The 103,624-nt window shown below is 44.0% G+C and overlaps 6 protein-coding genes across 13 annotated transcripts; 4 read left to right on the forward strand and 2 right to left on the reverse strand.

Moving 5' to 3' along the window:
- The first annotated feature begins 6,138 nt into the window (after positions 1 to 6,138).
- On the forward strand, positions 6,139 to 28,024 carry kiaa0232 (KIAA0232 ortholog). 4 transcript variants are annotated; one of them, XM_035424920.1, is made up of 8 exons: positions 6,139 to 6,455; positions 13,278 to 13,813; positions 14,445 to 14,585; positions 17,672 to 17,741; positions 18,036 to 18,117; positions 18,322 to 21,631; positions 23,186 to 23,294; positions 24,529 to 28,024. In XM_035424920.1, exons 2-8 carry the CDS (start codon positions 13,583 to 13,585, stop codon positions 24,543 to 24,545), a joined length of 3,960 nt encoding a protein of 1,319 aa, XP_035280811.1. In that variant the 5' UTR covers positions 6,139 to 6,455; positions 13,278 to 13,582; the 3' UTR covers positions 24,546 to 28,024. The 4 variants fall into 4 exon arrangements, with proteins under 4 accessions (XP_035280811.1, XP_035280812.1, XP_035280809.1 ...); XM_035424921.1 differs by lacking the exon at positions 24,529 to 28,024 and adding an exon at positions 22,030 to 22,080 and having other exon boundaries at positions 18,033 to 18,117; positions 23,186 to 23,255; XM_035424918.1 differs by having other exon boundaries at positions 6,140 to 6,455; positions 18,033 to 18,117.
- Positions 28,025 to 29,334: 1,310 nt separating this feature from the next.
- tbc1d14 (TBC1 domain family, member 14) lies at positions 29,335 to 72,324 on the forward strand. 4 transcript variants are annotated; one of them, XM_035427520.1, is made up of 15 exons: positions 29,335 to 29,418; positions 29,794 to 29,955; positions 33,822 to 34,467; positions 49,526 to 49,649; positions 60,291 to 60,409; positions 62,509 to 62,591; positions 63,742 to 63,859; positions 64,195 to 64,301; positions 66,467 to 66,547; positions 67,149 to 67,243; positions 68,634 to 68,705; positions 69,986 to 70,114; positions 71,044 to 71,153; positions 71,768 to 72,026; positions 72,132 to 72,324. In XM_035427520.1, exons 2-15 carry the CDS (start codon positions 29,898 to 29,900, stop codon positions 72,186 to 72,188), a joined length of 2,058 nt encoding a protein of 685 aa, XP_035283411.1. In that variant the 5' UTR covers positions 29,335 to 29,418; positions 29,794 to 29,897; the 3' UTR covers positions 72,189 to 72,324. The 4 variants fall into 4 exon arrangements, with proteins under 4 accessions (XP_035283411.1, XP_035283412.1, XP_035283413.1 ...); XM_035427521.1 differs by lacking the exons at positions 71,768 to 72,026; positions 72,132 to 72,324 and adding an exon at positions 71,533 to 71,691; XM_035427522.1 differs by lacking the exons at positions 29,335 to 29,418; positions 29,794 to 29,955; positions 33,822 to 34,467 and adding an exon at positions 41,244 to 41,611 and having other exon boundaries at positions 72,132 to 72,318.
- A 64-nt stretch (positions 72,325 to 72,388) lies between these two features.
- LOC118232152 lies at positions 72,389 to 85,117 on the forward strand. Of its 2 annotated transcripts, XM_035426807.1 has the most exons (8): positions 72,389 to 77,155; positions 77,838 to 78,041; positions 79,289 to 79,412; positions 80,518 to 80,598; positions 81,115 to 81,135; positions 81,646 to 81,653; positions 83,349 to 83,460; positions 83,774 to 85,117. In XM_035426807.1, exons 1-8 carry the CDS (start codon positions 77,083 to 77,085, stop codon positions 83,883 to 83,885), a joined length of 735 nt encoding a protein of 244 aa, XP_035282698.1. In that variant the 5' UTR covers positions 72,389 to 77,082; the 3' UTR covers positions 83,886 to 85,117. The 2 variants fall into 2 exon arrangements, with proteins under 2 accessions (XP_035282698.1, XP_035282699.1); XM_035426808.1 differs by lacking the exon at positions 80,518 to 80,598.
- A 213-nt stretch (positions 85,118 to 85,330) lies between these two features.
- ccdc96 (coiled-coil domain containing 96) lies at positions 85,331 to 87,671 on the reverse strand. The gene has a single exon (XM_035425567.1). It carries the CDS (start codon positions 87,232 to 87,234, stop codon positions 85,669 to 85,671), a length of 1,566 nt encoding a protein of 521 aa, XP_035281458.1. The 5' UTR covers positions 87,235 to 87,671; the 3' UTR covers positions 85,331 to 85,668.
- Positions 87,671 to 90,088, forward strand: tada2b (transcriptional adaptor 2B). The gene is made up of 2 exons (XM_035425568.1): positions 87,671 to 87,990; positions 88,851 to 90,088. Exons 1-2 carry the CDS (start codon positions 87,721 to 87,723, stop codon positions 89,991 to 89,993), a joined length of 1,413 nt encoding a protein of 470 aa, XP_035281459.1. The 5' UTR covers positions 87,671 to 87,720; the 3' UTR covers positions 89,994 to 90,088.
- A 6,013-nt stretch (positions 90,089 to 96,101) lies between these two features.
- grpel1 (GrpE-like 1, mitochondrial) lies at positions 96,102 to 101,127 on the reverse strand. The gene is made up of 4 exons (XM_035425570.1): positions 100,973 to 101,127; positions 99,856 to 100,012; positions 99,357 to 99,438; positions 96,102 to 99,031 (listed from the first exon to the last, which is right to left on the reverse strand). Exons 1-4 carry the CDS (start codon positions 101,074 to 101,076, stop codon positions 98,685 to 98,687), a joined length of 690 nt encoding a protein of 229 aa, XP_035281461.1. The 5' UTR covers positions 101,077 to 101,127; the 3' UTR covers positions 96,102 to 98,684.
- Between the last annotated feature and the right edge of the window lie 2,497 nt (positions 101,128 to 103,624).

Genomic DNA, 103,624 nt, shown 5'->3' on the forward strand with positions numbered 1-103,624 from the left:
TAAAAGCGCTATATAAATGCAGTCCATTTACCATTAGTTATAGTTTACCCTTGAAATTCCAAATGCATTGCACATCTTTCTAAAACAAAACAAAAAAGCAATCAATTTGTTGAGTATCTCATCAATATTTAGTGAATGTATGGTGATGCTCCATTACACCTTTTGATGTTTGTTTTTAGAGCACAATCAAAAGCCAAGTCTCAAAGATTTCAAACAGTTTTGTGTTTTAATGATCTGAACAGTAATGAAGGCGAACCATTGTATTTTATAAGATCTGCATGCGAATGACTTCTTGTGTCTATTTTTAAGTGTGTGAAGTTGAGAGTCTGTGTGAATACAATCATTAGGACATGTAAATTTTCACATGTAGGGTGGACAGCTCTTTGAAAACCATCCATATTTCAAAGACTCTATTATTACAAAAACAATTAATGCTTTACTTGTTTCTGACAAGTGCATGTAAAGACGCATAATGAACAATGGTTTATCACTTTGAACATGATTGTGGTATGCTCTTGGAAGTGGAGTGCTATTTTGGGAGCAATTACAGAGAGGGCTAGTGTGGGATGATGGGATGTAGAGTCCAGTACTGGTTAAATGCACAACAAAATTTTGAATAGTGGACTACACCTAACAATGTGCTCTCTGAGAATTTTTTTTTTAATGCTTGGCAATTTTAATATGGGGCAGAGAACTATGTTTCCATAAGAACTGATGTCATTTGGGTTGTGAAGATAATGTCATGTCCACAAAAACACCAACAACAAAAAAAACACAATAAATAAACTGGCAACAAAAAAGGATAATGGTACTGTTCCATTTGTTTAGATCTCTTGGTTTGTATCTTCATAAAAAAATGGATTTGATATGGCATAGCCTAAACAAGAAGCAGCACATTATACTGAGAAAAAATTGTAGGTTACAATCCTTGGAATTAACAGTACTCTTATGCCCTAGAACAATGTGCTTAATGTGACCCCAGGCATAACTGTAGAAGCAAAGCTGGTTCTGTGAGAGTAAGCCACCCTCAAGGTGTCTGCTGAGTGAGTGAAAATTGCAGCGTAATGTGTAGCTCGTCCGGGCTCCTCGGTGTGGGGCGTGCTCATATGAGTGTCACATGTTGCATGGAGCTGTGGGGACAGAGGCAGCACTGTATACATCTGCTAGGTGTTTTCTTCTTCCTCTGTTTTCTTCTTTTCTTCCCCTTTGTCCTTTGGCACAAGTTTTTCAAACTGATTTCAGGAAAAAAAAACAATAAAAAAAAAACAAAAAAACAAACACAAATATAAACTATACTTCATATGCGTGTATTAGATATACTGTATGTTCTATGTCATGAACTATACATTATAATGGCCTGACTTTTAGTGTGTGTGTGTATATATATATATATATATATATATATATATATAACCATTTTGGTACTAAGAATGAGATTATCAACCAAAAGAACAAGCAAGGATACAGCTGATTCACAGAAAAAACGGTGAGTGGTATGTCAGAACAGTCTGTTTCAGTCTTGGAGTGAGTGAGCTTGTTTTGGTTATTGTGAAGCAAGGGATACAGTCCAACAAGACCCGGCTTGACTGAACCAATACGGCATGAGGTATGTGGAAGAGTGAGTTGTGGAAATGATGCTGCAGGTAAGAATCATTATCGCAACTGTGGAACAGCTATATTGTTTGGTTCTTTTTTTTTTTGTTCTGCCCTGAGGTATGGAGTAAAACACAAGCTTTTGCCAGGTTGAGCAATGTAATAGTTCTGCTGTAATGAATGCTATGCTACAAAGTAACATGTTGTTAGCCTACCGTATTTGCATTCTTAATTGCATTCTTTATTACCAAAAAGAACAGAAAGTCCAAGAACTAAATCTAGACTACCAATTACTTTTTTACATGCAAATTAAATGGAACAAAGTTAAAAGTGGCACAATAAAGTAATTAATCCTGAAAGAGACATGAACCATTTGAATTAGTTATTATGCTTTGCCATTAGATGTTTTCCTTATTCATCCATCCATGGTTAACCTGGGCAGGGTCACCGGGGGCGCTGGAGCCTATCCCAGCGCGCATTGGGAGAGAGGCAGGAATACACCCTGGACAGGCTGCCAATCTATCGCAGGGCACACATGATTTACTCCCACACTCAAACCTATGGGCAAATAAGAGTCTCCAATTTGCAATCTACCTGCATGTCATTGGACTGTGGGAGGAAACCAGAGTACCCAGAAGAAACCCATGCGAGAAGAGCATGCAAACACCACACAGAAAGGCCCAGGCTGGATTCGAACCAAGGACCTAGTTGTGAGAACACAGTGCTACCCACTGCACCACCATGCCACCCTTTCCTTATTCATTATCATACATAGTCTATACAATGTAATTTGTTGTTACATTAAGATTGTCCAAAACTATGGGTTTAAGAGCTCTACGGAAAATGAGCCATTCGTGTTATTAAAGTGATCAATTTAAAATGACTTACAAATGAAAATAACAATAGGTTCAGGTCACAATTCGCACTGAAGTGATATGTTAACCTTTTTTGACTCCATCACCAGGTCACTGTAGAAACTGGGTTTGGGGTAAGAAGATTATGAGAGATGTTTAAATCCTGCCATCTGTTTCACAAATTGACTTTCAATTAATGAAGTGCAGTGGGCATCACTGCTTGCATTCCCTGAAGCCTCAGTAAATTGAGTTTTTGGTTTCTCTTTTTAATACAGTAGATTAGATTAACTTAATTTACATGATTTCTTCTGTTATATAGATATTATCAGTCTGCCCAAAGGGGAATTCAATGAAAGTAAAATTAGAACTTCAATTCAATTAAATTTTATTTGTATAGTACTTTTTACAGAGAACTGTCACAAAGACACTTTAGTGTAGCAAGGCAAGAGACAGAGCAAAAAGCACACACAGCAAACACCAGGCCTGAACCCACAAATAGCACATAAGGTAAAAAAAACTCCCAGTGGCAAGAAAAAACTCCCCAATGCGAAGAAATCTCAAGAGGAACCCGGTTATGGAGGGGGAGCTCATCCTCCACTGGCCAGCCTGGTGTAGTTTACCAGACAGCAAATAAATTGGATTGAGCAGGTTACAGCTGAGGTGAAAGCTAACAGGAATAATAGAAGATCAAATGGTATAGTTCAGAATAGTGCAGTTTAGAGGAGCCGGATAATGGATCTGGAGCTCTAGACAGCATCAAGGCAAGGCATAGTACTAACCAATTATATAAGTACTTCTCAAAAACATAGAATATGTTTGATGTTTATTGGAATTTCTAGAAGCTTATCAAAGCCTCGTAATAACTGTCATTTAAAAATACTATTATGGAACACAAATTCCGACAATCATAAAATTACTAGTCCTACAAGGGTCAATCCATCCATTATCTATTCCCACTTATCCTGGGCAGGGCCTATCCCAGTGTGGATTGGGCGAGAGGCAGGAATACACCATGGACAGGCCGCCAATCTATCACAGGGCACACACACCATTCACTCACACACTCAAACCTATGGACAATTTAGAGTCTCCAATTTGCCTACCAATTGGCAGGTTTTCGGACCGTGGGAGGAAGCCAGATTACCCAAAAGAAACCCATGCGGAAATGATCTTGGACCATTTAACATGCAAACTCCACACAGAAAGGCCCAGGCAAAATTTCTTGCTGTGAGGTGACAATGTTACCCACTGCACCACCGCGCCACCCACCCTAAAAGGGTACATATGTGCAAATTCCTAAGGGGGTTATTTTAATGAAAGCCAAAAGAAAATGAAAAAATATATAGATTATAATAAATTAATATAATACAAATTAAACACAAAGGGCTTGATAAGTGCTCCCCAAATGGCCTCCCATCCCCCGACAATCATTTGTTCATTATTCAATTGATATATTTGTACAGATTCACTCTGTGGCACACTTCATCATGTTTGTGCTGTAAAGTCACATGACCTCTACTAATGGGGCCGTCCCTGAGCCCACTGTCCAGCAATGATACCCCCCATGACCATCTGCTCTGCGAGAGATCATCTGGGGAAAAATAAGGGGTTTCATATAAATGAGTTTTAACTGGGCACTAACAGCTTTGAACGCCATTGAGAAACTCACAGCAAAAATCAATACGGTTTCATATGCAAATTTTAATGAGGAGCAATCCATGGCTCTAGACATGGTCTGTCGAAGGAGAAAAAAACAGAAGACATTGAAAGCTGAACTTAAATTGAAAACTTGGAGCATTGCAAGTAATCAATGAGGAAAGCTTTCTACATCAGAGAGCTGACTTTCCTTTCTTCAAAGATGACCATAGCGTGCATCTTCATTTATAAAACCACCTTATTTTTCCCAAGCAAATCCTCAGTGATTATTGAATCACTGTGCATATGCATTCTTACACAGCTCTTTTACTTAGTTTTATTCAGCCTAAAAGGGATTACATGTCTTATTGAACACTGCACGGTTTTGAGTAGAAAAAAGGTGCCTACAGTATTCCAAAAAGTTTTTGTTACTTAGATGTTAGTTTTCAGATAAGGCAAATTGCTTTAAGTCTGCATATACACTATGAGTACAGATGGAATGTCTGTTCACAAGCAACAACATAAATATGTAACTTAGAATTTAATGAAGTCATTTTTTTTTCTGTACAGTTAAAATGTGACCTGTGGAAAAAACACAACGATGATTTGACTTGTCACTCATTTCACTGCAAATAAATGGTACAAGATTATACCCAAGCACATGCAGTATATAGGGCTTCTCCTCCGTGTACACCATCGTGGGGCACCAGGTTTTCTCTTAGGCACTGTAATATGGCTTGTACATTGCTTCTGGGGAAGAAGTGGGATGAGTGGTACATTTTGAATTCAGTCAGAACATTCTCTCCATCCATGTTTTTGCCCCAAGTACCTTGTGACATTTTTTGCCCTAATGTCACACCAGATGGGCACTTGAACTAGCTCAAATGGCCCTCAGCGGTGACCTAAGGGCAAAAATTAAGCATGTTTTTTAAAATAACAAAGAGGCCACCGTTTTTTCATCCGAAAGGGCATCCTAATGGGACACTCTCAGGCTTCGTTTTTGCCCCAAGTTCCTTGTGGCCGTAGTGCAAAAATGGACACGTCCTATTAGCATGCTCCTTTGGATGAAACTGAGGCTACTAGGGTGCCGCTATGGTAGAAAAAAAACTCACACTTCATTTTTCACTTCACCCTAATGTCATGCCAGAGGGACACCTGAGCTGCTTAAATAAAGGTAGGCCTATATAAAAAAGGGTATTTAAGCACTCGGAGCAAAAAGGGCAAGGGCAACCACCCAATGCCTGCCCTCCTGCAAGCCACTGTTTACATTAATTATTTTGGTAAAATATATTCTGTACAATAACTGAGGGTCTAAAAGAGTTTTTCTAGGTTGGTGTGCCCTTTTCTCAAAAACTCCTCAAAACAGCCTTGATTAAATACACTGCCAAAACTTACTAGTGTTACTCTTAAGCAGTTAAGTTAATTACCAATACTTTAATTACCAATATTTTAAATCCTTAACGTTGCAGGAATAACTGATGACAAGCTAACTACATTACACTTATACAAGTTGTGAGCTCATACTTTGAGTGAACAATTTTTGTCCAATGTTGAGTCATGCTGACTGGAAAATAAAAGAGTTTTTGTTACATACTTAGCTACATACGATAAATTTAGCGAGTTACATTTCAATACGGGCCGTTTAGAGTATATAACAAAACATTCCAGTCGTCACAATCACTTTCAAATTCAGATTACTGCTATGCACACAAAAAAGCCTAAATGTTTTCGCGTCGAACACACACCTGTGTTTGCCATGCAATGCCAGCACCTAACTTAAATGGCTAACTATTGCACCTATTTGGAATACGTTTGTGACATCTGGTTGCTGATAAACTCGCTGAATTTGGTCATAAATACAAACCGTACATTTTAAATGCTAAATAATGATATTATAAAGGGCTTCTTATCAAGGTCAAATAGTACATTTGTACATTTTATAGACTCCCACTCATGTATTTCGTAACGAGAACTACTTAGCCTTCTGATGCAATCGTAGGCGGAGGGATACAACATGATAGTATTCTGGTCGACACAATTCGCCGGGTTGCTTGGAGACGAGCGGGGAGAGAGGTGAAAATAACAGCTTTGGGTTAGAAACTGGCCTCCTCGGGATGTCATTTTGGCTCAAGCGGAAGACTAGGAGAGAGAGTGGTAATGCGTCCTTGGTTGAGCCGGAATGTCGTCAGATTCGTGCAATGGCGTGTGAAACCATGGAATAGGGAGAAGTGGTATCGTGCGTAGCCGGTTGGCGTACATTGTACGTGACGCTTACTGCGGCGGATTCCGGAGCTCGAGCTCGGATCGGCAGCGGGAGAGAAGTAACCGCTCCTCCTGCTCTTTCTCCTATTTTACTACGTTGAGTAACGGCAGGTAAGGGAAACATTTGGTTTTTGCTATGTGTGGTACTGTGGTTATTGGTTTTATTATTGAGTTATATTCTGTTGTATTGCTATGCAAGGTAAAAATCCTAAAGCGGGAATTCGTTGCGCATGTATTTAAAAAAAACGTATCGGGTCCCGACTGGGTCAGCAAGCCGCTCCTCCTCCTATTCTCGGTTCACAACAACTAATTTTTCGGAATGGGCCCTCTTGGTTGTGCTTTGCTCAGTGTTCCATGATCTGAAATATTTGTTTACCCACAATTTGTAGTGTAACGTCGTTGCACAATTGCTTTAACTTTGACCAGAGCGATTTGGGCCAACGTTACAATGGCGTAAAATGGGAACCCTGTTCTGTAATTCCACCATCGCGGCAGTCAACGGTCACCTGCCCACACGCTAAACTGCGTCAGACTGAATACAGTGACAATGACATTCGCCGATAATGTTGGCTAGTTAGCTTTAGCAACCTTACAAACGTTGTTCTGACAAAATTCGGCGTTAGCTATCTAACTAACTAACTAGCTAGCTAGTAACGAGATTAGTCATTGGTTCCACAGTCGTCAGGTTATAGCCTGCTGCCTTAGCTAACAGCAAATAGCTAGCTAACTGACGTTCGGTGCCTGTAGTCGGTGTTCAGACTGAGGGTTATGTTAGGTAGCTTGCAAGTTATTTGCTGTATAGCCACTCGGTAAGCGTGATAGTTTGTAGTTTAGGTGAAGTTGGCTATGTATGTGGTCGATATTTCGCCAAGATGGGTTTTACGGAATATCGATATACTGTCGTGTTTGTCCATTCTGAGCAAGCGGTTACGATAACGTTAGCTTGTCAGCTAATTCATGAGAACACTTTCGCGAGCTAGTTTTCCATTTCGATTGCTGTCTTGGTGAGCAGTGTATTTTCAAACGCATCTAGCTAACGTTTGCTAAGTTTGGTAAGTTAATGTTAGCTTGTGAAGATTGCATGTTTATTCCCCAAATGTCTTACGTTTTATCATTGATGTTTGCTTGTCTCTGTAGCTTATTTTATTCATTTGACCAATTAAATTTGTAACGCAACGGTAGATTAATTTAGCCTGCTACGATGTTTAACCAACGTTAGCTTACTAGTGCATGCTTATGTAGCACTAACATTAGCTAATATCAGACAACCCAGAGGCCGGGTAACGCACGACAGCAATAGATTTTCAAAGAGTCGGATGGTATTATTCGTATTCGTTTGATTTTTGCTGGGTAGAGTGTTTTCTGACGGTTTGTAGATGGCTAGCTAACATTAACTAACGCTAGCTCGTAGGTAACAGATATGTCAGTAGCCATTCTTCCGGCTCGCAGGGGCAACGCTTTCGATCTTTTAAAGTTTGTTTTTAGTTTAAAGTGGTGAAATGACTGTACAGATTTTGACATTACGAGTGCTTGTATTTTTTAGGCATTTTGGCACCGTGCGTGCAAAGCTCCTTAGCTTGCCCTTTTGATGCCTTTTAAGGATAACCCATGACGTGACTGTGTTGCTGAGTGACACACAGGGCATCCAATCAAAACGGTGGAGCTAGCTACCATTTGCTTTTCGCATTTTTTGCTAATCCAGTGTCAGGCGAGAGATTTTATGCTGCAAGATAAGGTTGATGTGACAGCGCTTTTGCCATGCCTGTCAAATACAGCAAACGTAATTGTGATGAAAATTTAAATCACTATATCATTGGCTTACTAGCTATACGCTGCAACCCGCCCTGCTCGTCAATATAGTACTGCACGATGTTAAACCATGTTGCTGGATTAGTACATACAGGTGAAAAGTTGGACGTAATAAACTGCCGGTCTCCATCCCGATTTGTAGGTGTGTTATGCCCATTAGACAATTATTTATTACGTTTCATATCGTATTTGTACCAAACACACGCGTTACCTGATGGTAACTCATGGACATTGTAGCATCGATTATGTTCATTTTGAGCTAGTTAATTAACTCAATCCCCAAGGAAAACAGATTTTCTGTATGGTATGCTAACCTTACTTGGCAGGGATGGGCCGTTATGTGGAAACTATAAAGTGTGTATAATTAAGCTATATTGTGGCTGAAGGGGAAATCTTGGGCAAATCAGTAGTTTGGGTCTTAATGTTTGAGTTTTGACTGTAGTTGACTATTTACTTTCTTTTTTCAAAGCTAACTTTATGATTAATTATTATGACTGCTTTAACTCATACTATCAGTAGTGTAGTATTGTCTGTTACACATTCATTTGTGGATAGAATTTGAGTTTGTGACTAAATATAAGCAAAATACTTATTCAGACATGCACTAGTTGTAGTGCACATCAAGAATATGTATGTATGTGCAAGGGTGGTAAAGAACATGAGGCATTAATTGCATGTCACATGAGCAATAATCAGTACAGAGCCCCCAGCTTTATGGAAAGAATTGTGTCAGTTTGAAATCTAATCTAAAACACCTATAATGAAACTTATGTCATTCCAAAGTTAATGTAGGGCCTAACAATAATCTAGAGATTGTATTTTCCAGGACTTTGGACATCTCATCCGAAGGGCCATGTTGGCTTTGAATTTTTATATCTGGGTACTTGCTTGATGGTTTTTTTTTTGTTACTTTCCTGTTGGTAGGCATCTTTTCTCCCCTTGTGAGGAGTTAATATTTCATTCCCACCTGTCACCTTGTCTTGTGTATTTTAGGGAACTGTGCCCTACAAAGTTTCACTGCAGGAACTCTTAGGGACAGTAAGAGCTGATTAGTCCCAGGGCTTGTGTGAACTGATCACGGAATTGTAGATGGCTTTGCATGGGGAGGTGTTACTTAAGGCCAGATAATTGTGCACTCTGTCAGTGATTGTATTCTTGTGTAAATTCTGTAATTCTGTTAAAGCTTATACCCAATGGGTAAGCCTTATTGAAGGTTGGAACATGATCTGCATTTTGCTCTAATTCTCTTAGGACGCGTTAATGGCATGCTTTCCTAGGCCAGAAATGCTCTGTCATTCACAAAAATCTTACCAAGCAGAGGGAAATGCATGGTGAACCATGATGCTCTTAGAGGTATTGGAGGTTTATTCTTTGTTCTTTACTGTGGAAGTTTATTCATGTCTTAATGTAAGTGTTACCCGTTTAACTAATCAAATTAGTGAGGGACAGTTTGTAATGCATTGATTTCTAAAATGTCAATATGGTTGCAGGGTTTTTTCTTGGTTAAAATGCAGCTTAGGTGGTGACATGGTGTAAAATTAACTTTTTTATGCACTAGCCACTGTGTCTGGTAGATTCTCAACTTCTACCAGCCACTCACCTTTTTTACCAGCCATTTAAAAAAAATCAATATTAATATGATCAAAATGAAACTTAAGCCACACTTTATAGGCTATACTTCATGTATTTATTTAAGTATGTTGACAATGACAATGTTGTTGACTCTCGCTGTGACGTCTTATACACGCCGGGCTGTCGTTCTGTGCTCTGTGCTTTATGCTTCCGACACGCCGCTCATAAGCAGGGTGAGTAAAAACAAAATACAAGTTTTGCCCTGGTTAGGCTGTAGGGTTAGTCCGCCATTTAAAAGCTATTTGGTGAACTAACTTTGTTATTTTAGTTTGTTGTCTTCGTGTGACCACGGATGAAGACGTTTGTGCTCAGGTTCACCATCCGCACTGTGGCATACAGTCTATTAGACTGTGTATCGCGTTGACGGGCATTGTGATTAAAATCCTCCCGTAAAGTCACACGTGCAGGCGAAGCTTAGATAGTTAAGGGGCAGCTCGTTTTTGGCTTATTCGCCTTACATAGTGTTAGTGGATGGCTACTTCCTGGTCAGGTGAAAGGACAGGCGGAACCGGCCAATGAGGAGGCGAGTTCGACGAGTCTCATGACTGTGACACGAGATGGGTTGCCAGGTTACTGCCATGTAAATAACACGATAACACAGTACAGACCACAAGTTTGGGCATCCGCCACTGTGGCGTGTGAGCCTCACAAATTTACCAGCCTTTACCATTAACAAGTGCTTGAAGTTTAAAGAAACCAGTGGGCAACCTGCTTTTTGCCTTTAATTTAAGAGAACGTTATTTGAACTAGAGCATGCTCAAATTATCGCATTGCTAAAATAAAACATGGTTACAACTTACCGCTTGTATGTTTTAATTTCTTTTAAAGTTTGTTTTGGTACGGTATGTTGTTTGGGTACACTTCGATGAGTGCCTACTGTCACTGAAGTTACCTGAAGGGGGAGGAGCGCCAGGCATGAACACTTGACTGGGGCCGTCAAACATGTGATAGCAAAGACTGACAAAGACCAGAATTTTGATGAGAATTGTAGCACATTCCAGAATCTGTGTACATTGTTGCACTTTGTGTCTCCCAGCATTTGGCAATATGCTATTGTTAAAATGTGTAGACCTTTACAAATGACGCTGTTGGCTATGTCAACGTTGACAGTTAACATCCAGAACTGCCGAAAAATAACGTAAAGTGCTGAAAATGGACGAAATCACAGAAATGGCAAAGAATTTGTGGCACCTGCGACGTCTGTCACATATGCTTGGCTTCACCGGTATATCCCCATCACATCATGAAATCCCTGTCTTTATTATTTAAAAGTATTTTTTTCATCATCATACTATAATATTGGGAGGGTTATTTAGTCTGTTTTGTAATATCGGGAGGGTTGTAACCTCACCCCTAGAAATTATTACACTCTTGAATTATTGCAAAATTCTGGTATTTGCATAAAATTTCCACAGTCTGGAACCATTTCCCATTCATTCCATTGTAAAGAGATCACATATTTGCATAAACCATTATCACATATTTTGGATATTTTCATGGAATTATCTCCAATTACATCACATAATGTTATACTAATAAAAGCAGATGCCTCATACATAAACTGGCAATTGCCCTATAAAGAGACAAACCTGCCAAAATTTATGAAGGTTGGCAATTCCTGATGATTATTCTGCATTGTTTTTCTGAACTATATCTAGGTGGGTTTCCAAAAGGAAACATTTGGTAACCAAACGATATTATTATTGGTTCACTGATCGATTGGGTGTAGATCGGAACCAGCTGGTTTTCCCTCCATAACCGTTTATTTTTATTTTGGCCGATCTGTATTTTGGTTTTATGATGTAAGAAATGTGAGCAGGGTCCATGTTCAAGTTGCATTGGAATGCTGCTGCTATATCTTTCCTGAAATGTCAGCTGTCTGGAAACAATCCTATTGGTTCCGATAGTATTTTGCATAACTGCTTCATTGTTGTGACGTCACTTTTTTTTTTTTTTTTTTTTTTTTTGTCTATGCCAGTAGACTAGCTTCACCATGGCATTTATGGGCATATCAAGATAGGCTACAGGTTTAATGTACCTTCAAACAAGTCCAGTTCATCTAAACCTGTTATTGGGAAATGAAAATGAATGTGAATGTTGAAATTTATTTGTTGAAAAATAATTCCGTCTGAACTTGAATTGAGCGTAAGCTACACTATGTGCACACAAATTTCTTTTAGCTCTTTGTCTGTGTATTCTGTGCCAGTGCAACTTAAGGGGTTAAACAATAAATTAAATTTGGAAAACTAAGTTTGGATCATTAAGGATACATACACATAACAAAAAACCTACGTTAACTACGCCATTAGCTTTATGCACAACTTACAATGCAGGCTATCTGAAAGGATAACACCAGAATGGATAACACCGGTACCTGAATGGTGCCTTATGCTCTCTTTAAAACAAAAGCAAACAATCTCAGTGAAAAACATATTATTTATAGCAAAGGTAAAGAATTTGAACAGTTTGGTTTATTTAATTATTGTTTAAATTATACTTCATACTTATAATTTATTTCATTTTGCTTTTACCACTTTGATGGAGTTTAATGTTGGCTAGCTTGCTAAGGATACCTGCCGTCACTGACGGAGTCGACAGAGCGAGTGCAACATTTGCCTGTGAATGCTTGTGGCACGGAAATGAAGCACCAACATTTGCATTGTGAGTCAGTCTGTTAGGTACCGGGCGTATGGCAAAAACGGTGCCATAGTGGTACCAGGTTTCAGTACCCAACCCTTTTCTTCACCGGACTGAAATTGCAGGGGCAACAGCAACAGTGTCCCACTGTTTTCTGCTTTAGACAATGGTTGTAGTTCTTGAAAATTTTAAGCATTGTAATTTTTTTTATTTTATTGGTGATAAAGTAGTAAAGGGTGTGTGAGGCTTAATAGGTTATTTGAAAATGAAAATTGAGTTAAGTCATGTCAAAAAAGTCAAAATACGGAATTGCAAAAAGATTCCTGGATCATCATTATACCAAGGCACTCATGGTTTCACAGTACACGCCTTTCACATGCATTTAGTGCCACCTGTTCATGTAACATTTTTCAATATCAAAACTCCCTTTGAAGGTGAATACTTCAAAATGCATTTTATTTTAGTTAGCCTTATCTTGTCTTAACCAGCTGTGCAATACATGAAACAGCCCTCAGCTGAATGTTCATGCTAATATCAAATGTTTCAGATCATCATTAGGTAATTCACAAAAGGTCTGTTTTGATGTCCTGTTTTTGGAAATGTTGTTGCATAACCATCCAGTTGGGTTTCTAAAATCAAAATGCCCTGAGCATTTATCTCATAGTCATGTCTTAAAACTGCCGAAAAGTATTGCATGCATATTACATGGACCAAGTTACATGGTCAAAAATGTATTTCCTCATGGTGTCATGATCACAGCATTTTTTGAAAACCATTTATGGTGTGCATGTATTAGTGTGTGCTCTAAGGCGATAGCAGTTTGGAGAAGTGATTAGGCTCTTTCCTCTTTTTCAGGTTGTGCCGGTGGAGTGAGTCGTGGTCAAACATGAACCTCCTTGATTGAGGCACAAACACGGTTTAGTGTTTTGCCTTGCAGCCTGTAGTTATCCTCAGCAGAGCCATGCCTGAAGAGTAAAGTCCATCCTTGCTTAGAGCAATAAGTAATAAACGAAACGAAACGCTTCTCCATGATTCTCCATGTAGTCCCCTCTCTGCGCATCCTGCTGGAGTGAAACCACATCCAGATAGGTTTGCCCTGTCACGTCAACTTGTCCACAAAAATGCCAGTCCACCATAGCATGCCCAACACCTAGAGTCCCATGCGTCCAGTCAGCGCGGAGTCGGACGGTCCTGCTCCTGAAAGCTACTTGAGCCCCCTCCTCCCAGGCCCCCTTCCCGCCTCTGAGATGTCTCTCCTCCACTCGCTGGGCCCCGTGCAGAGCTGGCTTGGGCAGGAGCTGGAGAAGTGTGGGATCGATGCCATGATCTACACCCGCTACGTGCTTAGCCTGCTCCTGCACGACAGCTACGACTACGACCTGCAGGACCAGGTACGGCATGTGCGCCGCTTTCTTAAGCGTACGGTTTGGGCTGTGGAGATTTATGCACCAGTTCAGACAATGGTTGTACACCCGGCACATTCAGAATAATGTAGTTTGGTTGATTTGCTGAAGATCAGCACGTCACGCTGCAAACTCTGCATGTTTCGGGTAGCCAGATAGAGGGTCTTTCTCCCTGTAGGAAAGGTTGTTGGTGTGGAGCAGAAGGAAAGCAGTCCGTGTAGCAATAAAGCAAATCTTCTGCAGCAACGGAGATTGTACTGCAGTGAATCAGGTGTACTAAATCCTGAATAACGAAAGCACAATCCAGCTGCAACAGTACTACTGCTCCAGTGATCAGTGACTCTCTTACTACTTTAGCTGCAAACAAAGATTTGCTGATATACTGAGGTGTGTGTTAAAGATCTGATTCTGGACCTCCTTAAGTAGTAGTAGTATCTTTTTGCCATTTAAGGAAGTGCAGTATAGAGGTTTTTTTTGTTGTTGTATGATTTATGTATTACTTCATTGTGAATCCTCATCTGAATGTTTGGACATCACTCGTGCATCTCATAGTACTACGTACAAAGCAAGATCACATCATTTTGTGATTGTCTTTTTTCCTCAATTTTGTATGTCCTAGGAAAATGACATCTTCTTGGGTTGGGAGAAGGGTGCTGGTAAGAAATGGGGAAAGAGCAAGAAGAAAGTGGGGACGGATCTGAGTGTGGAGGAAATGAAGAAACAAGCTGCCGTGCAATGCCTGCGTTCAGCATCTGATGAAGTAAGGGCTGCACCACAGAAGAGTACCGACACATCCCTTATCTGTTTTGTCTGGTCTGCTTGTGATGTATGGCTTTTCTCTTCAATTTTTCACCTTTTTTTTCCCCTTTAAAGAGGGTGCGTGCATTAAAATAATCAAACTATAAAGCTATTTTTTGGCGAGGTCCCAAATATGAATGAGAGTGAATTGGAAACCAGTCAACTGGGAGGAACGGCGATGCCGTTAACGGTCAGCTGGGACAGGTGATGTTGCTAGTGTTCACGCTATGCAAATACAATGGAGTAAGCTCCACAAAATTGCTTGTGTTATATCAAAGTGAAATATCCCGCTAAGGTGCATTGTTGAAAGTGTAGCAAGTCTGTACATAAAGCAGCATGTAAGTGGTGTAGTAGAAAAGAGGAAAGCCCTATATCCAAGCTTTTTACTATGCTCTCCGACCTTCCTCATAATTAAGGCTGGATGTTCATCACAGAAGTGATGTGTGTAACGGATTCCATTATTGCCGTTTTTCTTTTTTTTTTGGCTGTTCTGTGCCTTTCTCCATTTTTTTTGCCATTTGAACACCCAGCCTCAATCGTAATGTCATCATGATAATGCTAGTGACAGCTAAGGGTGAGATGATGATTTAAGAGTGAGATGATGGTGTGCAAGTATGTCACCATTTTATCAACGGAGTACAAGGTAAAAATCTTTCAGCCACGTTGCGTTTTGTAGTAAAGGTCCATTAATGTTGTGGAGTAAAGCTTTATGTATGCTAGTGGTCCTTCTCTGAGATGGGTACATTTTGTCTCTACGACGGTCTGGGGGGAAAAAAGGCACGCTGAATGAAAACTCCAAACTGCTGGCATACTTTTAGTCCTTGGTTTTGTTCTGTCCCTCATGTGGTGAGAATTGCCCTGGTTTATGGAAACTGGTTGGCAGCCCCTTGACTCAGGATGCATACATATTTGCAGTGTTGTCTAATGGGTAAGGAGATGGTCTCGTAACCTAAAGGTCCCAAGTTTGATTCCCGGGTGGACACTGCCGTTGTGCCCTTGAGCAAGGCACTTAACCTGCATTGCTTCAGTATACATCCAGCTGTATAAATGGATGCACTGTAAATGCTGTGCAAGTCGCTCTGGATAATGTAATGACAACATGGGTGCATTACATTATCAGCACAAATGATTGAAGGCTGCAGTACGTGTAAGTGAGCGGCTTCTCTTTTCTCAGACCAAGCTGAAAATGGTGACATAGCAGTAACTGGTGCTTCTCTGTGAGACTTTGTAGTTTGAGTTAGAATGAACCCATTGGAAGAATTTATATATATATATATATATATATATATATAACTTATATATATAAGTTGTCATTGGATGGCAATAGCATATTTTTGTATATTACTGCTGATCAAGAAATAATTGGCAAGCAATAAAAGGCAATGAGCATGAATGGTAATTTCCAACATGAATGCAAATTTCCCTTTCTTTGTGCATTTAATTGCTTACACATTCTAATTGAATTTGTTTATTCAAATAGATTAAATTATAAATGCTATGAAAGTGACCAGACAAGCATAACAGATCTTATTATGCTTTGCCTTGTTTTGATCTGGTTGTAGGTCTTTAGATTGTTGAGCAGCAATTAATTGGTTGGCTACACATTGAAGTCACGGGTCCAATTTCCCTTCAAAATATTTTTCAAACAAATGCCATTTCATTCAAAAAAATCTACATTATTAATCCATTTAATAAAATATGCTGAAAATGATTTAGCTGCAACTGTGTTAATTGTGGGATCATAAAAAAAAGTCTCCCCGATTTGAACCTCTACTGCTTTGGTCACATATTTGATGACTAAGCACACGAGGGGATAAAGCATGCATAAGTTGTCTTTCACCTTGAGCGCCCTGCTTTGAATGAAGAATAGTTGATTGATCTGGAGCAGTGGCAGTGAGAAAAGGTAAGCTGGAAAGGGTTGCTTGTAACTGGATCAGGTTTTTCCTCGCAAAAGGTTCAGAAGCCCAGTAGCTATAATGAGTGCATAGCAGGTGAGGATGTGAAGGGGGATTTCTTGAATGGAATGTACCCGTTTGATTAAAGAAGTGAAGGTGGCTTGGAGAATTTCAGGGAAGCGCTCAAGGTTGTACAGCTTGGAGCTGTGAGCGATTGTAGTACTGGTCTCTAAACTAGTTTCCGCTCTCCTTTGAGGTCTATTTATGACCAGTGCAAGCTGCCCGGCATTGCAGGGCTGAGAAGTGTGCTGCTTGTCAGCTGACTAGTATTAGCACAATGACGCAAGAGGAAACACAGAGGCTGGGGAAAACTTCTCCTTTTATTGGGCTGGATGGTAAGAAAAGGCGTTTGCGGGGAGTGTATATGCGAGTCTCTGTCTTTCCATGTGTGTATTTAGAATTTGGGCCTAAACTTTGAAGTTAGTTGAGAATTTCAACCGTCAAGCTGAACGTGTTCACATTTTCAATGCCGTGGACCGGCTTACAGACGGTACTTTTCCTCTTGTTTTTAAATAGGCCAGGTCATAACAAGCCGTGTTTACAAAGGACTTTATCAATGTATGAGGTATATTCCCAAATTAACTATGACATGACACAAATTAACGATAAAATTTCATTTTTTAAAAGGGTCGACGGTATAATGCTTAGTCATTTTCTTGTGCTGCGTTTGTCTCTCAGATCTAAAATTAACACAGCCACAGCATTCTCTGCTGCTGGAAGTAGACATGGATTTTGACATGCGCTATCTTCCCTGCCACACGGTCAACTGGTGTTAGTGTTCTGATTGTGTTCATTTGGCTTAGTGTTGTAAAGAATTTGGGTGTTTGACAGTGTTTGGTCTTAACTTTTCCTGAATTATTTCACCTGTTACACTGTGTAAAGCTAGGATATTGTTTTGCAAAATAATTTTGAATATTAGTGTACTCTGTACATCATGTGTTGAAGTATGCTGAGAAATCTATTAGGCCACTTTTGTGATCACGCTTGAATCTAAGATCCTTCTTCAAATTGATGATCATTACTTATTCTTTTTAAATATGCTTTATGTTCCCAATGTAATTCAGTGTTTTTTCATTTCTTTTCCCTGTCTCAGAACTCTGGAATTGAAAGTTTGGTCGAGGAGCTTTGCTCCAAACTCAAAGATATCCAGAACAAACAGAAAGGTTTGCAGTTTTTTGTTTCTCTGATTTGTCCAGTCACATTTAGAATAATTCAATTAATTGAATGTTTAGCTCTTGGCATTAAAGCCATGTACAAACCAGCACCAGGGTGTGCTTTTCTGATGTGCACAACTGCTTTTGACAAGAGCCCTTCTTCAACTGTCATTTCTCCCTGGCGCACTTGATTACTTGTCCCAGGCAAGCAGTTGCATTCAGTTGCATTGAGTTGTGAACAGCATAATGAAAATGAGAAATGTAAATGTGAATTCATCATGATTTTATGTTCTCTTTCAGAAGAAAAGCAAGCTAATAAGAAATCTGATGGCTCTCAGTCTCCAGATCTTGCTGAATCCCCGTCTTCAAAAGACCAGGTGGAAATGTACGTGATTTTGCAATTCTGCAGAGGCAGTTGTTTGTTCTGAATTTTATTGAAACACAATAATATTGCTACTAATGCATGAAGGGAATTTAAAATTGTATGTCCTGATTGAAGTGGAATTGCCATACCTTTCTGAGTGCTAAGTTTAATTGTCAGTGTCAAAGATGTGCAGGTAAGCATGTTCTCTCTTCTTTTTTATTTTAGGTACTATGAAGCCTTTCCACCTTTGTCTGAGAAACCTGTTTGTCTTCAAGAGATAATGACGGTGTGGAACAAGGCCAAAGCGTGCACATACTCCAGTTCATCATCCTCCGCAGCCCCTCAGACGAGCACCGACACCTCATCACCGAAAGACTGCAACAGCGAGGGCGAAGCCGCCAAGGACAAGATGGCCGAGGCGTGCGGCACCGTCAACGAGAAGACCCAGCAGCGACGCAGCAAAAAGGAAAAGGAAAACCGATTCTACAACAGCGCAGCAGAGGAAAAAGCCGTCCCCAGCAAGAGGCAGACGAGGCACAGGTCCGAAGGGAAGTTCCGCCCACGCTCCTGGTCCTCCGGTTCCAGCGAAGGGGGCTCCAGCTCCAGCGGGAACCAGGGCGAATCGAAGACATCTGCCAAGTCGGCCAGGATCAGGCACAAATCGAGGGAGGCCAGCAGAAGCAAAAGGGGGCGCAGCGGGCAGGTGAAGTTGGCTCTGAAGGCCATCGACAAAGAGGAGCGCAGGAACGCGGGTGGAAGCAGCAGCAGTACCGGTGGCCCCACAAAACAGATGCAGCTCTACAAAAAGGGGAAGAGGCCATTGAAAGAGATCCGAAAAGATCCCTGTGGAGAAGCGAGAGAACCTGGTTACGAGGTGAGAAACAGAAAGGAATACATGGAGGAGCCCCTGTGGTACACGGAGCCCATCACAGAATATTTTGTACCTTTTAGCAGAAGGAGCAAACTTGAGACGAAGTACCGCAACAGGCTCGATTCTCCTGACGGCTCGTCCGCGTCAGCCGATGTAGAAAAGCTGTCTGAAAGGATGCAAGGAATTTGCATCGCCAACTCGGATTTCCAGAGAGCATACCTCGCGGCCGGCACTTTCGTCGATGGGCACTTTGTGGAAATGCCTGGAGAAGTCGACGAGGCGGCTGAACTAAACGGGACCTCAAGCTGCCCTCCACCAGAGGATGGTAGAGATTTAGATGATGAGCATCTGTCTGAATTCACTCACTTCTATGAAGTTGATATTTATCAATCCATATTGGATCCTAGTGCCTCAGACTCGGTACAAGAGAGTCGGATCTTAAGCATGATTCGACAAAAGAGCAAAGAGCAAAGAGACTTTGAGGCAGAATGTTGTTTAGTGTTAGATGGCCTTGAGCTGCAAGGGGAAAGTGCAATAAGGGCGGATTCACAAAGATCCTTCGGAGCTGATGGATTCTTCATGCAAGATCTGGAAAACATAGCTCAAGTTTGGGAATGTTATTCATCTTCTAGTTCTGAAGATATAGATGGAGAAAGCTTTGCTGGGGACTCCCCCATCCGGCTCTCCCCTGCATTGGACAACACAGTATTCAATGCAAGCATGTTGCCCATTAATCCAGAGGAGTGTCTCCCTGAAGCCAATGAAGCAGCAGGTTTGAATTCTTCTTGCTTCTCACTTTTTGAGGTGCAGTACGATAGCCCCACTCTTCCTTTTCCCTGCGACTCACTCACCGTCGGTCATGACAACACTGATTCTAGTAGCTGTGTAGATCCACTTGGAAACAAACAGTCTCGTTTGCTAATATGGACCAAAAATAGTGCCTTTGATGAAACTGAACACTGTTCTAACCTTTCAACGCGAACATGTAGTCCATGGTCACATTCGGAAGAAACGCGTTCAGATAACGAGCAAATTAATGTGCAGCCAGAAGAGTCTGCTCAATTCTGCAAAGATGAGATTACTTGTATTATCCCACCCATCTCCACTAGATACTTGGAGAATGAACTCTTAGATTTTTTACAAGAGGACAACGGCCGTCCGCATGATGACAGGAGCGTAGGCACAGCTTCCAGTCAAACCTTCAAAAAGAAATCGAAATTAGAGTCCATTTGTGGAATACCATTAGAACAAGAGGAGGAGAGCAAACTGTACAGCGCTGGCATCTTCACAGACAACACAAGCCAACAGAGTGACAACTACAGCTCAGGGATAATTAAGGACATTTGGACAGCTATTGGAGACAGAGATTCTGTACTAACACTAGGAGGGGAGAGGCCAGACGAGGGGATTTTCCCAGATGACACGAGTAACTATCCCTGCTGTTGCTTAGACGTGGAGGCAAAAGCAGGACCTGTTCAGGGGCCTCAGAAAAAGGCGATACAGCGATTAGAGTACCACCTGTGGGAGGGCCAGAAGGAGGAACACGGCCTGGCCAAAAAGGAGCTCTCCAAGGTGGATGGTGGGGATTACATGACGCCGTCCAAGCCTTGGGACATTAACCCAGAGAAGGATAATACGTTCATCCTGGGTGGGGTGTACGGAGAGCTTAAGACATTCAGCAGCGATGGGGACAGCGACTGGGCTGTGGTGCCTCCGGGCGACGCGCGAGGCAGCCTGCTGCAGTGCGCCGCAGCCTCGGACGTGGTCACCATAGCCGGCACTGATGTGTTCATGAACACTGGCAGCTGCTTCGCTCCCGGTCACAAGCCTCTGTGGAGGCCCCTGGTCTCCTTCGGGCAGTGCGATCAAGCCATGAAAGGAGGTGGAGAGGGATTAAATAAGGGATTTTCTTTCATCTTCCATGAAGATTTACTAGGAACCTGTGGTGGCTTCCGTGGTGAGGAACCGGGGCTTGATTACCCATTTTCGTCATTTGACTTGAACAATCCGTTCTCTCAAGTCCTTCACGTGGAGTGCTCCTTTGAGCCTGAGGACATAGCCTCGTTCAGCCCGGGGTTCAAACCTAAGTCGATTTTGTGTTCAGATTCAGAGAGTGAAACTTTCCACCCGAGGATATATGGTATCAACAGGACCCAGTACAGGGCCATCCGCATTTCACCTAGGACTCATTTTCGACCGATCTCTGCCTCGGAGCTGTCCCCTGGCGGAGGGAGTGAGTCGGACGTGGAGTCCGAGAAAGAGGAGATGAGTCTTCCTGTCCTCGCCCAGGACGTGTTTGATGACCCTCAGGCTGATCTCAAACCGCTGGAGGAAGACGCAGAGTGCGAGGGCCCCTATTATGGGAAGTCCGAACTGGAGTCTGGGAAGTTTTTACCCAGATTAAAGAAGTCTGGCATGGAAAAGAGTGCCCAGACTTCCTTGGATTCGCAAGAGGGCTCCAGTGCCCTCTTGCCAATAGCTGAGCAAGAGGTTTGCTTTGACTGCGAGATGGAGGCTTCGATGGTGAGCGGCGGAATGGAAGAGTCCGCTAGAAAGATGGAAGAGATGGAAACTTGCAGAGAAAAAGAGGCACGCAAATGTTCAGCAGTTGGTCATAATCCCAAAAATGGGAAAACGTGTGACCTTGTTGGAGATATGCAGGAGGTAAGAACTGAATATTGATGTTGTTTACCTACGAATGTTCCTGCTTTTAAAAAGATAAAGATGTCTCGTTAGCATGCCAAAGGAAGGCCTATTGCTATTTGCTGTGATTATTACAGTCAAATACTTTAATAAAACTGGTTTACTTACATTGTGCAGGTCACTGTGAGCATCCTCAATGTTTGAAAGGAAGTTCTACAATTTAAGGCTTAGACAGTTTCCCCGTTTGTGCCTGGAAGTCCGTGATTGTATGTTTTCGTTTCTAATCACGATTTGTCATTATAATTCATAATTTGTAATTGTAATTATAATTAATATTATGCTGTCAGTTAAATTTATATTATGCTGTCCATTAAATTACGTTAATTTTATTCTTCCTTTACTTTTCATATCCATTAAAGAATGTGGTATGAAAAACATTCAAACACCAATTGGTTCTACTCACCTATGAGGTATTTAAAATGGATATTGCTGGTTTCCAAACCAAAGGAGATCATGATTTCACACCATTGTTCTGAATGTTTCTGAAAGGCATTGTAAATTCTCTTTGCATTATGATTGGTTCTTGTCGGCAACAAGAATGCAGCAAAGTGGTTTATTCACATTGTCTGGCTAGTTTAGTAGTCTGTTCTTGTATTGCCGATTTGAAAGCCTGCTTCTTTTGAGACTGTGTTTTAGTGGACTGGGTTCATGTATTTATCCAATAAAGCCACGAAGGGAGCAGTCATCCTCTCTTTCAGAAAATATGCCAGACGACATCAAATGTATTTTTCAGTGTTTTCAAATATACCCTCTTTTCCCATGGATAATTACCTTTATTCGTGGGCCTAGCACGGCTGAAGCATCGACACCCAATTTTTGTTGCTTTTATTACTATATTTTACGTCTTTTTTTTTCCAGAAAATTGTTCATTGCTTCCTTACCCATCACTGATTAAAAAAATATTTTTAAAACTTAAATGCAGCATTGTGCAACTATAAAGTATATTGGCCGCACCCTTAGAGCAGATGTGGTCTCAAGGTGGCACTGTAACAGTTCTTTTAAGTGCAAAATTTTGTCATTTCTCAAAAATCGCTTGAACTTAAGTCTTATTTTGCAGCGTAGGTGGTACTGACATTCAACTTCGTATGCACCTTCTTTGTTACCAGTCCCTAAATAAATTATTTTAAAGGGAATAATTAAACATAAAATGGTTGAGTGGCAGCCAAGCAAATTACAGCATTCATTTCTCCAATATCGGCACTTTATAGTAGCTGAGAATAAGCGAATGTATTTTCAGTCTTTGTTCAGAAATCCTGAAGGGCATGAGGGAAATAAGGGCACTCTCGGGGTGAGGACAGTGTATGTGTGGGGGGGTGCATGTCGTGTGCTTGGCCCCTTAATTACTTCCTGCACGGCTATATTAAGTGTATTCTATATTTGGCTAGAATCTAATAGTATTTGGTATATTTTTATAGGTCTTGTAGACTTCAAGGAGAATATAATTGAACTGCCTTATCTAGTGGTTACTTTGTTTGTGAAATTTGACAGTTCCCCTTTTCTCTTCTCTGTTCTCAGTTTCCTGTGCTCAGTTTAAGTGCACAGGCCACCACTGTCAGCCAGCAGGAAGAGTGCTGGTGGCAGAACACTCTCTGTTCACCTCTATTCCCAGGATCTCAGTGTACAGGTAAGATGCGTCATTACCAGCTGTTGGCTCAAACAGTAACATTTTTATGGGAATTGAGGAGCCCGTGCTTGAAGTTGAACTGCAGTGAGCTTTAGTGACATTTCAGCCCTCCTGATCGCAGGTGGGTTACCTATATAACTGTACAGCCGTTCGTGACAGTGACTGTTGGCATTCGTCTGCCATGGGAGTCAGTCCTGAAACTGTGTGCAGCATGATGCTGTTTGGGAATCTGGAAATATCTGCCAGCCATGTTGTCATCAGAGTGCCCAGCTTGCAGCATATGTAGTAAAACTGGTGTTCAGTTATTGTTGGGGGCTATTGGCCTAGGCTCAGAACCACAGAAGTCATTGCTCTACTAACAGCCAAACCATAGAACTGCAGGGTTTTTCCTGGCATGAAATTGGTCTTTGCTCTCCATCATTGTGATAACATTGCTGTCGCATGTAGGGTCATCCCACATTATTTGCGTTGAAACATTTCCCATTTTCCATTTTTTCCACTCTGGTGTTCACAAATTTTTCTGTGGTGCATGCCAAATATTTCCCTATGCAGGAAAAACCCTGAATCCAGGTGCAGCTGAAATGCATATGACCTACTCAAATTTTAAAGGTGTCTTGCACATCCTTGGGCCTTTTTTCTACATGCTTTTTTTAAGTTGATAGATAAAAGGAATGCATTTCCTGCTTTAAAAAACCCAGAAGGAGAATTCTGTCCCCACAATGCCCTATAGGAATTAAACTATACTATATGGCCAAAGGTATGTGGACACACTTCCAATGAAGGCAATCTTAATGCAATAACATTCTAGATGACTCTGTGCTTCCAACTTTGTGGCAGCTGTTTGGGGAAGGCCCTTTTCTGCTTTATACTCCAAGGTCTAGCATAAAGAGTTCCCAGAAGAGTGGAGGTTGCTATAGCAGCAAAGGGTGGACCAACTCTATATTAATGTCCATAATTTTGGATGATATGTTGGATGTTAGATGTCCACATACTTTTGGCAATGCGTGTTTACAGTAAATATGGGCAGTCACTCCTCATCTTACGGCAGGTGCAGTAGAATCTTCCTGTTCTTGATGTCAGGAAATCTCAGCCACATGGTTGGATGAGGGAATGCATGGAATGGAGAAATGGCTTTTTAAAAATCTGTTATAAGAAACTGGGAAGGGGATTTTGGGCCATTTTGTGCTTTGACTAAAATATTTTGTGTTTCTACATAAAACTCTTGTTTCTTTAGGGAGCAGCAACATGTGAGTCCCCCTGGTCTGGGGAGGGGGGAGCTTTGGGCCACAACGTCAGCCTTCCGGAGTTTGCTTTTCTCTTGGGACGGCTCCAGTTCTGGCCAGAGTGTCATAGCCAGGAGACCTGTGGGCTAACTGCACCAAGGACCCCCTCTCCAAAACCCGATCTCTAACCCTGCTGATTTTCACTCACTAACTTGAAGCTAGTGTTATCAACAACAAAAAAATGAAAAATTTTGAAAAACTAAACAAAAAAAAAAAAAACCTTTAATGTCTTCAGTTGATGCTATATTTGAAGGCAAATTTTTAGTTTTGTTTTAGTTAATTTCTTCAGAAATTAATCTTAATACAAAAAAAGAAAAAGTCACAGTTAGGCGTTAGGGACAATCTTTCTTTCTCCTCATCAGTTTTCCCAGTCTTTTTTGCTTTTGAACTTGGGATACTGTTCGTTTTAGTGTCCGAATGGTTGTGCATGCCTGTCTTTCTAGTCTCACTGCTTCATTTTCAGTGTAACCGCTACCATTTGCAAGACCTAACTGTGATATTGTTTAAAAACACCATCTGAAAACTCTGCTTCACATCTTTCTTCACGCCTGGCATACTGAAAATCCTTTGTGTGCCACTTCGAGATTTGGCATCCATTCCTTCAGTAGAACAGCACACTTTCTGAATGCAGGGATGAAGAAAGTGTGTTTGCAGGTTTTCACTGTGAAAAATTGGCTCTATCATGAAACCACAGGAATGCAAGGGTTCTTCTTGATATACAAAATAAGATTTTGACTGATAGATTCCTTTTTTTCTGAAGTAATAGTCATAGTAGAATGGTTTGTGAAGCAAAAAATGTAAATCTTCCAAAAAAACAAAAAATTTTAAAAAGATTTGTAGAGCAATTTATTTTGCCCAGGGGAAATAAAATGTTCTGAAAAGTACAAACTAAGCAATTGAATGCTAAAAAACGTAATGGATTAAGATATATTGGGAATAATGACCCTTTCCAGTTTTACTCCATATACACCAGGAGACTCTTGGGTTTATGTCATTTGAAAGACATGTTTTGTAACCTCCACAGTACAGAAAGATTGGTGCTATAAATACTCAAAATTCTGTAGCAGTTACAGTTTGATATTGTGGATGTGATTTTTGTAGATCCTGTAGTTTTGTTCGTCTCCATGGCAGAGTGTAAGGATCAGTTTATATATATCATATATAAGAAAGAGAAAAATATCATTGTGTGACTGCTGTAATGGTTCTCGCTTTATGTGGCTTGGTTTTCATTTAAGATACTTTTAAAATAGCAAGTCTACACTTAAACACAAAACAGTTTTTTTTTTTTTTTTTTGATATTTCAAGGAATTACAAGAAATTCAGAAAGTCTCGCAAGAATTGTTATGCAAAGAAAATCACCTAGAGACTATTTCATGTTTAAAGACTTCACACATTGTAAATGCATCCGCTTCTGACGGAAAGGTCCGCAAGTAAGCTGAAAAAATCAAAAGGCAATAACTTTTTTTTAATTTTTTTTTTTATATATATGAAGTACATTTCTGACACTACCAAAATTGCTAAATATATTCAGAGACACGTGTTGTAGTTAAAATGTAACGAAAGGGTAATTTCACCAAGGTACAGAAAATATTTATTTTGGTTTCTCTTTTGAGGTGTGTTTTGGGAACTTTTTTTCTCGGTATACAGCATCTTTGATGCTTGTGCTTATGTGCGTGTGTGTCTGCATTCGGACTAGACTGGACACTGGTCTAGCTTTAACCGTGTGTGTAACAGTGACCATGAGCCCATGATCAACTTTAATGTTTTCACCCTGACTAGCATAAATGCCATTTCCTACATAACCCTAACTCACCCACATACAGATGGATACACTACTACTACAGAAGGTTGGGTCATGATGGGACTGATATTTTTGTGGCCTGTGCCTTAGCATTATCGTCACCTTAAAAGTACAGTAGATGTTATGTGAACTTTAGGATTCCATTTTATTTTTTGTATTCTACTTTTTACCTTCCCTCCCTGATATGTCTTTCCTTGAACATCTCAACAACCAAGCATTTCCTTTTAAAGCCAAAATATTAGCAGTTTAAAATAGATTTTTTTTTCTTGGTGGATAGTATGTTAAAATACTTTAAGGCACAGGCAATTAATTTAACACCCATCAAGAAATCATTACGTTAAGATCTACTCTACAGTTCTAGTATATGTAGGCCTACATGTTCATTTTTCAGTGTCTACACCCAATCTAATGCGCTGTCACAGGCTAAAGGGTGCACCCTTCATCTCATACATTAATTTTATGAAACTCATCTTGTCTCAAGTACTAAAGGAGATTGTACATAAACTCAGAAAAAGGTGATGGTACTCTTGTCTTCCACTCCTTTGGTGATTGTTTAGTGGTGGAAATTGGTGTGATATCCACCAGTGGGAAGCTACAGGTGACTGTGAAGCTACAGGGAAGAATAGAATCTGAAATTATCGGTGTGTGTTTGTGTGTGTGTATATATATATATATATATATATATATATTAGACACACACATTTTTATATGAAGGGGAAGTAATGCTTCAGTCTGTGACTGTTCATTATTTATTAAAAGCATTATAACACTTAAAGGAATATTTTTCATTTTAGTTTTATTGACAGATTTCCTTTAGAAGTCGCAGGTGTTTCTCTTAAGCTTCCTGAAGCTAATGTACAGCACTTAAATTCAGAATAACCTTTGGAACACACCAAGCCTTGACATTGAAAGGCATTCAAGAAGGCGTTCAAAGAGACTTTTCAATGGGTTCTGAGCCATATGCAATATTGCAGAGCATGCAACAGTAAAACATTCAAGAGGATCTATTACAAGTAGTGTTCCACTCAGTTCATTTTGCATGAAACTTATTTTTTAGTGCGGAAAAAAAAAAAAAACACTTAAGGAGTGTTTCAAATAGAAGCTGCATGCTAACATCACACTCCAGCACCTTTTTGAGTTCAGTGAAAACAAAAGTTAAAAAATAAGATAAATATAAAAAACTATACAAGAGGGGTAGAGCAGTGATTGTTTTATTTCATTTTATTTTGTGGGTTTGTGTGTGTGTTTTGTGTGCATTTGCGTGCGTGCGTGTGTATGTGAGTGAGAGAGACCAAGTCACAAAGCACTTAAATTGGAGTTTGAAGGAATGTGCATTGATTTTTTTTTTTTTTTTTTCTTCCTCTTCATGGTTAGGGTTTTGTGTTAATGGACAACAGTGGAGGGGTGTGCATTAGAAACCATATTGCTGAAGCTGGCTGTTGAGTTGTGATTGCACTGTGGTCAAAAGAACATGGCATATCCAGCACTGAAACCCTGATTTCTCATTTCTCCATTTCTCAACACCTTCCCATCCTACCCCCCTGTTTCAAGTGGTTGTATTGTTCCAATTTCATGTACACCCCGAGTAAATTATTTTGTTTCATTGTGGAGTTTCTTAACGACTAATAAAGGAATAAACCAGCTCACACTGTGTCCTCATTTTTAATTCAGTGGGTACATTTTTGTCGACTTGCTAAAGTGTATTATTCCAAACAGTATGTACTATGGTGTACGGCTTTTTTGGGTTTGAGGTAATAAGTAACTTTTTTTTTTCAAGCCTACAGAGGTGACAAGTTTTAAAGATTAGCCTGAATTTTATGTTTTTATTTTATTTTATTATTACACTGACTATAAAAAGCACCTGTCTACACTAAGAATTGTTGCCTGTGACTAGGAACTATAGGTTAGGTGTCATTCTTTCAACAAGTATGATGTTCTTGTGCTAGTGAGGTTACATTTTTAAACTCGCCATGAACAGGAATCCGGCTAAGATCAATTATATTTAGTAGGACTTGAAAAATGTTTTCTGTTTTCATTATTTTGCAATAGACAGGGCGATACTTCGTAGATGATACTGCAGAGGGAGTAATTGTTAAGATGCTTTCTAAAACATGTCGGTATTTTGTAGTGGGTTAGGCTTATGCCACACAAGCTAACCAGCATTAGAAATTAGAGCCTACGCAGTGCAAAGACTTGCTCGTGGTAACCCGGATAGCCTCGGTGTGGTCCCGATGTGGTACAACTCAAGGGGAATCCCATTGAGGGGAATACCGCTGGAAATGGTCGTTTTACGGACCTCTATGATTCTGACAGCCCACGAGAGCCACAACCAACATACCCAGCTAAACTGCTACAGTAAATGTCCATGGCTAAGTTATATGCATTACCGAAAAAAATGTTTACCGACCAAATGACATGAACTGCGCAGTCTAGTGTTAACGTAGCTTTAAACTGCAGTCACCAAGAAGCAAACTATCTGCTGCACACACCACAGTCTTTTTTGGATTAGGTTTCACTTTCAGTATGTATCTAATAAATGCTACGTCTGGCACCACGGAAATCTCTTTTTGATTTCGACCTGTTAATCGGTTGTCATTAAAACGTGAACTTATTCAAATAGTATACACCACTGAAAATTTAATAATATTGAGTTATGGTTTTCGTCCCAGCGAAACCAAAACAAATACCCACAGACTCAGAAGCTGACGAACTACCATAACCAAATTTAGTTAGTATGCTAGCTAAATGTTAACTTCCTTCTGTTGGGTTATGTCCCCCCACACCCTAGTTCGCCGAAGTTAAATATCTTTCCAGATTACTTGTTCTGAAACAAAATTATAAAATAAAATATTCAATGCCACCAGATAGTTTCCTGAACTCTATCTGTTGTCTTTACAGCTTTGACTCCGTAATCTTTCTGCCCAAGGCGATTATTTGCGCCTTTACGTCTGACAGGTGAATCCATCGATGGTGCGCGTTTCTTGGCTCGATTGCATGGGACGGTGTTCAGTTTAAAATGGCGGCGGAAGCAATGAAACAGGTAGAGCCTTTGATCTGTAAACTTGACCCGGGTCTTTTTCTTTGGATGTTTTTATATTTATTCTATGTCTATTGTTTTATAAACGGATTTAGCATTGTAACTATAGTGGTTATTTTTTCCGCTTCTTTTATAGAGGGAACGATATAACTGACGGATATAGCTAGCTGCTATCTAACGTAGCAGGCTAACTAGCTTGCTACCGGGCTGGTTAACTTTGCAGGATGAGAAGTAGCACTTCGCACTTAGTAAATGACAGCATGTGTTCGTCTCCTTCGTTTTTCGAGCTTACAGACTCTAGCGATGTATTTCGTGTACATGTGGTACAGTGTTCTTCTAAAAGCGTGTTAAACGGAGATGTTTTGTTTTGTGGCAAAGCCTCGTTGAAACCGGAGGCGACAGATGTGGGTAGGGGCGCATCATGGACCGATCGAGTGGACAGCAACCTGCCGCGTCGGCTGCCCACCTGTAGCACCAGCATTATGGCGCACACAACCGACGGCATCAGAGACAACACAGCGGTTTGTGTTGGTAAAGAAGGTGCGTGTGCTTTTTAAATGCAACTTGCTGTTGAAGGCAACAGGTGGAGTTTCAGCATGCTTGCACATCATGCATCTAACTGCCTCTCTTAAACTTTAAATACGCCTGTTATAGGGATTCCCTTGAAACCATCCGCAAATATGCTATAGTGCATTTTATTGACTAATGGAAATTATGAACAGAAAGTGTTTACCCATATGTACAAGGCAAATCAAATATCAGACTAATTGTCTAAATGCCTAACTTGCATTGGCTGAGTTGTTTGTTGTTTCCTGGCTTTTGTACTAGTTAGCTACACAGTCCACAAGTTCGAGTACAATGGAAGTCCTGTTTACAAAGGCCGTAACAACGATTGCAACTATGTAAAAGCTAGCTTCTTAAAGAAAGACCTGGAAAAATACCATTCTTGGCTGATCTAGTTTCTGACACTGAATAAAGGAATACCAGGGCACTCCTCAACATTTGATCCACACATTTCACAGGTGACACCCGATAAACCGACTCCCATTGTTCCATAAAGCAAGACGTCGTCTTGGACGTGGTCTTTATTTTGTGCTCTGAATGCGCAATGAAACCATAACGCGCCGCGCACAAATCTACTGGACACTTGGAGTGTAGGGTAAAGTCTTGACGGGAACTGGATTAGCCGATGAAGCAAGTGAAGTAAAATAGTAAGAGGACGCTAACTATGCTGATGACTGAAACCGTTTCTTATGTTTCCAGTGTAACTACAGAACTGGATTTTCTTGTTTCCGTCCATTTCTGAAGCTGTTTCAATATGAAATTTATGAACCTGTTTTTGTATTTAATTGCATCAGCATTGTGCTGCAATAATGAGAATAAGGTGTAAGCAATATCCTGTCCAGGCTGTTTGTTTTTTTGTTTGTTCAGGCACCACAGTATTTATGAGAAGTTCCCTGGGTAGCTGCGGTGTAAAATGGTTTACATCTGTGTGAACTTATTGAATTCTGAAACGAAGCATACTGTACCAGAGAACTCCCCTTATCAATTCCCTATTACTATAGGTATTACAATATCTAAAGGTTTTTATATTCATGCATTGCATTACCAGGCGGACAGCTTGTCCATTGTGGACCTTGTAAGCATGTATGTCTGTATAACCCTCATAGGTTATCTAGTTAAGGGTGTGCAGTCTAGTTCATTATATCACCTTTTATTGCATGACCATTTTAGGGGAAAAGGTCTATTTCTTCTGGATTGTTAAAAGCTGGTTACCCTATTTTATGACATCTTATTAGAGACCAATAAAACATGCCACATTAAATAGAATAAAATCATCTCAGCCTTAGGCAATATGTTCCCTGTTTGTGAAATGGTCCGTCCTCTGCCGTCAAATCCTCAAAATAAAGAAATGGGGAAGAATAATGGCTGTTTGTTGAACATAATCAAAGCAATAGATGAACTAACAAAATAATATATTTTTGTTTACTGAAGACAACATTACTGGGGGGGTGGGGCTGGGGGTGGTGGTGGTGGAAGTGTTTGTGATTATTGTGTGTGGGGGAGTGTGATCTAGGCCTGTGTGCATGATTGTGGTGTGGTATGGGTGTGGTTTGTGCTTATGGGGTGTGTATATATGCTTAAGGGGTGTATATGTGCTTATGGGGGTATGTGACACCTTGTATGTGGGGTATGGGTCTGTGTGTGTGTGTGTGTGTGTGTGTGTGTGTGTGCGCGCGTGTGTGCATATATATATATGTGTGTGTGACAATGCTTTTCGTTTGGACACTGCTTACGGTCGCCTAGGGAACAGGAGGAACAGGCTGGGACTTGAAGTCTGATGCCCGAGGAGACCCTAGAACAAGCTTATAAAAATCCCCCTTTTTTAAGCCATTCTGTCTGTGTAGACGTCCTTTCACTGGTATGTGCAGATCTCTCTTCTCTTCTTGAGTGGCTGGCCTGTCATGGCTGTCCTGTCTGCTCTACATGCTGTTGGGGGTGGGTGGGTTAGTGGTGGGGGCGTGTATACATGAGAGCACTGGCTGCATTACTGTGTAGAGATGCACTCCTGGATATTGCTTGTTCTGGCTCGTAAGTGGGGAAAAAATACTGGCTCATCCCCTTGTCTTTAGTTGCTTATTGTTGATTGATTGCTTTGGCCTTGGGAGTAAGGCAGGTGTCATTGAGTGCATGGAGTCATTGCTGCAATGTGGTCTGCCTGGGTTCTGGTTCTGGTTCTGTTTTTTTTTTATTCAGTGTGTGGTAACCGTGGTTCTATGTTGTTGTTAATGTTGTGCATAGGACTTGTATGGAGCAACTAAGTTTGTGAAGGAGGAAGTGGACCTGGGTTGTACAGTATAGTGTGGGATATTTTGGTGAATTTTTTCTAGCAGAGAGTCACCAAATAATAATAGGCTAAATATTATTTAGTGTAAGCGTTCTGTCTGTCTTTGTGTGGAATATCATTACATTCCATTGTTAGCTCAACTTTCAGATCTTGTGCTGTGCAAAACCAACCTTTGTCAGCGTTCAAATCATTATGGGCTGTGTGTGTGTTCATCAGTCTGTTCAGTCTTTTAGACTGCACATCAGGTTGCTAATTTGGTTATTAATACACTGTTACTTTCATTCTTGTTGTCTCCTGGCAACTGATGCGAGGTAGTGATAACAGCGACTATGGGGTTAGCATATTTATAGCTCCGGGTAATTGGGAACTGTAGCGCTGGGCTGTTGAAATGGTTGTTTTTGCTGTGGAGCAGGACGTTCCCTTGATCTGGTTGAAGCTGGGTTCTCAGGTCCCCCTGGTAACACCTGTAAATTGTGTGAGCCTCTTCTCCTTTCTGTCAAACCAGCTAGAACACAATTTTGTCAGCCTATGCAGTCTGGTTTAATGGACACCTGAGTTTTTTTTTTTTTTTTTTTTTTAGTGGGCCAAATTTATTTACGAATGATGTGATCAACCCAAATGAACAGACGATAGTCGTTGGGTTACGTGTTGCGGTTTAGTGGATGCATGCGTTATAAATTTTTCTTTTTTTGGTCACAAGTTTATTTATGAAAGATGTAATCAATCAGAATGAACAGACGCTATTTGTTGAAGATCTGGGTGGAGATCTGTGTTCATTTGGGGTAGAAGAGGCAGGTCAGCGGAGCAGCAGGGTGGGTTCTGGGCCCCAGAAAGGGCTTCTGCGGTTCTGTGTTGGTCGCAGGGGTGGCGGTCAGCTGCTCTCTCTGATCCGGAGCGACTGTAGTCTCCATTCAGGCCCAGGAACGAGCGGCTGATGGCTGAAGGCGAAAGCTGGAGTCGCGCGCCTTGAACGTTTGGGCGTCGCTGTAGCCGGTAATCTCTCCTGAGCCGCGTCATGTGGGCACGGCGCAGGGCCGCTTCTGAGCTTTCCTGGCGTTAGACCTGGGGGCGCGCGGCGCTATCGGGCTCCCGTCGGGAAGCCGGGGTTATGCGGGGTCCTGTTTTCCACCTCACGCCTTCCAGCCCCTCAGCTTATCTGACGAGGTCTGACACAGGCACGCAGTGGGTCACGTGACCTGTCTGTAACGTGCGGTCTGTTCCGGAATACCCTCGCTGAGTCATCTTTGAGATACTGGCTGCACTGATCAAAGACCTGAGCCATCGTGTCCCTACATCACTCTCTCTGCAGTACCGTCTAATACACGGTTATAGAAACTAGCATTTGTCTCCATTGATAATAACTGGGGGGTCAACTGGCAGCTACAGTATAAAACATTAATAAATATACTCAGTACAGATTGTTAAAACTGGAGAATGAAATTATGGAAATAATTTTATTTAATAAAAATAAAAAGAAATAGGTTATGGAGTGCTCGGTGTGTCAGTAGAAGATGTGTTGTTGAAAGCTGGTGTGTCAGCAGAGTGGGTCTTGTTGCAGGTGCATCTGGCGCTGTTCTGATGGAGAATGGAGGCGTGTCTCTACAGCGCTCCTCCCCGACAGGCCAGCGGGACGGGGGGGCGCTCAAGCAGTGCTCCCTCTCCCTCCCCAGCTACCGGCCCGCCCCGCACTTCGGCGGCCCCCCCGACGAGGACCGGGACAGCCTGGCGTCGCAGGACTCGGGCATCCCCACCCTGGAGATCAACAACCCGGAGCACATCCACGCCCGGCCGGGCCCCCGGGACGGCCCCGCCACGCTGGCGCTGGAGCCCTCGGACGGCGGGCCCCGGAAGTCGTCCACGTTCCCGCGGAGCGGCCAGGACGCGGCGGGCCGGCTGCTGAGCCCCGGCTCGCGCAGCGCGCTCAACCGCAGCGACGGCATCTCGGTGTGCAGCGTGTCCAGCCTGAGCACGGAGCTGTCGGCCACGCTGTCCGTCAGCAACGAGGACATCCTGGACTTCATGGTCACCTCCGACTCCAGCGCCATCGTCACCCTGGAGACGGACGACACGCACTTCTCCGACGTCACGCTCTCCTCGCCCAACGAGCACGGGGACCTGTGGAGCCCCCGGCGACGGCCCCCGGCGACCTCGCAGGAGGAGGGCCGGAACAAGAGACTGGGCCCCCTGGCCAGCTTCTTTACCAGGTACAGAGAGACACGCGAGCGCTCCTTCACTCTCTCTCTCTCTCACTCGCTTTTTCTCTCTCGCTCTACACTTAATCACTCACTCACACGCACACACACACACAAACCCCTCTCACACACGCACACTCTCTCCCCCCCCCCACACACACACACACACACTTCTATTAATTTGCATACACACACATAACAACATGATGTCAATACAAGACACTTCTGTATTGACATTATGTCTGTATTGACATAATGTCAATACAAGAGACTTTACTTGGTACTGCAGACACACATGTACTAATGTATATGGACACACACACACACACACACACACACACACGGATAAGAGTAATGTAGAAATGGCCTGTTCACTCACATTTCACTCATGCATTAACAGGACACATTTCACTCGTGCATTAACAGGACACATCAGGTAACATTGTGCCCCAGCAGACTGTTCACCTTGATCATACACTCTCACCCCAGGAGACTGCTCACAAGTATTTGCATACTTCACATCTTGTCTTCTTATCATTTCCCACGAGTTGCTGCACCTCCTGTACGGGCATGTTGGATCTGCCTGTTGACACTTGCCTGAGTTCATGTGGTTCAACTGATTACTGAATAAACTTGTACGCGCTTACAAAAATAACCCATTTCCTTATTGAGGGGGAAAAAAGCCTCTGGACATATCAAACAAATGCTACAGGTGCACAGGCTGCTAATAAGTTTTAAAAAGTTTGGGCAACATCCCAAGAAGAAAGCCTTGGTAGGAAAAAGGCATTTGAAATCATCAGTCATAAGACACATTTACCATTTTAAAATCGGTATAGTCAACTCGGTATAGAAAATCAGTCATGCTGTCAAACATGGACTTATGATAATGACCAAAGAAGCGTATAAATATACGGTATAGGTAACGCAGTATGCGTGAGTAGGACTGTTACGGGGAATGTATCAGGAATGACGGGTAGCGTATGAAGGTCAGCCGTCAGGAGGCGACGGTTAGCGATGTCTGGCGCGAGGGCGAGGGGGCGGGTAGAATGCAGCGAAACCGGAACGCGCCCAACCCCGTAAAGAGAGGGGTTGGGTTTGCGAGGCCCGTGGCCCCTGGCTCTCCCGCGCTGGCAGGAGCCCGGGGTCCTCGGTGCCAGGAGCCTCGCCGCGGCGCGCGCACCTCGTTCCCCGTAGGCCCGGGCACGCGCGCTCGCGTTCACACTCTCACGGGCGAGCGAGAAGCCGCTCGGAAGCCTCGGCGGTAGCAAAGAGCGCAGGACCGCGCGCGTTCTTCTGTGGATGCCTGTTGTTTTTCCTCCTTTCTTTATTTGTCCTTCAAACTGCGCTGTGGAAGACCTTTGAACCGGACCGCGTGTCAGAGCTTTGCTCATTTTGCCCGGCGTGCGATTGGACCTGGCCTTTTTTCTAACCTTAACCCCGTTGTTTGCGGTCAGGCAGCAGAAGCGCAGCCCGGCGTGCTTTTGCAGGCCGGTCGGGGCCTGCCTTGGCCGTCGGAGCCGCGATGTTGCAGAGACTGCAGAGGCTGAATATTTCCAGCAGCTGTGCAGTACGTGCGCCAGACCGGCAGCTGTTCCCTCCGCTCATGCAGCCCGGCCCGCGTACGCTCCAGAGGAGGGCAGTGTCTAGCACGCCGTCGCCTGAGCGACGCGTTTATTGCTGCTGGGGCTTGCGGAATGGCGGCTCCGTGCTGAGGGGGATTTTCGCTGGGCGCTGTTCCCGCACGCCTGGGTTAAACATTACCCGGCTCGGCCTGCGCTGGGACATCGCGGCTGTGCTGAACGAGCGCTATAGTCTACCCTGTGCTCGAGCACATGGAGCCCTGCCAGCATGTTAATGCAGTTTTGTTTGTAAGCCTGGTCTTACTGAGGGGCTCAAGGTCAAGACTGCTGCTGGTGGGTGTGTGGGTCTGCCATCACTGCTAAGTAGTTCCTCTACAGTGGAACACTGTGTGGGGACTTCAAAATTTTCTGCTGGAAATTGGTAGTGAGCCTGTATGTCCATACATCTGTACCTCCACCAAATATGCTGGATTATTCAAAACCTAAATTAAAAATTAACTGAGTTGACCTGAGATTTTGGTGCAAAGAGGGAGAACATAAATCATGTGTGCCACAAGTTGCATTGAATCTGCAAGAACCCCCAAACCACAGACTCTAGCAATTCTGATAAATATGAGTGTGTGTAATCTAAATTAATATATTTGTTTTTGTTTTCTTTGGATAATGGCAGAGCTGTCACAGGTCTCCAGACAAACAGACTTGTGTTATCCTGCTAAGTTCTCAGTTCCATGTTTTGAGGACTTCATCAGATGACAGTGGGTTTTGTGTTGTACAAATGACTACAATCAGTACAACTTTCCTACTGTGCAACGAGATATGCTGTCTGTAAACAAACAAGAAACGCTTTCTGGAGACAAAACCAGCTTCTGTATTATGATGTTTCAGAAAGGATCAGACACAAATTCAGGAATGTCCTGTTCGTTCGTTGAAAGCCTTTTGTGTACAAGAACATGAATCAGTCTATCAGCACCCCCCACCCTACCCCACCCCACCCCAAGCCCAGGTCTTCCTGCCAGAGTTCCTGTTCCTGTTTTTTTTCTTTTTGTGTCTGAAAGAAGTGGTTTTTCCTTCTTTAAACGAGGGTTAGAAGTTCGGAAGGGCCCCCCTTTGAATCAGGAGGTGAATCCACAGCATGTTGCATAACATTTTGGGTGTGTATGGAACAGCATCTTAAACTCTCAGCTGTTCTTAAGTAAGGGGGGGTGGGGGGTGCAGGCCATGAACTTCGCTCTCTCTGAGGGTATAGGCTGGTAGAGACAGCCTGGGGGGGGGGGGTATGGAAGAGGGGGGATCTTCCTGTGAACCCAGCTTTCTCTGCATCCACCCCAGCATCCTGCCACACTGGCACATCCTACATAAGTCACCGATGGTGTCAGAATAATGGAACAGGAGTTTCAAGTTGTGAACATTTGAGCTGGCGGGCGTGGCTGGATAAGTTCTATTCCTGTGCTTCGGCCCAGTGAAGATGTCAGGAGCCATTACAGTGATTGGCAGCTCAAAAGAGGGTGGTGCACATTATATCGGCTGAATTGTTTGAGCTCTACGTTAGAACAAAATGTGTGGTATGCTACATCGGAGAAGAAACCTTTATTTATTAATTTTTTATGCTCTTTGAATTTCATTGAAGCTTCTGATTTATTCAGTTGCAAGATTCTTATCACCTTCCATTCATACTAGTTTTCATGCATTCGGCAGAGCAGTCAAGCACAGTAAATATTAGGCAAATGTTCTAGTATACGTATCTTTTTTTGTTGTCCTGCACTAAAGAGTTTTCCTGCACTTTTCGTACAGATGGCAGTGGTCACTCTAGCCCATTGAATGCTGGGTCTTTGGAACACAGGGCATTCCAAAATCTGTGTTTTACATGAATTCACTTGCTTTCTGATGAATATTTTTTCCACAAAATTCCAACTCGCAGTAATAACACAATAAATGTAAGCCGGATGAAATAGCAGGGTTAGCAGGATGAAATCGGATGCAAATAATGTTTTGGTGTTCTAATCAAAACAAATGTGTGTCCACAGGCTAATAATATTTGGAGCAATTTCTGTTTTAATTTACTCATGTTTGGTGCAAGCTAGCCAGAGCATGACATCTTGTTTCTGACTTTTCGTTCAAATAATGACTTTCTCTTTGAAAGGCTACCAAAGGCTGTGTAAATATCATGTTCAGTAAACATCTCAAATGTCATACACCGAAAGGCGATTGGCTCAAAGAAACATGAGTTAATTATTTTGCTGTGGTTCAAGTCTGGGTCATCGCCCGTTGTAATCTTAAATGAAAAAGAAAAAGACTTTGGAATATCTACATTCAGAGAAGGCAGTGTATTTGTCCCATGAATTTTGGCTCTGTTTTATGTGCACAAATGCAGAATCCTGTGTTAACGTGCCCACTGGATGGGTATCTGTCCCCCCACCATGGACTGCATATGGAGCATTGCAGTCTCCAGCGGTGCACCATGTACTGTAACAAATTTGTGTCCGCCCTGTGCTTACCTACATATTTTTAGAAACCCATTGTGTTCAAAGGAGACGCTAACCTTTAAAGAAAGAAAAATATTCCCTTGTAGACAAACCCAAGCCTGTAATTACGTCGTCCTGCTGCAACTGCAGTTGTTTTAGCTCCCACACAGCCAGGTAGGAACTCTTCAAAAACGTGACCGGAGTGTACATGTACCATGCAGTGCATGTCTGCAGTGGGTGTATTTGGGTGTTCCTCGGTTCAGCCGGTAGGCAGTGGAGTTGAGCGCAGAGCCGTTTGTAGCGGCGGTGTGGTTGCGTAGTGAGGTACGCGGGCGGGCGGGGCGGGCAGCTGCTCGGGAAGACTTCACAGCGCTGCCGCTAAACAAATGGCGGCGGCGGGCTGTTTGCTTAGCGTGTTGACCCGGGGTAATGACGCCTGGCCGCTAAACACACGGCACCGCGTGGGGCGGCGTGACGTGCGGGAGCAGCTGCTGCCACACACGGAGCTCTGGAGGTGATTAAGAGCCTGTCTGGGCTCGGCGCTGCTCCTGTTCTGTGAGCCCGGGGGTTCGAAAGGCACTCTGTGTGCGTGCGTGTGCACGCGTGCACGTGTGTACGTGCGTGCGTGCATACACACCACAGGTAACCAACCCTCTTCCTGGAGAGCTACTGCCCTGTGGGGTTTCACTCTAACCCTAACAAAGCTCACTTCATTCAACAGCTAGAGCTCATTGAGCTGTTAATTAGGCAGGTGTGCCAAATTAGGGTTGAAATGAAAACCTACAGGAGGGTAGGTCTCCAGAAACAAGGTTGGTCACAAATGGTGTACTCTATTGTACTGCTGTGGGCTTCTCTGTCACCACTTAATTCAGGCTGTGGTAACCCTGCCTCTGTGCAATGCTGTGACACCCCCCCCCCAGGACTCTTATAAAGGACATTTTAATCTCTGGGAGACTTCCTAGTTAAATAAATCTCAAATAAAGCAAATGGAATCTACGGTGTTGCGTGTGTAATCCTGTGACTGTACTGAGGCTATGGAATTCTCAGTGCTGTCAGTATCAGTGTATGGAGGCCGTCAGTGTCAATGTATGGAGGCCGTGGTTTTAATTCTCTTTCTGCTATTACCGCTGAGGTCATTTGTAAATGTTAGTGACCCATGGAAGAGCTCAGAGGGGGTGGTGGCTGGGTGTGCATATGAACAGTGGCTGGGATGGGGGGGAGGGGGGGTGTTCGCTGGGTAAGTTACCAAAGCCGTAAGGTACTGAAGACCCCTCCATTCACACGTGCGAGCCGCACAGTTTTGCTCATTTGTGTCCCACAAATGCATTCTAATGCGCTTTATTACAGAAACGCACACGTTCATCTCCTGCACTGTGCTGTTATTGCTCTGCGTCCCATGTTCCTGCTCTGCAGGACCTGTAGCTCTCGTCCCCCATGTTTATCTTATGGGTATACCGCTGAAGCTGAGCCATTTGTGTCCATTGCACCCGCAGCATCGGGAAGCGTCAGAGTTATTCACTCTGAATGAGGGAGGCCGGTCTTCATTCACAGTAACTGACACTCACTCCTTTTATAACTCCGTTGGTTTGTGCTGTATAGGTGGTGCAAGTCAACACCATAGCCCTTGTTGCTCTAGCTGTCCAGACTTCAGTATTATGGTACAGTGGTATATATGCTCTGTTTGTATACCACCTGGTTGTTTCCTTGAGTATTGACATTTTGTGATGTTGAGTTGTTCTGGTTAGCGGCGTCTGCTAAGTGCATACATGTAAATTTAGTGTACAGAGCACCCCAGCTGCCACTGGAAATGAAACAAAGCCCAGTGAAACTCTGAGTCTGTTTCCCTACATCACCATGACTTATGACTTTATTGGCAAATGCAAAAGGGCCTGTGGCCTCATTTTCCTGTGGGCTGTAGTAAATTCCTGTTTTGTGAAACACGTTGCCGACGTTGTCATGGAAATAAACACAGGACAAGCCCTCTCGGCGCACGCAATGGTGATTGGGTGATCTAATTAAACCGGCCAATGGGATTTCCTAGTTTGGCACCAGTGGTGAGTATGGGGCTAAGTGGAGGCTCTGTTCATTAACATACAGTGAGCGTTTGTCCACTGTTACGCTCAGTCTGATATCAGCGTAGAGCTGCTTTGTGATTTGATCAGTAAGCAACTAAATATATTAGCTGTTGACTGTGATTTGAGGTGGCTTAACGGGAACTCAGGGGTTGTTTGTTCTGTCCTCCCCCAAGGCCGTGCCTGTTAAAGACTGCAGACTTTATTTCCCTTTTAGACTGACACTGTTCATGCAACTTTCACTTCCTCACTGCAGCAGATCCTCATAGCACTGAAAGCCTTTTTTATTTTTTTTTCCAGGCATGATAGAGGTGTGTGTGTGTGTGTGTGTGTGTTCCTGCGTGTGTGTGTGTGTGTGTGTGTGTGTGTACGTGTGTACGTGTGTGTGGGGGCGGGGGGGTGGGTGCAGATGGTGGTTAGGAAGGAAGGGGCGGTGCTTACTGTAGGCGGAGCTGTTTTCTCAAAGCCTGTGTTTATTGGCTGCAGGTGAAGGTGCTCTGTTTTTGTAACCTGACACCAACATGGCTTTTGGGAGTGTGAGAAGTGGAGGTTTGTTTAAAGTTTCTTGCACGTGTTGATCCCTGGACCTCCCCCGCCCCCTTTTTCACTCTCCTTCCCTCCCTCCCTCTCTCGCTCTCCCTGTCCCTTCCTCTTTTTCTGCCCTGCCTCATGCTCAGTTCTCTGCTGAGTGTGCTTTAACCAGGCTGGTTAATATCGCACTCACCTTTGAGCTGTGACACCGTCTCTCTCTCTCTCTCTGCGCTGGTAGACTTGGCAGCCTCAGGTCCCTGCTCTCCTGAGCCTGCACTTTGGAGAAACGGTCTCAGGATTCGGGAATGAGGGGGTGGCTCCACGCCCTCTCTCCGAGGGCCTAAGAGGAAGGGCTCAGATTCTGGGACCCGACCCAAGCTGTCACGGGGCAGCGATCTCCACCGTTGTTTCGCACCGTTTGGCCGCTTGCTGTAAACTTTCGGTGGGTTTTGGATTCGCTCTCTGGAGCTCAGACCATGGCGGCGCCTTCCCTGCTCCTGCTGATCGACCGGTGAGTTTGGAGCGCGTCTCTGATCGTCTGTCCGTGCCTCGGCGGCTGTAGCGCCAGACCGGCTCCGCTTGAGCCCGCGTCCGTGCCAGCCTCGCTGTTCGTCCCCAGCTGAGAGTGAGTCTTTCTCTGTGAAACTGTGAAATGTCTCTGCTAAGAGGTGAAATGTGTGTCTTTCAGCATGGTCATGTGACACTAACTCTAACTCTAACTCGCAATACTGGGGTCTGAGGAATGGTCAGGAGAAATGACCCAGCAGCGGTCTGTCTCTTTGGATCCACTTTTCCATTCCAGTCCATTTCCAGCTGTTGTACTTCAGATTCAAATGGCTTTATTGGCAGGGCAGACCAGCGGTGTCTGGGCTTTTTAAATGCAGTGTGCGGTAAGAATGGAAGTACACTAATGTTTGGCTCACTCTGTCTTTCTAAAGAGCCTGCCATGCTTTTGGTAGAGATGTGGGTGGAAGTGACAGTGCTGTTGAGTTTAACTCTGTGAGTGTAGATTTGGTTTTTATCACACACCAGTGCCCTTGCCATGCTTAGAGAGCTCCTTCAGGAGGAGGGTGTGTCACGAGGTTGGGGGTTGGTGGGAGGGTGGGGGGTTAACTGTAGTTCAAGACACTCTGTACTTTCATGAAGCCCAAGGGTTTCTCTCCCCAAGTCAAGCCCACTTCCAGCATGCAGTTCATGTCTTAATGGCACAGCCCCTTTTTGTAATAGCTGCATTTCTGACTCCAGAAAAAATGCAAAAGTGATCACATGGATGTTTTGATTTGCACTGCCTGTTGGTGGCACACGCACAAACTCATGTATGTGCACATGCACGTGTTTGTTTATATGTAAACAAATGTGTGCATTGTGTATTTGTTTTGCTGCCCTCATTTTGGCCTTCGTCGTTTTACCGTGGGTGTTTAAAAAATCTGCATTAAAAAGCTAGCAAAGATAAAAGATGAAGAGGGTACCATTCATGAGCCGTTATGTCTAAACAATTTAACCAGGCATGCCCTAAAAAACCTGCACATTTTATTTCTTTCTTATGTAATAAAATGTATAATGTACATACATCTGCTTGCACCACTGAACCCCTGCAGCTAATGCAGAGCTGCATGACTTGTCTGTGGTCTTCCCAAGGTTGCTCATGTAACACCCCTCCTCATCTGACTGCCTGTTTCAGCTCGCATCAGGTTTAAAGCCTTCACATTAAAGCCCACAGGGCAGCGAATGGAACGGCTCTACTGTTCCTTATGTAATCTTCAAACTCTGCACACCCATAAGATCTCCCCATTCTGCAGCCTTCAGCCGGCTGGCTCTCCCCTCCCTGTGTGGTCAAGACGCCTGTCAGTACTGGACCATTGGAATCATTGGAGGAGTCATTGTCCGTCAGGCTCAAGACCCACCTCTTCAGACTGCATGGCCTCCACCCCATAGCACCCTCACTTGTTGTACTGATTCAGACTGTTTGTTATGGTTTTAGGCTTTATATTTCTCTCCCTGTACTCCTTGCTCTGGATGTGGTTTGCGTTCATTTAAAATTGGCCCTTTGGTTCCTGGTTAGCATAAGCCGCGTTTCCACCAAAATTACCCGGAACTTTCAGTCCCAGGAACTACTTTACCAGGAACGAAAAGGTTCCTTCAGCCAATGGTTGTCTGCGTTTCCACCGGGGTCTAAAGTACCGCGAAGATTAGGCAAATTAGCCCACTGGCGTTGTCGTCGGTCCATCTGTCATATTATTTCTTCTGTAACCCCATACTACCACCGAAGTAGCCTACATTATTTTCTAATAACCGGGACAGCCCGGAGGGGTTTATTCCACTTATATACAACGGGTTACGAACAATGACTATATATGGTTACTTTTGTATTTATTGATTTTCATATATCCTCTCAAACACATTAATTAACAGCAGAAAACATGCACACGTTGTAAACAATTTGCTGTTTTATTACTTTCTCGTCGTCAATTCCATATAGGCTAATCGCAAAATGACAAGAATAGAACGAAAACTCGGACTTGCGTGAAAATGTAAATTAGTAGTGGTACAGCCACCGTTTGCTTTCCTTCGAAGTTACTGCTAGCCGAGCAGCGAAGTGTGCCCTCCAGATGCGAACCATGCACCATACATGAGTCCATAGTCTTCCTGGTCTTTTCGTGGAATTGAAAAATGGCAGTAAAATTACGGCAGTCTGAAAAAGCTAAAGGGAAGATTACTAGAATTAACCTGTTATTTTACCCGGATAAAAAGTGCGGAAGGTGATTTCCAGTTTGCTTGTACTGTATCACCAATGTTAATTATGCAGAACTACCGCATACCTCACATAACTGTATCAAACGTTTTGAGTCAATTACAACGGGCTAACAAAGAAAATCCGGAAGAAAATATTCAGCAACCGAATTAATCCGTTTGAATGTTTTGGTAGCCTACGTAATATGCTGTCCCAGCACGAATGCTTAGCATTTTATAAAACGAATACTAAAGCAAGAAAAGAACAGAAGAGCACACGTTATAATTCCAAGACGTTGACAGGCTATAACCAAAAGTAGGCTATTGCGCCGCATAACATACAAGTTTGATTTGAAGTTATTATGAAAATAAATTGGTTTGCCGCTGCATATTTTCAAACATGGCGGGTAATGGCGTAAAATAAATACAACACAAATGCTACGAGTACTCGACCAATCAGAAATGTTAAGCGCTGCAAGCTCCACCCAAAAGGTTCCTGTACTTTCGGAAAGTACTACCCCCCGAGCAGGAACGTTTTGGGGGGTAAAACAAAGCCCCCAGAACTAAATTTAGACCCTAGTTCCTGCGGTGGAAACGCACTGAGTTCCTCAAAAGGTTCCTAGTTCCGGGGTATAGTTCCTGCGGTGGAAACGCGGCTATAGTTAAGTTCCAGTAGTGCTTTGGCCATGTTGCGTCTTTATCCGTTGGTCTGGGAGTGCCGTTAGCCTGGTCTGGCTGTATCGCTTACATTAATCAGGTCAGCACACGCCAGTTTCTCCTGTACTGAAGGTCAGTCTCTCAGAGGAGAGGGCAGCAATACCAAAGAACCCAGAGCATCTCACTGTAGCAAGAACATTCCATCAAGCGCATTCTGCAAGCGAGGTTTATCATTCCTAGGGTTTTATTTTTAGCAGTTTTTTCTCCCCCTTTGTTAAATGTAATGTTTAACCTTTGTCCGGAAGCTTCTCTGGAATGCGGTTTGAAATCGTCGCGTGCCTGAGCCGCACTCCGAGAGAGAGACGGCCTGTGCCTCGACAGTTCCTCCCGTGAGTGAATCCGTAATACGGCGAGGTTTGAATTCATCCGCAGGCCGGCTGCTGTGATTTTCTCTCACCGTCTACTTTAACGCTGGAATATGAACTGGCAGGTTAAGTGACTGGAGTCAGACCTGGCTTGTGAGGGTCATGTGACAGTGCACATGCAGGGTGATACGTGGGGGGTGGGGGCTACTGGCTAACGGAGCAGCCCTTTCATGTGCTCATTAGTTTAAGCGGCTCCCTGGTTTGTTGTGTGGAAGCCGTGGGGTGCCATGTCGTTCTGGACAGCGGAATGCGGGGTGCTGTTGTGGTGCAGTCCTTAATGGCTGCCGCTGAAAGCCGGGCGGGGCGGGGCTTCGGCGGGGTCCCTGTTTGTTTATTCGAGGGGATTAGCGGACTGCGGAGAGAGCGGCCCCAGGCCTGCTGAACGGGGGAAGGATTAGCGCCTCTGGAGCCTCTCAGAAGTGGGTCACAGGGTTTCGAAGGCGGCCAGCGCTCACTGGCCCACAGGGGCTTATAGCGCAGGGTACAGGAAGGGCGCTAAGAGGCCCTGTTTATTTGTGCGCTATGAGCAGCAGCCTTTTCCACTGCCGGGGTCAAGCAATGCTAACGCTACGGATGCTCCGCCGCTATTGCTAGCGATGTGCTGTAGCGGGATTCTGTATGCTATAGCGATGCGCTGTGGGCGGCAGTGTCGTATAATGGGTTTGGAACTGGTCTTAAAGGTCACAGGTTCGATTCCCGGGTAAGACAGTGCCGTTGTACCCTTGAGCAAGGTACTTAACCTGCACTGCTTCAGTATATATCCAACTGTATAAATGAATGCTATGTAAATGCTATGTAGGTAAGTTGTGTAATTTTCTCTGGATAAGATCGTCTCCTAAATGCCTGTAATGTAATGTAATGGATTCAGAACATTAAGTTGTATCTCGAGTCTAGTGGGTTTGAAACCCAGGTAGGGGCTGATATTGTGCCTCTGGGGCAGGTTCTGAGCCTTGTTTGTGTACATATGGGGCTGTATAAACGGGTCCTAATGAAGTGGGTAGGATGACCACGCCTCCCCGGCCATGAGGAGGCTTGTGTGAAGATTGTGGTGGGGGGGTGGGGGGTGAGGTTGGGGGTGTTGATTTGGCTCAGGACAGAGCTGCAGGGTAGCAGGCAGGGGAAGGGCTGGCCCTCCCGCAGCGGGGTGTTATTAAACACCGATATCCGCCAGTCAGACGGCCGTGCCGTGCGGTGTGATCTAACCCACAGGCCCTACACATTCATAGACAAAAGGCAGAGGCGAGCTCGTCAGCCAGGATTGGCCCTGTCTGAGCTCTGCGGTGCAGGATGGGTTTACACTGTAATCACGGCAGGGCTATGTGCATACAGCACTGTCAGTCTGACTACCTGTCTGACTGAAAGGCTGGGTTTATTTTTACTGAAGCTGTTCATTTTAAGGGTCTTGATCCAGCATGTAGGCCTAATGGCTGTTTCCCGCATTGCGTATTTGAACCTGCAGCCACGTGTACAACATCCTGAATCATCAGGCTACTGTGGCCAAGATTCCCCTCTGTGGCAGTTTGTTGCAGCTTCCGTTTGAAATCTAGAATATTCCGAAACTTAAAAATGTACTTTTATTTTGATATCGATGTTGATTTCTTGTAAATATATTTGTGTGATTCGTCTATCTGTATGCCCGTGAAACAGGGTGTTGCTGTAAATGAGCATGCATGCTCGGTCATTCTGCCATGAATAAAAATTTAAAAAGTATAAATTCAGCAAAAAGATGTCGTTAGCTGTGAGTCAGAGGGAACATGCTCGAGTCAGATTGCCTCGCGGTTCTGGTTTCGTTTTTCGTTTCCGTTCCGCCCGTATTTCCTGCGGCACTTCTCAGACCCGTGTATGACCTGAGCCGCGGCGTAATCGTCACCATCAACAAAAGCATGTCTGTTATCTCTCTTCCTTTATGAGACTGAGAGAGGGTGACAGGCAGTGTGCGGTAGACTGCGTGCGCGGGACGTCCTGTGCGTACGGGCTGAGGGGAGGGTTCAGGCTACACAGACCCGCACGGCATGTTACGGTCAGGTGTTTCAGAACGGCGCCGCTTCCCTCCCCCTCCCTCGGGCCGCTGTAATTCATGAGAGGTACCAGCACCATGGAGTTCCAGACCGCGATCCGCCGTTCATGTCATTGCAGAACCTCTGACAGGCGCTTCTTCACCTTTGACCCCGTAATGTCTGCTTTCCTCAGCAGCCTCGCTGGTTTAGGAGGTTTTTTTTATGAGTCGCGGCTGCAGCGCACCGTAGCTTCGGGCTGTTTCTCGTTCTTGGTCACGGGGCGGGTTCCAGTCGCGTGGGGTTGTTTGAAAGTTATCGGCCAGGCCAAAGGGAGGGAGGGATTTGCGCTGGCTAACACTAACGCTAGCGCTGGTGGCGGTTTGGCAGGCAGCCTTGCGGTTATCGCGGCAGGCCCTGTCACACGGAGCTGGCAGCTGAGAGTGGAGGCTGTGGGGGGTCCTGCTGGCACCGCGCTGTGGGCTTTTCCACTGTGACTCAGGGGGAGCTACAGGGATCCGTTTAAACAGACGGCCTCATAGCAGTACAGAAGAAGCATGGGTATCGTAGTCTTCACCAGAAGTCCGGAGCATTTCACATTTAGTTTTTGTAGCACTGTTACTTTTGTATTTATATTAGGTTGTTCCACCTATGCCATACACTGGTGTACAAATGCTGATTTAAGCTTCTGGTGAAGTTGTTGTTTTTGCAGTGGTGAAGAGGGTTTTAGTTTGAGTGGTTGTCTCTGTGCCTGGGTTTAGTGATGTCACAATGCAGGATGTGTAGGTAAGTTCCTTGATGGAATTTGGAGATTATTCCTGTCACTCGAAATCTTTATTTTTGATCTAACTTGGAGGGGAAAAAGAAAGATGTTATAACTGATATCTTCGCTGACAGACGCACACACGTGCATGCCCGTGCATACACACGTGTGTGCACCCTGTAGAGCAGGTATGTGGCAGATCGCCAGATGAGCAGTGTAAGAGTGTGCAGTGCATTGTGGGCTTTGCGGTCTCGCCCCCTGGCTGGGGCGGGGTCGTGATTTACGCTGCTGTCCGCTGCAGTAGCCCCTGCCCCTCTGACATGCCTTCCTCAGCGAGGGGGTCATCTGCACCCGCGTTTAAAAATAAATCCGCATTCCGTCCCCACACCCCCTGTGTGGTCTCCGTTCCGCTCCGTCCCGGCCGCGTCGCTCGCCCACTGCTGCTCTGCTAGCACTCGCTCTCTGTGCCCGGTGTTCAGCTGGGCTGCCCTACCGTGCAGCACACCGTAAATATCACTCTACCCTGAACTCTGGCCTGGGCGCCATGGCGACTGCTTTGCTCTAGGGCCTGTGGGACTCATTAGACCAGGGGGGTCCAGTCTCACCCAGAAAGGCCCGGTGTGGGTGTAGGCTTTTGTTTTTAGCCCAGGACTACAACACCTGATTTAAATATTTATCTAATCACAGTCTTCAGTCAAGACCTTGATCAGTAGAATCCGGTGTCTTGGTGCTGGGCTAAAACAAAAACCCGCACCCACACCAGCCCTTTTCGGATAAGATTGGACAGCCCTGCACCTGATCCAGCCCCTGTCTCTCTGCTCCAGTCAGATCCAGCCCCTCCCAGCCCCCCCATCCCTCTGCTCCGGTCAGACCCACAGCAGCCAAGTTCTCCTGCCCAAGGGTCTTCCATCAGTCCGATAAGAGCCATAAAGATGAATCGTTGATCAGGAAACAGCCTATCGTGCGGTTTGATATTTTATCTGCCCGTTACATCACTTATAACTGATACGCCAGGCCACTCAGCAGAAATATATGCTTTTATTGAGTTACCTAATCTTTCAAAGGTAGTTTTTTTTTGCCGAGGTATCAAATTACTGACTCATTGTACATTAACCTCCTACATTACAAATCACATCATGTGATATTATGAAGCAGTGAATTCAGACTGGATGGTTTCTTAGTGATCGTCCTTACTTCATGCTTTGTTGTACATTGTGACTGGATTCTCTCTCTTATCTGTCTCTATAAACTGGTTAAACTGCTGCTTAAAGTTAATTTTGAACTCGTCAGTGAGTAGAACAGTATGTACAAAACGAAATGCTCTGCAGTAAGAGTTTAATGCAGAGAAAGCCTTGTGTGACCTTGGTTGTCATTACGAGGGGCCTTGTAATAAATTTCATGAAGCGGTTGGATAAGCTGTGGATTTTGGAATGCGGGCGGGCTCGTGTCCATTTCACTGTGGCAATTAAAGTGAACCTGCGTCTCTCTCTCACACACACACCGCGTTCCTGTGCATCCCTGTTAAAGTTTCACCCTCTCTCTGTCACGCACACACACACACACACACACAAACACGCATGCCGTACCTCTGTGCCCCTGTTAAAGTTTCATTAGCTGCCTGTGTCACACACACACACACACACGCTCACACGCTGTTCCTCTGCGCCCCTATTAAAGTTTCACCCTCTTCCTCTGTCATGCGCACGCACACACACACGCTCTCACACACACACACACGCTGTTCCTCTGCGCCCCTATTAAAATTTCACCCTCGCCTTCTGTCATGCGCGCACACACACACACACACTCACACGCTGTTCCTCTGCGCCCCTATTAAAGTTTTCACCTTTCCACAGGAGTCTGTTCGCCAGGAAGGTGAAGGAGCCCAGGCCTCTGGAGCCCAGGGAGCCGGGATGGAAGCTCTTTGGGAAGGTTCCCCTGAGGGAGGGGCCCGTGAAGGACCCCCGGAAAATCCAGAAGGTAGAGCACGTGTATGTGTGCTTGTGCATGCGCAGGTGCACACACACACTGTGTATTCAGAAACTAGCAGTGTGCAGATGGGTGGTTGTGCAGAAATTACAGCAAGCGCACACATACACATTAAAACACATAAACTACCATGAAAGTGCACACAGTACGCATGCAAACTACAGTGCGCAGGAACACATGCTGTACTCATATACACAACTGCAGCGCAAACACACACAAACTACAGCACACATGCACACACTATATACACACACATCTATAGAGCACACAAGAAAACATACGTTACACATACAAACACAGCTACAGCACACATACACACTAAACTACAGAGCACCCGCAAATGCGCGCACAAACACAAATATTGTCACATAACCACTACAAATCACACACAGATACACATGTACAGGCAGACGTATGTGTGTGTGTGTGTCTCTATCTACGTACCAAAGACACAAGCTGCAGCGTAAACTGATAATACCCCAGCACATACAGGTGAGTGGTCACCAATAAGACCTACCCACAGTGTGAAGCGTTAATGTAATTAACAGCAGGGTGGAAAATTCCGGAAGGCAGCCGGTTGGAGCCGGTTTCTGGTAACAGAAGTTTGCACCTTGAGTGCCAGAGGTTCCCGGGGAGTGACCGCTGCCCTCTGTTAGCTCACACGCTCTGGAGCTGTCTGATCAGCGGAAGATAACGTGAGTGGGGGTCTGAAGATACCGGTCACTGTGGGTCAAAGGTTCAGGCAGCGAGAACACTTGTGAAAGCGCACGGGCATTTCCACAACCTCATAGTTATGTCATACGGCTCAACCATATTGTGTCTTGAAATATTTAAAATGAAGTATTAGTTAGAAGCTGTTGTGAGTTAGACAATACTCAAGTTTCTTTCTAATGATTTTAGTGCTGTTTGTGTGACTCATTGACATCATTTTAATTAAATGAGCACACCCATAGTTATATTTGTCTTATTTGATTCAACATATGGGTTTATTTATTTGGGTAAAGATATTTTAGTTGGGTTGTATTTAGGTTTGTGGTGTATGGGGTATCATATAAGGGCTTTTTTCACCTCCTGAGGAAAGTACAGATTCCCACGCAGTGACAGTGTACAGCACAACCAGTCTTCTACATAAGACTATCTAACATTCAGTTCACAACAGCTGGAATGACCCCACTTTATGCTGTTCTGTCATGAGGTGACCACCTCATGCCTCATTAATATTAATATTTCCAGTCGCTCGCCAGCCGTAAGCCACGCCTTCCTCACGCAGCCAGCCTGATACAGTCTGCGCACTTAGCTGAGATAGATATGCGCAGACTGCAGGCAGATACCCTTTTATCCGCTAGTCTCTGAGAAGCAGCCGCCACCGCTGATTCCATGATGTCGCGCGTGCATTATCTCAGTTCTGAGCGCGGTCGTCACCAGATGTGTTTTCAGGGCAGATGCGTGGTGAGGCTGTTGGAGTACAGGGAGGAGACATTTTGTTAAGTAGGTGGCCACATTCTCACGTAACTGTGATGTAATGCAGAGGGCAACAGATAGCTCCTGAAGCAAGCGGGATGTTGGTCTCTTGATCTTTTAAACGTCCATTTTTCCCGAATATTATACAAAAAATATATTATTGTTCTTATCTGTCCCGTTTTATGGAAACTGTGAAACATGGAGTTATGTGTCAGACGGATCAGGATTTGAACCACTGCTATTCTGTGTCAGAGGGAACAGGATTTGAACCACTGCCATTCTGTGTCTGAGGGAACAGGATATGAACCATAGCCATTCTGTGTCAGAGGGAATAGGATATGAACCATAGCCTTTCTGTGTCAGAGGGAATAGGATATGAACCATAGCCTTTCTGTGTCATTGGGAACAGATTTTGAAGCACAGTCAGTCCTAAATTTTGTGTCAGAGAGAACAGGAGCTCATTTGAATCACCGCCAGTACTAAATTTTGTATCAGAGGGAAACAGGAGCTAATTTGAACTACAGCCAGTCCCAATAAAAAACTATAAATGTCCCATATTCATGTCCCAGGCTTCTAATCAGTCAGATAAAGTCATTATTTAAGTAATGTGCTTCATGACAGTGGGCTCATTTAAAAAAAAATGATTAAATTGGAAATTGAAAAGTGAAAGCAGTTGGGTCATAATTGTTGAAAATGTTGTAAAACCAGTTGTAGAAAATTTCAAACTTCAGTTCAGTAACAGAAATCTGTAATAACTGTAGCACGTTTTAATTTAACAACCTTTAATTTGTCAGGAGATGCAAAAAAAATTGCAACTGGGTTGCAACAAAAACCATTACCCACACTGAGGCCCGAAGACGGAGTTTGAGAAGCCTTGCTTTAGGTTGTGTTCACATACACTGTAGAATTCCCTGGTATGTGGGAAATGTGCCTCTTACCGCTCACGAGTACAGATGATGGGACCAGTGTTTGAGTGTTAGTTTGAATAGTCTGTGTAAAGCATTAAGCAACTTCAGTACATTGTACTACAACCACTCATCACTGCTGATTGGTGTTGAATGGAGGCCCTTTAATGGTAGCTATTCTAATCACTGCCCCCATTAACACTCATAGAATTCAGAGAAGTCAATGCAGTGGCTACTCCCTTTGCATTCTGGGAGTCTGTGGGAGCACCCTCAGGCTCCTAGAAGTGGGGTGTGACTGTCAGGTGCTGTGGAGCTTTTGTGGACACTCATAACAAGTGGGGGAGGGGGGGGGGGCATGGGATTTTGCACCAATGGTAATGAAAAATGTGAAGTTTGTGTGGAATTTCAGGGCCGACTAATGTTTTTATTGGCCTGTCGGTGCTTTTCTCCCCTCCGCCCCTGCACAAAGAAACAAAACCTGTCTCTGTGTGTGCACGTGTAATGGCAGGGGTCTGTTTGCATTGCTAGCCTGGCCCTTTGTTGGTTTTGTGTGCTTTAGCCCACGTATGTCCGGTTAGGCTGAGGGGAATGTACCGCCTCGCGTCTCACCAAGGACACTTCTCAGAGGAAGCCATTTTGTTTTCCCCCTTGTGACCACGGCCCCCCTTACCCAGTCCTTCTGGACCACGCGCTGTACTTTGAGCCCCGATGTACGTTTCAGCTCTATGTAAAAGTTCATCAGGACGGACGAGAGGTGTAACGCGTAGAATTTGTCGCCGTCACCTGATACACCCGTATTGGCGCTGCAGACGGAAACGCCAGGCTCGGAGCCCGGGTTTCAGAGCACGCCACACCAGCGGGGCATCCGCTTGCTCTCAGGCTTCCATCGCCGCCGGTAACAGGATCTACGGCGATGGAGGTAGAATGACTTGGCTCAATTTACAAGGGCTGCTTAAGGCTATTGTCCTTCCCTAGCAACGAGCAACCCAGCCTTAGACCACAGTGCTGGATCATGTGCCTTTTTTTTTTTTCTTTTCCTTTTTTTTTCCTTCTTTTTTGTTCTAATGGAAAGAGTGGACATGAAGGTCCAGAGGTTAACTGCCTGTGAAGTTTACAGCTGCTGTCGTTTTAATTAACACTGCACCAAAGCATTTTTTGTGAGTGTGAACTCAGAAGTGCATGTTTAAATTTGTGAACGGTTGCTGCTACGTTTACCGTACTGCTTTTCCATAACCCTGGCTAGTCTCTGTGATTTATTTATTTTTGTCCAACGTCCTATTTATAATGTTTTGATTTCATTTGTGCAGCAATGACTGGTGGAACTGGTCTTGAGTGAGGTTAACAGTACACAGAAATGCTAAATAAAAATACTTGAATGCGTTTCATACCTTTAAGAAGTTCATAGTGTTAAGTATGTTTATGGGTTTTGTTTATGTGTGGGTGGTGAGGTCATTCTCTTCTCTTCCTCACCTCTTCTCTACCTGTCTTTTACCTTAAAGAGCATATGAGTACCGCCCCCCCCCCCCCCATTACCATGGTCACAGGAGAGGGGGGAGGGGCAGTAGAGAACAAAAGATCAGTGACATCACCTGATTAACGGCACCCCGGGAGCCGCACAGGCTAATTCAGCGACACCGGAGCTTTTCCGCAGACAGGCGCCAGGCATTACCAGCCGAGGTCAGAGAGAGGATGGCTTGTCTCCTCTCCCTCCGTCCCCTCTGCTGCTGATTGGCGTGGCCTGGCTGGCTGAGCTCCTTACAGCGCAGCGGCGGTGACTAGTATCACAGAGCCGCACTGATTCGCCAGGAGGGGAGGGGGGGGGGGCGAGCGAGCAAAAGCAGCAGGAGGAGGAGAGTGAGAGCGCGCACGAGAGAGAAAGAGAGAGCGAGCGAGCGCACGAGAAAGAGAGAGCGAGCGCGCGAGAGAGAGAGCGAGCGGTTTAAAAAAAGGGAAGTGTGCGGCGAGGCGCGTAGGCGCAGACGCGCGCATGCGCGGGGCGGAGGGGAGCGGCCCAACGCGCCGCGCTGCGCCGTAATGCGGGGAGGCTCAGTCTAGCGCCAGCGTGCCAGGAGCAGACTCGGCCGGAGCTCCGCACTACCATGCAGCCCGCGCTGCCGCTGCCCCCGCCGTCGCCGCCGCCGCCGCAGTGCCACACCGGGGCGTGTCCCGCAACCGGGCTGCGCAGGCCCCCCCCCCGCCGCCGCCGCTGAGCCGCAGCACCGACGCCCCGACGTCCGCACGGAACGCCAGCGTACATGGTGAGCGAGGGGGAGCCGGGCTGTGCATGCGTGTGTGTGTGTGTGTGTGTGCGCGCGTGTGTGTGTGTGTGCGCGCGTGTGTCTCTCGGTCTCTCCCACTCTTCCTCTTCTCTCTCTGCCTCTGAATCTCGCTCTCCTTTGCTTCCTCCTCTGTCTCTGTCACTCTCCATTTCTGTCTCCCTCTCTGAGGCTCTCTCTCCATCTCCATCTCTCTCCCCCCCCTCCCTCTCTCTCCCTCTCTCCCCCCTCCCTCTCTCTCCCTCTCCCCCCCCCCTCTCTCTCTCTCTCTCTCTCCGGAGGTGTGAGTGTTAATGGAGATCTTCAGTATGTCTGGGCTGGTGTCTGCAGGAGCTCATGGCTGAAGGAGCAGACTGTAACAGCGAGCGGGCTCCACACTCTGATCTCCGCGCTGATGATAGTGTCACATTGCAGCCCTCCTGGCCCGCTGTGTTATTGATGCGGTCGGCTGTATCTCCTGCTCAGTGAGCGTGGCATTTGCGCTGACTTATGTTACCGTCTGCTGCTGTGGAACACTGCTTTTTTTCTAAATGCCCCCTTTGTCCTTTTTGCGCGCAGTAGCGCATTTTAGCGCTTGCTCATTTTTGGCACTGCGACGGTTTACGGCATGTTGTGGAAAATGCGTTGATGTTTATAGGCGCGCATCATGTGCAGAGATTTTACCTATAACTTGGTGAGCAGACAGTTCCAGGGTTTTTCAGTGCTCTCATGAGTTTGCTTCAAAACAGGAATAGGTCCTTGTACAGGACTCTGTACATGAGTCTGTCTCTCTGTACAGGACTCTGTCTCTGTACATGAGTCTGTCTCTCTGTACAGGACTCTGTCTCTGTACATGAGTCTGTCTCTCTGTACAGGACTCTGTCTCTGTACATGAGTCTGTCTCTCTGTACAGGACTCTGTCTCTGTACATGAGTCTGTCTCTCTGTACAGGACTCTGTCTCTGTACATGAGTCTGTCTCTGTACATGAGTCTGTCTCTCTGTACAGGACTCTGTCTCTGTACATGAGTCTGTCTCTCTGTACAGGACTCTGTCTCTGTACATGAGTCTGTCTCTCTGTACAGGACTCTGTCTCTGTACATGAGTCTGCCTCTCTGTACAGGACTCTGTCTCTGTACATGAGTCTGTCTCTCTGTACAGGACTCTGTCTCTGTACATGAGTCTGTCTCTGTACATGAGTCTGTCTCTCTGTACAGGACTCTGTCTCTCTCTGTACATGAGTCTGTCTCTCTGTACAGGGCTCTGTCTCTCTCTGTACATGAGTCTGCCTCTCTGTACAGGGCTCTGTCTCTGTACATGAGTGTGCCTCTCTGTACAGGGCTCTGTCTCTGTACATGAGTCTGCCTCTCTGTACAGGGCTCTGTCTCTGTACATGAGTCTGCCTCTCTGTACAGGGCTCTGTCTCTGTACATGAGTCTGTCTCTCTGTACAGGGCTCTGTCTCTGTACATGAGTCTGTCTCTCTGTACAGGGCTCTGTCTCTCTCTGTACATGAGTCTGTCTCTCTGTACAGGGCTCTGTCTCTCTGTACAGGGCTCTGTCTCTCTCTGTACATGAGTCTGTCTCTCTGTACAGGGCTCTGTCTCTCTCTGTACATGAGTCTGTCTCTCTGTACAGGGCTCTGTCTCTCTCTGTACATGAGTCTGTCTCTCTGTACAGGACTCTGTCTCTCTCTGTACATGAGTCTGCCTCTCTGTACAGGGCTCTGTCTCTGTACATGAGTCTGCCTCTCTGTACAGGGCTCTGTCTCTGTACATGAGTCTGCCTCTCTGTACAGGGCTCTGTCTCTGTACATGAGTCTGCCTCTCTGTACAGGGCTCTGTCTCTCTCTGTACATGAGTCTGCCTCTCTGTACAGGGCTCTGTCTCTCTCTGTACATGAGTCTGTCACTCTGTACAGGACTCTGTCTCTCTCTGTACTGGAGTGTGTCTCTCTTCGTACAGGAGTCTCTCTCTGTACAAGAGTTTGTCTCTCTCTGCATAAGTCTGTCTCTCTGTACAGGAGTGTTTTTCTGTGTACTGGAGTCTGTCTCTATACAGGGTTTTGTCAAATTCGAACTCTGTCTCTCTCCTTGTACAGGAGTCTGTCTAACAGTACTGGGGTCCATCTCAAACTGTGGCTTACATCCCTGGCACTGTTGTGGGGTGTGTGTGTGTAGTCCCCAGGTGTGACTCGTAGCCTAATGGCCTCTCTCTCTCTCTGCGGGCTGGCCTTTTCACACGGGCTGTCTTCAGGAGGAGAAGAGGGTGCCTGTCTCTCGTGTAAGTCAGGGAATGCAGTGCCGGGGTCCTGTTTGGAGTGTGCTGATGTCACTGCTCTGCGCACGCTCCTTGTGGGAGGTTACCCGCCGGTAAACAGGCTTGTTTTTGTGGTGCGCAGGTACCCCAGAGACCGGCACCTTCGGCAGCGGGCTCGAGCATCGCAGTGCGGTGCCGGGTTGCCGCGGAGCCCAGGCCGAAGCTCGAACCAGTGTTGCTGTTACCACGGGAGCGGCGCGGAGTTAATGAAACGTTACAAACGCGGTCACATGGGGGGGGGGGGGAGGGGGGGGAGTACTATTTCCCTGGAGACGGTAACCCAGGGATGCAGATGCTGTAACCACCGGAGCGTGGAAATGCACAAATCGCTTTATTAACTCGGGGTAAAAAAATAAAAGGATGCAAACCCGAACAAGATGTATTCAATTTGCATCTTGTGAGCAGTAAATGGATTAGGCACATTTAACAGCTCCACTGGCGGTGAAGTTAAACCAAGAAGATGCATTTTGCATCTGGTTTACTGCAGTGGTTATAGCCTGGCTGGGTTTGTAAAATCGGGCACGTATTTGTTTTCTGTGTTTTTATAAAATGTCTTTGGTGGAGGGGGATAGGTGGTAATTAAAGCATGTCCCTGTGTGGAGTCTCAGAATATCCTGAGTGGGAGGCTCGGCATCTCGGCACGTCTCCTATGATCACTGTAATTAACACAAATGGAGCGAAAAGCCCTGTGCAGTGACATCACGCATTATGACATCACAATGGGACTAGACCTGTAGTCCAATCAGTTTCACATGGAGACGGGCGCACACCTGGGCCTCTGTTCCCTGCCGATGGGGACAGGGATGAAGACAGACTCATTAAGGGAAATGCTCATTATTCGGGGAGACCTGTAAAATGTACCAGGCACTAGTTGAGTTTGGTGTGGAGGTATTGATTGATGTGTGAGTCATGAAGACGTGGCGAGGGAGGCGGACATCTTTCCGGTCGTGTTCCTGCCTGATCGCGTTAAGCCGGCTGATGAGAAAAGAAAAGCGTTCTCCATTCTGGCTCACTCGCTGCTGATACCTCGCCACTCCCGACCCCCGTGACCCGCTCGATCAATCAATAGGATGTGCGTCAGCGTTCCTCTGTCCGTCACGCAGCAGGAACGCGACCTTCTCTGGGCTTAGACCCCTGGGACCTCTCCGCCCGGTGTGTTTGTTGTGACATTGGCCTGCAGTGATGCATTGTGGTCTGGGAGCCGGTCATGCGACCACAGAACTCCAGGTTTTGGTCCCTGTGTGGGTCTCCAGTGAGCTGCTCAGACTGGATTGCTCTACAAAGGGATGGCATGTAAACTGTAAGGCATAAAAGCCTCCCTGGCGGAACTGAGGGTAACGTTAGCGTGACGTGCTATGATGTCAGGACCACAGACCTGAAAAGCGTATCGTGCAGTTAACAGCGACTCATGCTGTATTCAGGCCTGTCATTGGCTGGCCTGGCCCTGATCCCAGGCTCACCGTGCCAGCACTTCACACACATTGGTTTTGTCACCACCTGGCCTCCGTGAGCACCCCCCACTTCCTCTTTCGGGTTCTGGCCAGAACAATCATCACAGAGGCCACGCAATCCCGCTTCCTCATTTTCTGGAACAGTCCACCGCTTTGTCCCCCTGATGAAGGGGAGAACGACTGCGGCCTCTTGCTCAGCGGTGTTTTGGCGACTTTGCATTTCAGGAGGATATCACAGTGAATGCTGGGAAGATCGATCTTCCTGATCAAAGGGTGATGTCAACGCGTTGTAGAAAAAGCTGTAGCCCTCAGTAGTTTAATGCCGTCATTTTGCCTGGTTGGTCTGTAAACGGTCTCGTGTGAATTATCCAGGCGTCAGGTGAGGAAGAGGAGGCAGTGCGGAGGAAGAACCGACTTCCAACTGAGAGGGAAACGCAGCATCCCTTAGCGGGTTCCAAATACGCTTTAGCTTCAGTCTGTCCTTACATTATTAATCAAGTAAAAAGACACGAGAGGCCTTTCTGGATGTTTTCAGCCCCCCCCCCCCGATACACGCTCTGGCCTGATTTCCCTGTGCTTTAGGGAAAGGACCTGCAGCTGATGATGATGAGGGTGTGCGTGCAGAGGGACTGCACTTTGCTCCATCGATGGGGGTCTGTAACGGCTTTATTAATTAGCAGGCCGAAGAGCTAGGGATTCAGCCGGTTGTTTCGTCCGTGCCTTCTGGCTGTTTTTCGAACAGCTATTTTCACAGCTCCCACTGTTGTGGCCAGCCCCGCTCACAGTTTGGCCAATCGCATTCGCAGCACGTGCTGTTGTGACCAATCATGCTGACAGATCAAACTGCCTTGACCAATCACAGTCACTCTCGCTGTCACAGTGTCATTGTTTGTTCCGCCAACATGTACAGAAGTTGGCGCCTCTGGCCCCGTCATTGACTCAATGTCAGTCGTCACAACGGTCGCTACGTGCGGAAAACGGCAACGCTGTCCTGAGCCTAAAAGTTTTTTATCTTAAATTAGAGCCCCTAAACATTGAGAGGAAGCAAACTTCTCTTCGTGGAGCAACAACTTTTTTGTGTGTGAGTGTGTGCAGAGAGATGATTAGGCCTGCTCATCTTTGCGGAAACCGCAGCACCAGACCGTGATGTAAGACCAGCAGCTGCTTTCGGCACAGAAATGCAGTTTAAAGAGGCATGTCCAAACAGTTCTATCTCCCTTGGCTGCGGTGTTCCAGTGTCACTGCTCACTTTCAGACAAGCTTTCGCAGTGACCGCACGCAGCTCAGAAGTGTGACCAGTGTTCGTTTTGACCAGTATTTTTCCGTCTTAAGAGAGGGCAGTCTGTGTGAGATTGGACTGGAAGTCAGCGGTCATCGAGTTCTGCAGACTGGTTTGAAGCAGAATGTAGAGAAGCCTAAAAGGATAGTTGTGGTTTTTCATTAGTAGAGGGCAGTGAGGCCATCTCAGTCATGAGTGCTTCTCCCCCCATATGACTGTGACCCCCCCCCCCCCCCCCCCCCCCATACAAGCCACGTGCCATACAAAGGCTAGAGGCATTGACCTTTGTTTCTCCATTGCTTTCCCTTTCAGAGTCTGAGGAAGGATTGCTTTAGGAATTCAGCTGGCTGTGTCCTCTTGCTCATCCATAAATAAGCACAGTTCCTGTAGAAATATTGTACTATAGAAAGCTGTTTTTTTTTCACTGTGGTAGGGTCACACCCTGAACGAGTGCAGCTAGCATCTTTGGAGAGGTGTTGTTATCTATCTGATGCAGACTTGTTCTACCAACTGCTGTTTTACCCTTGTTATCATGCTTTTAATCTTCATCTGTTAAGTACTCTTAAAGGTATGGTTCATGTCCTAGGCTTATTCATTGTTTAAAAAAAAAAAAAAAAAATCCAATGTACTTATTTTCAGTTTGAGCTATTTCCTGTGGTGCTGTGACTGCTGTGCATACCAGCACAGTATAAAAATGAAGAACTTTGAATAACCGCTATACAATTAATCTGTTGATACTGTACGTACACATCTGTGCTGAAGTATATCAGGTATACGTTCTTGTATGTTATTTATTTGGACTTCTGGATGTTTTAAGAGTAAGTACTTGCCACAGCAGTCCTTCACCTGGGACTTGAACCTGTAACCTGCTGATTACAGACCTAACTGTACACACTGCACCGTGCTGCTGTCCTCACAGGAAGAGTAGAGTGACTTCCCCCCCCCCCCCCCCCCTCGTTTCCTCAGGAATATGAAACAAGAAGTGGTAGACCTGGCAACCTGGCATCTCCCAAACAGAGCGTGAGGAAGAACCTGGATTTCGAACCCCTGTCCACCACAGCACTTATCCTGGAGGACCGTCCAGCGTGAGTTACATTTACAGTTTAGATGTTTAGCTCTTATCCAGAGTGACTTACACAGCTTACATACAGCCCATTATACAGTTGTTCACTAAGTAATTTACTCAAGGGTACTACAGCACTGTCCTACCTGCGAACTGACAACCTCATAGTTGCACAAGTGCAGCTCCCTAGCCGTTATGCTAACACTGGCAGAGTTGGCTAACTCACCCAACCCTTCCTGGTTCCTCTGCGTGTTGCGTATGAGCGTTAGCGTGATGTTGTAATGCTGCGGTTGCGTGTCATGTTTTCGGCACCAGGCCGATGGGTGGGTCCCTGCCCGCTTCATTTAATGGGTCTAGACGTCCCTGTTTCTCAACAGCAGGAGGGACCCTGCCCAACATGCGGCCAGTCCCAGCCCTGAGAAAAGCTTTTTTTAAGCTTACACTTTTTACACACTGAGGATAAACATTATCGAACAACAGAATAAATAATGTTTATAAGGGTTTGTATTCAGAGGCACACCATTTAGTTATACAGATATAGTGACAATTTTGGTGACATTCTTAATACAGTATTACCCTGCACTAAATCTCTGGTAGGACACTGCCATTGCACCAAGGCACTGAATAGTAACACTATATATATATATATCAGGTTTGGCAAATGGATGATGTGGGACACGTAAGTCAGATGCTACACGCGTTGCCATACCAACCCCTCCGGTCTGAATGCTCTTCCCTACCTTCCCTGGCCCTCTCTCCCTGCCCCTCTTAGGCTCCTCTTAATCTGAGAGATGGGAGTGTGTAATGAAAGTTTAATGCCGCGGTGTCCCTGTAAGCTGCTTACTGCAGGCTCCCCTGGTTCCCCTCAAACCCCACAGGGCCGCAGGGCTCCATGCAGCTGGGGCGCACGCTAGTACACGCAGTGTGTGCTAATGCAGACCCCAGCACAGGCTAATGCACACATTCATATACGCTCATATAGACCAGCACATGCTAATGCACGCAGTATGTGCTAATACAGGAAACCAGCACTGGCTAATGCACACATTCATATATGCTCATATAGACCAGCACACGCTAATGCACGTAGTATGTGCTAATACAGGAAACCAGCACTGGCTAATGCACACATTCATATATGCTCATATAAACCAGCACACGCTAATGCACGCAGTATTTCCTAATATATAAACCAGCACACGCTAATGCACGCAATGTGTGCTAATACAGGAAACCAGCACTGGCTGATGCACACATTCATATATGCTCATATCCCAGCACATGCTAATGCACACACTCATATATGTTCATATACACCAGCTCATGCTAATGCATGCAGTATGGCCTAATACAGAAACCAGCGCAAGCCAATGCACACACTCATATATGCTCATATAAATCAGCACAGGCTAATGCACACATACATATATGCTCATATACACCAGCACACGCTAATGCATGCAGTATATGCTCATATCCCAGCACATGCTAATGCACACACTCGTACAGTATACCCTAATATTGAAACCTGCACAGGCTATTGCACATGTTCCGATGTCTTCATATCACCCAAATCTCCCTTTAGGTGTGGATGGGGAAGCTCCTCTCACCCTTTCTCACTTTCTGTCCTTTCTCGCACCTACTAATGCTTCCAAGTGCTTCTCTCTCTCTCTCTCACACACACATACACATCACACACACACACAGACACACTCACGCATACTGATGGATTGATCTCGCTCACTGCAATTCAGAATTGTACTGTTTTGTTCAAAACCATTCCTTATAATCCCTATAGACCTCTCCCTACAGCAGTGGCTGATGGGAGATTTTCTGTTTGCCATTGATAAAGGCCAGTGCCTGAGGCCTGAGCAGTTTAATTTCGGAGCTTGTTGTCATCCCTAATTAAAATCCAGGCTGTTGCCATCATTCCTACGGAACACCATGGTACAGTGGCCACCATCTTATGTTCAGGGTCTTGTTCTCGTTTGCACACCATTCATCACTGTTAAGAGTCACCTCATTCTGTCTTCTTTTTTGTTAACCTTACCTGCCCTTTGTGTGTGTGCACGTGTGTGTGTGTGTGTGTGTGTGTGTGTGTGTGTGTGTGTGTGTTTACAGGAATCTTCCAGCCAAGCCAGCAGAAGAGGCACAGAAACACAGACAGCAGTATGAAGAGATGGTGGCGCAGGCCAAGAAGCGAGGTTGGAGCTCTCTAAACACGCTCTCCGTACATAAAACAATTGAATTCTGTAACGAGATGCATTTTTACATGTTACGCACAAACGTGTTGTGCATGTTACATTATGCCGCAGGCTAAAACCAGAGCAAAGGGGGAATGAACAGTTAGAAATGTGATTTGTTTTTCTCAACATATGTTGCTCTCTGAAGAGCTACTAAGGAAAATAAATGGCAGTGAAATAATAAATCTATTATAAAATATGAAAAGCATTCCACTTGAGTGAAAATGTAATGTGCAGCTGACAGGTTCGGCTTGCAGCAATTTCAGTGAGCACAATCCTGCGTGGAATTTCTATAAACAGCTTCTTTCCTCGTGCAGGTAGCGGCGTAGGTATAGGCCTGGGCCGTGAAACTGAATTTCAGCATTTGAAGACTCTAATGCTTGAAAATAATGTGGTGTTTTACATGTCAGCAATCACATTCAGGCTTTTTTCAGGGTTTTTATCCCCCTCAGTTCTTGCAATAAATGCAAAATAAATAAAGACAAGAAAGTAGAGAAAATTGTCTCCTATTTCTGAAAACTTTTAAAATAGGTGGAGCGAAGCAGAGATGAGGTGCTTGAAGGTGTGCTTCTGAGATCACCATGGGATGTTTGTGTCACACATTCTCTGTTTAATAAAATGAAATATTTAAAAAATAAAAGCCAAACTTTCTTCCTGAACTGACAGCTTGGTTTCAGTGCAGGCATGTAAGCTTTCATTCTCGGGCGTACACTTTCATTGCAAAGACAGCTTTTAAACTGCGACATCATCCACACAAGACCGCAGTAGGGTGAATTAAAGGTCAGAATTGATCTTAAAGATCATGGCCTCACGGGGCCATGTATGGCATTCAAGAAATGAATATTGTAGCAGATTGTCTGTATCCCTGTACCACAGATATAGATGTACTAGATTGGTGGAACAGGAGTAATGAAACGGTATAAGTGTCTCACAGTGGAACAGGGGTAATGTAATGGTGTAAGTGTCTCAGTGGAACAGGAGTAATGTAATGGTATATGTGTCTCACATTGAAACAGGAGTAATTTAATGCTATAAGTGTCTGAGTGGAACAGGAGTGATATGATGGTGTAAATGTATCCTGATCCTGTTCCTGTTCCTGGTCCTCCTGCAGAGATGAAGGAGGCTCAGAAGAGGAGGAAGCAGCTGGAGGACCGATGCAAGCTGGAGGAGAGCATTGGCAACGCTGCGCTCACCTGGAACCAGGAAATCCTCCCCAACTGGGAGACCATGTGAGTGCTCTGATTGGCTGCGCTCGTCTCCAGGGCTCCGGTTGCCCTGCTGAGGCCCCCCGTGAGCCCGAGTCTCCGCCCGTCAGTCCAATGCATTTCAGTTCCATTTGATTCGCTCCAGTGCCACTTTACTGCCAGTACTGTGGCCAAACTGAAGCTGTATATGCAGTTGAGTTGAGAAGTAAAGAAAAATGTTCTAGACATAGGCTTTCCGAACTGCCCTTCCTCTTATTCGTTTTTGTTCTCTGTCCCTGTCCCTCTCTCTATTTTCTATTTTTTCTCCCTCACCCTCTCTTCTTCCCTTCCCTCCTTCTCTCTCTCTCTCCCTGCCGCAGGTGTACGTCTCGACGGGTTCGAGAGCTGTGGTGGCAGGGCGTACCCCCCAGCGTCAGGGGCAAGGTGTGGAGCCTGGCCATCGGCAACGAGCTCAACATCACCCACGGTACGCCCCTCAAACCCCCCCCCCCGTCCTCCTATGCTTACACCTGTTTATTCATCCATTTCTTTATTTCTGTTCCTGCCGTCACTGAAATCAGTTTAGCCACGATGAGTTCATAATTTGAACGTTCATTGATGCACGACTGTGATTTAAGTTGCACTCCACACAGGTTAACGGGACACAGTTAATGACATAGTGATCAGGAGCAAGAAATATCTAGAGAGGGAAGGCTACGCTAGCTTAGCTATGGGCCTGAATATGAACATTAAATATACGCATGGCTGCACTTCCACGCGCTGCAGTTGGAGACACATTGTATCGATCAGTGGTCTCCAATCCTGGTCCTGGAGAGCTACAGGGTCTGCTGGTTTTTGTTTTCACCTTAAAATCAGCACCCAATTGAAACCCAAGACACCAGGTGAGATGAGTTAACTGTGTAATCAGCTGCTCTAATTGATTCATGAAGTGCAGTGTCACTATGAAAGCCAGCAGACTCTGTGGCTCTCCAGGACCAGGGTTGGAGACCACTGGTATAGATGTTCTGGGTTTAACCCTATTCCCTGCTGACCTGGAAATGAGGACCTAAGTCTAAATAATGCACCCCCACGGTGACCTTTCCCTGTGGGGGTTCTGAAACAGCTCTGCTGCCCTGTCCGCCAAGCCCTGCATGTTCTCTCAGATTTACACTCTTGTCACCTGCCGTCCTTGCTGTGACCACGATTTCTTGGACGCAGCACCACCTGCTGGCCGTACAAAGGGACTTACAGCAGAACGAGAGCGGGAAGCCCCCGTTTTCTCGACCCCCTCCCCCCCTCGACCGCTCTCAAACACTCACTCTGATAAACTGGAGTCATTTCTATGCCGACGCGAGTGCCGTGGTCGTTTGAGGACCCGGGGAACTCGGACGCGCGTTCGCTAGCGTGCTAACGAAGCGTGTCGGTGATAGTCGCTTGTTTAATTAAAGTTTGGGAATGAGGAAGAGGGAGGGGGCTGTGACGGAGATGTGGGCGGGAGGGTGAGAGGCGGAGGCGGAGGTGGAGAGAGAGAGAGAGAGGTGTCGGTCTTGAGGTTACACGCGCGGTGAAGGCTCTTCTGGCGCTAGCGTACGAGGCTGCTGTAGCGGACCTCCGCAGCTCTGTGGTTTCACACTTGCCTCTGGCTTCGCTCGGTGCGAGAGAGCGTGAACTCCTTCCTGTCCGGCGAGACCAGTTTGCGCTTAAACTGTCAGAAGAGTGGGCTGCGGGCTCTTCAGAGAAATGAGCAAAACACGAGCAACCTCAGCGATCGATTGCAATCCTCTCCTCACAATCTTCGGAGATCATTGAGTTTCTCTTTTTGGCTTTTTCTGCAGCCGTCTTCTGCTAATATAAATACCTCTGAATTGCTCATTGTGGGCATTTCTGATTTCGTATAATTGCATAGTGCGGTTTGCTTCAAACACCTAGCTTCCTGTCGATTTCACGCCAGGTGTGTAATTAGCGGTTGGTGTTGAAGCCTCGTTACTTTTCAGTTCTTGTCGCTAGGGGATGATAAACCTGACGTAAAAGAACCAAAAAAAAGCAGAGTGAAACCATCAGGCTGAAAGGACGTTCCTGCCTCCGAGCAAACGTATCATAAAGCATCAGAGGCTGCGAGCACTGGAGAGTCGGGCTGTGGCGTATGTCTGTGTTACTGTGTCACTGCACTCCTCCTCCCTCTCTCTGCATTCGCTGTCTTCACCTCCACCATTTCTCCCCCTTCCCCACATTTGCTACTGTCACCTAACCAGGGGTTTTGACTAATGCACAGGTGCATAACATGGGCTGATCCGTTTCAGGATTTTGCGCCAACTTCTGCTCTTAATTATTTAATTAGCTCGATCATATATGGGGCTGACATTTGTATAGGCGGCAGCTATAGCTGCAAGCGTATACTAAAGCGTATACTAAAGATTTTACTGTGCTGAAGTACAGGAGTAAACCAACGTAGTTTATAGAGCTGTCAGAAAACTAAAAATAAGGTAACTGGTTGGAACAAAACCAGTACGCGGACTAGCCCTCCAGGACCGGAGTTTTGCAGCCCTGGACTGATGGAATCGGGAGAGAATGCCCCTTGGCCGCAGAAGGATTAAGGGCATTAGCTCTCCCGTGACCCGACGGGCTGATTTACACGTCTGCGTTCCTTTGCAGAGCTCTACAGTATCTGCCTGTCCAGAGCCAGGGAGAAGTGGAAAGCCATGCCGACGTCGTCCTCCGACACCGAAAGCGAAGGTAACGCCCCCCCTCCCCGCCCCATCAGCCCCCACGGCACCCTGCACTAACCGTCGTCCTTCATTTTACAAAATAATAAATGGGAAAAAAACTGTTCACAAACTATAAAATGAACTTGAAAACGAGCGTGACATGTCTGAGCGTGTCACTGGTGCCAAACGGGTTAAGCCGCCCCCTGACTCGAAACTCGAAACTCGGGATGTGCCTTTTGATTCGTTTGATGTTGGAATGTTCCGGAGCTTCCAAACTGAATATTGAAATAATCAAACCTAGTATTTCCCCCTTGAGCAATTTATGCTGTTTAAGTTGTTCCTGTGTGCATTAGGCTCACTACAGAGATATCTGCAGTCACTCACGCTTTCAGAGAGGGAAATGAATATTATCAGTCAGGTGCCTTAACTCTATGGTACTTAAGAATTATTATCTAAGAATACTGATGAGAAAGAATACTGAATAACTAATTTTTCTTAAATCACATCTGTATTGATCCAAAAACTGGCAAGAGGTCTCACTGTCATATTCTGGCTAATTCTATTGTAGGCAAGTCTTATTTTCTAAGAACATTTAATCTGACCTGATATGTAATTCTGTGCTCATACAGATGCTGGGTTGTCTCTAGCGGACAAAGAAGCTAGCCTGGAGCTGATAAAGTTAGACATTTCCAGAACGTTCCCCAATCTCTGTATATTCCAAAAGGTACGTAACTGAAAGCTGTGGTATGGATCCATATGTGGTATGTGTGAGCTTAAAGGTCACCAAGGTCATACTGAACACTGATAAATCTTTTTGCCTTGTCATTTGCCTGTCCAGAAGTACATGCACTGTTCCTTTCTTTGGCATATCTGTGTGATTCTATTTGATAAATCGTGCTCATTTAGTGCAAGATAAATTAATTTTTTCATGATGTCACATTGGTATTCAATCCAGAGACTTTTTTTGAAGAACCTTTGAAAAGACTTCACAAGGGTGGGTGTATACTGCCCCCTGCTGTTTGGTAGCAGGTATGACACTTATATAGCGCTCCTATGCTCGCTTGGTCTTCTGCGTTTTTCATTAGTGCGCGAGTCTGGAGAAGAGAGAAGAGTGTTATTGAGACATTGCTGGAATAGTTTCATCCCCTCAGTTCTGTCGCGCTCTCTCTCAGGGTGCAATCTCTTTGCCAAATTGTCTTTACCGTAACAGCCACTGCTAATCACACAAGTGCATCACTTGAGCCAGACTTGAGCAGTGTATGTTAACTGTAACAATGACTTGTCCGAAACTCCGCCAGCTGTCTAGTTCAGCAGGCTATTTCCTTGCTGGGGTACATTTGGCTTTTTTTATTTTTTAAAGTGACAAATAAAGAAATGTGGACAGATGTATGGAATGTATATTTCGGTTGCACATGAATTCTGTTTCTCTGTTGATTCATAACTTTGCTAAAATATCTGCTTCCCTTGAATTGCCTGGGGACTGAACATTGCAGATGTTGCAGGGGTTACTGTAACATAGGTGTTAATACAAGTATTCCAAATCAATTAAATATTCTGTGTCCCATGATCAGACTGCACTCCCTGCTCCCCCAATCACGGCCCAGTATGACATTTCACTGTTTAAATAAGGACTTGCCATCAGACATCTGCTCACGCTCTTGCATTCCAGCGGGGAGGTCGGCCATGTCAGTTAATGACCTCTGCGACCTTCTCACGATCTCCTTGGATGATCGATGAGAAATTATGAGTCTGTAGTTAATTAGCTAGCATTCAAGTGCTGGACCAGGTAATCGATTAGAGATCTCGTGAGCAAACGTTTGAAGAATCCAACATTCGGCTACATCCCGAATGGAGAGCTTCCTTGAACCGGCCTTCCTAATTGGTCTGCTGGGCATCAGCCTGTTTGAGGTGCATTCACACTGTTTGAACCAGCATCGAGGCTCGGTTGTTCTGGACCTCGTCTTGCTACCTCGTGGTTGCAGGTTCAGATCCTGCATGGGGCAGTGCCATAGCACGCCTGTGCAAGATGCAGTGTCCTGAACTGGTTTAGTAAAGACTGCTGTATAAATAATGAAACGTCCGCTTCTTCATATGAAATCTGTTTGCTTCTTCAGGGTGGCCCTTATCATGACATGCTGCACAGCATTCTGGGAGCGTACACCTGCTACAGGCCAGATGTGGGATATGTAAGTACAGATTTCATGCCTTTTTATTGAAACCCACTCTTTAGTCTTCCCTCTTAACACATGTTCTGTACTTGTAGTTCTCTTTTAAAGGCCCAACAAAATGTGGCCTGACTCACCACAGCACTAACAGCCATTTCTTTTTGACTTTTTTAATCTTCCACGCCCTGCCCCCTCCCAGTGGATTCTGGGAAGTTTACAGGTTGTGTTTGTGGAGCACTTGTGTGTATGTTACAGCTGGTGAAATGGCTTTTAAGCTTCCACTGTCCAGCTCTTTGTAAATCAAACCAGTATGAAATGTTTCTGTAATGTGAGAGCATATTCATTGGCAATGTGAATTTTTTTGCTGCAATGGTTTCGTTTTTCTTGTTTACTTTTGAAAGTTGTTTTGTGTGCGTTTGTGCGTGTGTGTGTGTGTGCGCGTGTGCGTGCTTGTCCGTTTGTGTGTACCTGTGTGTACGCGTTTGTGTTTAAGTTGTGTAATGTGCTGACTCTGGGCTAGTTTAGGCGTGCTCTGCAGCTGCACACGACCGGAGAAGCCTAGTTATCGCTGAGCAGTTATCTAGTTATCTGCGGTCTGACTTCCTTTGCTGGCCTGAACGTGAGATGGAAACCGCAGGCCTCTGTGTGTGCGCCTGAGCCGCGGGGCCCCTCCTGCCTGCAGGGTCACGCCCCACGTCAGGCTGGGCAGAGCTAATAGTGAGAAGAATCTTAATCTTACGCTGCCGCTGAAACCGGAAGTGTAACCCCAGAGTTGCGCAGTGCGTGAATCAGCATTCCGAAAGCACTGCGGTCAGCTGACAGGAGGTGGGGAGGTGTTCAGTGTTCGAAATCCATATCCACAGTGCATTCATGTGTGCAGAGCCTGTGACTGTTTTCTTTTTTTCTTTTCTTTTTTATTACTTCACTTTCTAATTAATTCTCATTTTCACAACTTTCCTATTTAAGGCAAAAACAAATGCTTACAAACTTATCCTAGGAAGAGCACTGTAATCGTAATGCTGACTATTGAGGGTTCTGTAAAGAGCTGTAATCACTGCAGGACCCAATGAAAAATGGCACACAGTGGCACAGGGCATGTCTGTCACTGTGGGTACGAAGTACGGTCTTCATTTTGTTCCGGGAAGGTGTAGTTCAGATACAGTGGAGAGTGGCACCTTGGCGTATGTCTGTGCGTGTGCATATGTGTGTGTGTGTGTGTGTGTGGCTCTGTTGTGTGAGCGGCATGTGCGGTTATGTAAAGTTGTAGTAAGGCATGTATGTATGTGTTTCTGTGTGTCTAGGTACAAGGCATGTCCTTCATTGCCGCAGTGTTCATTCTGAATCTGGACACTGCTGATGCCTTCATTGCTTTTACCAACCTGCTGAACAAACCCTGTCAGATGGCATTCTTTAGAGTGGACCACAGCCTTGTGAGTACATTACCTAAACTCTCTATGTCCTGCACCCCACACTTTACACAGTACAGCCCACTAGGCCCAAACACACTATACCCTGCGCCCTATACCCTACACAATACAGCCCACTGGGCCCAAACACCATATACCCTGCGCCCTATACCCTGCACTATACAGCCCACTGAGCCCAAACACCATATACCATGTGCCCTATACCCTACACAATACAGCCCACTGAGCCCAAATACTCTATACCCTGCACCCTATACCCTACACAATACAGCCCACTGAGCCCAAACACTTTGTATACTATACACTACATCAGGGGTGCCCAACTTCATTCCTGGAGGGCCACTGTGTTTGCAAGTATTTGTGGTTCGATTTCATCAGCAGCCAATTAAGGCCAAGAGAACAAGGTGTGTGTATTCTTCAACCAATCAATGGTTAAAATGAATCACTGGTGCTGAAAAAACCAGCAGACGCTGTGGCCCTCCAGGACTGGAGATGGGCCCCCCTGCCATACACAACACAGCCCGCTGAGCTCTGCACCTAACCTCCCTATATTGAGCACCCTACACACATAGCCCTCTGAGCACTGCACTCAGTCTGCTACCCCCCTACAGCTGGAGCAGCATAACCTGTGCCCGACCTATAGTTTGCCTAATACTAATGCTAACTGCACACTGCACACAAGCAGCCTTATGAGCAGAGCAGTCTCTTCACTCTACACTGCACATTGCGGTGTCCGTGCACACTGGCCTGATTCATTTCAGAATGAGAAAATCGATTTGTCTCTCTGCTCTAGCATGTAAATTATGTTCTGAACCCCCAGGTATTCCACCTGTGTAATGATAGGAGTGATTGGATGACTGAGCGATTTAGTTTTTGTGGATGTCTCTGCATGGTGGAACTCACTTTTTTCCCACCCTCCCCCATCTTTCCAGATGTTGACTTACTTTGCGGCATTTGAAGTGTTCTTTGAAGAGAATCTACCAAAGCTGTTTGCACATTTTAAGAGCAACAACCTAAGTCCCGATATTTATTTAATCGACTGGTAAGTCACCTGTCTTTCTTTCGTCACTGTGTTTGTTGAACTGCATTGTGGGTATTCTTCTGTGGAAGAATGTAGACAAACTTACGACGGGTTGTGACAAGTGTGACCCATCGCTCTGCCCTTTTAGAATAGCAACTCTGCAACTACTGATAACCTGTACAGTAAACCCTCTGTATGTGTGTGTTGTATAGGATATTCACCCTGTACAGTAAACCCTCTGTGTGTGTGTGTTGTATCGGATCTTCACCCTGTACAGTAAACCCTCTGTATGTGTGTGTTGTATAGGATCTTCACCCTGTACAGTAAACCCTCTGTATGTATGTGTTATATAGGTTCTTCACCCTGTACAGTAAACCCTCTGTGTGTGTGTGTTGTATTGGATCTTCACCCTGTACAGTAAATCCTCTGTATGTGTGTGTTGTATAGGATCTTCACCCTGTACAGTAAACCCTCTGTATGTGTGTGTTGTATAGGATCTTCACCCTGTACAGTAAACCCTCTGTATGTGTGTGTTGTATAGGATCTTCACCCTGTACAGTAAACCCTCTGTATGTGTGTGTTGTATAGAATCTTCACCCTGTACAGTAAACCCTCTGTATGTGTGTGTTGTATAGGATCTTCACCCTGTACAGTAAATCCCTGCCCCTGGACCTGGCGTGCCGCGTGTGGGACGTTTTCTGCCGGGACGGCGACGAGTTCCTCTTCCGAACTGCGCTGGGCATCCTGAAGCTCTACGAGGACATCCTGACCAAGATGGACTTCATCCACAACGCGCAGTTCCTCACCAAGCTGCCCGAGGACATCTCGGGCGACGAGCTCTTCGCCGCCATCGCCACCATCCAAATGCACAGCAAGAACAAGAAGTGGGCTCAGGTGAGAGGCCAGGCTGATTTCTGTAGCTGAACCCGGGATGCGGTCAAGTCAATGTGTTAAGAAATTTGTAGTGTTAACTTGTTTTCTTTTTTTTTTTCTTCCCAGGTTCTGCAAGCATTGCAGAAAGAGCAGGAGCGAGGCAGTCCTGTCCTGAAACACTGAGTGACAGAAAGCTCATGCACAGACACATACCCTGGACTGAGACTGACACACACACACACTGAGACAGACACACAGACACTGGACTGAGACTGACACACACACACACACACACACTGAGAGAGACACACACACACACACACACTGAGTCAGACACACAGACACTGGACTGAGACTGACACACACACAAACACACAGACAGACACACACACTGGACTGAGACTGACACACACACACACACACACACACACACACACTGAGACAGACAAGGAGACATGCACACACACAGCTTTATGCTCACAGTAATGGTATATATAAATATATATTTGTTAAAGCCATTTGTATGAGCTACGCCTTGCTGGGGGGGGCAGAGAGGTGGACCGTGGGCAGTGGATGGTCTTGACTTATGCGTGGCCTGATCTCACCAGACACTGGACGAGAACCTTCAGCAGAACTCTTTGAGGGGATAGCCTTAAACACTGCCCATCCTCCCCCCAGCACCCTACCCCCCATCCTCACCCCCACCCCCCTTGAGGTACAGACTGATATAAACCAAACAAAGAAACAAACGGATGTCAACGAATGTAAACACCTTCCATTATCTTATCAGGGTTTCTACCGGACACTGGACATCAGTTCCCAAAATGAACTCTATTACTCCTTTGGGCATTTCCATGTTTGTTGTCTTGTCAGTTCTCTTGTCAATCAATCAATCTGCTATCATTCCAGCTATGTGTTTACTTTGATTAAGTTTAGTTTTTTGTTTTTTTTTTGTAATTAAGGAATTACGAAATCCTGGGGGTCAGTTAGTTGAAATTGTGAACTGAATTGAGGGCATACAGTGGGATAAATGTAATTTTCTAAGTTACCGTTGCTTCTGTTGTAAAGGGTTGGTGTTTGCATGTGGTTTGAAGGTAACTTCTTGCCACGGATATCGAGTTTGGAACAGGAGCACGTTTGGGCAAAGGCACTGCGATAGGATAGTGACATGTTTTATCTCTCGTGAGGCATGATGGGTACTTTCACCGCACACTGGCAGTGGTTGCTTTGTTTTTTGTCATTTATTTTCTCGGTTGTCGTTTGTTTTTATTTTGGTTTGGTTTGTGCACATTTCATTTTGCAGAGTTGTTTTTTTTATGAATGCTGTCCTTAGATGCGGTTTGCTGTCAAACTGTTGCTTTTCTTTTGCTGCTCTTTTTGTCCCTCTCCACATGCCTTCCTCACTTTACCCTTATGCACTAGCACAGGAGTATTTCGTTTCGACTAAATATTTCTACTTGATTCTCAAAGTGTACATTTTAGGTCTGTATAACCTTATTTTTGTGTTTGTGTACTATTCCATCTGTATAAATATGTTGAGCTTTGTGTATATTTGTATGAAATAGTTGCTGCAGGCTAGTCTATATTCTGAATCTGAAACACTTTGATCTTTAGGCTGCTTCACCAAATGTGTTTGGCTACTGATTCCTATGTGCAATAGAAGAATTTTGGAGAGAATGTCGAGATTCCTTTAGCTGGACGAGGGGATCGCCTTGATGAATTATTTATTTGTTTTTCTCTGACGGTGCCCAAAATTTGGACACTGGCTTGTGGCTTAGTCGTACATCAAGTGCTTTTATTTATTTGAATGCCGTTTTCTGTGAAGGCGGGCAACGCGGCTCACGCTAATTGCTTTGGTTCCTTCGGCCTGGTAGGGCAGACTGGATTTTGAGAAAATGATTGAGGTTGAAGAGGCAGAGCCCACGGGTTGTTTAGTCGGATTGAACGTTCCCGGCGAAACCAAGAGAGGACCGTTACTACCTGAAGGCTGTTCAATCGGACGGGACACTTCCAGTGACACTGAGAGACGGTTTGTGTGCTGAGCCGTTCGCACCTATAGCCCATTTAATCCAATCGGACATTCCAAGTGCAGTCATTAAAAATGAGATACAGGTGAACACCCTTCTTTTTGCCTGCAGAGCTGAATGGACTGTGAACTGAGGTTGTTTGAAATTGTTGTTGCATCCCTGCTCTTCACTTTGTCACTTTTGGAATAGTGAGAGCTCGCAATTGAGCTCTTTCAAAGTCGAAAGAGACGTCCCCCACGAATGTCCCCTTAGCCCGGACCGCTGTCTCTTTGCTGCCTCTCGCCTCCCTGCTTCATGTTGGAAAAATGGTGTTTTGGAGTGAAGCGATCTCCGGTTCACTCGTTTAACACGTGAGCTGTTTTACAGCGCGAGGCCCAGCTATCCAGGAGTCCCTGTTTTGGTTCAAACGCTCGTCCTCCCATCTCTACGAGTCTCTTCTTCATTTCTTCTTCTCTCCTCCTCCTCCTCCCCTCTATGCAGTGTGCACTGCCCTGGTTTACTCGTCATGTTCTGTGAAGTTTCTTTTAACACACTCCTTTTCCACTCCATTCAGTGAAGGCTGTATGGAAAAAATGTTTTGTGCAGTTTTTTTTTTTTCTTCTGCGCTCTCGCTCTCGTACTGGTTGTGTTTTTGTTTGAGGTGATCTTCTGGTTCTCAGGAGACTTTGTTTCCAGTGAGACCAACTGTATGTTACACTGGGTAACGGGTTTCGGGATTTGAATCGGCAGGACCACAGAGACGAGTTGGTCGCAGTCACATGAGTCTTTTTGCGAAGGAGGGCATTGCTTTATGTTTTGAGTGTTGTGATCGCTTCATGAAGAAATTCTAAGTCCTCAAACCTGAGGTTAGAAACCGCTTTAGATGTCTGTGGACAATAACTTGCGTTTTAATTTTTTTGAAAGCATTGTTTTTATGCTCGTGAACTGAATCGCATTTCAGAATTGTCAATACTTTAAGCAAGGCACAGGAAATGATTTGGAACTTTAACCCATTGTTGATTTTTAAACATGAGTCTATTAATGTGGAAGGAGCATCCCAGTACCCCAAAGGTAAATCAATTTTTCTGGGTTAGCAGGTTTTCAGAGACCAATGTTTTTAGTCCAATAGTGGTTAAGTAAATGATTAGTGTATGGGTAGAAGTTCTGCTGGATAAATTTAAACCCAGTTGAATAGAATACTCAACTTTCATAGACCACCCAGCTTTTGGAAACCATAATGCAATGCATTGCTGACTGTCACCTGACAATCAAGAGACATCTCTATTCATTCACATCTCCTGCAATCCGGTTACAATCTGTAAGTGTCTGTTCAATCAGAGCTCTTGCATTCTGGTCACTTGGCAGTCCAGAGGTGTCTGTACAGCCAATACCTTTTCGTTCCCATAGCACTGTTTGTCCAATCATATATCATCCATTCCAGTGTACTGATCATTTTAAATTTGAGTGTAGACACCCACATTCTGACATGCTTTTTGTGTATTTGCGTTTGTTGCTTTGGTTCTTTTTTGTTTTGTTGGCTTTTCATCATGTATCGTGTAGACATTTTCTCCATGTTACCAATACTATTTTTAAATTGATGAATCCTTGAATTTTGTGTGTTTGTGTTGTGTGTGTTCGTGTTTGTGTGTGTGTGTGTTAAGGCTAGCCATGTCACAGGCAGATAGTTACACTCTACATGTTACTGGGGTCAATTTTAGTTTTTCAGAGGACTCATACAAGGACCTTTCCCATCAAACCTGCAGATATACAACCTGGAAAATAATTCTATTATCTTCTCAAAATAAGCAAACTATTCCTTTTTAGATGTGTGTGTGTGTATGGCTGTAACCAGAGAGAAAATTGAAACATGTCTGTGAAATTATGAAATGTAATTAGCAATTCTGCTAACTTTTAAATATGATTTTTGTTTGTTTTTTGTTTTCTGGAATTTAATATTTTTGTCTTGCATTTTAGGATGTGACTACCACATTTCCAAGGGACTTACTTTAGTTCATTTTGGAGAATTTGGGGAAAAAACTGGAACTATATCTCACTTGAAGTGTACATACTGTTTTATTAAATAAAGCTCTGTACATACAAAATTGTGCTGCCTATGTGGGAACTCAATTACCCTGTGCATCTATTGCACAACATATGGTCAACATTTATTCTCATCTTGGAGCCTTAATATTGCCATTTATTAACTCCTTTTAACAAGGTCCAAAATTCATTGTATTTTTTAGATTAAGTATTTTCTTGGTGATGACCTCTAACATATGAGATCAATAGTACTACCATTCTGTAATTTATTTTTTTCTGGTGAACATGAAACACCACTGGCTGTTCATTCATTTTGATTCCATTTATATTGACTAATGTTCACCTTGCATTCTAAGTGCCCTGTCACATATTGCATTCAGGGATCACATTTGGCATTTTCCATAGACTAAGGAAGTGTGATACTAAAGGTGATTATATAGAATTAAAGTGACTTTTCCCATCAGAAAATAAATCCTACTAATAACGATAATGGCACACATTAATAGTATTTTTATTTATGTGCAGTGATTTGTAACATTTTCAGACTGTATTCCTTTAACACACTTGTATAACGGTTCGCATTGCTCTTATGGATGCACTTGTGTCTCTTTCATTGTAAATCCTTATTGATAACAGACTAACAGAACGTAATGTAAATGTAAAATAACCTGATGGAAACCAAGCCAAAATTGAACATCCTATGCACACATGCATGCATTCGCACTCAGCGTTTTATCCAAGTGCATTCCGGTGACCTTGAGGCTCTTGGCTCTGTATCGATTTTTCCCGTTTGCAGTTATCTTGGTAAAACACTAGGGGGTTCCAAATCCCAATTATGTACCTGAAAACAGGAAGGCAAAAACTCATTTCTGACTGCAAAATTACATTGGTTTCAGCTATAAAATCACATGTCTTGCACGTAAGAAACCACGCCTAACGTCCTGGGGTATTTGGGTGCCTGCATTCAGCAAAGCCACAAAGGCACTCCAGCATGACTCCAGCTCTGACCTGCGTTTAGGGTGTGAGCAGAGATGGCATCTTTCCTGGCGGTTGCTATCGAGGTTCTGTGTGTGGCATTTCTGTGGTTTCCTTCAACAGAACAAAGTAAGATTTTTAAGACCTTTTTTTATTTTTATTTTTTATATGTCATATAGCAAAAATATCCATCAGGTATCTTGAGCTCGGTAGCAGTGTTTCCTCCCTTGCCAAAAGTCAAGCTTGGCAATGGTGCTGTATGCAGGGCGAAACTAAACTTATCATGCCACAACATAGATATATAGCGGCCTGTCTCAGGTGCTAATGTGCATATAGTTAAGTGTAAGTTTCAAAATAACAATTTTGTAGATACAATTTCTGTTACATTTGTTTTTAGTAACCATGCTAATAAGAAATAAAAGTGAATGTTATTTTAAAGATAATGAGAATATGACAAGTAGTGGTTAAAATACTGCTTTAATTAAACTATTGATTCAAAATTGTATGCTGTTGCAAGAAAGTCTATTGATTGACAACCATATCCTTGTGGTATGTTATAAAAAAACAAATGGGATGCAGTCTCAAATTGTATTGTACTGCCCCACAGTACAGTCAAATCCTTAAAAAAATAGTGAATGTGTTTATGTAAGAAATGTAATAAAATAGATGGTTCATATAAGCATTGCATATACAGCCATTCTTGATGTTTAAAGTGTACTGCAAACCATTATATATATATTTGTTGTGGTCATATCTTTTATAAAAGAACATGTACAGTAGCTATTCACTCACAAATGACATTTTCCTGCAGATATGGAAATGCCATCATATGGCCAGTACTGTCTAAAAATAGAGCCAGTCACGAGTTCCCCATCTGATGAGAAGCCTGTGACCCGACAAGCACCTACCAGCCAAACATTTATGAGCCCATCACAAGCCGGCCAACCATCGACCAGTCTACCACCAACCTCCCAGTCACGGTGTATTACTCAAACAGTCAAAAATGACAAAAGAGGTAGGACTTTGGGGCTATGTCTTCCAGAATCACAGGGTGCATGTACGCAGTCAGTGGTGCAGTGTATGGGCACATGCTGTAACAATTGAATGTTGGTATTTTAGAGGATTATGGATTATGATTAATATATTATCAGTAGGTGTGGTGCAGCTGTGTTCACCTACATTGCAGCCAATCAAATGACCACTCCATTCTCTTTAATAGCAGGGTTCAAAACTGATACTCAAAAACTGGGTATGCGTTTGCGCCTTCGGACAAATTTATTTGTGAATAAATGAAAAACTGTGAGTCAATCTATTCACCAAAGTTGTCTTTATCAATATTCTGCTGTTTATGAATAATCATAATGAGAACTGCACAATCCATGAACCTCAAGTCTCTTTCACACAGAAATTATTGGCTAAATCAGTAAAGGTACAGCAAATCATAAACTAGAAGTGCAGGCATGATTACAAGAGATATGATCAAGAGCTAGCTACAACATCAAGATAAAAAAACAAGTGCAACACGAAAGTGCTAGAAGATAAAAATGCAAGTGTTACATGAAAGTGCAATAGAGACAATATATTCCATAGGGGATACAATTATACAATTCTATCACATAGACAACATATATTACATATTACATAGCAATATATATGTTACATTACATGTATTGCCTTCTCTAGTGAAATAGAGAAAAGGCTCTCTCTCTCTCTCTCTCTCTCTCTCTCTCTCTCTCTCTCTCTCTCTCTCTCTCTCTCTCTCTCTCTCTCTCTCTCTCTCCATTCTTGACTGGGTCATGCACTCGATCTGAATCTTATTGATCATGCGTTTCATATGCTGAAGAAAAAACTTAAGGCAACTAGCCCCCAAAACAAGCATGAAGCAGAAGACAACAGCACAGGTCTGGTAGACCATGACCAGGGAAGATACTCAGCACTTGGTGATGTCTATGGCTCACAGACTTTCAGCAGTCATTGCATGCAAAGGATATGCAACAAAGTACTAAACACAACAGCTTCGATTTACAACATTAATTTGTCTCAAAAATTATGGTGCCCTGACATGGACAACCTATGTATGAAACACACACACACGCATATATATAAAATCTAAAAAATGTATTTTTCATAATTGTAATATTTGGTATTTGTTTTGTTCAGTAAATGCTCAAAAAATGATCATTGATGTTCTTACATACATGGTATAATGCTACAATTATTGTATGACAGAAACAGTGACTGTGTGCTTCTTCTTCCATGCAGTTGTAGCACCAGGTGCCTGTGCCTGTCCTAAGACACAAACACCTCTCACTTATTACCGCATCAACGACATACTCAGCATGCAGATCAGAGCTCCCAATCCAAGCTGCAAATCCTTCTTTATTTTGTGAGTTCAATGTCCATCTCCTCTATTCTCCTGTAGTGTGTCCTGTCCCTGTCCACTCTCTCATAAAGGTTCCACACATTGGTATGGTCTTTTGGCAGTTGGGCCCAGTCTGGTTCTGAAGACTTAGTAGTAGGGATTATAGCCATTATAGGAATGAGCTGGCCAGGAAGGGCTCTAGACAGTTTTGACTCATGTTTCTTTAAAAAGAAAAAGTATTTTAAAGGACTGATCTTTTCCGCCTACTCTCAGCTGATCTCATTTAGCATACCTTACTAGTGGTATAAAAGTTATTCTGTCTGATGCAATGCGGTTTGCTCTCTTCTCACTCTGTGAATTTTTTTATTTATTTGCCGTATGTTGCACCATTGCCATTACTTTCCAGTCATAGCGGATGTGCCATACATCCACTGTGCTGCTATGAACTGTGGTGTGTGGTGTTTTGCTTATATTTCCCAAGCGCTTTATCAAATCAGGTTTGATTGAAAGGTTGGCTTGTGCTCTGTCTGTAGGCTTTCATTATAGTCAGTCTCTTCACCACCCCATTGAGTTTATGATTATCCTAACTGAATGCATTTAGCTTCCCTCGCCACTTCTTAAATAATGATTTATTATTATTGATTCATAAACTGATTTAAGAGTTTTTTACTTGCCATGTATTTGATAGGGACATATACATATATTAATGTAGATACACATATTTAAAACAACTGATGCATTACTTTGCACCACCAAATTTTAAATTATACATTTTTTATGCCCCCCCCCCCTATTTTTTCTCCAAGATCTGGAATGCCTGATTTTATGTGTGTGTGTATGTGCGGTGTGAGTGATGAAACTTTATAATCCTGGTCAACTGAAACTCTCTCTTCCCTGGGTGATGCTAGAGCTGTTTGTGCAGTGCCTTGTGGGGCTGTCGGCCACAGCCACTGGCATCATTACCGCAGATGTATATCACTACTTTTTAGTGTTAGCATCATACACAGGGCTGGAAAATGATGCAAGTATATGTCTCAATGATGGGAATTAAGAGCACATAAACAATACTGTGTCTGAGGGCTCTTCACCTCTACTTTGCATTCATGCTGTGTCTTCATACCTCCTGAAGCTTTGCTCTGAAGTTGAATGTCCCGGATATATGCATGGCCGTTGCTCCTGAATATAAGGAGAAGTATATAAACCTGATGGCGTGAGTGTTACATTTATCCAAAATTCGAGATAGAAATAGTAGAATGGAAGAGTGCCGTGTTTACTGTAAATGATAAATATAAATAATACATATAAATGACAGTGGATTTTTTGAATATTTTGATGATGAAGATGATTTTAGTTATTAAGATGAAGCCTGTTAAGAAAGATCTTGTGCCAGGATTTTATTTTATTTCATTTGTTCATATTGCTTTCGAATAATTTTTCACTATCAGACACATTAAGAGAATACTAATGAACTAAATGCTTGAAACAAAAGCATTTTCCAGATTCTGTGCTACTTACATATGTGTATACATGAAAGTTACTGATTTATTTATCTTCAGTATACAGTATGAGAAGCTGACAAAACGGTGATTAAAGCATTTTACATATTCAGGTTTATACTTTGAGATAACAAATATTTTAGTCAGGTGTCGAGTATGAGTGTACATTAAATATCAAAACATTCTTCTAGTATAAAAGGTATGCTGATTTTATTTTATTTTTCCTGCAGGAATGTCAAGGCAACACAAATGCAAGTATTTTTTAATTTTTTTATTTAGTATCTACTGTACATGATTTCAGAATAATAATAGTCATAATCTTAACCACAAATGCACTTAAATATTCATACATTTATTTATTTATTGTACTCTCATTATTTATTTATTTATTTATTATAACCTGACGTTATTGATTTATTTATGTCTACCTATATCTATATCCATATTAATAAATAATTACAAATAGCATGTAACTGGTTTATTAGGTTATATTGCTTGTCATTAGAATATTATGCTTAAAAATATGCGATATTTTTAAATAAATATTATATATTTGTATATAAATTGTATATAAAATAATTGTAATATGAAATTTATCATGCCCCCCCAAGACACACATGATATGACATGACATGCTTATTCTGGTGTTTTAGATCTGTTCTTTTGAAATGCAAACTATTAAACTGAGAAACATGAGACATCCTCTAACACTCTTTTCCTGCATGTTTATTTTCTTTTCCTGTCTTACCCTGCTAACACAGGTCTTTTGGTGAGTTCCTGTTTGACCCTTATATGCCTACACCATGGCAGCCTCAATATGTGATGGCTTCTGAAACAACCTTCAACAGAACAGGAAAGCAAACATTTTAGCTCCTTCAATTTAGTTTTTATTGATTTAAAAAGTACAAAGAAGGTGAACACTGTGTTCCCTATGTTTTCTGGTTTCTGGTCCTTTTGAGGTTTAAGTTATTTTTTGTATCAGATTAAGAATGTTTTTTTTTCCACTCCAAATTCCATATTGATTATACATGAAATTGTATTATTAATATTAATAATTATTAATGCATTTTTGCAGCCAAACATTAATTAAGGCTGGGGGTTTGTCACAGAAACTGTTGGCTAAAGTCCCGATGCAGTCATGGCAAAGTTGTTAAAAATCAAGGAAAATTAAACTGAAATCACAAAAAAAAACATTAATTTGTTAACTTAACCAATAGATATTGTGCCTATATCCATCGTGGGAAATTATTGAGATAACATGCACGGCCGTCTGGGTAGTGTAGAGGTATAAGCACTTGCCTACCACCGCAGAGACCAGGGTTCAATCCCCGGCAGCTTGGTCAGACGTTCCTACGAACAAGTGTTCGCGGGTGGGAAGATACCAGTGAGGCGACTCCTACTGGTTGGTCGAGGCGCCTGTTCAGCAGGGAGGGGATCTGGAGGAGATAGCGTGAACCTCTGTGCGCATTACGCTCTCCCAGTAAAACTATTTCCCTGTCAGGTGAAAAGAAGCAGCTGGCGACTCCAAATGTATTGGTGTGGTAGTCTACACCCTCCCCAGACCAACAGAGCATAGCGCATCAGCCAGGAATGTGATATACATGGAGAATTGGTATAACAACTAAAATTGAGGAGAAAATGGGAGAAAAATGGCAACAAAAAAAAGAAATAATATGCACAACTGTAACAAGTGCCTGTGACTGATACCCAGCCATAATAATAATTACTCTACTGGGGGAAATAAAAGATGGCCTAGAACCTCCCACACAATGTTCCCATTTCATCTCGGCAGTAGTCATGCTTATTGTAACTTTACACTATCTCACATCTAGATTAATTCAATCGAAAATTGCCATCACAGCTGGAATATCACAGTGCAAATTTTGTCCTGCACTGTCTGCAGTGCTGGATATGCTCTATGAACAGCACAGGAAGATACATCAATTTCCGCACATTTAATTAAGATATTCAATGCACTAAACAGGAGGTTTTTTTGCACCTTTTCAGCTCTGCTTCACATATTTTTTCACATGACTGTGCCATTAGCTGTAGCCTTAGTAAATAAGGTGCTAATTTCACACAGATTGCAATGACATGCCTTCATCAGGACCATAATTTGCTCTGCAAATTTTATGTACATAAACCTGGCCCTTTATGTTTTACTGTGAGGGCTTTTCTGAGGGTTTTGGCTGGCAAATGCTGAAAACTTGTGGTCCTTGAATGAACTCCTGGGTTATAAGTAACCACTAGAACACAGAGCCACTAGCGATTTGGGTACAGCGCATAGCACGTCTCATTGCAAAAACATTTTGCATTGGACTGCACGTTGCCCTGATAAGCACATGAACTAGCAAAGAAAATAAGGTAAAACCACACAGTTAGATGGTGGCAGAATGGGAGTACATGGTCATCGCCGGCCTCCTCATCGACCCCAGGCTCTCCTCTACTCTTTGTTCTCGGACAGGTGTGGTTCAGCGCTGCAGGTGCGTCCAGGGGAGGGAGATCCCTGTCTCGGCTCCGATCAGAAGCCTGCGCATCTTCTTCCCCAGTCCACAGTGCAACAACGTAGAGATCATGTGAGCTCCACGTCCCACAATCCCTCTTCATCTGACCCCTCTCCTCTTTTTTAAAAACGATAATGAATGACACATTATTCATCTTCACTTTCTTTTGTTGAAAAAGTACAATTATTCTTAAATTATGGAGTCAGCTTGTCTGTATTTTGTAGTAATGGTCTTCATTATCAACCCTAAAAAGCACTCCTTGGCTACGCCATTGCCCAAACCGGTTAAGTCAGACTGCATAGATGCGCTGTGAAGGTAGACTTTCAGACCGATGCCGTACATTATAGTGACCAGCTCTTGACCTTTCTATTTGTTTCTTTTGCAGTGCCACCTTGGAAAGGCATCAACAACACATCTGTGTGAGCACCAGGACGCCTGCAGTCAACCGTTTTATCAAGGACACGATGTTAATTGTCAACTTCCTTCCTTCAAATTAAAAGGCTTTTCTCGCTCTACTATCACTGATAAATAGTTTAAGCATTGCCGTTAATCACAGCTATAGATGCAGGTGTTGTAGCAGCCAGTGACTGTCCAGTTCACACCATTAATTCCTGCACATTGAGCCATTGCTTATATGCTCCTTTCTAGGGTTTCTTGCAGAAAAATGTCAACCCAGAGAAATTTTTTTTGGCCAGATGTACCATTCACCTATTCATAAAAACTGTAAAAGCCTGTCTATGTGTGATATTAGCACACATCCAACGCCAAATCCACACCTTACATCAGATGTTCAAACACTTCTGCAACCTTTTTGGAGTTTTTGAATAGGGATATTACTGAGCTATATTACATCATTGTTAAATTGGAGCGGTAGATGATTCATAAGGATGTACAAAGTCTGGTCTAATTTCAAGTATTTTGACAATATTTTTAAAGGCAAAACTGTCACACAGTGCCTGTTCCACACCAGTTAAATGGTACTATACTAATTTAAATTTTGAGGTCTATTAGGTTGATGAACATTATATTGAATATCTGTTGGAAAGACCATTTTGTATTTTTTTATATTGGTGTAGAATATATTTGGTGTTCATTTTGTGTTTTTGTCTCTGTGTCCATTTGGTGAATTTCCTGTTTTGACACTTTTCTAATGGTGACAGGAACCCACATCTCATTGATAATCTATGACTGCAGTTTCCCTTTCCTTTTTGAGATCCAATCTATATTTCAAAGAGAAAACAAGCATTTAAATACCTAGACCTGGATTGAAATCAAACATATATATATATATATATATAGCACACTCACCATTCACTCACACCTATGGGCAATTTAGAGTCTCCAGTAAGCCCACCTGCATTTCATTGGAAACCCATGTGGACATGGAGAAAACATGGAAACTCCACACAAAAAGGCCCAGGCTGGGACCATCTTGCTGTGAGGCGACAGTGCTACCCAAAGCACCACCATTTTTGGGGATATTATTTAGCAAATGCGTGGTTGTGGAGAAGGTGGACTGTCAACCAGACAGCACAGTTAAGAGGAGCAGGTGTACTGTACGCGACAGGTGATGTACTTGCTCCATTATTACCCCTCCCCAGCTCCCCGCCATTATCAACCCGGTCCCCAGTCTGGCTCCACTTTGTCAGCTTGTGAGATGTTGAGAAGTCACTCTGGATAAAAAAATATCTGCTGGATAAATGTAATAATAAACTTACTGCGGTCACTACTATCGCTCTTGACTGAAAAATAGTGGTCATGGTGCAACATCACCATCTACTGTTGAGAAATGGAAGGAGAATGTCTTTTGCTGTAAAACTGAAATGATTCATGCATCATGTTAAATGAAATTCTGAATCTAATGTGAACGCTCATTTGAACAGTCCAGTTATCTGCATATCATCATCATAATCGCAAATATCATATTTTTTTGAAGATTTTTATTGAAATTTGAGATATTAATGAACAGGTCATAATTTGGCATAGCCAGCTAATCACAGCAACATACACCTGAAAACCATCAATATTATTGGTAATCGATAGAACCCTTGTTTCTATGTCACGCATCATGAAAGGATGGGTCACAATCACAGAATTCCTTTTCTGTCCTCGGATAACATATCCAGGTGCATAAAGTCAAATACTAACCATAAAAATAAGAGTAATTATACACACATACACACACATACATATATTTATATATACACATCACCTTTATGTTCCCATTAGTCACTCATTGTAAAATGGTGCCTTAGTCTCCTGTGTCTATGCCTGCTTGCATTACATTGAGAGGGTGAGTGGGTTCCCAGTCATTTGCTTGGCTTGCTCTAGCTTCTTCTTCACCTTGGAGCATTTGAGGTTCAGGTCTGCGTGCCTGCGCTTCAGTGCCACCAGTCTCTCCTCCATGGTCTCGGAGCTGCCCACCTTCTCCTCAAAGTCCTTGAGGAGCGTCTCGTTGCCCAGCAGGCCGCAGCGCTGGCGTAGCTGAAGGGTGTCGGCGCGGATCCCGTCCCGCACCTGCTTGGTCCGGGTCAGCAGGTCCCGCATGCCGTTTACCACCACGTCCACCTCGGCCCGCTGCTTCTTCTGGGCCTGGTTCTCCACCTGCAGGAGCTGGAGCTTGGCGGTGACGTGGGTGAGGGTCTGCACGCTCCGCCCCACCTTGCGCCGGAGCTTCACCAGCTCCTCGTTGCGCTCCTCGATCTTCTCCTCGTAGGTCTGGTTCTCGATCTTCAGCTGCTCGAAGTCGATGAGGTGCAGGCTGCCCGTCAGGTCCGCGCTGGCCGCCAGCTGAGCCTCCGTCCGCTGCATCGCGTTCCTCAGCTTGATGTTCTCCGTCCGCACCTGGATCAGCTCATTCTCCTTGCGCTGCTCGCTGGCCTGGATCTGCTCCACCTCGGCCAGCGCGGCCTGTCTCCCCACCCGCTGGCCCAGGGCCGCCACCGCCGCGTCCTTCTTGAGGCCCGTGAAGGCCCTCCACTCGCTGTCCGCCTGGTCCACTTTCTCCTCCATCTCCTTCCGGAGCTCCTCCATCTGCCACCGATGGCGCCCCGAGCTCCGCTTGTGCTCCCATGACAGCGCCTCCATGCTGGCCATGTACTTGAGGTAGCGCTGCTCGTGGTCAGCTTCCGCCTCCTCTGTCTTGGGGCTTGCGTCCTCCCCGGTCTTCTTGCGGAAGTACTCCACCAGCTTCATCTGCAGCTGGCCGTTGAGGTGGACGAGCCTTTCCCTCTCGCTCTGCAGCTGGTCGAGCTCCTTCTTGTAGGTCTCATAGTCAATGCACTGGCCTCTGTTTTCAGTCTCCTCTGCCCCCTCATCTGCGAGGTCGCTCTCCTTCTCTGAGCCACCAGGCTGGACTCCTCCTGACGATTCCTCCTTCCTGCCTTCTTCCTCTTCCTCTGGTTCAGTCCTCCCTGTATCTGGCATGGGCTCTCTGGTTGTCGGTTTGAATTCCTGCTCCTCCTCCCCTTCAATTATCTGGCTGGATGGTGGCTTGGCATCAGCTAATGTTATAGCTGTTTCCTCCTCTACAGGCTCGTCTGTCGCATTTTCTATCTCTGTTTCTTCTTTTGGTACAATGGTGGAACCTAAACTGACCTGGCTGCCACCTGTCTCGTCTGCACTTGGGGGTAATGGTACCCCCGTTTCCTCAGCAATCTCCGTGTTATCCACAGTGCCAGAGCCTTCACTGGGAACATCGGCACTGGCACTTGGCTCCACATCAGCCATATTTGTCTCCTCAGGATTTTCATTTGTAATAGCTTCTGTGCTGTTGCCCTCTGCAACTGAATTTGACTCATCCGGAAGAGAATTAAGTTGTTTGGATTCGACTGCTGCTGCCTCCATAGCACTACAACCCGTGATAAACGTTTATATCGCACTTGCTCACGAAATACAGAAGCTTACCCAGTAACCTGGTAACGCAAGTAACGTTAGGGATCTGTGTCTATAATGTCTTCAAGGACACCGATAGATTTGGTTTGCAAGTAAACTAACCGGGTAAATTAGTTATATATGTATATCCCACAAATCGGGTACAGTCTGTTCAACTTCTATTGCCTCGCCGATTGTTAGTGAAAATAAAATTTAAGTCAACAGTTTTTCACGTTAAAAAATAACTCACGTAGCACACGGTAGCCGCTGTCATTCAACTAAAGTAATTGATAATGTTTTCTAAGTTGTCCTGGAAACTGAGGAATGGCAGCCAATCGAAACACTGTGCGACATTTGATTAATATTAATGAGACGCAGTAGTCTGACCAGAGACACTTCAGTACGCATGCCCTCCCCCTGAGGCACTGCTGCTTCCAACAACAAGCAGAAGCCAGCAACATGGCCGACCTCGGGAAGAAGTACTGCGTTAACTGCTTGGCAGATGTAACGAACCTTCGTCTTCGTTGCACAGATTGCCAGGACATTGAACTCTGTCCGGAGTGCTTTTCTGCAGGGGCCGAAATCGGAAATCACCGGCGATGGCACGGATATCAGCAAGTGGACGGTGGCCGTTTTACTCTTTGGGGTCCCGAAGCAGAGGGAGGTTGGACCAGCAGGGAAGAGCAGTCGCTACTCGATGCGATCGAGCAGTATGGATTTGGAAACTGGGTAGGTTTCTTTCAAGCTTGCTAGCGAGCGGGCTACGTTAGCTAGCTAGCTACATATTTCCAAAACGGATCAAGTGCATTTAACTAATACTATGCTGTTCGTGGTGAATGAGTGGTGTGACACTTTGGGTTGCCTTGTTTGCTGTGCTGATATTAGAGTCGCTAGATAACGTTTGAGAAGTTGTTTATTTTGTAAGATGGGTTCATATTCGTTAGCTAGCTGGCCTGACTGACCCAGTGCCAGTGGACATCCACAGAATACTGACACAGTCATTGGCGGAAAGTGATAATCTTGGCTCACGTGAATGACATAAATATGGGATGTAAACTGACAGTCTAACTAAAAATGCTGCACAACCTACGATTAATAAATGTAGTTTTTACGGTTAAGTTTATCTTCAACTTTAAAGAGGAAAATAGGTGCCTGTCCTTCGTAGTGCTTTATGTCATTGCATCCACGGAGGCTTATTCGCTAACGTAAGTATACAAGACTGTAGTACTAGGAATAACAAGCGAATATGTAGCCTTAAATTAATATTGACCTTTGGACATTACTGTGGACCTCTGAAATGCAAAATTGTTAATTCTGGTTTTGTGAAAATACAATTTTCTGTAACTTTATTTATTGTCGTTTGGCTATTCTGAATTAATGAAATTAGTTGAAACAGTGTGTTACAGTGTATATCATTTTATGTTGAATGCCAAAAAACCTGAAAACTTGTACTTTGACAGAGTTATATTGCCTGTGTAAATGCATGTGTGTAAAGTGTACACACAGCTTGTTTTAGTTTTGGATGGTTATTCTGCTTTTGTCAAGACACAGATTTTTCCGTAGTAATGCTTTGGTCTCTCTTGTTCCAGGAGGACATGGCCGCTCATGTGGGAGCCTCAAGGACCCCTCAGGAGGTCATGGACCACTACGTGAACATGTACATCCACGGCAACCTGGGCAAGGCCTGCATCCCGGACAGCATCCCAAACCGTGTGACCGACCACACTTGCCCGAGCGGGGGTCCCCTGTCCCCCAGCCTGACCACCCCGCTGCCCCCGCTGGACATCTCCGTGGCCGAGCAGCAGCAGCTGGGCTACATGCCGCTGCGGGACGACTACGAGATCGAGTACGACCAGGACGCCGAGAAGCTCATCAGCGGCCTGTCCGTCAACTACGACGACGACGACGTGGAAATCGAGATGAAGCGCGCGCACGTGGACATGTACGTGCGCAAGCTCCGCGAGCGCCAGCGACGCAAGAACATCGCCCGCGACTACAACCTGGTGCCCGCCTTCCTGGGCAAGGACAAGAAGGAGAAGGAGAAGGAGAAGCCCGCGCCGGGGAGCGGAGCGGGCGGGACGGCGGCCCCCTCGGCGGCGGCGGCGGCGGGGGGCTCGTCCTCGGTCCCGCCCGCCCCGAAGCGCAAGATCACCAAGGAGGAGCGGGAGCAGCGGGCGAAGCTGCGGGCGCTGTGCCAGTTCATGGCGCACCGCGAGTTCGAGGAGTTCTTCGAGAACATGCACAAGGAGCGGATCCTGCGCGCCAAGGTCCGCGAGCTGCAGCGGTACCGCCGCAACGGCATCACCAAGCTGGACGAGTCGGCCGAGTACGAGGCGGCGCGGCACAAGCGCGAGAAGCGCAAGGAAAACAAGAGCGTGGCGCAGTCCAAGCGTGGCGGCGGCGGCGGGGGGGGAGGCGGAGGAGGGGGAGGCGGCGGAGGGGGCGGGGCCGGCGGCGTCAAGGAGGAGGGGAAGGACGGCGAGTTCTCGGCCATCGAGAACCTGTCGGGCTTCGAGCTGCTCTCCGACCGGGAGAAGGTCCTCTGCAACTCGCTCAACCTCAGCCCCACCCGCTACCTGACTGTCAAAACCATCATTATCAAGGACCACCTGCAAAAGAGGCAGGGCATCCCCTCCAAGAGCCGCCTGCCCAGCTACCTGGACAAAGTCCTCAAAAAGAGAATTCTGAACTTTCTCACGGAGAGCGGATGGATATCCCGAGATGCTTCCTAACGTCCTCGGTATCCCTGGGAAGTGATTGTTATTGTTTTGTGTGTGTGTGTGTGTGTGTGTGTGTGTGTGTGTGTGTGTGTGTGTTTGTATGTGCGTGGGTGGGTGTTTGTTTGTTTGTGTTTTTCATTTTATTATTATTATTATTAACTTTTTTTTTTTTACAGCATGTGACCTCTGTATGTAAGTTGTATGTGGGCCAAACTACTGGATTTAGCCACTTTTGGTGACTCCTTCCTTTTTTCACCATTGATCACGGTTATTCTTGTAAATGAATATGTACTTTGTACAGGGAAAATACCTTCCTTTTATCCAAGACTAAACATGATACTCAGAGCTAGGACAACAGAACATTTATTTTCCAGTGTAATCCAAAAAGTCCTTTGTAATCCATTACTGTGGACAATTGATACCTGGAAATGTCTCTCTGTTTAGAATAATGGAAGCCTCTTTTTTCTTGTATGCTTACATATTCATGAGTAGGCAGTTCCGCTACTTATTTTGATTTTGAGTGATATGCAATAGCAGTAATTCTACTTTTATTATCAGATACCAGACTCGGATACAAACAAACAACATTTTGTCTGCGAGAAAATATCTACAAGGACCTGCCTTCGCCCTATACCCCAGGTCGCTACAGATGGTAGGGACTGAGTATTCAATGTCGAGTACTGCGATCGGTCCATCTTATCAGTACTCTGATGACTTCCTTTCCTCCAAACAGCTGTGTGCTGGTGATCAAAGTGTGAAGCTTCATGAACCCCGAAATGGCTAATCCAATCATGTGTTATCACTGAGGTACTGACATAACAGTTTGAAGCTCTGATGACAGCACATGGTGATCCCACACTGGTAATGAGGTTCGAAAACCTGTTGTTTCATCACTGTTGTATTTATATCACTTTATAGAACACTCTTGTGTATGAAGGTGACACTTTACTTTAGATAATTGGATGATGTCCACCCTTGAATGGGATCCTAAGTGTGTTAAGGGTTTCCACATTCTTGTTGTTCATTTTCCAGCACCTCTGGAATTTGTCACAAGGCCCAGAATCACAGTTCGGAGCATAGACTCACTTAACATTGGACTCCTCAATCAGGAAATGGTTCTGTCTGACGTGCGTCTGATCGCTTATCAGTTTGGCATTCTGAATTGATATATGCACGTATGACCCAACTTTCTAGATCCCCTTAAGTCAAAGCCACTCCTGTTATAGAGATAGGAATTTTTCAGATTTGAAATGGGTGCCCGTCTTTCGTAAGTCTGTGCATTGCTTTCACTGGATGTGCCTTATTGCAGTAACCATATCTGTGCTAGGACTAGAACTACAGAAATGTCTGGATGCTTGGATTGACTGCCCCTTATGGTTGAGTTCCATTACTGCATGGATAGTCAGACGATCATCTTCAGTGTGTGGAGCCCCACATGCTTTTGAGATGGCATTTTCCTACTTGGAAGCCATTTTGGCTCCTCTTCATCAAGCATGAGCTGACATGTAGCTTGTCAGCTTTGAGATTATATGGGGTTGTGTGAAGGACAAGGGCCATTACCATCAGTGCTGTTGTAATATTGCCTTCACCGTTTCTCCTCAAAGGCCTTTTTAGGGGGTCTGTCCTTGGAAACAGTTTGACAGGAAACTGCAAGTTAGTTTTGTGGTACCGTTTCTTCCATTATTTGAGTGAAACAATTTGTATTTATTTTATTTTGAAAAATGCTTTGACATTGGCTAAGTGGGTATTAATCTTTTTATAAATTATTGTATGTCTAATGCACAAAATAGACAAATATTTGCCAAAAGGGGAAGATTTAGATTTTTTGTTCTGTTTTTCTCCTGCTGTTTCATTGGAAGTCAAGCTTGCCTACTCAGCTGGTGGTTCTCGTGGTGATTCGTCTGACTTGTGTTGCTGTTTATTTCCTTGTGAATCTCTGTACGGCATGTTTAGTTGGGTAATCTTTAATGTGGGCTACTTTGTTGGGGATCATTAATAGAGGGTGGCCGTATTGTCTATTATGTTGCTGGGGACTAGCTAGCCCCGGATTGGTTTATATCTTCCGAGTGTATGGTCTTTGAGAATAAGCCTGCTTTTCCCTGTCGACAGTCTGTGACGTTATTTGAACACTGTTTCTGTGGCTGAGCCACACGGATGCCGTATCCGTCGACGTTACTTTTCAAGCCAGTGGGATCTGTTTCAGAAGGCGTGGTTCATCGTAGGCCTTGGTTGACCCGAGATAACATTAGACGGTCCAATATTTGGGTTGATCAGATGTTTCTGCGACGCAGATGGTTTCGTATGCACTTATTTTTTTGCGTTCCAGCTCGACTGATCATTAAAAAAAACAGCGAGAAGCTTAAAAAATGGGATTCAGTGGGGTGAATATTATGGAGTGAACAGATATTATGCGGTGGCTGTTTAACTTTGCATGTAAGGTTCACTGCATTTAGTGGAGCTGAATGCCTTGACAGCCTTTTCTGTCTGCTTATTAGTTTCAAATGCAGTATAGAGTGTAGTGGTGTAAAAAGACATTGTTCATCTAATATAGCCTAATTTATTGTCAGAACTACTCCCTGCCTTAGAGCTTTGGTCAGTCTGAGGGCGACTACTGCCGTGTGTATATGTGTTGTCTTTTTTTCCAGAGCTTGAGGACACTTGTATTTCTAGATGTTCTATGAGAGAAAATAACTGACAGTTTATTTTTTAAATAAAATGTATAGCTAACCCTATAAGAGAAAGTTATGGATATGTCATGCCTCCCCTTCCTATCAAAGTTAATAATGCTCTGGAGAGAATCAGAGGTGCTTATAGCCTATGCTGGTTTGGAAGGAACAGTGCTAAATTTGTTGCGTGCTTCTGCTTGTTGCCATCGTAATGTAATCAGTCAAGAATACACAAAATCATGGCGTTAAACTTCTGCATTATCCTGAGTCGCAGTTACCTGCCACCTTCACTGGGAAGGGTAAAGATCGGCGTGAGAGTTCTTTGGCGTCGCTGCATTTTCATAAAATGTTGCGTCGTTTGAATATTCCGTTAGATTTTTTTGCCCTGACTCGTGTATTTTGTGGAAGTCTCCCATCTCAGGAGGTCCTGTTGAACGTGCGGCGACTCGAGGATACACCGCTGTTGCGGAACCCCGTAAAGAGCGGGAAACACAATGGCCGCCATAACGGTGTCGGTCGGCGCAGTGTCCCGGGCTTTGTTTGCTTTGATCCGGGCGATGGCAGAAGTGCTATTTAAATGTAAATGAGTGTGAATGGCCATTGGTTGACAAAGCGAGCGGGAGCACAAAAGCTAGCGGTGCTCTTCAGGGCCCCTCTCAAAACTGGGATGATTGTGCCCCCCCCCCCACCCCCACCCCCCCATTTCCGTGTATGGTGCATAGGCTATATTCTTTTTTTTTTTTACATTTCATTTTAGTTGTTCTGTGGTGGGAACTTTCATATGTGAGGTCTAAACCCAAAGCCTGAATGGGGGGGGGGGGGGGGGTTTAAGCATGCTTTAAGCATGGGTCCTAGCTGGCTTTCAGTTTTGGGAAGAAGCAGCCACAGCAGTCCCTCCAGGGGTGTTGTGTTTGTGGGGGGGGGCAGTTATTGAAGGTATAATGATCAGTGAACAACATTTTTATTTTTTGCCGGTCTAAAAAAGTATTTTTTTATCTGTAATTTTCTTTATGAAGAAAAGGTATAAAAGGAATTGTGCCATTCAAAAATGAATAAAAATTGCATTCTCAGTTCTCGAGCTATCAAACCTATCAAACTGGTGTAACTCACTTCATTTAACAAAGATGTAGGCTACCCATTGTGTTGGAAACAGTTTGAAAAAAAAAAAAACCAGAGTTTTGTCATGGTTAGAACTTGCTTCTGTCGGTATTAGTGTTTTATCTTACTCCTGCTGTATATAAACGTTGTGTAGGTTTGTGATGTTTCTGTTTTCTGTGCCGTGTGTGAGTGTGTGAAGCGCATGCTTACAAACTGAGCCCTCACAGCGTACTTTCGTTCCGTCTGGGTTTCACGTTTCATGAAGCTATCAGCCAGTTACGGAACCTCGACACAGAGATGTTCACATTTGCTTTTCCAAAAAAGCTTTTTTTATTTTTATTTTTTGCCATCAGAAGTGTATGCCGTCAACATTTTGTTACTGTTATTGAAGAAACCATTTTTTTGTTTTTTTTATTCCATGTTTTGAGGTGTAAGGTTACAGTTACTCTTTAATAAATAGTCAGTAAACAGGTTGAGCTAATTGTGTTAGAGGCGCACTTGTCAAAAATCTGTACTTTGATATGATTTATGATGTGTGGGTATATGAATGAAGCAATTTGTTGCATGCCAATAAAACGACGCATGCTTGCTGCTCTGATGACATCACCGAGTAATTAGCAGTCTATGAATCGCAGGAAGTCTGTTGCTTTTCCTGCGAGTCAGAATGGCTTGTTGAGAGATGTAGGCTACCACATGATCAGATTCTTTGTATGTCTGAGTGTTCAGAGGAATAACAAATAGTTCAGATTGCCAAAAGCTGGGTGCTCCTTCCTTCCGACTGCAATGTGTAGAGGAGATGAATTATCCTGTCATGTGATTGGGGCTTCAGCCCAATGATCAAGATACACTGTGAACATAATCATATCAAATTATATTTTTTGACCAGTTTCCATTTTAATGGGCCTAAAAGTGAGTTCCTTTCAGAATACATTTTTCTATTAGTATTTTGGCATCTTTGACTACACAATGAAAAACATTCTAGCCAGGTATCAAAAGAAAAATTATCATAAGAAATGCTTAGGTAATTTGGAAACTGATTTCAATTTGAATTTAAATTATTTCTAAAAAAAAAAAACATGTAAAAAAAGAAAAGTAACAACTGGGGTTTCCATTAAAAATTGTTTATGTTATTTCATTGGGAATTGAAATATTTTAGCAAATGTAAATATGTTTTGTAATGTAAGAAAAAAAAGACAAGAAAATTACTATTAAAAACTGACCTGTGAAATGTAAAGTATTTTATTTCAGGAACATTTTATAACTTTTGTAATAAAATTTGAAAAAAACAAAAAATGTGATAACTGTTTAAAAAAAGCCTTCCACATATTGTCTTAGCATGCTGTAAATCGTTCCTCTGTCCGAGTAGTATGCCTAGGAATGTACAAGATGTTTGTAAAGGTGGTTGAAGATATCAAGGAGAGCGTTAATGTCCTATACTTTGTGGTTGCACATTACATGGAGTCATTACATGTTTTGTATTAAAGTGCACATACTTTTTCTCGTACTGTATCCTTTCTTAAATGGGTGGTCCTTTTCATTTTGCTTATTTAAGTGGATATTTTGGGACAAATGGTTATTGGAAAATGTTTCGTTTTTTTTTTTTGTTTAAAAAGAATTTCACAGTTTGCACACCCACATTTTCACTGGTCAGGTTTTCAAGAAATGTATTGTCTGGGCTGGGTTTCCTTAGCAAAATGTAAACCATTTTCCCTTCCAAGCTCAATTTTGTAAATGGGATATAGACATTCAGGTCAAACTTATCTGACTCACCTATGGGAATATTATGAAGCGTATTACATTTATATTGCACTAAATGCATCTTGTATCAATCATATGACTTTCCATTTTAAACATGTTTCTGTGGACTACTGTGTTAGCTGCTGTATTTTAACCTGCAGTGCAACGGTCATCAGTCATTTCTGTCTGGGGGCCAGATTCAACTGAATATGGTGTATGCAGGAGTAATATTTTCCATGTACTACTTGTGAAACAATGCTGTGGCTAGGTATGTAGTGTACATTTGAAACAGAATGTGAAAACCCCTGCAGATGCCTTCTTGTACAGTGGTTTCTTCTTTGGGCACTAGTGGAAGAAATGCCTGCACTGTGCTGATAGAGACATAGACGCTCATCGTGTTGATGCACCTATATACGTTTTTCTTCTCGCTGATCAATGGGCCAAGAGCACATCTAAATGCCCCCCCTCTATGGTAAGGGTCCTCAGCCAGAGGGTGATCCTTTAAGGTGGAACTACACAGGAAAACATTGAGTAACCCCTTCCATAAACAATAAAGGGGTTTTGGAGACTCCAGTTTGCATGGCAGTCTATGATAAAGAAACGAGACAAAGAGTCAAGCCTTGCACAGCAGAGCTCTGGTCTCCTTTATTGGTCAAGGTTTCCCATACATTTCTTTTGGGTCACACCACTCTCCAGTGAACACTGGCTCTTTCACAACTAAAGTACTGTTTGTGTACTGACTGCAGTGGAGTGGCTACACACTTCAGCACAGGGTTGCCCAATCCTGTTCCTGGAGAGCTACCATCCTGCAGGTTTTCATTCCAACCCTACCAAAGCACAGCTCGTTCAACAGCTAGAGATCTAGATTAGCTGCTAATTAGTAGAATAAGGAGTGCAAAATTAGGGTTGAAAGGAAAACCTACAAGAAGGTAGATCTCCAGGAACAGGGTTGGGCAGCCCTGCTTTACAGAAAGGCTTTAATCCTGGTCTGCCAGAGCCACTACAGTTAAAAGCATATTCTCACTGGTCAGGTGGGCAGGTTAATGTTTGCACGTTTTAAAAAAACAATTTATGGCCACAAACACAAATACAACCACCGTCATCAGAGCACTGAATCAAACAGGGGCCCCAGGACTGATTTTTCAGACCAAAACACCTCTTTTCATGACATTGTGTCTGCATGTGAATTGTCAGTTTACTTTCAGACGGTTTAAACCAAATCGAACATCCAAGATCTTAACACTTAGAGCATTGTTTCAGTTCAACCTTTGGGATTACATATTCTCTTGCCAATTTATTGTACGTGTGCCATAAAGGAATGATTTATATGAGTGAATGCGACTTTTTGGCTACATACCTGTGGAAAAGCTTTACATTTTTTAAGAATTATGCAATGGGCAACCTGATGTTATTCAACTGTGGGGAAAAAACACTCACTATGAGAAATTAGGTGACAACTGCATTCGCAGCAGTGCAGTATTAGTCACTCGGAACATTTATGCAGCACACATACGTGGTACCCAAATTAGGTAAAGGGCATAAAAAAGTCAAAGAATGCTGGTTAGTGAGCATTGTCAGAGCCAAAAATGAGAATATAGTCATTACTTCTGCGTTCAAGTGAGCTGTGAGAGGGAGGTATACTCTGTGGAGACAGTGAGCACTTTCCTGTACTAGTGTTTGGAGGAAATACACATGCGCAGGGGCACGCAACTCTATTCCTAGAAGGCTGGTGTGTCTGCTGGGTTCTGTCCCAACCCATCACACATCCATATGCAATAATGGTACTTCACCAGATCACAGTAAAGTATTTTAACCAAGGACACGGCCATCTGCAGCTATGCCTCAAGTTATGACTTCATCAAAAATTACTAATAAAATAAGCAACCGGGCTTTCTGAACAATCAGAAGTAGAAGTAGACATGAAATGCCCATAGCTTCGTAACCCCATGGACACCCAATGCACAAGGGTGTTGTGGGATTGGGTGTACAGTATATTCACTTTTACACACCTTCTGATTCATGAAGGTGTCTTTACACTGCTTTCCCAAGCATATATCAGCATGAGATTCAAGATTTTTTTCAGTAACTGTCTTTCTAATATCTGGCATAGTGAAATTTGTGGGGATGCAGAAAAAGCAAACTGCCAGGGCTTCACTGCTAAAGTGAATTTTTGGATCAGGCAGCTGACAGCTGCCCTGTCCTGGCTTTCGGATTTTAAAGAGTCAATTAATAAAAAACCCTCTCTCGCGACACTCTCAAGGCACCATCTGAGATGGGAATAGGAAGGCCATGTTGACTTTTCGGCAATAAATTTACACTAAGTCTGTCTTTAAAATCACAATTCTGCTCATATCGAATGATTCTAAAACACACACAGCACTCAGCAAAACTGAGCCATTTAAGAGTTTTTCATATGGGACTATGAATACTGCTGAAAATTCAGCAGGAAAATCAATTCACTTTTCATTTTAAACTTTGATAAAAGAAACTGATAGAAGGTGATAAGTTCACAGGCAATTTTAGCCACTTCTTAAGGTATACTGTGTGGACATTTGTTTGTTCAGGGCTACAATAATGGATCAAGGCTACTGATATGCTTTGATACAATAGATTCTATTCTTTACAAAAAGTTCTGTTTTGTGCACGGCACTCTAACACAGTCATAAACAGTGATGGTAGGTACGAATTCTGAAATCTTTGAACTATTACTGCATCCAGTCACTTTTAATATGCCCCGCAGCAGTTAGACTTAGTTTATACAGGTATGATCAACTCATCAAAGTTAAATTAAATGAACAAAAGCACAGAGAATACTGACCCGGGCATCATTCATTCTTGTACATCATGTGGTTCATAGATCTGGTCTAGTATTACAACAGAGACGTGTATATCTATGGAAATGAAAAGGTGGAAATCACATTCCGTTTCACTAAGGAGACATGTACAGGTGAAGCTGGGAGAAAACAAAACTTAACTCTAAACACTGATGACTTGTAAAACAAAATGAAAATGACACAAAAAATTAAGTTTTAATGTTCCACAGTGCCAACCACATTTTCTCCATTCACAAACCTCTGTCCTCTGCTGAAGACTAAATAAACAGGTAGTTTGATTTCCAGAGCCGTGTGTCACTGCTTGGAGTCCCTTCTGCTTTAGGTTCTTCTGCTGTACCCTTCAACACCTGTCACCAATGGCGAATCTGTTAAGGAGCTTTGGCCACACCCACCAGAGCTGGTCTGAGGGTGCGTCCGTGCAGCTTGTAGCCCACCTTGGTGACCATGGCAACCGTGCCTGGTTCTTTGCCCTCCACGGGGGCGTGGAAGAGGGCCTCGTGTTCATAGGGGTCGAACTTCTGCCCCTCGGGGTTGAGCCTCACCAGGCCGTGCTTGTTGAAAACCTTCTGGATCTGGACTTCCGTCATCACCAGCCCATCGTACAGGTTCTTCAGGTGAGGGTTATCTTTTGTCACTTCCTCTTTGGGCACGCTCTCCGTCGCCTTCTCAAGGATGTCAGCCACTTCCAGCAAATCTTTGCAGAACCCTTGGATTCCTGGTCAGTGGTTAAAAGTAATCCAATTCATTATGAGGCAAAGCAGGAGATGAGGTTGTCATGATGTAAAACAAGCAGGCTAAACTTCAGATACCCATAAAATTTAAATAGTCAAATTTAGCTTGGTTCTAGAGGAAATTAGCATAATGAGTTCAATGGATAGTCAAATTCCAACTTCCTTGTGTCTCTTGTATTGACTGTGGTACACCAGTTGAAATTAGAAACTACAAACATACAAAATATGAGTTTCTTGCACATCATATGCACATATACAAGGCATTTAGCCAGGTTACAACCACCCCCACGTCTTCTAAAGCATACCTACCATATAGTTTTGCATCATCTACCATCTTCTGACTCCTCTGTCTGAGGTTCTCTGTGTCAGCGAGCGCCCGCTTGTACTTGTCCTGTTTGTGAGGAGAGAAAAAAACACCAATGAGAAGCCAGCAAAAGAAACCAAGGCAATCAAAGAACACCAACAGTGCATTGTTCCATAGACATGTTGTTCTGCACTTTTTTCACTGTCTGAAAACCATAAATCAAGGCACCAATAATGAACATTCTGATGTACGGAACACAACCTATCAGCCTCCAACCAGCTCCAGTACTCAAACATGGGCCAGGACACACACAGACTTAACACACCTTCAAAGAAACGGTCTTTTTTTATTTATTTATCACAACCAAACTACGACCCTACACCTGCGTTAATAGACAACAGCATGGCAAGAACAAGTTGATGGAGATGCCAACTGGAAGTCCTGCAGGTTGCACTGGATTAGTATACTTTCTAAACACATTAGCGACAAGGTCATCACACTCACCATAACATCTTTTAGCTGCTCCTCAAGCTGTACCTTCTCCTCGGCCAGGGCCTTCTCCGAAGAGCTCTGTTCGGGTTTCTGAGCCCCGTTCTCTTCATCCGCGCTCGCGCCGTTGCTCTTCTGCTGAGCAGCCGTGCAGAGGAGCCGTGGAGACGACCTGTGCAGAACAAAACCGGCCTTCAGGTAAAAGCATATTTACACCACTACATCACAGATGTTGGATACTCTCAAGCCAAAGTTGTAAATATGACGTGCATTAACCAAAAAAACCATAGATACAATTATTTACGTTGCTTTTTCAGGTGTAACGACCTGAACTGAATCTAACGTCGCGTAGGATAGCTAAAAGCTCTTGCGACACTTGGATGTGAGTTTCAAGTTGTGTCATGTGTCATGCTCGCCTAACATGGGCTAGTCATTTAAATTGCCAATGCATCTCGCAGACATTAATGCTAGCTTTTGAATGTGACAGAATGCGAAGGTCGTTAGCTAGATAAACTAACAAGGTGTCTCACGATAAAACCGATACTTCGATAAATTACCAAGGGAAGAAGCTAAACTACGTAACACAAACGTCAACATTAATCACAAAGTTCAAAACGCACTTTAAAGTCACCTAAACTATCACAGTTTGTTTCTAACTCCAACTAGGATAGTTGCAGAGTTATCAGCTTGCAAAGGAAATATGTAGCGCATGATGCAAATTACTAGTGATACGTTAATGTGGCTGTCGAATATTAAATCACATGGTATGATACAAGCCAGCTAGGTATGATACAAGCCAGCTACCTAAAATTGTTATCTGGATAAAAGCAATACCATACAGCACCAATCTCGATATGGCTGAAAATTACCCGGTAGTAAGTAACTATGTTGTCTATTGAGATGGCCAAATTGCGAAACGAACAAACGTGCCTTCAACGTTAACTAGCTAGCTATCTAGCTAACAAGCTAGCTGGGGGTTGCTGAATTACGAAACATTTGCCCTGACATGGACTGTCAAACCAGTCGGCTAAGCTCCGCAGTTGTCAGTTCAGCAGCAAAAATATAAACCCCACTTGCCATCACGGACAGACAGCGATCTTCAGACAGTGCACTATTTTAGGCGCATTGTTACCTTAACAGAACAGGGGATGCTACTATTGAGTAGCTCTGTCGCACAGCTCGAACACACCAACTCGCCATTTTCACCTGCATAGAGTTCACATTACACACGTTCATATGAAGTTGAACAGGGGCACATTAGCTCAGTGGCAGAGGAATTGAAGAAAAGAGCCAATTACAAAGGAGAAATAGAAACGACTTTGTAAAATAAGCCAATCACAGAGCGAAATAAAAAACGGTCCAGTAAATCGCCCAATGGCTACGAGCTCTAGTAGTTCCGCGTAGTTTGTCTGAGATCTAGGGGTCAGAAGCAGTCCACGTGACCGAGGGCATTTTTTTCAGTCTCTGAATCCAAGGTTATCCTGATGATTTTACATAAAGTCATATCTGAACAGTGTTTCAGTTAAACAAGGAAGACACGAGAGATTATTATTATTATTATTATTATTATTATGTACATTTATTTTTTGATTAGGGTAGGGTAGTTATGACTGAGGAACACCTTGATTTGAACCAGTACTTTTGTATCGTAGAACTCTAAACTCATATTACACATCTTTGCTGTTGCATTAGGCTACTAATCATAGCCTGAGACAGGTTTTCAAATTACATGGTTTACAATTAGTGGTTATAATCAGTCTTGGACACTAACGTCACAGTCTACTCTAAACCCTAATATTGGTAGAGCACATGAGGTGCCTGGAAAAAGTGGATTATGCTGTCTTTCTCGCGTTGCTTACCAGCCATGGTGTTGTTTTTGACCAACCTTATTAAGGCAGCACTATATATGTGAGGTGCTAGGTGCCTGCAAACCTTGGAGAAATGCGCACAGTCAATTCTGGATCACAGGAGCAAATATGACTTATTATCCAGATATACCAATTAGGCAGTGCAAGACACTACACGTTGCTTCAGCTGGTGAAATAACTTGTGCTAGCTCAGCCTTTGTGCATACATTCATTTACATTCATTTCTGGCTCTGTCACCAGATATTTCCTAAGGCCTGACCTACAATAAGCAGCACAATGCCTTTGTGGTTGTACAACTCTAAGAATTTTTTGAAATTTTATTCAACATTTAAATTAAAGACATGGCAACAAAATTCAAAATGCATGCCAAAATGAAATAAATATTGATCAAAGCGTGAAAGTTTGATGTCTCTACTTTTTTCCTGCAAGACAAAAGACAGTAAAGAGTCAACCGAGTGTCAGATGCTTGTGAAATGTCCTGTTGGTTCGAACAATAATTTGAAGAAAGCAGAGGTGGACAATGTGAAGGCCATATATAGCTGGTTGCCAAACTATATTTCAGTATGTGAGTAATATGGAAAAAACAAACAAAATAACACAAAAAAAAGCAAAGTTCTGACCCCCTTCTGCCCGTTTTGGGCACTGTTTTGTACATATTATCAATGTATTTGACATTTTAATTCTCTAAAAAATGTGTTGAACATTTTTTTTTGTAATAAGAATAGATTGCACATTAAAGAACTTGAACTCGAACTCTGCAGAGTTTGAACATCTATACTTACTATTATGACTTTTCACCAAATGGTTTCGTAATATTCAGATAATGTATCGATATTACCAAAATACTGGTGTCACAGCAGCGTTGTAAACAAATTCACCATCCCTTGAGATAAATTCTGGGAGACACATGCAGATTACTTTTTAATGTAAGCTTTAAAGATTCTTTCGGATTTCTTAAAGAATATTAATGTAAATAGCCACTATTCTTTGTTTACATTTTAAAGCTAGAAATCGTGTCTTTATTTCTTATTTTTATAGATGAAGAGGGGGAGGGGTATACATCCAAAAGTATCTATGGAAAGTTTAATAACTTTGAAGGCTTGTCAGCAGGTACTTTCACAGTGGGTGAGCTCTCTCCTCATAAAAGCTAATAAACCATGAAAGCTTGGCATCGCACAGTTCTCCATCCCCACCCCCTACCCCCACCCCTCATGCCTTAAAACCTTCAGGGAATTTTGTTCTCAATGACTTACTACACAACTCTCTCCAGTCCCTCCGCCTGCATGCCAACACTGCTTCCATCAGGCAAGGTGGATATTGATGAAATATTGTCTTGGATTCTGCTTAGTTTTAGTCTTTCAGAGGTGGAATTTAGTCGCAGAGCCACGAACAAAGCTGAAATGTCTGTAAAATGCCCTGTAAAGCACATCTGGTTGTCAAGATAGGCTGTTTTGCCATGTAAACAGAGAGGCTCTATCTGCAGCCGAGAATACGATTCCCCCATTCACACTTACCATATTAAAGGCTCCATTATTCTGCATCTGACATGTTCAGCCTTGATAAAGCAGGAAGGAAATGGACCAATCACTGATCGGAGGCCTGAGACCTTGGTAGTCAACAAAAGTGATGGTTAAAAAGAGAAAAGGCCTTCATATCAGGATTGGCTTGTGAATATTTCAAATAGTATGGCCTGTAATTTCTTTTTGCAATAACAGTGGTACTGCAGAACATAAAATATATAATTTTTTTTTCAGGTGCTTAGTATCCTTTTAATGTCCAGAACAAAGAAACGCTTTTTGGCCAAGCTAAAATGGTGGATTGTAATGGTTACCACCCCCTATATTTTGTGATTAAGCTATCTGCAAAGGTTCTGTTTTGGGTTGTCATCTAAAAGGAAGTATCAGCTATTTTGACAT

The sequence above is a fragment of the Anguilla anguilla genome, chromosome 7, assembly GCF_013347855.1.
Source record: "Anguilla anguilla isolate fAngAng1 chromosome 7, fAngAng1.pri, whole genome shotgun sequence".
Classification (NCBI taxonomy): domain Eukaryota; kingdom Metazoa; phylum Chordata; class Actinopteri; order Anguilliformes; family Anguillidae; genus Anguilla; species Anguilla anguilla.

Coding starts and splice junctions, on each gene's coding strand:
- kiaa0232 (XM_035424918.1), top strand. CDS start 13,583: ATGCGTCCAGTCAGCGCGGAGTCGGACGGTCCTGCTCCTGAAAGCTAC. Junction 14,586..17,671: donor TGCGTTCAGCATCTGATGAA/GTAAGGGCTGCA, acceptor TCCCTGTCTCAG/AACTCTGGAATTGAAAGTTT. Junction 18,118..18,321: donor TCAAAAGACCAGGTGGAAAT/GTACGTGATTTT, acceptor TTTTTATTTTAG/GTACTATGAAGCCTTTCCAC.
- tbc1d14 (XM_035427520.1), top strand. CDS start 29,898: ATGGCGCACACAACCGACGGCATCAGAGACAACACAGCGGTTTGTGTT. Junction 60,410..62,508: donor ATCCTGGAGGACCGTCCAGC/GTGAGTTACATT, acceptor GTGTGTTTACAG/GAATCTTCCAGCCAAGCCAG. Junction 72,027..72,131: donor AGAACAAGAAGTGGGCTCAG/GTGAGAGGCCAG, acceptor TTTTCTTCCCAG/GTTCTGCAAGCATTGCAGAA.
- LOC118232152 (XM_035426807.1), top strand. CDS start 77,083: ATGGCATCTTTCCTGGCGGTTGCTATCGAGGTTCTGTGTGTGGCATTT. Junction 77,156..77,837: donor GTTTCCTTCAACAGAACAAA/GTAAGATTTTTA, acceptor ATTTTCCTGCAG/ATATGGAAATGCCATCATAT. Junction 80,599..81,114: donor AAGTATATAAACCTGATGGC/GTGAGTGTTACA, acceptor TTTTTCCTGCAG/GAATGTCAAGGCAACACAAA.
- ccdc96 (XM_035425567.1), bottom strand. CDS start 87,234: ATGGAGGCAGCAGCAGTCGAATCCAAACAACTTAATTCTCTTCCGGAT.
- tada2b (XM_035425568.1), top strand. CDS start 87,721: ATGGCCGACCTCGGGAAGAAGTACTGCGTTAACTGCTTGGCAGATGTA. Junction 87,991..88,850: donor AGTATGGATTTGGAAACTGG/GTAGGTTTCTTT, acceptor CTCTTGTTCCAG/GAGGACATGGCCGCTCATGT.
- grpel1 (XM_035425570.1), bottom strand. CDS start 101,076: ATGAACGTGTGTAATGTGAACTCTATGCAGGTGAAAATGGCGAGTTGG. Junction 99,439..99,855: donor AGCAGCTAAAAGATGTTATG/GTGAGTGTGATG, acceptor CCTCACAAACAG/GACAAGTACAAGCGGGCGCT. Junction 99,032..99,356: donor AGATGATGCAAAACTATATG/GTAGGTATGCTT, acceptor ACCACTGACCAG/GAATCCAAGGGTTCTGCAAA.